Below are 144,179 nucleotides of genomic sequence, written 5' to 3'. Positions count from 1 at the left end.
GAGTCATTTGGAGCTGTCAAGCATTTGGAGGCCGTTTGGAGCAATTGGAGCATTTGGAGCATTTGGAGCTGTTGGAGTCATTTGGAGCTGTCAATCATTTGGAGGCCGTTTGGAGCATTTGAAGCTGTTGGAGCTGTTGGAGCATTTGGAGCTGTTGGAGCTAAGAAGTAGTCGTTGCACGTCTATGCAGGGCTAAATGTTTATAAGATTTCTGGCTTTCGCAAGTGATTCTGTAGTAGGATAGAAATTGTGTAATAAATATTATGTTTGTAAAAGACTTTGTGGTGTTTTATTTCTCGAACCTTACACTTTTCTGGTACTTTTTTAAAATTAAAGTTGTTTTGTATCGGCCAGGGATCGAACCAAGGACCTTAGTCGATCTAATCAATCAGTATATAGATTACAAATTTATTTAATGAATTTTGAACTTTTTCCCGAATCTCTAGCTTTAAAATTATGAATTACCAATATGTTGGTCTTGATGTTTGATAGTATGAATGTAGTAGAGGATTTAAAGTCTCTTTAAGAACGTTGAACATGGTTTATTGAAGTTATTATTTTTTACATAAAATTAAACATTATTGCATCGATCGAGTATCGAACCAAGGACTGGAGCGGATCGAATAAATATGTAAGTAAATGAGTGATTTTTTTGATGAATTTTGGCTTTTTTCCCGCTTTTCTAGCTACATTATTACATGATTTCAAGATGGCGGCCGAATTTCCAGATGGCGGGGGCACCACGGTAATAAATGATTACTGCACTGTAGCGGGTTAGAATAAAAGTATCCAGATGGAAATGTACTCTATAATATGAGTACACACACAAGATGGAGTACTCCAGCAGGTGGTAGCTCCTGGTAGCATGTACTAAACTTAAAATGTCGGATCCATGATGGTCGACAAGGACTGTCAAATTTCAAGGACAAAGTAAAATTTAAAGGTCAAGGTCAAATTTCAAGGTCAAGGTCAAATTTCAAGTTCAAGGTCAAATTTCAAGGTCAAGGTCAAAGTTCAAGGTCAAAGTTAAATTTCAAGGTCAAATTTCAAGGTCAAGGTCAAGGTCAAAGTTCAATGTCAACAGTTGAGGACAAAGGTATGGTGACCAGATAATTATACTAACATGGCACACTCTAGCGGACGAAAACAAGATGGTGATCTCCAGCGGGTGATTTCAAGATGGCGGCCGTTACGAAAAAGTGCAAGGGTGGTTTTAAGGATTTTTTATTATTTAATTAGGTTGATTAATTTTTTTAATGATTTTTAAATTTTTTCCCGAATCTCTAGCATTAAAATTACGGATTATCAAGATGGCGTCTAAATTTTAAGATGGCGACCATAACGATAATTGCAACATTAATAGGATCCAATATGGTGGTCGTAACATAAAGTGTAAGAATGACATGGTACTCAGCCAAGATGGCGGGTGTAACGAAATATGCAAAATTTATATAATCCAAGATGGCGACCGTAACGTTAACTGAAACAGTGGTTTTTAAGATTTTTATTTAATTCGATCAAATAATTTTTTTTATGATTTTTAAAAAATTTCCCGATTTTCTAACATAAAAATTGCGGATTTTCAAGATGGCGGGCGTAACGAAAATTGCAACGGAGACGTCATAATCCTAAAAGAGGCTTATTGGAGGCTGTAGTTAAGGATGCTTAAGCCTTTATCAGGAATTTGTGTTCTTTCTAAGGCAAAATGATTTTGAGGTTTTTTGAAATACTAATTTTCCCTCGAAACGGGAATTTTTCCCTCGAAAACGGGAAATTTTGAGTCTTTTTCAGTCATTTTTGAGGAATTTTGAGTCAAAAATGGCCGCCGTGACGTCACAATCCAATATGGCGGACCGACAATCACAATCCACAGCCAGAAGCCAGTTTCAGGAAATACATTTACATACTACTGTAGAATATTATGAGCACCAATAAAACTAACATTTACTTTACTAGGTGCATAACACACAAAAGACCAAGGTAAAAGGTGCCAGAAAACATTTGTGAAATTAAAAGTAAATTTGTACAAAAGAACACTTATCAAACTTCGAAAAATTACTGGCCATTAAAGAAAATAACGAACACAAATTTATCCCTATATTTCCAATAACCTCCATACTCTTGTGCATTGTCTTGATGGTTCTTGCTGCTCCATCCTGAACTGCCTAAAACCCCGAGTATTTATAACTTAAATTATCCCCTCCTATAATTGCCTTTCGAACTCTCTAGGATGAAATAGAAAGTCTGGGACAGTTACAGAAAGTTCTAGAAGGTTCTTTACTGTACTCCTAACAATCAATACACAGGCGAGTCTTTCGGTTGTATTCTTCTTTCAGCTAATATCTCGGTTGGTAACCCTGAGTTTGAAGCTTTTTTGGAAGGAACACTCATGATTTTGTTTAAAGGATACTCTGTATTTAAACAACACAGCCGACCTCTGTAGCGCAGTCCGATGCACACCGACTTGCGGTGCGAGGGGTTCTGGGTTCGAGTCCCGGGTAAGGCATGGGTGTTAATTTACATACAAAGATTTGATAAGATATGATACAGAAAAGCTTCGCATAAGGACACATTACCCTATGGCCGTGGGCTTCAGGTTGTAGGCCACTGTCAACTTTAAAAAAAATTTAAACAACACACAGTAGTAGACTATCTATGACTTGTATTGTCACAAGATGATGATGATTCCACATGGTAAACAGTTGAGATTATGTTTCTCTCGTGTCCTTAAAGGATTTTAATTTATAAAATAAACACTAAACGTCTCGTGACCAATACACACGGTCACAAGGTGTACATCATTAACACCGATTACGTACCACAATTCAATCACTCAGTAAATTATAAACTCCTGAGACCAAGCTGAAATAAAACAACGAATCAGGTGATCTCCAGGGTATTTTTTTAACTATTTTGTGTTTGAATACTAAGCTATAAGGACTATAATGGAGGTTACAGAATTAGTGAATTTGTCAGCCAAATTCCAAAGTGTTCATTCATCAGTTATTGTTCTCAGTGTATCGGAACCCGCTAGTTGTAAATACGATTTTTGAGAGAGCCGCATTATATGATTGTATCAGGTATTAGGAACAGAGAGGAGGTGTACATCATTTACATCGATTATGCACCACACTGCCATCACTCTGCAATTTATAACCTTCTTATATCACGAATCAATATAACTGCTATGAAACAGGTATTATATAGGCTATTTTTAAATAAGTGCAATACTAGACTATTCCTACTAGAGAGGAGGTATCAAAATTAGTAGATTTGTCAGCCAAAAACCACTATAAGTTAAAATACCACCAATACTTAACTTTCTGTTTGATGTTCTGATTATTACGCAAAAAAATACTAAATGGGTTTAAATGAAACTTTTTGTTACTAATAATTTTGGGTAACATATTATGTTATTAGGAAATATACATGAAATTCCTCTCCTAAGGAAGTTAAAATGAGAAAAGTATGGTTTCATGATAAAACATATCTCCGAAGTTAATTAAGAGGAATTTAAATATCGAATATGAATAGTAAAGAAATAAAATCCTGTAACTACATATTCTAAAATTTAACCCCTAAAAGGGGTAAAACGGTAGATTTAGGTTTTATTAAAATTGTTTATTTTTTTTTAAATTTAGCGGATACGGAGATAAAAAAAACTGAGCACAGATAACGTATGTGAAGTGTTACATAATTTTTAGAAATTTGACCTCTAGAGGTGTGGTGGGGATGGTGGTAAGTGTAAATAGGGTAACATTAATTTTAATAATTCCACAATCTATTAACTCCAAAACAAGTCAAGTGGCAGCGAACTCTAGCAGACGAAAACGATATGGTGACCTTCGGCAGACGAACAAATGATAGCGAATCCAAACTGGCTGCCATGACATCATATTGATCGGTATAATATCTGGTTTGGTAATAGTCAATCTGTACCATTTGATATTTCATAAAGCAGTGCATTTAAAATGATTCTATGTAACCTTGTACTTAAATAATTTAACATAATATTGTGCCAGTTATTTAAACCGTAAGTAAACACAAAAAAAAAACTTGAACTTGTAAAATTCAGCGGACTCTTTAAAAGTACCTAGTAAATAAATAGTGCCTTCATGCGCAGATTGAAAAAAGTTGATTATTACTACGTGTTTTGTCATTAATTTAATATACTGATTATGGGTGGACTTGAAAGCATTCAAATGTTTCACCTGAACTTTTATTATTTTCGCTCCTGGCCAGTCACAACGGCCTGAATTACATTATAGCCGCCTTCGTGCTCATTTTATTACTTAGGAATGCTTCATACGCCTCGCTCGCTTTTGGCTCAGTGTTTATTTAATTAATTATGTTTAAGCTATGCCTTAAGGGGCCCGCCTCGTCAGGGGTGTTTGTGTGTTAGTGAGGCGGGATTATAAGAGCGACGCTCGCCGGTGCTTCTAACGCTGTGTCGCCTCTAAGCGCAAGGCTCTGAACTGGCGCGCAGTCTTCTCGTCGTCACAGGATAACTGTGAAATTTGAGCGGTGACCGTAACATTATATGGCGGATAAATGAAGATACAGGTGTAATGCAAGTCCCTTAAGTGCTTTCAAGAATCTATACCAGTTGTTTTACGCCTAAAATTCACTCTGAAAACATGGGTTTTAGCCATTTTGACTCTTCTAAAAATACTGTTTAAAAACTTTACTGAAAATCAAAACTACTTTTCGGCCCTCAGCGAATTCTTAAATGCTTTTCGTAAGCAGACCCCACTCTGATATCTTGAGTAGTTTTGAAATCGCGTTGTTTTTCCTGAAGCTCTGCACACCGTATGTGTGGCCGGGTAGGCGGAGCCCTTAACTGTGAGGTAGTATTAAAAAAATACTTATTAAATGTATGAGTTATTAGACGCAATATTTGGGGAACAGCAGTTACGTACCACGACGTTTCGAACTTGAACCCCTCGGCCGGTAACTGCCGCACCTGGCCAGGAAGTACACAAACCTTCGTGCGACACTAGGAAGTATCGGAAGTATCGGAAGTATCGGAAGTATCGCCTGCCACAGTGGCGCTCCTGGTGTCGTGTTCCCCGCGCGTATCCGGTGTCGCGGGTTCGCTGCCCGTCCCCGCAGTTACGGCCGATCAGAGCGGGGGTTTTCTCAGTGCTATCCTGTTACCGAGGCGCTTCCGGCGACGCCGCACAGTGTCAGCACTGACTCCCAGTGTTGCCAGATGTACGAGAATTCTCGTATTTGTACGAGAATTTAGAACCTGTGTACGTTGTACGAGGTAAAGTTGGATCTCGTATGCTTTTGTACGAGAATTTTGAAGATCACTATTACTGTTGGGTTTTTTTACCCGGGTTCTAGTAATATATATTAGTTTTATTGTACCGTTTTGTCAAAACAAGTGTATAAAATTTCTTTTGTAACTTAATACCATTAAGTGAAGTTCCTGCCCGACAGCGTTGACTTGTGCCAACCTCTATTGTCTAGCACAGGAAATGATGACCCAGAGTCAGAATAATGTTAAATGCACAACCCCTAACTCACAATGTAGAGAATTTTTGTATGTTAAATTAACTAAAATAAAAAAAAAAACTGGATATTTTTTACGAAAAAAATAATGCAAAAAGAGTGAATAGCAGGAATAATTGTATTGTTGTGAAAATTGTTGTTAATAATGTTTTACATATGTAATCATAGGATTGTGAAAATTGTTTAGTTTAGATTTGTTAGGCTCGTAACTCAAATATAAAAATATTGTAGAAACACATTTAAACTTTTGCTTTTACAATACCACTGTGTACGAGATGTTTTGTGTGTCGTACGAGAATTTTCGCTCTTTGGTACGAGACATTGATATTTACAATCTGGCAACACTGCGTCCAACTCCTGCTGCGAGAGGTGTCGCTGCCTCGCTAGACTCACTTCCCACGGATATTCACATCGTATGGCATTCACGGTCATTTCTAAGTGTTGCGTGACGTGTCCAATATAAATAAATCATTTTCCTCTAAGTTAAGTAAATTATAGGGGTGAAAAATAGGCGAACTAATAAAAAATCTGAGCGATTCTTTCAGTACTCTACCAAGTTTTCATTTACTTATATAGCCATTTATAATCTTTTGAAAAAAAAATCTCATTTATTAATAAATCTTGCCTATTTTCGCCTGGCTATGAAATATAATTTTTGTCCACAATAATGCCACCACTGACGTTAAAAAATGTCAAGTGTTCTCATGTTGCAAACACACTTAAAAAACGAAACTCGGACACGTTAATGTATGACATATTTCTTTAAAATAATGCCAAGCGTATTAAATATACGTAAATTTCGTTATTTTAAACTATATTTATTTAGCCTATGCGAAACACACGTAGTTTCCTCCCCGGCTGATAAAATTCGCTGCTGGAGCAGCATTAACTATTAAATAAATTGATTAGCAGACAGAAATTTGAAACTGTATAGTGAAACGACGCCGATAAAATCGTAAAAGTCTTGAAAAAAATAATACAAAATCCTGGAATTGTACCGTAGTTTCGACAATAAATTTGATTAAAATACTGGTTTTCTTGTTAAAATTCAATCAACATTTAATACTATAAAATATTCATTTGCCTTTGTGAACTTTGGTTCGCGCCGTTCGCTTCAGATGGCAACACCGTGGTTGTTACACATTTCCGCTACATGCGACTTCGTTCCATTCACGAAATCACTCCTACCAAATGCGGTATACCGAGAGCTAAGTCGTTACAGATATAAAAAAAAATATTTAATCCTCATAATATATTTACTTTACTCTTAAGACTATCGTGACAAGCTACTAATTTCTGATGGTCATAAAGTAAGTATGTACTAAGTCACTTATTAGCAATATTTTTTTAGTCAGGTGAGAAAAACACTGGCGTGGATATAATTTCTTGTGATTATGACTGTTTTTACAGTTATGTAAGGGTGCGGTCTGGACGCTGTATGAAAGACACTGTAGACTTTCATTCAATAGTACTTTAAATTTTTAATTTTTGTTTGTGCAGGAAAGAATTAAAAAGTACATTCGACGTCAGTCTAATCGATTTAAGTTGTCCTGTACACACATTTCTTACACGTTTCTGACCCCACCAATATCACTTAAATGGCCTTTTTCAAATATTTTTTTTTTGTGAAGTAAAAATCGTCAGAATTTAAGGAACACTCACCAGTCGGACATTCCCTGGACCTTCATTGATTCCTGCATTTAAACAGGTATGTCACGGCGGAAATTTCTTAATGGCAATACTAGAGGTAAACGTCGGGTCGTTACCACAACGCCGAAATACCATAACACCGAATGTCAAAATTGACCACAACGCCGACAGCTAGAAAACTGCTGTGTACCACAACGCCGAAATAACAACTGAATGAATTTGTGTGTGTTTCTTAAATGTACCTTAACGCCGAAATACCACAATCAAACCTAACCTTACCTAACATAACCTAACCTAGCGTAATATAACCTAACCTAACTTAACCTAGCCTATCCTAGCCTAGCCTAACCTAACCTAGTCTAACCTAACCTAGTCTAACCTAACCTAGTCTAACCTAACCTAGTCTTACCTAACCTAGTCTAACCTAACCTAATCTTTAAGGCAGTCCTGCAATGACATTTTTCTGCGTTGTGGTACACAGCAGTTTTCTAGCTGTCGGCGTTGTGGTCAATTTGGCATTTCGGCGTTGTGGTATTTCGGCGTTGTGGTGCGTCCCCGTAAAAGTCTGCATCGGCGAAACTGCTCGCCGTCTTGTGGCGCCCTCTGTAACGGCCTACAGTATGTTTCCCCTCCCGGCGCACCGCAATAGTGGAGGGGGGTGGGATGCGCGCCGAGTCATTGCCCGCATACTGGAACATCAATGACGTCTCGTTTCACGAATGTTCGTATGAAACTAAACCTGTGGGAGAGCCCCCAATACACGCTGTATAACATTCAGTACCTATCCGTGTCCGCGAGGTGAGAGAATGTGTGTATATACATACATACAGTTGGTGTAATTTACTTTATCTTTAACACAGTTCTATATTTAAGAAAGAAAAAATAAACTTTTTTGGGTTAATCTCTACGCATTACTTTTCCTTTTATTTTGTTTAATTTGTCGATTCTTGTGTATATTTTGTAGAAAGACTACCTATTTTTAGCCGTTTCCATGGTGCGACCCCAGAAAAAATTTTATATGATTTTTGGTCTTATGTTCCATGGACCCCGGAACCAAAGTCAACTCAAAACTTTAAATATTCTTTATGTAGTTACGCTCATCGCTGACTTCATAGTCGCGTAACGCTGTAAGCTACACAAGTTTTTATTGATCTTCGTTAACATGTACCTCCTAGCATTACTGCCTAGTCCGTGGCACAAAGATAATATTTTGTCTACATCTCGGTGTTCGGTAAGCCATTTTCCTGCACATCATCGGTGAGTTAAGAATCGTAAATGTCTGATTATGCTATGTGTTAGTTGATTTGTATAGTTTTGTGTGTGAATGATTATGTGTTTGACCATTATCTTCCCATATACATTACCATTATCTTTCCATATGCATGCCAATTATCTTCCCTTATGTCGTTCTGTGTTTAAATGATTAATGTCATAAGGTAGATGAACGGTATTTTTTTTTGTTGGTATCACCTTTATATACAATGAAATATGAAATGCATATTTTATTGTTCAATATTTCTTCACACGACCAACTTTATGTGGCTTTGTCTAGATCAAGAGTTGCAAGACAAGTGAAAATGTATATTAACGAATAATAAATAAGATGAAAGAAGGCTGCAAACAAATAAAAAATATATGTGCTTTCAAATCATATACATATTATTGTGAATGATATTGAATAATGGTTCACATAATTTAAAACACTTATTTATTGTAAATATTAGTAATATAAATTGAGTTTGTTTTAAAACTCTATCCTTGCTCAACAAAAGAGAAGTTCACAACCTAGCAGAAGCTGTAGTTTTGTCATTTTAATTCATTTGTATTATTACTTTTTCTGTGATTTCCTGACATTAAAGAAAACGTGCGTTAGTTTTTTCTCCGGGTGCTTCTTATTATTCATGTCGAGTCTTCTGCTGATATTCTCCGAGTGGTTCTAGTTATTTCTGAGAAATTGAACTATGCACGAAATTTTTTTCGTAATGAGTCACCCAATTTTATTTTGAATTACATATTTTTTATCCGGCGGAACTCAAACAAATAACATACATTAATCAGTCAAGTAATATGCCTTGAGACAGTTGATAAGCACTAACATTCAAGACGAACTTCCTTCTCCTTGTTTTCTAGCGAAGCCTTCCTTCTGTTGCGATCGTGAGCATCCTGCATCCCACATAAAATAAATAAATAATTTTTACCTCAACACAACGCGTGACGACATCTGTTGGCAAGAATCGGGAATAATTACAAGTTCTTTTGCATGAGAGAAATTAAATGTCGCAGCTGATTGGAGTCAAAGACAGTTAGAGCCAAGTAGTGTCGTAGCCTCATAGACTTGTAGCCTAATAGTCTAGCAGCCTAGTAGTCTTGTATTACCGTAGTCTCGTAGCTTCGTAGCCTTCTAGTCTAATAGCCAAATAGCAGCTACGTATAAGACGTTTTTGGAGCCAAATACTTTTGGCGCCATTGACTTTTGGAGCGAAAGACTGTTGGTGTTGAAGACTGCTGGTGCCAATAACGGTTGGATCCAAATGACTGATGGAGCCAATTACTGTTGGAGTCAATAACTGATGGAACCAATGACTTTTTGAGCCAATGCCTGTTGGAAACAATGACTGATGGAGCCAATGACTTTATGAGTCAATGACTGTTGGAACCAATGACTGATGGAGCCAATGACTTTAGGAGTCAAAAGACCGCTGGAGCCTAAGACCGTTGGAGCCAACGACTATTGGGGCCAATGATCGTTGGAGTCAAAGACTTTTGGAGGCATTATATCCCATCGTAAATTGACGATCGCATCCGAATGATTTGAATGTTTGCACATGTACGTCCTTTTCTTTAGATGTACTTCCTTTTACTCGAATTTATGTTCAAATGTGAGTCCTTTTCGTTAAATGTTCTTCCTTTATGTAGAATCTTCGTCCAAATATTCGTCCTTTTCGTTAAATGCACGTCCTGTGTATACATTACGTGTTCGGTGTGTGCATTGCGTGTTTGGTGTGTACATTGCGTGGTCATTTCGTGTACATCGTTTTTCGAAGGCCTAAAGCCCATATTCATTTTTGACAGTATGATTAGTATTCATTTGTTAGCACTTTGTTTTGTTTTACCGAATAAGTAAATATTACTGAACTTCCACAGCATTACAACTTAAAATATTATTTTAAAAAAACTGCGTGTTCATTATTTACAATTCATGAAAACAAACAAAAACAATTGAAAAATACTTATTTTGGCGCTGTATATTTACTGCGCTCCGGTTACTACTTTATAAATCAGTACAGTCAGACATCGCAATCGTGGACAGGGCTGTTTTCCGAGCAACAATGTGAGGTCATTCCCTTTAGGATGTAGACACGGCCTGCCCACAGGTTGTTGTGGACGGACCTTTGCTGTTTCATAGCCCGTTGTGACAGTTGTGGACAGGAGGACGAGGAACGGGCCAAATGGCGACAAAGCATTTCTTCCCTCCGCCTCCACGTGGTTATCACTCCTACCCAGGCCACCGGATCTTATCACATTATCAGCGTGAGGTGCAGCCTATACATCAGGCGCTGTCCAATATACAATTAAAAAATAATTTTTTTCTTTTAAATTTCAAGAGATACAATGCCGTCGGCCCGAACTTTTTTTTTAAGTTTACGATATGACCAAGGTCGCTAAGTGATGTGTTAGCTGGTAGAACATACATACAGCCTGAAAATTGTGACGAAACGTAGACTAAACATCGCATTACCAACTATTAAAAAAATGAAAGTTTGTTCACGATGGGACCTGTGTGCTTACAATATCTACAATTTATAATTTATTACAAAGTTAAATAATAAAAACTGAGTGAATCGCGCGCATTTATGTTTAACATGTAAATCCCTATCCCGCCATTTGGCTGGTGCGGATGTGAACCAAGCCTATCAACCACTTAAATAAGTATTTTGCAATATCACAACAAAAATATGGGTTGTGGCTGTGTCATGGACACGGCCGTGTGTTGTACGTGAATACGTGTACGTAACAGGTAATATTTTCTATACAAAATATAAAATACACTATTTTATGTATGTTATAATCATGTTTGAACACTAAGAAGTCGTGTATAAGCCGGCATTATATATATTTTTTAATTTTAACCCTATATATATTCATTATAACTATTTGACATTAAAGTTTTATACATGCAAATGATATATTTCGACGAGAGCTGACGATTGAGACTCAAACGAACGTCGTAGCTTCTCCGAGTCGAAAATTATACTAAAGAAAATCTCGAAACGCAGCAAAATGGCCTCAAAATGACGGCGCATCCCCCTCCTCCGAGCGCGATGCGTCACAGTCCTCACTTAGCGTAACGAATTATTTGATCCTTTTTACTATCCAGTGGTGTAATTAAATTTTGGATGCAGATGATAGATATGTAGCTGCAACACCAAACTGTATCCACCGATGTTGTTAACATCCATTTTTTTTTAATTGTCTCCCACTATGGAAACAATTTTAAAGACGTATTCACGTCAAAACATGTTGTAATTGGTGCGCCAACTACGGCGAACTGAACTAAAGAAGTAAAGAGCGATTCGGGCGCATGACGAGGCAGCGGCCTAAGTCGTCTCAAGACTAGCAGCCCTCTGACGGGGTGTGGGGGAGGGGTGGAGGGGTTACTTCGAGCAGAGGATCAGAGAGAGGGGGGAGAAAAGAAGAGGGTGGTGAGAAACAGTATACTTTTTATAGTCGACACCCAGCTCCGAGCAAGATCGACATGATATACCTACACGCCATAGCGCGTTTACGCTCCAACCGAACAGCGCCTTTAAACCTTACGCAGCAATGTGAAGTACGGTACATTTGACCAAAAAGTTTTAATTATAAAATGTTATCACTTACATTGTGGACAGAAAAAAAATTGCAAATTCGCTGACGGGCGGCAGCTGCCAGGAATTATTTCTGGGCGATGTCACAGTGTTATGTCTTGAAAAAAATAAACCCTTCGACTGCTGCCATCATATTTTTAAAACGTAACCTATTGACTGTGTAATTAGTTACTCTAATTGGCGAGTCAACTCTTGTTAAATTTCTGGTCGGGAATTGGGATTTCACACTTTTCTTTTCAGAATTCAGGACTGAATGTTGTCTTGCCTGTTCATCCCCATACAACGAAAGGCCGCAGGAAACCATCGCTAAATCCCCGGTACCCAGGGGCGTATTCTCCATGAATGCACTGCATGCAGTGCATGCTATAAATGAAACTTATATTTGATGGGCATTGTGGCATTGATCACTATCTCGCTGTTTAGTTCTATAATTGTTTTCTGCTTAAGTTATTCCCTTTTCTTTATAGCTAATCTCGTTCCGTTCACGATTTGTGCGACGTGTGGCAAACACATGCATTAGTGCTACCTATTGACTACAGCGTGAATGATACTTGTAATAGTTCCTCAGATTGTCGCGGTACGGCGCTGTAGTGTTCTCAACAGCCACTCTCCAGATGTGACGTCACTACCAACTCTCGCGAAGAAGGGGTCGCATGCATGCACTAGTTGCTTCTGCATTCACTGATCAGTAACACAGCGCGGCCGCGAACGAGTCCATTTAGTGTTTGTTCAGTCGGTTTTTTTTTTATTAAATGTTTGGGTTAGAATTATATAACATTCGTAGTCACATTTAGTTGTAATTCAACTCTTAATTTTACTATTTTTCTTTTTCACTGCAATCTTAACGCGTGCGGCGTGGGTGCTTGTCGCAGCTTGTGTTAAGCTTATGTGTCACGTGGGAGGTTGCAGGTGCTTGAAGGTGACATTTTATTCAGCATGAACAGGAGTAGATTGTGTGATGGTTAGTGATTTAGTGATAAGTTTACAATTAAGTTTGTTGTAAAATTGTAGTTTTGCAAGATGAATAACTGTAAAAATGACGTCGTAGAGACTATTTTTAATAAGTAAATACATGGTGAGTGACAATTTGATATCTTTGTTAATTCTTCTCTCTAAGTAAATCACAAAAAATTTAATGTTGTTACCAGTTTTATGTTTAATTATTTTTTTTTAAAAATTGCCTAAACAGCACCATTTTGCTCCCTGAAAACCAAAATTTTCCGGGAGAGGGCCCCCGGACCCCCTTCTTCCGGGGGGGGGGGGGGTTTGGATGTATTCTATATTGCATGCGTTACCAAATTTGTCAGGATACGCCCCTGCCGGTACCCTTCAATACATGAGCTCGTCGCAGCTGTCACTACCGCGGCGTTGCCAGGAGCAAGGACCTGCCTTCGAAGGAAGAAAAAATTAAACACCAATCATCATCTTGAATGTAATGTTGACGCCTAACTTCGGGTTACTTAACTGAAAAAAAAGTATGGTCTTGGTTTAAAAGGTCTTTGGAAATCACGAGTGCTTCGGAAACACGGCTGTCAGTTTTCTTCGCTCAAGCTGCTATTGGCCACAGACGCCCGATCTACGTACGTTTTTAGCCCCATTTCAAACAACCAGGTCTGTCTTCATGCCGCGCGGTTTCGACTAACAGAGACATACATTAAGGGGGAGAGGTATGAATCGAAAGAAGCCATGCTTGATCCAACAAATTTAGACCACAACATATTTAATTGTTTAAAATTAAAATTTTAGCCTTTTTAAGCATATTATATAATTAAGTCGGATGTAGGTACTAGTAACTGCCTCAGCTAGATACTTTTGGTACTGAACCGGGTGAAGAGCAGTCACATCGTGTGCATAGGATTCGTGGTGCAGTGAAAAAGGAGGAGACAGGGGTTTAAATTAAAAAAAGTTAGTATCAAATTCGTTGGAATGGGACCCCCATTCCTCTCATGGGAAATAAATGCTACAACAACGCTAAACTATTACGGACTCTAGTTATAGTGCAAGGATGAAGGGGGGGGGGGTTCTAACAGTGCTACAATTCAAAGTCTCTTCGGTCACTATCCAACGGAAAGTGCGAAATTTTCAGCAGATGGCGACCTATAAAGTTCCAAGTGAAATCGCTATAGTACGGTTCAAGAAAGTTTGAAAACGAAAATAATTAATTTCGTGGGAATGTGTTTCAAAATTTGGATCCTTTGGTGTAAAGGAGTAAGGATGTACACAGATGGTGAAGGGGCCGGTTGAGATATGGCCAGTAGGAGAGATAGGTATACGGATGGGGAAGGGCAATGTGGGATATGGGTGGGGGAGAGGAAAGGATTGTTATGGTAGGAGCAGACGGGAGAGTAAAAATTGTATACGTTACCATCGGTCCATTCATTTTTTTTTGACAACACCTGAAATGATGTTTTTTTTATTCTCAAAAACTTCAGTTCTTGATTAATTAAGAAATAGGACGAATGATTCACTTTTGGGAACGACAAATGTAATAATATCATCTGTGGACGCTAAGTTATATTATTTGGGATATAATAAAATACAACGAATAATATAATGAAATATAAACATAAATATGAAATACTTCATAATAAAAATTTACGAAATATATCATATATGTATGCTATTTGAAAAAAAATACAAAACAAAAATGAAAAATGTAATAATATTATGTAATATATTGTTTTAAAATGTAATTAAATATATAGTTAAGTATGTAATGAGATTTAACGAAAGTAAAGGTTCAATATTAAAAGTGTAAAAAAAAATTATGTAATTAAACAGTTGGAACCAATATGGCGTGTTTCGGTGTTTTTTTTTTTTTTTTTTTTTTTTTGCCCCTTTGTAGACTCTGCTTGAGAAATCAGGGCATCGGGTTATAGCCAGGTCCACGTTAAGCTCGCCAGATAAAATCGATAAAACGCGGCGAGCAATTTACTTTCTTTGCGATGGCGGTGACGACAGAGAATGGGGGGCTAAGTGGGTGGGGGGCTGAGGGTATCATGGCCGTCCACAATGACGTCCGCTCCACTTCTCAGGACGGCCATCAGATAGCGGCGGCTCGGCCGAGATCGCGCGCGCGGGATCACGGGAGGAACAAAGGAACCGCGACTATCTGCAGCGCTCTGCCGGTCATTCCGAGAAGCTAGTTCCCCGATCGGAACACCCCCATGGATTCCAGTCACCAACCAGAGCTGGACCAGCTGGGGTTGTTGGAATCGCGGGTCAAGTGTGTTCCACAGTTTCCGGAGTCACTGGCATCAGCGCGGTAACTATTTCACACCTCAGCTGGGCGAGATTCAACACGGAACTTACCAACAGTTTATGTTAATTGAACAAAATTCAATGTTGTTACGATACCGGTTTTTGAAGTAGTTTTGTTTATGAAACTATGATCCGATCTTGGCTGTTTTAGTTTCAAATACTTTTGCGTGAAAAAACATACGCAGATTTATCTGTTCATTTTTTGTTATAAATATATGTAATCAATGTAATGAAAAATATTTAATCGATGGTTTCAAATAAAATACTAGCTCTTGCTAGTGCAATTAAAATTGTTAATATATCTACAATAGTGTTGGAGTTATTTTATAAAAAAATAATATAAGTTACAATTTAGTGTCTCAGTAGACCAGTAGACCTATAAAAGTGATGATTTGGATCTTTATCCTGATTTGAGATTATAAATATTATAAAGCACTGTGATCTAAGTACCTAATCCATAAATGGTCTTGTGGCATGTTCTAGTGTGTGTGATATACCAAATCATGACAATTAATTTACACCAAGTTTTTCATGTAGTTATATGTCATTATTTAGTTGAATCATATATATATATAAGTATATATTTTAAAACAAGATGATTGTGACAATAAAAAAACTTGTAGGTGATATTCAGCAAGTGTGTGGGTGACCATAGTTTATTTAACATAATAATTTCACTTAAGGCTCTAGCAGACATATTCAAACACACTGGTTTCAGAAATATAATTTCAAAAAGAGTTAAACAAAATAATAATAATGAAACTTTTAAATAAAAGGAAATAATTAATGATATAATTAAGTGAGAATCTACATACTTTACACATAACGTGACATTTAATTTATACAACTGTATTACTGAGTATATAATATTACTAAAAACTTATGTTTACCATTGAGCTAAAACATATCGTTAGCGTAGTACTTGAGGTAGAGGTAGCGAGGCTAACATGACAGTAGCGACACACGCGACACAATGCTCGTATAAGATGGCACAACCCTGGAGAAACTCACCCTGCCTGTGCTTCGGCTGCTCAGCGGTGTTGTAAAGGTGGTCAGTACAATTCATTATAGCTAATCTGAACATTTGAAATAACTATTTTTTTTAAGATTAAAAGTCGTTCATTTTGTCTTCACTTGGCCTAATATATTATTATTAACCCAGACAGGACCGCGACACATGCCAGGTTCGGAGGTTAATGGCGGCCCTGACAGGCCACTGGCGTCATGAGCCGTGTCACGTGGCATCCCCTGACGTAAGGCACGCTACACGTGTCTGACCGGATTACAAGGGTCGTCGCTACCTCTCTCCCTCCACCGCTCCCCGCGCGGGGCCATACCTTGGCGCTGCTATCCATCGCTGAGCGGCCTTGGGAATTCCGTGGTCCGCCGCGTGAAGTGGCGTGAGCAAGCGACGCTATTCTCGACGCTTCGGGCGTCTGGTCAGCCCGGGATGACGCAACTCGTCACAGCTGCTCTCGTAGATTCGAGAAGGGCGCCACAGACTACTTAAACAGCGACGTCAACCTCTGCGGCAGTTTGGCGACAGATATTTCGGCGAGGAGTGCGGCGAGAGTTCCGCGGTGAGTACCACGACGGGTGCCGCGTGAGTGCCGCGAGAGTTCAGAGCGAGTTCCGAGCGAGTTCCGAGAGTGAAGGGAAGTGCGTCATCGGCGAAGAGGGTGAGAGACACCCCCCCCCCCCTTGAGAGTGGCGCTATGTGGAGCGACAAGTTCGAGAGAGTGCGACCGAGTGGCGCGAGACTTTGCGTGGTAAGGAGCGAACCACTGCTGAGCCTAGCTCCAGTGAGGAGTGCGAACTGCGGAACCTAACAGACAAGCAGTTATTTGAGAATAAATATTTTAAAGTGACAGTGATTTGTGACCGGACATTTATAAGTGCAAATGTTATTTAATGTAAATAGGTAATTAATAAAACTGGAATAAAACTTAATCCAGTTCTCCTTACATTATAAATCGTAATAATATTTTCAATTCAATCAGGTGTAAATTAGGTTATTTACAGATTAATTTTCTGGCATGTATTGGAAAATAAGTTTAGATAAATGCACTATAAACATGTGTCAGTGTGAATTTAGCATTATAAAATTAAAGAATTAATGCTCAATCCAAATTTTATTTGGAAATCACTCAGCCATACCCAGCTGTATTCTGACCTGGTGTATAATATTTTTTGCCCAAATGTTACAAGGAAGACTGCAAAATAAATTTTCTAAAAGTAATGCCTTGTCTTCTCCGAACCGAAGCACAGATTTGTAGAAACTATCTGCATTTAGATGCAACTTAGAGCATATGCAAATTTAAAAAAAATAGTGCGTGGAGTCCCTCCGCGCGGAAAAAGTGAAACTTCACTGTTGACTTCGCTGCATAGCAAGAATACCACACGCATGTGCTTGGGATCTACCGACTCACTCTCTTTCTCTCTCCTACTTTCTACCTTTGTGTATCTTTCTTTCTCTCTCCCTCTTGTGTTGGAATATTGGACGCTACTCGTTGCTAACGCTCGCGCTGGCCTGTAACAGGTATACTACGCGCATGCGTTCGAGTGCCACGCATTCACTCTCGCTCTGTCTCTTTCTATTCCCCCTCCCCAGGAGCGTTGAACGTTTAACGCAACAGTGCTTTCTCCATGGTAGCGTTAAACGTTTAACGCAACCTTGTTGGAAGTCGCATTAGAATTTTCACTACAAAAACACACATTTTTAATAATCGTTTTTATTCAGAGTTAAACGCTCAGTTTGTTACTTAATAGCAACTCAATTCTCTGCAGTACGCATGAAGAACTTGCACAGGTGCACAGTCCGTAAAGAGCAGGGACATCAGACACCGGTCTCTGACTTGATCCACTCTCTGAAGTAGGCGACGTTGGTTTTCACCCCTGGCTGGTCGGACTGGGCGCACTCCAGCCCCCCAGGAGTCTATGCCAACCACCAACCTGAGTGGAGTTGAGCACCACTGGCCCACCCGAGTCACCCTGATCACAGGGAAAAAATACAAGTTGGTGATACATCATAACTTACACGACTTGTGACATTTTTCTGTTTGGAAGGTGGGCCAAAGCGGTTTAGTGATCAAATCACCATTCTCTCACCAGATTGATCCATGGTTGATTACTGGCAAGGCAAAACCAACTGTTTTCGTAAGTGGAAAATGTGACGGACGTTGCCGTCAACAGGTGAGTTTTCTCGAGATAGACTTATTATTCTTACAATGCATTCCTTTAAATACCAGTATCATCTCTTCGTTCCTCATCGTCTATAATGACACAGATACTGACAAGTCGTTTAGCCTTATTTCATTTATTGTAACAACAATGTATTATAATTTACTTCTCACTTTCAAGAACTATCTACCTGTCATTGCGATAGCGTATTGTGAAAGTATTTAACAGAGGAAGGTGTCGTTGCCGACAAGCGAGTACTTTATGTAAAAATATTATAAATAAATATTAATTATAGTAGCTTAATGTAGGTAGTTTCTTGGGAGAATAATAAATAATATTTTGCAGTGGTAAGATAAGCGCAGTTAAAAAATTTATTTTAAAATTATATTATGTACCTTCAAAAATTAGTCTTAGTTTTTGTTACGAAGTGTCAGCTTTAAAGTGTCAAAAGGCCGATTGTAGTTGGTGCATTAAATGACAAGAACACAGACTAAAATGTCCTAATCATTGCTTTAAAGCAAATTTAATAACTTCCCTTGAAAACATTTAGGTATCCATTTTGCTATCATTTGATATATAGCGTGCAAATTCGTAGCAGCGTTTACAAATAGGGGTATTTGGTTACTTTTGTCTTTACCAGGATTAAAGTTATTCAATAGATCAAACAACGGTATCATAATTAGCAATAATATTGTTTTTTGATTATGTTTGTGGTTTTAGTTTCCTTGTTGGCAAGCACATATTTTCATGTTTGTAAAAATAATTATTAAACATAGTTACTTGTGTACTAAGACACGAAGGGAAAATGTTAATTACTCCAAAATGAAAGAAAACAATATATAATAAATGTAGTACGAATGTAATTATAACGGAAATTACCCTTTACTCAGTAAAAAAAACTTGTGTAAGTTATTTATTGGATACTCTTCATTAAGAGAAATAGAGCCGTTTATTAAATTAGTTTGTGCAAATTAAAATCCATCCAAAACCATACTGCCCCGAAATCCAATTCACTGTTTTTAATACATCACCTATATCACCGCACAATGCGTTCAACAAATTTTTTGCATCAGTAATCAACCAATACAAGAAAAATCAACTTGATTTGATCTTGCTCTTGAACATCCTTAAAGGTCTCTTAACTGAATGCCTTTTACACTCCAAAGATGTTTTAAAAATAATATTGTACCTATGCAAAAACATATCTCAGTAAAGATTTTAGTGTTATGGTTAAAATCCATCAATGAGTAGGTTTATAACATAACGGATGGTCTTAAATGTAAGAAAAATATTTTTCTCATTCATTAAAGCGGGAAAACTAGAATAAAAAAAGAATATCCATCTCCACAAGGCATCTCCGAGTAGTTTCCACCACTAGAATTACTGGTTCTAGATCATCAGGGTTTCGAATCCTCACCACAATGGCGACACAAGCGTGGTTTAACTTCTACACTTTTTTGTCCCCAGTATTAATTAAGAAACTGCTCAATACTGGCAAACACTATGGTGACGAAGGCAACAAAGCTCAACGCCTCTAAATCCCCTATGACTGAAGTAAAACAAAAAAAAAATACGGAAGAGTTTTACTTTAGCTAATGTAATCCTATACCAAGTGCCATGACTCGGTGCTCATGGACTAATTACTGAGGAATGCGATTGAAACTCAGGACAGTCAACACGTGAACCTCACACCTCAGCAATCGTCAACGTAAAGTTACTTTCAGTCTACTATTTTATTTTGGATTCAAAGTTGCGATATTATTAATTTTGTGTAACAGTGGACATAAATGCATGTTTACATTATTCGCGTGTTTAAAATGCCTTGACAGAATTTTCATAGTTATAACAACGAATATAACATTAACATAATCCTTTATCGTCGTTTAAACATTTTTAAAATTGTACATATGAATCTCTTTAGCAACACAAGAGTTGAAATGTCTTCTTACAAGTTTCTGAGATACAAGTCCTGTGTGGTTCTACTCACCATTCAACGACGCATAATAGTGGCAGCCATGATATGAAGCTCGTAGTATCAATCACGTACTCATCTTGCAAGAGTCTTTTCCTCCCTCTTTGTAGCCGACGCAGATCATGGTGGCATTGTTTATCTTCTTCGGGTAGTCGTAGTTGCATTCGTCTAGCGACATCACAGGCGCGGACACCTCCCGCAAGATATCCACCGTACCGTTTCCTAACTGGAAAAAAAAAGTTCATGTTCATTCATTTAATTAGTGTTTATAGAACTAGTAAAAAATTTGCCTTTTCTTTTGCCGGTCATAAGTATTTATGAACGGAAAGAATATAATTGCTTTAAATTAATGGGTGTTTTATTTTAAGAAATGATACGGGGATATAATTGATAGAAAAAGTAGTATAGGATAGCCGGTCCTGCGTCCGGCTTCTGGCTGTGGTGCCTGTGGTGCCGACCGCCATCTTGGATTGTGACGTCACGGCGGCCATCTTGGACTCAAAATTCCTCAAAATTCCTCAAAAATGACTCAAAATGACTCAAATATTCCCGTTTTAAGAAAAAAATTCCCGTTTTCGAGGGAAAAATTCCCGATCCGAGGGAAAAATTCCCGTTTTAGTCCTCAAAAATACCAGGGGTTAGAAATGTCCCCATAGTGGCTTAAATTCCCCCAAGGTCATGCCGCTCTAAGCCACTTGTGGGGAGCTTTGACCTTGACCTTGACCCCGGCAGTCATTTTGGATCCGCCATTTTGGATCCGCCATCTTGGATGTCGTCATTTTGTTTTCTCGAACATTCCTCCATTTTGTTTTCCGCCATCTTGGATTGTGACGTCACGGCAGTCATCTTGGATGAGTGTAACGTGACATAGCGGAACGGGAAATAACGTAACGGGGCAAGTAGATCACGGCGGCCATTTTGGATCCGCCATCTTAATCCGTCATTTTGGATGACGTCTATTGTGTTCTAGAAAATTCCGGCGATGTGTTTTCCGCCATTTTTAATTATGACGTCACCGCTGCAATTTTCGTTACGGCCGCCATCTTTAACTTTTTTATTTATTATCCGATTTTAATGAAAAAAATTTCTAAATTTATAAAAAAATTCAATATATAAAATTTTAATACATTATTTATAAAAAATTGCACTTTTACGACACGTAGTTCGGAGTCCTCGGTTCGACCCCGACGGGTGCAAAAAAATTAAAAATGGCGACAGGCTCCTTCCCCCGTGGTGGCTGTAGGCAGACTGACTTACCCCCACCACTTATGTCAATGCACATTTACCATCAGGTAGTATGACGTCATGTCCGCCATCTTGAAATTCTGACGCCATCTTGAAAATCTTTATTTATTATTTGATTTTAATGAAAAAAATTCCAAAAATTCATCAAAAAATTAACGTATTTGAATTCTGTTTGATTGTATCGATGTACGTCCTTGGTTCGATTCCCGGCGAGAGTAAACGGTCGATCCTTCCTCCATGAAAGCTACCTAGACTGATCTACCACCACCAGTACCAAGGTATATATCGTCAACTGGTATGACATCAAGTCCGCCAGCTTGTCTTCATACGCTGGAGACCACCATCTTGTTTTCGTCTGCTAGAGTGTCCCAATACCATGCAGTATAATTATCTGGTCACCATACTTTTGTCCTCAACTGTTGACATTGAACCTTGGCCTTTAACCTTGACCTTGAAATTTGACCTTGACCTTGAAATTTCACCTTGACCTTGAAATTTAAGCTTGACCTTGAAATATGGCCTTGACCTTGAAATTTGACCTTGACCTTGAACTTTGACCTTGACCTTGAACTTTGACCTTGACCTTGAAATTCGATCTTGACCTTGACAACCATCATGGATCCGACATTTTATGTTCAGTACATGCTACCAGGAGCGACCACCTGCTGGAGTACACCATCTTGTGCGTGTACTCGTATTATAGAGTACATTTCCATCTGGTTAATTTTATTCTAACCCGCTACAGTGCAGTAATCATTTATTACCAAGGTGCCCCCGCCATCTTGAAATTCGGACGTCATATTGAAATCATGTAATAATGTAGCTAGAAATGCGGAAAAAAATCCAAAATTCATCAAAAAAATCACTCATTAACTTACATATTGATTCGATCCGCTCCAGTCCTTGGTTCGATACTCGAACGAAGTAATAATGTTAAATTTTATGAAAAAAAAATAATAATTTCAATAAACCATGTTCAACATTCTTAAGAGACTTTAAATCCTCTACTACCATCATCCTATCCGACATCAAGAACAACATCTTGGAATTTTCGTAATAATTAAACTAAAAATTCAGGAAAAAGTTAAAAATTCATTAAATAAATTTGCAAACAATATACTAATTAATTAGGTCGTCTAAGGTCCTTGGCACGATCCTGAACGAAGCTAAAATAAATTTAAATACCAGAAAAGCGTAAGGTTCAAGAAATAAAACACCACAAAGTCTTTTACAAACATAATATTTATTACACAATTTCTATCCTACTACAGAATCACTTGCGAAAGCCAGCAAACTTATAAACATTTAGCTTTGCATAGACGTGCAACGACTACTTCTTAGCTCCAAATGCTCCAGCAGCTCCAAATACTCCAACAGCTTCCAAATGCTCCAACAGCCTCCAAATGGCTCCAACAGCTCCAAATGCTCCAACTACCTTTTCTTTCAACAGCTCCAATGATATTGGGCTCTAAGAGACTACGAGGCTACAAGGCTACGAGTCTAAAAGGATCTAGCTGGTTCCGAGTTATACATGGCTGAGAGACTGCATGACTAAAAGACCGCATGGCTACGAAACTACATGTCTATGAAGCTACATGGATACAAGTCTACTCGGCTCCAACACGCAATGTACACACAGTACACAAAGGAAAACGTAATGTACACACAGGAAAACGGAATTTACACACAGGAAAACGAAAAGTACACACAGGAAACGGAACGTACACACAGGAAAACGGAACGTACACACAGTACACACAGGAAACGGGACGTACACACAGGAAAACAAAAATGTACACACAGGAAAACGAAATGTACACACAGGAAAACGAAATGTACACACAGGAAAACAAAATGTACAAACAGGAAAACGAAATGTACAAACATGAAAACGAAATGTACAAACAGGAAAACGAAATCTACACACAGGAAAACGGAATGTACACACAGGAAATCGGAACGTACACACAGTACACACAGGAAACGGAATGATCACACATACAGTAGCGGAAACACAGGCTTATTTGGAAATCAGGATACAAGAAATAAATCATACTTTTTTAAAATATAAATAATTCATTTTATTTTTCATTAGTACACACATGACAGTTAATCAAATGATTATTGTATGTAGCCAGCGTTCCGAAGTTCTTTAAGTATGGTCGATACTTCCACGATATGCGAGTAGTTCCCTCTACGAACAGATGCCACCATCAGTCTTAGCCGGTCAACCAATATTTTTGGATCTTCCCATGATGTGGGAACCATCTTCATTGCTTGTTTATTATAAATATTATGATCTCTGGTGTATTCCGTTTTAACACCAACCTCACGGTTACTTCCATCATCTAGCCAGCGATCATCACAAGCTTGATCAGATTTATTTATTATACCACGACGTTTCCATCGCTTCGGTCTCAGGACACCACCACATTCTTCGATCTTGTCAGCTTTAGGTTCTGCATCACAGTCTATGCCTTTGTAAACAGCCTCAGAGTCACTGTAGCAATCACCGTAGAAGACAACGTCTTCACCCAGATTACCGTAAGAACTCAATATCGTTAATGGCGAAGTCTCTTCATCGCCTGTATGCTTCCTTTTCAGGTGTCCACCATTTATACAAAGTATGGTCGATCTGCTAAATATAGGCTTGAATGTATTCTCACTTTTCACGGTGTTGATACCTTCATTAGTTTCAGTCTTCCCGATACCATCAACATCCTTCAATATTTGTTTCTCGTCACGATCGACGTGCTACGGCTTCCATCTTTTCTATATTAATAATATTATTTGTCTTAAAATCTCCGCGTCCGTGTCACTATCACAGATGTAAATCATCATCATAGCTGTCATCAATATTATCATGAGCTGCATCAATATCACTCATCTTATGATATCGTTTCCGCATTTCAGTTGTCAGTGATTAACCACAATCTATGATCTTGTGAGCTCCATTCTCATTTTCTGTAAAAACCTAAGTGTCCAGTTTTATTATTTAATCCTTCAACCCATCATCCCAAACACAATTAAATAATCTTAGTATATAGAAGAAAAAATCATCAAAGTTCCTTTCATTTAATCATAGGAACCGCATCATCCTTTCCACCTATAGTATAGTTTCTTGAACCCAAGAGTCTTTCATTATATATACCATGCAGTGTTCTTCAAGAGATGTGGTATACTACCAGTTCTACATACAAATCCATCCTATCAATAATTTTTTTATTCAATAGAGAAAAAAATCATCTCGTTATTTTTACGTGTTTTACTAAATTATCACTTCGACTAAAATAACTACCACACATAGTAATTTCTACAAAGGACACTTTGTCCAAGACATTTTAACCATCATCTGTCTGAAAACAACCATGTCCCATCTATATCACAAAGTAAACGAGGGTTAGTGGAGATAGGTCAAACAAGTGCTAGTCACTCATAGGGTAAGAACCATGTGTTCGATACCTATCTCAGTCAATGTAGCATCTATGTATTTTTCTTACCTCATGTAGAAAAATATGTTCCAATGCATACGAATTTAAACTTATTCACGTGCGACTAGTCAAAAGTACATAAATTCAAGCACGTCAACATCAAAAAAAATTCTCAAGGATAGAGGCAGAGACTTCTCGATCGAGACACGCCTACCGCCACCTGCAAATGAACATTGACCCCTCGCGCGGGAATTGCAAGCTTGCAGAATGCTGCGGCAGTCATATGTTTGCTCGAGTCATACACACATCACGACGCTAGTCTTCCCACTCATTTCACGTAAAACTCCAGTGAAATCGTAATCGAGCATACGTAAAGTACTTGCTGGTACCACTTCAAAGTATGCATCACTGAACCAGAGCAGAAAATCAGCCTACATATGTATATCTTGCTACCAACAAAAAAAAATTTGTAGCACATATACGAGAGGAGTCGAACCCTACATACCATACTGTGAAAGTCGATACTCCGATAATTATAAGCAGCAAAATATTTTAAATCAAGACTCCGGCCAGTATATATTATTTTTTCCATGTTTTAAAAATTCATGTTAGTAATCAGCAACGAAGGAGTGAGTAATTTGGACGAAGAACCGCTGGATACTTACCAAGTATCTAGAATCTTACTGATACAACCCATACAGTGCACCAGCATACCCCGAAGTGTGGTCAATTGATTAACATTATTTAATTTTTTAATATCACCTCCGTAGTGTACTCCAATATATGACAGGTTACGATTTAAGACCATAAATTTCCCACAAGTCTGTTAGTTTTATTTCGGGAAGTAATAAATTATTTCTCAGAAATAATAAGTAAAGTTCCTATCAGATTTGCTCTAATGTTACGGCATTACCTGTACCTACACATTACCAAAACATCTCCCATAAAAATCTTAAGAATGCAGATGACATACACAGTCAAAAATAATTTTAGCAAAAAAAACTGTCTTCGTCATTATTGGTAAAACAAAATAATGCACACAAACAAGACAAAACGGACATTACAAACCCGACCTAAATTACGTGTCACATGTAGTTTATTACATTAAGATAAACGATGTAGGTTAGGGAAAAATAAATAAAAAATTCTTTAATTCTATAATTTATTTAAAATTGTACATTTATACACAATAAAATCTGACACTGTATATATTTTTTACATTTCTCAGTCCATGCGACATTCAATATTATTAAAATAAATTATTATAGTTCGTATTAAGACTGACAAAATACAAATAATTCATACAGATCACGATACATCAGTTCAGGAGTGTAACATCTTAGAGAACAGAAATGTTGATGCTTGTGACCTTCCTTTACAAAATTTATAATGTTTTTTCAAGTAAAATCTTCGTGTAACCTGTACACCGCACTTCTCACACAGAAATTTTACACGATCAAGATTTCTTATACAGCCATGCTTTTCATGGATGCGTGTACTTCGTAGTCGTTCAAAACGTTTACCACAGTAGCGGCACTGATACAGATACTCATCGCAATTACCATCGCTTCCCCGATGTACAACTTGCAAATGAACTTTGCTTTTACAATGCCTAATCAAATTACTTTTGTTTGTGAAATGTACACCACATGGCTCACACAGAAATGTCACACGATTAACGTTTCTTCTACAGACATGATTTTCATTCATGTATTCTTACATGTTGTCGGTATTTAAAACTTTTGCCACAGTACGTACACAGATGTCTCATCGTTACACCCAGAGTCACCGACGGCTCGGAAAGTATATTACTTTCAATGTACACTGCTGTTGTAGGCGACGAAGTCCCGTATGTTGCATGAGCTGGAGATTTCCCAGTCGTCATTGACAGATCATCTGTACTGGATGTCAAAGAATCTGAAGTATACACGACTGATGCAGAAGCTGGGAATTGCTCACATAATGTTTTATTTACCAAATACGGTTTAGTTGCAGGTATCGGAGTCTCCTCTGCGTTCGATAATGAACACATTGAAGTCTCTTGGAGTGAAGAGACAGTAGATACAGCAATCATCGGGATCTCTGGAGATGGTAGCCCCGTTACCATCGGAATCTCTGGAGCTGCCCTAACCGTTGTCATAGGGATCTGCTTCGTCATCGTCGCCTCCGTCGTCAGGGACCCCGGTGAATACGCGAGACCCTCCGTTAAGATCTCTGCAACCGTTGACCCCGCCACCATTGGGATTTGTACCGATGTCGACGTTGCTACCATTGAGTTCAGATACACATCAATATTCCTATACCAGACCTATATGCAGACAAGTCAATTCATCAGATCTGCACTGTACCACTACAAGAGGTGGACTGAGGGACCTGCTGTCTAAGTCTCGCTTAAATAACAGTGTCCGCTTTAATAATACACGAGTCAATACATCATCCATTGTTATATCTAAAAAAAATTAGGAATCAAGGAATAAGAATTTAAATTATATATTCAATCAACTAATCGCACATCGTACGTACAAGGTTCATTTAGAGTTACTAGAGGAGCAAGAGTCTGTAATCATTGGAACTTTCAGAATCCAAACAAAATTTAAACTACTCAAATGTATATTTTATTATGTACAGCTACACATAGCCTTCAACTGACTAAATTATTTTATCCGATACCAGGCTAGGTCCAAAGTCAATTATTTTTTGTACCTCTCATCTTCAGTTCAGGGGAGCTTCAGTGTTGATATAGCTACAGCAAAGACATGCTCAGTACCATGCATCTTCAAAATCATATCCCTTCAGGGTTGATCCTTGTTAAGCCTTACGACAAAAGTCTCCGAAACAAGAGACCTACTCTATAAGTTTACTAGACATTCTAAGCTTGTCATAGCACACATCGTTAAATATCTTCGTAAATAACCCAAAATATTATCAGACCACTAGCATTCGATTTATGCACATACAGTAGGTCACCATCATATTCATCAACACATGTCCATTCTACATTAAGCTCCTCACTTACTTACATCAGCCTACTCGACTACACTCAACACACAAAAACTGAAATAAGTTAAATAACATCCTATTATTTATTTACATTCGGATATTTAACAGCATGCTGACTGCTAATTAAATAAGCCCGACAGTGAACATGTTAGCAAAGTTTACTTTTATATAGGACCAGAGTAGTATAGGAATGTATGTCCTGAAACTGGGTTCTGGGTGAGGAGCCTGAGAAGCCGACCGCCATAGTGGATTGTGACGTCACGGCGGCCATCTTGGATGAGTGTAACGGGACACCGCGTAACGGGATACCGCGTAACGGGACACCGCGTAACGGGACAAGTAGATCACGGCGGCCATTTTGGATCCGCCATCTTGGATCCGCCATTTTGGATGACGTCATTATGTTCTCGTACATTCCGGCGATGTGTTTTCCGCCATTTTGAATGATGACGTCACCGTTGCAATTTTGGTTACGGTCGCCATCTTTAACTTTTTTATTTATTATCCGATTTTAATGAATTTTTTTTAAAAATTATAAAAAAATTCATTTAATAAAATTTTAATAAAATACTTATAAAAAACATATATTTACGACACGGAGTTTGGAGTCCTCGGTTCGAACCCGACGAGTGCAAAAAAAAATTAAAAATGACGACCGATCCTTCCCTCGTGGTGGGTGCTGGCAGACTGACTCCCACCACTTTTTTTCAAAGCATACATATCGTCACCTAGTATGACGTCATGTCCGCCATCTTGTCTTCGATGCTGGAAGCCATCATCATTGTATCGTCGGCTATAGTGCGCTGACGCCATGTTAGTTTAAATCTTACCCGCTAGAGTGCAGTAATAATTTATTATTGCTGTGACACCCGCCATCTTGTCATTTGGCCGCCATCTTGGAATCGTGTAATTATTTAGCTAGAAATTCGGGAAAAGTTCCAAAATTCATTAAATAAATTTGTAATCTATATACTGATTGATTAGATCGAATAAGGTCCTTGGTTCGATCCCTGGCCGATACAAAACAACTTTAATTTTAAAAAATACCACAAAAGCGACAGGTTTGAGAAAATAAAAACACCGCAAGTTCTTTTAAAAAATACTTTTATTACATACATACTACACTACTACAAGTACAAAAAAAATACACAGACAAATTACTAAAGCCTTGTGGTTTTCTGGATTGAAACAGTCTTCTTCCTATACAGACTAAGTCCTTTACATGACTTTAAATGTCTATTCAGTTTATCAGGTCGACATATTGGTACACCACAATTTGCACACAAAGCAGAATTATCGACTTCATTAAAAGGACAGTGATATATTTCGTGTCGTTGTGCACTTTGAATATTTGCCAATGTTTTGTTACAAAATATACAGCTTGATTCCGATGAATGTACAGCCAGTCTATCACAATTCCTGAGGTGCCGTTTTAATCTTCCATATTGTACAAACTTGCTTAAACATCTGTTGCACTGATATTTAATGCGTTCAGAGTTATCACTACAATTGTGTATTACATAATCACGTAATTTCAAGTTTTTGATCTTCTCGCAGTACATGCAGCCGGATGATGGAACACCGTTGGATGCACCTTCCTTCATCAATGCCACTGGAACTGTTGACAACCATTGTAACACTGCTGACATGTTAACTTCTGAAGCCGTTGAGGTCTGCTCTGCAGAAGATGTTGCACGCGTCGAAATCTCCCGCTGTGCTGAGAGAGCAGGTGTAGTTGTAGACATCGTTGTCATCGGGCTCTGCACTGATGATGGTAGACCTTCGATCCAGGTTGGTGTTGATACTGGTAATGATGCCATCGAGTTCTCAAGAATACATAGATACTGGTCCATTATGTTATACAAGTCTAACTATCCGAGCCGTTCATCACCGCAGCCAGAGACGGACTGAAGTCCATATCACCTGGGGTCTCACTTATATAGTCTCATTAGCCGGTACAACACATGAGTCAAATCAATAACCATGTTCATTATACGTCTCGGAGCATTTTTTATAATGAAGATGCAAGCTATCGAGACATGAAATTAGTTTATTGCACTTTTTGCACTGAAACAGTATTCTTTGAGCATTATTCTGACAGCTGCTTCTTTCATGTCTGCGCGCATTTGAAGTTCTAGTAAATGGTGCGTCACAGTATTTGCACTGACGCAATGTACGCTCTTCATTAGTTGAAGAATCCATTGCTGACGATGAAACTTCGGATGATGGTGGTATCACATCTGTTGAAATCTTCTCCAATGTTGACGCCGTCGTTGCCAACGGGATCTCCACCGCCGCCGTGGTCTCCTCTGCAGTCGGTATCGGGATCTCCGACTCCATCATCGTTGCTGCCATCGAGGTCCCAGCTGCTGTCGGTATCGGGATCTCCGACTCCATCATCGTTGCTGCCATCGAGGTCCCAGCTGCTGTCGGTATCGGGATCTCCGACTCCATCATCGTTGCTGTCATCGAGGTCCCAGCTGCTGTCGGTAAACATTCTATTCCGGTCGACATAACTAAATCTCACGAAACTTAATGGAGAGAGCACGTCCGTACTGCACCGCGACCAGAGGTGAACTGCGGGTCCAGTCGTCCGAACCTCGCTTATATACCCGCGGTCTACTGGTATACCTCATGAGTCAAAATAATGTCTGTATTTAAAATTTTTTTATTAGGTATCTAAAAATTGTAGAAATAAAAAGCATACGAGTTCAAGTTTTACACATTTATTTATAAAAATTACACAAATACATATTAGGTTAAGGAATCAAGCATTTTCACAAGCAAAGTCTTTAATGCCGCATGAACTGACTCGTCGACTCCGGTTCCAACTGGTTTGTCGACTCCGGTTCCAACTGGTTCGTCGACTCCGGTCCCAACTGGTTCGTCGACTCCGGTTCCAACTGGTTCGTCGACTCCGGTTCCAACTGGTTCGCAGGCCACAGGATCAGGAACACAGGTTTCCAGATGGTCATCTTCTACGACGTTGACAACTCCGACAAGACATGGTCGGTGACGTCTGTGACCACGTCTACGCCTGGGCTTTGGCTCAGTGCTAGTTGGGACAGATTCACTGCCTGAACTGCGACGACGAGACACACACCGTTTGGGCGTCTGCGTAGAAGCATCACAGGTCGCAACAGGTTGCAACACGCTCATGTTTGGTGTTGCACATGCAGACGAGGCGACTACCTCAGCGATGCTAGCAGGAAGGATTGTGTGTGGTCTCATGTGATAGACGGCACAGTTTCCAGGTTCGCAACAAGCTACCAGCTGCTGAGTCGGTTCGTAGGACACAGGAAAGTGTGCAAACCGCCAATGCTGAGCACCTCCATCACAGGTTTCTGTATATGTACGTAGATATCCGGAATCCCAGTAGCTGTACTCGACACTGCTGAAGTTAGGTCTTGCGCTCACGTACACGTTAGCAGGATGAAACGTAAACATCTTATTGCAGGTCGAACGTCAACTGAAGGCACGTACATAGGTACGACGTTTATATATGCAGACTCCTACTAACACTGTGTGTGCCATTTCTGCATTAGCTGCGAGTTTGTGCAGGCACAGACACGTTCAAACTTGTCACGTGGCTGCATGTCGTATATTGCACTAAGCTTGCGCAGGGAAGGACAGCCGTAGTCGGTCTGTATATCTACGATTTCAGCTGCTCCGTCGTCACACAACTTGCTCAGCCATTTCTTCTGTTCAGGTCCGGCAACGTAGATTATTTCGTTTTGAACTAGTAAATCTCCAATAGTGTTTTTCACTTGGTGGTACGGAATTTTTCCTTCGTCCCACTCTAGTCCGTGATAATATTTACATAGCCATTCGTTCGACCGTTTACTTTTTTCGTCTAGTAGTTTCCACGGATACGGAGGTCGGAAGCTGCGGGTTCGAGTCTTGTCTCCAGAGGTGACGCTAATTTCCTTGAGCACGAATCCATTTTGGCTCTGGAAACCTTGCAGGTTGCAGTACATCTTGTCGCTAGCAATGCTCGGTCGTAACTAAATTATTATCGAAAACGAAACAGTATTTATGTCAGGATTTTCACAAGTTTGTCTCGACAATTGTACGAAGCAAGCCGATCGTGAAGTATCAGACAAAAAGCATAGGTGTTTGGTGGAATATTTCCGCTAGTCGTTATCTCGATCCTACAGTCGATGATGTTTGAATTTATTCGATCATCCTGTTTGGAAACGTCAAACACCATTAACGGTGCCTTGTTCTTGAAACTGTCGGGACTCAGTATCGGTGACTGTCTCCGCCCATAGTAAGCTTGCTGAAACTTGGCATACATTTGATATGCTAGAAGGAATCTTCCACTTTCAAAGTCCATGTTCATGTCAACGTACGGATAACTTTCGCTGTTTAAAAATATTTTTACATTGCGTATTTGACAGTTATCGAATACGGAGTGACTTACTCCTGCATTGAGCTGTCTTCCGGTCTGAAGCCCGACGATGATGTATCTTGGTTTTTCCGTAGCAAAGCTGGACTTTACTATCCAATTGATACGCTGACTATGAGGCAAGCCGGGATAAGTTTCCAGGCTCCAGGATCGGAATGGCACATCGAAATTCTTGCCATTTTCTATGTTCTTCAACATCTTGACTCGTTCAACGGTGCTCACTTGGATGTGGGGCAGCATCCACTCGATAGACTGTAGTGTTAGCGAGACATCCTGAGGGTTTTCTGCAGCGGCGACAATTGCATTAATGTGCGTGTTGGCTAGAAGTAGTACGAGCTCCTGTTTCGAATTAATGATTATATGCTTGTAGTCCTCAGCGAATCCGAGAAGCATGGACAGAGGAACACAAACTTCGAACTTCCCTTCGGCATAAACCGGAAGCTTATATTCATCCTCGAGAGCCCAACCGGCCATCTTTGCAGCGGACAGTTCATTTGGTGTGAGCGAAAGGTAATTTTTCATAGCAGATGTTATGCCTACATCTCTCGTCTGGTCTACCTCGACACCATTGAGTACATAAGTAATGCGCTCGATTAGGTGAAGAATACCATTGCAGGATATTGACGTCGTTGTCGGATGTGTACCATCCGCTTTTGTAAGCGTGCCTCTTATACGTAGAAATGACTGCGAAGGTAAAGTACAAATATCTTGGTGCTGTACTGCAATGCGTACTTCCGATGGTAGTGCGTACGGTCCGAGCAGGAAAGGCTGGTACTCGTGCAATTCCATTTTCGTAATGCTGTCATCAAAAATGACCAGATCTTCCACGTTGAGGATTTCGTCTTCCATATTTATTCGGCACTTGCCCAATACTGAGAAGATACTTTATGTTGTCAGGTGTTAATGCACCGATGTCTGGTAGAGAACTGTTCTTGTTCACACCAATACGATTTCTTTTATAATTGTTCGTTGTTACGAACTTTATGCCCATCGCTTCAAGTGCAGACGTAATGTAATTTCTTCGTCTTGAAAATTCACCAATCGTCCTCGCTGGTCAACGATTCGGACAACGACTTCGTGTGCGCACTTCACGACGACTGGAACGTAAATGATACTTTGCGGTACTTCGACCAGTTTATATCCTGGCGGGACCATCGGCGAAAACTCGTGCAGCATGTTGCTTAGTCTTCCGTTGAGATACGTTCCACTTGCCAAATTACAGTTTATTCTTATGACATTCACAGGTAAAATGTTTACTGCGCGCGTAGATTCGTACGTTCTTCCCGTATCATAAACCTTTGATTCGAATCCGAGCATGGTACCTATGGTGCCAGGTTTCGTAAAGTCGACATTTTCACTGCATGTTAGAATGCTTTTTTGAGTGTTTGGATTTCCACGCAGTTGAAAGTCTACATCCTGTGGTAACATATCCCTGATGTAATTTGCAATGTCGTCAATTTCGTAAGAGCCAACAGGTAACCGTATTTCATGAGCGGTCCCATCACTTTTCAGGAAGCAGATCTTGCAGTTTTCTTCGTCGATATTAGGTATGGCATTATACGTTTGAAAATCTACGAGTCCGATGCTCCATTCTCCGTCTAAATCCAGAGGCGGGAAATGAACCGCCCGCAGCTCAGATGCGTGACCTGTCAGGGTAAGTGTTATCGACATGACTAATAAATTAACATCACTGCACAACCTTTAAGTAGCAATTTTTTTTATTTGTCAGCTAATTTTTGTTTGTTAAAAAGCGAAGACACAAGTGTCCGCAGTTTGTTTGATTAGGCCTCTGTTCCGTTTCGTAATTGTAAAACAATGTAGTGGACCGGCCCAGGTACTGTCGCAGTTCTGGCGGAGGTCTCAAATTACCGAAACTGTCGTAGTACTCGGCCATGTTTCCAGACGCCACCCAGTGCGTGCCGCGACCCGCCGACGTGTCTAAATTAATTATGGCGCACTCACGTGTCTTTGGCTTGCTGGGCAAAGTGTCTCGCATAAACACGCCGCGGAAATTTGGTATTTTCAGTTTGCGTGCGTACTTTATTAAATCTACGTTGGTGAGCGGACGTTTCGGCAAAGAACTTAGGATTTTTTCATTCGTTTCTTTCTCATGCCTCGTCCTGCCTTGTGAGGATGCAAGTACAGTCCTGCGCCGTTTTTTTTACCGATGGCAATGGCTTCCATGCTGGCATTGTGTCGCTGTGCTTCTTTTAACTGCTTGCGCTCATTCTTCGAAGTGTTGACTGCCCGCACTATACCGCTCGTTGCACCGATAAGGCCTCCGAGAGCACCCAATGCAGGCAAAAGCAAAGGAAGAAATCCTCCTATAATCTTCTTGTCGAGAGTCTGTAGTTTTTGCTTGGCTTTTTGCACGCCTGCACCGATCTTGCGCTTCTTGGTCTTGCATGAGTTAGTCTTTGACTTGATGTAGCTGGTTCGACGAGCACCCAGTCCTAATTTCGTCTTTGCCTTCATGATCTTAGATACGCCCCACGCTGCGATTTTCTCTTCTAGTCGCGCGTTCGACGATTTGCTTATATCTTCGGCTTCCTGTGCCAATATCTCGTCGGCCCGGTGCCTGGATTCCAGATCCTTGCTTAATGAATATGCGATATCGTGCTGCTTGCACTTTTCGTCGAGAGAATTAATGCCCACGTCACCGCGAGCTAACCTTTTCGCTAGTTTCGTGCCGGGGCCGCAGAATCTGTAGCCGGGAATGTGTAGCTCGAATGGCAGATTGTTTATCAGCGAGTTTACGAGTCCCGCGCCGATGTGTTTTTTGTTCTTACCTCTTCGAGTCATTACGCACAACTGACCAGAAAGTATAAATGTGTTTGATTTTATACAATTACTTTAGTACAATGCAGGTCGTCAAGCAAGACGTGTGTTTGCCCGTACGCATTACGCAAGACGATGTATTTAGTGCGCGTGAATCACGACATGGCTTGCTGTTACCTTCCGCCGTACGTTGCATAATGGCGGGTCCGTCCAACTGCGGTAAAACGTGTGTTTTACTGAGTTTACTGGAGGAACCAAATGGTCTTCGGTTCGAGAACGTTTACTTGTATTCCAAGTCGTTGCAACAGCCAAAGTACCAGCGCCTAGCAACTGTTCTACGATCTGTGGATGGTCTGGAGTATTTTCCGTTTAGCGATAATACCGATGTTGTACCTCCAAGCGAAGCAAAAGCCAATTCCGTGTTTGTTTTCGACGATGTAATGTGCGAGAAACAAGGCATAATACAAGAGTACTTTTCCATGGGCAGACACGCCAAGGTAGACTGCGTTTACCTGTGTCAGACGTACAGTAGAATACCAAAACATCTCCTACGAGACAACGCGAATGTCATAGTTTTGTTTCGCATGGACGAACTTAATTTACGCCACGCTTATGATGATCACGTAAACACCGACATGACATTCCAGGAATTCAAAGACATGTGCTCCTTGTGTTGGAAAGAAGAACACGGATTCCTAGTTATAGTCAAAGATTGGCCTCTATATAAGGGCAGGTACAGACGAGGTTTCGATCAGTTTATCGCCAAACATGAGTCATAGCATTTCGAAATTCGGTCGTAGCAGTCGAGACTTACGTACTGCTCTCAAGTCTCATGACGACGTTATCCGCAAATACATTTCGCTACTGGCTCAAAAAATAGACGGGGTGAAAAAGGAATTACTTGAGTACCTCGTAGCCATAGACCAGCGCGTGGAAGCTTCGGATTCTCGCATTCGCGACATGATCGAAGTATCGAATGCACAAAGACGGGACGATCTGAGGACTTTTCAAAGTAGTCTGAAAGCATCACTATCTCACTTGTCAACAAATTCAGATTTGGCCAAACACAAGAAAGAAGTTTCTGCGAACGAATAAAAAAGTATATAAGGAGGTCTTGCAATAAGTTTTCAGCCAGTACAATGTCGGACCTGGCCAGTGACCTTCATCGAGCTATACAGTCTGTTCGCGAAAAATATTTACTTGCTAGACGAACCAGACTTGCACGTGAGATGGAAAATGAGGAGATATTTAAACCAATCACTAGTCGCCTCGACGAACTTAAAAACAAGGAAGAACCAGCCATCGTTGTGAAGGCAGAAGTTGAAGATGAAATGCCGACTGTAAAGAAGAGAAAGTATGAACCGGATCGAGAAGAAGAGGACTTAACAAGTACAGAGTCCATGCACAAGAAAAAAATACCGAAAAAGGGACATCAAATTAATGCAATGGTCCGACCATACCTGATATCATTTACGAGCCGGAATAATGACACGACCTATGGAGTGTACAGAAAACATAATAAGTGGTTCCTCGGTGCTAAAGAAATAGACATTCTACCAGGAAACATCGTGCGCGTAGCAGAGTTCAAAACGCGCGGGACTCCGGGTCTGTACGAATTGCTGTTTCGCAGGGAACCTAAAGGATATTCTCACAACGACTTACAAGAGTACAAAAAACTGCTAGAGCTAACCAACGCGCATTTTCGCGATAACGATCCATATAGTGGTGTATATAAAGACGTAGATCATGAAAAAATGGACATTCTCGCTAATCTCTTCAGTGAACTAACAATACATGGCGAAGGTTTAAAAAAGCTAGAAAGTGGTCAGACATTTGATTATGTATATTGGGACGACCCTAATGAATTAGTTGATCGCCTTAGAATTCTACATGCTTCGCTTAGTGTAGAAAACTATTCGCACATCAACGAAATAGTCTCCATACTTGAAGAACTGAAGGAAGCCGGCTACATACAATGAGTCGAACCGGAATCGCTCGCGAACTTCATGCTCCTGCTAGACGAAAATACCTTCGTCGCAAAGTCATAGTTCGTGGAATTGATGATTTATTCCAGGCGGACCTTGTTGAGATGATACCGTATTCCCGATTGAATAAAGGTTTCAAGTACATGTTGACAGTCATCGATGTTTATAGCAAGTTCGCTTGGGCTAGACCTGTAAAATCAAAGACTGCAACTGACGTAGCCAAGGCCATGAACAATATTTTGCGTGATGGACGTGTACCGTCGCACCTGCAAACGGACCTCGGGAAAGAATTCTACAATGCGACCTTCAAGGCTTTGATGAAGAAGTATGGCATCAAACACTACTCTACATTTAGTAACGTCAAAGCCTCCGTTGTCGAAAGGTTTAACAGAACTTTGCGTTCCAAGATGTGGCGGCAGTTCACGGCTAACGGAAATTACAAGTGGCTTGACATCTTGCCGAAACTAATAAGCAAGTATAATTCCACTGTGCATTCTACCACGAAAATGAAGCCAAAGGACGTAAAGGATAATCGCCTGCTTCAAACAGTTTTTCCCAACACGAAGAAGAAAGATCCACGAAAGCGTAAAGCTAACGTCGGCGACATTGTGCGAATCTCCAAGCAGAAAGGTATCTTCGAGAAAGGTTTCACTGCGAACTGGAGTCCCGAACTTTTCCGTGTGACACATGTTCGTGAATCAGAGCCTAGGACCTACTACCTCGAAGATTTGGACCACAAACCTATCCATGGCGGCTTCTATGCCGAAGAGATTCAGCCTACGTTGTATCCCGATACGTACTTGGTGGAGAAGATTATAAAACGAAGAAATGGACTGTCCTACGTTAAGTGGTGGGGCTTTCCACCTCGCTTCAATTCGTGGGTGGCAGATGCAGACGTCGAGAAATCCACAAGGCTTTAGTAATTTGTCTGTGTATTTTTTTTTGTACTTGTAGTAGTGTAGTATGTATGTAATAAAAGTATTTTTTAAAAGAACTTGCGGTGTTTTTATTTTCTCAAACCTGTCGCTTTTGTGGTATTTTTTAAAATTAAAGTTGTTTTGTATCGGCCAGGGATCGAACCAAGGACCTTATTCGATCTAATCAATCAGTATATAGATTACAAATTTATTTAATGAATTTTGGAACTTTTCCCGAATTTCTAGCTAAATAATTACACGATTCCAAGATGGCGGCCAAATGACAAGATGGCGGGTGTCACAGCAATAATAAATTATTACTGCACTCTAGCGGGTAAGAGTTAAACTAACATGGCGTCAGCGCACTCTAGCCGACGATACAATGATGATGGCTTCCAGCATCGAAGACAAGATGGCGGACATGACGTCATACTAGGTGACGATATGTATGCTTTGAAAAAAAGTGGTGGGAGTCAGTCTGCCAGCACCCACCACGAGGGAAGGATCGGTCGTCATTTTTAATTTTTTTTTGCACTCGTCGGGTTCGAACCGAGGACTCCAAACTCCGTGTCGTAAATATATGTTTTTATAAGTATTTTATTAAAATTTTATTAAATGAATTTTTTTATAATTTTTAAAAAAATTTCATTAAAATCGGATAATAAATAAAAAAGTTAAAGATGGCGACCGTAACCAAAATTGCAACGGTGACGTCATAATTCAAAATGGCGGAAAACACATCGCCGGAATGTTCGAGAACATAATGACGTCATCCAAAATGGCGGATCCAAGATGGCGGATCCAAAATGGCCGCCGTGATCTACTTGTCCCGTTACGCGGTGTCCCGTTACGCGGTGTCCCGTTACACTCATCCAAGATGGCCGCCGTGACGTCACAATCCACTATGGCGGTCGGCTCCTCAGGCTCCTCACCCAGAACCCAGTTTCAGGACATACATTCCTATACTACTGACCAGGTTTCCATTGATCCTTCAGAACCTAGCTACACATACACAGTGCTGGATGCAAGGTATTCTACACTCACTTTCCATAATCTAAACTCAATTCGACACTCATTTTACATAGTCGACACTCAATTCAACACTCATTTTTCATTATAGACACTCAGTTCGACACTCATTTTCCATAATCGACACTCCATTCAACACTCAATTCAATCGTCACTCAATTCAACACTCATTTCGACACTCAATTTCCATCATCAACACTCAATTCAACAGTAATTTTCCATCATCGACACTCAATTCGTCACTCATTTTCCATCACCGACACTCAACTAGACACTCATTTGCCATCAATGACACTCAATTCAACACTCATTTTCCGACATCGACACTCAATTCTACATACTATTTCCAACTTCAACACTCATTTTCCATCATCTACATACAGTAAAATGGAAACTTTCCATCATTCACACACACACAGATATAATTATTAAAATATTGATACTCATCTCAATTCTTTAAAGTAGCAAACACATGAACTTTATTAGGGTATTAATAACGACACATTTTTAATATCAATTTTTAAATTTATATTTATATCAAAAATACAAAAGTATAAAAATTCGTCAGTCAATACACATTAATAACTTATTCTATATACCCTGACTTTCTTATTTTATCAAGAATAGTCCACGTTTATTTGATAACTGATAAAATTTCGTCAATTTGCGAAAAAAGTAAAAGTCGCAACCTGTTCGTTAACACGTTCGGGTCTTTCCACGATATATAATCAATTTCACTTGATGCCACCATCTTCTTCGAATAGTTGCTGAACAAATTCTGAAAATCGTTGTAATAATGATTATGATAATTTGTATCATCATCGGTGCTGTCCACATCTTTATCAAACACACTGACATCTTCATCTTGCATATCCCAGTATTTAGAATTTTTTGACATTGGAGTACCATCATAGGCATCAAGCTTACTTGCTAATTTCCAAAAAATTATATCAAAGTCCGTAGAAGTCTACTATAAGACGACTTGACACTTTTTCTGGAGATGTGACATTCATTATCTTCTACCTTACTTATATCTTCGACACCAGTTAGGCAATTTCCTTCCTCAAGACCTGGAGATATTTTAACACAATCGATTTTAAGGCTAGGTGGATCAATTTCATTGTAAGACATACTGTCCCCAAGCATAGCGTCTCTATCTACGTACTTTATCTCCTGCGCGAGCTTGGCTTTACAAGTTTTATCGTGTCTTTTAAATTATCTCTTCGTGTCAACCGTCTACCACACTTGCCACAAATTAGTATTTGACGGAATGGATTTTTAACACAATCGTTCTTTTCATGTCTACGAGCATTATAGATGTTATCAAAGTATTTGCTACAGTATGTTCAATGTCCTTCAGATCGAGATCGATATTTGTGTTTCGTACCTTCACTAGACTGTACGTACTCCATAATGGTTGAATATCAACTAAAAGTATTTTTTAGGTACTTCGTATTTTTATGTACGAACATTCATCAATTATTTACGAAAAAAGATTTTTTTTTTCTCATTTTGACTAAAGAACTCATGTTCCACGTAGTTTTACTGCCCACCTTCATATTTCCTAATATGTTATGTTGTAAAAGCAACCAAAGTTGGTTGTAGGTTATGGAATGCTCACTCACGATCTGTTGAAAAAGGTGTGCTACCCTAGATCTCAAGAGGAAGATCATTGACCTTATTTAAAAATTAGTGAATAATATCATGGCCTAGCAAGAATCACAAAATAATCTATTCTCATATTAGCAACCATCATGTATCAGTTGTCTGTATAAGCAGTCTCTGTTGTCTGTATAAGCAGTCACTGTAGTCTGTATAAGCAGTCAATGTTTTGTGTGGGATGCGGGATGCTCCCTAACGATCGCAACAGAAGGAGGGCTTCGCTAGAACTCAAGGGGAAGGGAAATCTTCGTGTGTGATAGCGTTTCTCATTTGTTTCATGACGTAGTAATCGTCTGATTAATGAACTTTTGTTTTTGTGTGATTTCCACCTGATAAAAAAAATTAAGTTGATTTGATAATTTGATTTCAGTCAGTAATTTGTAGGAAACTCTGAATAAAATTACCTGTCTTAGACACCAAGATCAATGCAGTGTGTCTTTCATGTTATTGCTTCTTAGCAGCACTAAAGCATAATATTTTGTCTGAGTAAGGTATTATTTTTTAAATCCACCTGATAAAAATATTTTAAGTGCTAATTTATTGACAGAATTTCACTAATTAAATGTAACTCTGAATAGAAATTACATGACTCATTAAGTAAAAAATTCTTCATGCAGAGATAGATTTCTCACAAATAATCAGGAGCACTCGGCGGAAACCATCAGATGTCTAGCCAGGAATAATCAGAAACACTTGGAGAAAGCAATCAATATATTAACAAGAATAATCAGAAGCACTCGGAGAAAACCATAAGATGTCTAGTCAGGTATAATCAGGAGCACACGCAGAAAACCACCATAATATTGTCAAGATTAATCGAAAGCACACGGAGAAAACCACCATAATATTGTCAAGAATAATCAGGAGCACACAGAGAAAACCAACATAATATTGTAATTTATACTAATATTATAGGGTAACCTCTTATGTGTTTCGAAGCAAAATGAAACCCCTTGAGTTGTCACTCTATAATTGTATTTACTTATATGATAGGAATTATAGTTACTATATTAAGTTTATATGGTCGCCACACTTTAACATTACTATATTAATCATAAATGTTTACTATGCTATAAGTAATTTTCCATTGCGGCTTATGCCCAAGGTTACCTATTTCGACACTGAGAAACTAGGTTGCTTATCCATGACTCATTAGAAATCAAATAAAATATAATTTATCTATAAAGTTATGTTGGGCACAACCAAAATCAAAAGTTCATTTGTGATAAATAATAGTATTTAAAGTGAATAAAAAAAATTAACTAGCTCAGTTACTTCGGAGTACACAAGAGTCTTTAAATCGGGACCACTAGGCGTAATTCAAAATAATTATGTTGTGCCATAATGAAAACCAGAGAAATAAATTACTATGCCGAAACAGTTAATAGGAGGGACTCACCGGACACAAAACTTCAGTACTGAATACATTAGACTTTTGGTACCTTATATTTCAGCGGATAAAAGTAGCCCCGGTAATTAAATATTACCATAGCATTCGCCCTGGCTCAGGGGCACAACAGTTCACTTATTCAGTGAACTATCAGCTGAGAATATAGCTGATACCAGCCACTAAAACTTCCTTCTTCATTTTATTTTCTCAAACTTATATCGTTAACAATCCACACTCCTTTCCATTTTTTAAAAGATCCGCCGATCCATAGACAAAATCACCTTCTCTTAGTCACATATCTTTGCACAACATTAAACATAGAGAAATAAATAAACCCTAAAGATAATTACACTTGAAAGACATATAAATAAACACTGGAAAATAGTTAAACTAAAGTTTCAATGTTCTGAGATAATTAGTATTATCACAGATGCCGCTCTCGGCCTTAATTCACACCAAAATTACCTTAAATTTGGTTTAATTTAGGTCGTACCATAATTTCAAATTCAAACACTGAAACTTGACATTTGCCAAAAGTTGGTAACACTGAGTTTCGTGACAGTTGAGAATCGTAACGGCTCACACCATATTTCTTCATCCTGGGAGCAGGCAGCTGCTATCAACAAGTGTCTGGTAAACAAACACCCGGCGTCGTGAATCGAGGTGTCTATTACCTCGCTGAAGGTCTCGGGAACAAAGAAGAAAACTCGTTCTGCCGCTGGTTACAAGGTAGGAGTTGATTCTGCAGGGAATTACGAGGCTGCTATCAACAAGTGTTGTGTGGCGGGTACTAAGCAATACCGCTCAATGCGCAGATACACGCCGTCGCTGGACGCTGTTGACAGGGACGCCGTCCAAGCCAATGACAACCACTGATGTCACCACATTGACATCGTGATCCAGGCTAGCGAGGACTGAGGCAGCCATTCCAGACAACCCATGCCTGGATATACCTCTCGGCCGCTCCACCCCAGGCCTGCGGTGGGACGTCATGCCCAAAGCCTGACAGATGTGGTGGACGCTGTCACTGCTGATGCTACTACCCCATGCAGTAGACGAGGATCAAGAAGAATTCATCTCGGTCCGTAGTTCGTCCGCGCACTCGTGTACACTATAAACACTCATTAAACTGTTATATATTAGCCTCTAAATGCACCCGCGCTTTTTAACTTTAAGCGTCCAAGTGAACTACCTCGTACAGTTTATTCTCCATTCGCTGCAGACACCGGAACGTAAAAATTCTTCTTTACTTGCTACCCTAACTAACCTTAAATAATGGGTAAGCAACCTTGGTTTAAAATAGGCCTACTTATTAAAAATTTAAAATCTTAAATTAAACACACATAATTTGACACAACTCATATTAACCAAAAATATTAAATAAAATAAGCATAATTCATTAACATAATAACACAACTACATAATATAGTGGAAATCAGATGTGGACTATTGTTGAGACTGGGTATTTTTTTCCATGTTCATGATAAAATGCTGTGTACATAAATGTGATAATTTTTACTTGTCTACAACAATAGATAACTATTTAGTTATTTTGGCTGAAAATAATTAATTTTAACCCAGCCAAAGAAAGCTTTGCTTTATTACAATTGGTATCATACCATCAATTGAAATAGTTGTTTGTTAAACTTCATTATTAAACATTATTATGTTAGTACATTAATTTTATGGCAGAAATAATAACATTTCCTGGAATTCTGCCTATAACAATAAACATTTGTTTCATTATGATATATATATTATATTTACAGTCAACTTGTTCTTAGAAACATTAACTAAACTTCAGTGCAGGAACACATAATTAAACTTCAAACACAATAACATTGAGATGCACATATTAAATAAATATTTACAGTGATTACTAGAACTTCATAAATGACTTGCTGGTATATAGGAATAGCACATTCCTGGCCATTAATATTGATATGCACATATTCTAATATTTTACAGTTATTTCTGATTATACTTAGTAATCATAATTGTTTCATTTGGTCTCCCATAAAACAACATTAAATCACATTTTCACATCACTAGCTTTTTAGCATTGTTATTAATTACCTCACAGATATTTAATAATATTTTGTCAATTAACAAATAATAACATTCTACACTCATCACTGAAGAATCTTTTCACATCAAGAAATAGACAGTGAATTACAGTGATTTCAACCTGAGTGCTATCTGTATGATGTAAACAAGTGAAATTCAATGATTAATGTGCATTTTTCTTTCTTGTCAGCTATATTTTCTTTCTTTTCAAAATTAATCTAAAGAGAATTGAAGGTGGTCTCTCTAGACAGCTATATAGCTAATTCTTTCTTCATGTGTGATATCTAGGAATTTGTGGATGAAGTAAATATCCACTTAGATAGGGTAATCCTGTGGGATTACAATCCTAGTCAGCATTATTTACTACTGATTGAAAAGTGTTAGAAATGAGGAATGCCTAGGAAATAGGTAGGTAAAAAGACTGTAACCTGGATCATAACAAGGTAAGCCATTATTTTCAATTTCTACAGTACCTTCTTGTTTGTTTACACACAGTGTGTCAGGGTGTCCGTGTCTACAACAGAACATTGCCTAGGTATACATTAGCACCAATATACAGCCTGTACTGACAGTGTACATTAAAATTACTCAATTCGTGTGTGTGAACCGAACTATTAGGTGCTGCCAATAAACATGTACATACAGTACACCAGGTTCACAGTACATCCTCTAGGTCTCTGCCTAAGGACAAGAGCATTTACTCTCGTACTGAACCACATAAATGCTAGGAAGACTACGCTTCACCTAGCCGAAATCAACTGAGATCACAAAATTAAAAAAAAATAACTCAGCTGACTAACACCATAACCTTCCGGTATAAATTCACAGTTACACATAAATCTTATTAATAATTCTAGGCACAATAACAGTACAGTATACATATAGCTAACTATTTTGTATACTCTGATCTTACATATCTTGCACAGCTGGTGCGTGGTAGGCCCTTAAATGATTAATGTTGTAGTTTCCCACATTGATACCTGTTGACACTTCCTTTAAGGTGTAACAGTTCTCCCGATGTACCTGGAGAATCTCGTAGGGTCCACTGTAGAGTAGGAATAACTTCTTTGTTACATTCGCCCACTTGTTGCTTGTTGGTGCAGTTCTTAACAGCACAAGGTCACCGACCTTAAAACGGTGTAGCTTGCGCCTGGTTTTCCGCTTCTGCCTATTCCTGGCTTCTAGGGTTAGCTTTGCTCTAATTAAATCCTCAATTTCTTCCCTGCTAGGAAGTTTATCCTGATCCGGATTCTCGTCGCAGATGGGTAAATATTGGTTTGGTATCGCCTCCGACCGAACCAGGCATATGGCCTCATGAGGGGTGTACGCCGGTCTGCCGCTCCACGGGATTAACTGTTGGTAATCATTTACCCCCATGTCTGGTCCCTGGACTAATGATCGGGGCATATCACTACTAATCCTTGCTAGTTTAACGCCGTCACATTGGCTGTGCTAGCCAAGGCGGCGTTTGATGATGAGCTGGCCTGCTGCTGTTGCTGCATCTGGCTGCTGTTGGGAGGGATTGGTGATTGCCGCGCAAAGTATCCTTGTTGGTACTTTGACGTGGACGAGGGGAAGTTGTGTGTGGGGAAACTCGTCGTGGTGTTCGCTGACTGGACGGTTTCAGCTCCACTGGGAGGGAACACTAGCTGTTGCTGCTGCTCCGGTGATCTTGGCAATCGGTCGTGGTACCCTTGACGTGGTGATCTTGGTCGCTCTGGGTACTCGTACCTGGGAAGCCGTTGTTCTTCGTGTTGCGACCTCTTGTTACGGGGTTGTTCATGGTGGCTCGGCTCGTACTCGTCACCACCGGGACGACTCCATTTCCCGCTCCAGAAGTTCGAGTTATGTATTCGATTCTGCCGGTTGTTCCATTTACCGGTGTGGTGAAACTTCCATTTGGCGGTGTTGACTCGTATTTTGGGCTGTTCCCCGCCGCGCTGCCACTGTTGGTAAAGCGGAGGTGATTTCTGAGCTTGTGCCTTTTCTGGTTCAGTGGTATTAATCCGCCCCTGCTGCTCTAGCCTGGCGAATGCCAGTAACTGTTCTCTAAACTCGGTAATATTCGAAAACTTCCTACCAGTTAGCTGTAACTGGTACTTGTAGGGTAGTTGTCCAAGAAACATGGAAATAAATTCCTCGTCATTCATTGGTAGGTCTAAATATCTGGTACGTTCGAACATGCTCCAGAGATAGGCTTCCAGAGACTTATGTTTTTTATAGTCGAATTTTTCCCCATGCAGCCTGGCTCTTAAGTGGCCCTGTATTCGCACACTCCAGAACTTCTGCTTGAATTGAGTTTGGAAATCTGCGTATGTGTGGGTCGAAGTTTGTATTACTTCCCACCAGTAATACGCATGTTCGCGGAGGGCAGTATTCAGGCATTTTAATTTCTCCTCGTCATTCAGCTTAAACATGGCTGAATACTCCTCAAATTTTTTTAAAAACCGCATGGGGTTTTCATTTTCCCCACCTGCGAAACGAGGCATGGCCTCTGACCACTGTCTGGCCGGGTGGTGCATAATGGCCACTTGGTCAAGTGCAGGAGAAAGGCTAGAATGTGCTGCATGTGGTGTAGTAACTGGTGAAGCAGTCTCTGGCACGTTACTAGGGATAGCTATGGGCGTAACTGCGGTAGTGATGGGTCTATCCATCAGGTTGTCCAACCTGAGGGTAAGCATGCGATTTTCCAGATTACCTACTCGCTGTTCTAGTTGGTGCCCTAGTTCGTCCGTTTTGTGTGAAATTTGTGCCATTTGTTCGTGCACCTGTTGACTAGTGTTGTCCAAACTGCAGAGGTTTTGTGCAGCCTGTTGGGCCACTTGTTCTAAGCGTTCTGACACACTGCCTAACTCCTCCTGTATCTTCTGTGTGGTGTCTTGGCATTGATTCTGAAGCTGGGCTAATTTCTGATAAGTGTTCAACTCTAGTATCGTTATCCGGTTGGTTACAACTGATACTGACTCCCTAACTTCCTGCAGCTCTAACTTGAGGTTACTCTCGAAGCTGAGGATACTTTGCTGTATGCCAGTCAGTTGTGCAGTATAGGAATCTAGCCTGGCACTGGTTTCAGCAGCGTTGACATCTAACCTGGCAGTATTAGAGTCTAATTTGGCAGTGTTAGAGTCTAATTTGGCAGTGTTAGAGTCTAATTTGGCATTCAATTCAGCAGCGTTGGCATCTAACCTGGTAGTGTTAGAGTCTAATTTGGCATTCATTTCAGCAGCGTTGGCATCTAACCTGGCATTTATTTCAGCAGCGTTGGCATCTAACCTGTCCATGAGTCCCTGGAGCAAGTTATTTAAGTCAATATTGCCACTAGGAGTAGGGACTAAAACTGAGATAGTTTCCAAGTGTTCCGTGGGCTGATTAGATTCGTTTCCCTCTATCTCTTGTGTTACCAGAATAGGAATTGTCTCTCTGTCCTCGGACATGCTGCTGTCCCTAGATCCGGTATTGCCTCGGTTATGGCACCTCCCTCTGGTATTCATGATTATACTCAACAAAAATTACTTGACAAAATATCGGGCCCCACGTACGGTCGACACTCTGTAATTTATACTAATATTATAGGGTAACCTCTTATGTGTTTCGAAGCAAAATGAAACCCCTTGAGTTGTCACTCTATAATTGTATTTACTTATATGATAGGAATTATAGTTACTATATTAAGTTTATATGGGCGCCACACTTTAACATTACTATATTAATCATAAATGTTTACTATGCTATAAGTAATTTTCCATTGCGGCTTATGCCCAAGGTTACCTATTTCGACACTGAGAAACTAGGTTGCTTATCCATGACTCATTAGAAATCAAATAAAATATAATTTATCTATAAAGTTATGTTGGGCACAACCAAAATCAAAAGTTCATTTGTGATAAATAATAGTATTTAAAGTGAATAAAAAATATTAACTAGCTCAGTTACTTCGGAGTACACAAGAGTCTTTAAATCGGGACCACTAGGCGTAATTCAAAATAATTATGTTGTGCCATAATGAAAACCAGAGAAATAAATTACTATGCCGAAACAGTTAATAGGAGGGACTCACCGGACACAAAACTTCAGTACTGAATACATTAGACTTTTGGTACCTTATATTTCAGCGGATAAAAGTAGCCCCGGTAATTAAATATTACCATAGCATTCGCCCTGGCTCAGGGGCACAACAGTTCACTTATTCAGTGAACTATCAGCTGAGAATATAGCTGATACCAGCCACTAAAACTTCCTTCTTCATTTTATTTTCTCAAACTTATATCGTTAACAATCCACACTCCTTTCCATTTTTTAAAAGATCCGCCGATCCATAGACAAAATCACCTTCTCTTAGTCACATATCTTTGCACAACATTAAACATAGAGAAATAAATAAACCCTAAAGATAATTACACTTGAAAGACATATAAATAAACACTGGAAAATAGTTAAACTAAAGTTTCAATGTTCTGAGATAATTAGTATTATCACAGATGCCGCTCTCGGCCTTAATTCACACCAAAATTACCTTAAATTTGGTTTAATTTAGGTCGTACCATAATTTCAAATTCAAACACTGAAACTTGACATTTGCCAAAAGTTGGTAACACTGAGTTTCGTGACAGTTGAGAATCGTAACGGCTCACACCATATTTCTTCATCCTGGGAGCAGGCAGCTGCTATCAACAAGTGTCTGGTAAACAAACACCCGGCGTCGTGAATCGAGGTGTCTATTACCTCGCTGAAGGTCTCGGGAACAAAGAAGAAAACTCGTTCTGCCGCTGGTTACAAGGTAGGAGTTGATTCTGCAGGGAATTACGAGGCTGCTATCAACAAGTGTAGTGTGGCGGGTACTAAGCAATACCGCTCAATGCGCAGATACACGCCGTCGCTGGACGCTGTTGACAGGGACGCCGTCCAAGCCAATGACAACCACTGATGTCACCACATTGACATCGTGATCCAGGCTAGCGAGGACTGAGGCAGCCATTCCAGACAACCCATGCCTGGATATACCTCTCGGCCGCTCCACCCCAGGCCTGCGGTGGGACGTCATGCCCAAAGCCTGACAGATGTGGTGGACGCTGTCACTGCTGATGCTACTACCCCATGCAGTAGACGAGGATCAAGAAGAATTCATCTCGGTCCGTAGTTCGTCCGCGCACTCGTGTACACTATAAACACTCATTAAACTGTTATATATTAGCCTCTAAATGCACCCGCGCTTTTTAACTTTAAGCGTCCAAGTGAACTACCTCGTACAGTTTATTCTCCATTCGCTGCAGACACCGGAACGTAAAAATTCTTCTTTACTTGCTACCCTAACTAACCTTAAATAATGGGTAAGCAACCTTGGTTTAAAATAGGCCTACTTATTAAAAATTTAAAATCTTAAATTAAACACACATAATTTGACACAACTCATATTAACCAAAAATATTAAATAAAATAAGCATAATTCATTAACATAATAACACAACTACATAATATAGTGGAAATCAGATGTGGACTATTGTTGAGACTGGGTATTTTTTTCCATGTTCATGATAAAATGCTGTGTACATAAATGTGATAATTTTTACTTGTCTACAACAATAGATAACTATTTAGTTATTTTGGCTGAAAATAATTAATTTTAACCCAGCCAAAGAAAGCTTTGCTTTATTACAATTGGTATCATACCATCAATTGAAATAGTTGTTTGTTAAACTTCATTATTAAACATTATTATGTTAGTACATTAATTTTATGGCAGAAATAATAACATTTCCTGGAATTCTGCCTATAACAATAAACATTTGTTTCATTATGATATATATATTATATTTACAGTCAACTTGTTCTTAGAAACATTAACTAAACTTCAGTGCAGGAACACATAATTAAACTTCAAACACAATAACATTGAGATGCACATATTAAATAAATATTTACAGTGATTACTAGAACTTCATAAATGACTTGCTGGTATATAGGAATAGCACATTCCTGGCCATTAATATTGATATGCACATATTCTAATATTTTACAGTTATTTCTGATTATACTTAGTAATCATAATTGTTTCATTTGGTCTCCCATAAAACAACATTAAATCACATTTTCACATCACTAGCTTTTTAGCATTGTTATTAATTACCTCACAGATATTTAATAATATTTTGTCAATTAACAAATAATAACATTCTACACTCATCACTGAAGAATCTTTTCACATCAAGAAATAGACAGTGAATTACAGTGATTTCAACCTGAGTGCTATCTGTATGATGTAAACAAGTGAAATTCAATGATTAATGTGCATTTTTCTTTCTTGTCAGATATATTTTCTTTCTTTTCAAAATTAATCTAAAGAGAATTGAAGGTGGTCTCTCTAGACAGCTATATAGCTAATTCTTTCTTCATGTGTGATATCTAGGAATTTGTGGATGAAGTAAATATCCACTTAGATAGGGTAATCCTGTGGGATTACAATCCTAGTCAGCATTATTTACTACTGATTGAAAAGTGTTAGAAATGAGGAATGCCTAGGAAATAGGTAGGTAAAAAGACTGTAACCTGGATCATAACAAGGTAAGCCATTATTTTCAATTTCTACAGTACCTTCTTGTTTGTTTACACACAGTGTGTCAGGGTGTCCGTGTCTACAACAGAACATTGCCTAGGTATACATTAGCACCAATATACAGCCTGTACTGACAGTGTACATTAAAATTACTCAATTCGTGTGTGTGAACCGAACTATTAGGTGCTGCCAATAAACATGTACATACAGTACACCAGGTTCACAGTACATCCTCTAGGTCTCTGCCTAAGGACAAGAGCATTTACTCTCGTACTGAACCACATAAATGCTAGGAAGACTACGCTTCACCTAGCCGAAATCAACTGAGATCACAAAATTAAAAAAAAATAACTCAGCTGACTAACACCATAACCTTCCGGTATAAATTCACAGTTACACATAAATCTTATTAATAATTCTAGGCACAATAACAGTACAGTATACATATAGCTAACTATTTTGTATACTCTGATCTTACATATCTTGCACAGCTGGTGCGTGGTAGGCCCTTAAATGATTAATGTTGTAGTTTCCCACATTGATACCTGTTGACACTTCCTTTAAGGTGTAACAGTTCTCCCGATGTACCTGGAGAATCTCGTAGGGTCCACTGTAGAGTAGGAATAACTTCTTTGTTACATTCGCCCACTTGTTGCTTGTTGGTGCAGTTCTTAACAGCACAAGGTCACCGACCTTAAAACGGTGTAGCTTGCGCCTGGTTTTCCGCTTCTGCCTATTCCTGGCTTCTAGGTGTAGCTTTGCTCTAATTAAATCCTCAATTTCTTCCCTGCTAGGAAGTTTATCCTGATCCGGATTCTCGTCGCAGATGGGTAAATATTGGTTTGGTATCGCCTCCGACCGAACCAGGCATATGGCCTCATGAGGGGTGTACGCCGGTCTGCCGCTCCACGGGATTAACTGTTGGTAATCATTTACCCCCATGTCTGGTCCCTGGACTAATGATCGGGGCATATCACTACTAATCCTTGCTAGTTTAACGCCGTCACATTGGCTGTGCTAGCCAAGGCGGCGTTTGATGATGAGCTGGCCTGCTGCTGTTGCTGCATCTGGCTGCTGTTGGGAGGGATTGGTGATTGCCGCGCAAAGTATCCTTGTTGGTACTTTGACGTGGACGAGGGGAAGTTGTGTGTGGGGAAACTCGTCGTGGTGTTCGCTGACTGGACGGTTTCAGCTCCACTGGGAGGGAACACTAGCTGTTGCTGCTGCTCCGGTGATCTTGGCAATCGGTCGTGGTACCCTTGACGTGGTGATCTTGGTCGCTCTGGGTACTCGTACCTGGGAAGCCGTTGTTCTTCGTGTTGCGACCTCTTGTTACGGGGTTGTTCATGGTGGCTCGGCTCGTACTCGTCACCACCGGGACGACTCCATTTCCCGCTCCAGAAGTTCGAGTTATGTATTCGATTCTGCCGGTTGTTCCATTTACCGGTGTGGTGAAACTTCCATTTGGCGGTGTTGACTCGTATTTTGGGCTGTTCCCCGCCGCGCTGCCACTGTTGGTAAAGCGGAGGTGATTTCTGAGCTTGTGCCTTTTCTGGTTCAGTGGTATTAATCCGCCCCTGCTGCTCTAGCCTGGCGAATGCCAGTAACTGTTCTCTAAACTCGGTAATATTCGAAAACTTCCTACCAGTTAGCTGTAACTGGTACTTGTAGGGTAGTTGTCCAAGAAACATGGAAATAAATTCCTCGTCATTCATTGGTAGGTCTAAATATCTGGTACGTTCGAACATGCTCCAGAGATAGGCTTCCAGAGACTTATGTTTTTTATAGTCGAATTTTTCCCCATGCAGCCTGGCTCTTAAGTGGCCCTGTATTCGCACACTCCAGAACTTCTGCTTGAATTGAGTTTGGAAATCTGCGTATGTGTGGGTCGAAGTTTGTATTACTTCCCACCAGTAATACGCATGTTCGCGGAGGGCAGTATTCAGGCATTTTAATTTCTCCTCGTCATTCAGCTTAAACATGGCTGAATACTCCTCAAATTTTTTTAAAAACCGCATGGGGTTTTCATTTTCCCCACCTGCGAAACGAGGCATGGCCTCTGACCACTGTCTGGCCGGGTGGTGCATAATGGCCACTTGGTCAAGTGCAGGAGAAAGGCTAGAATGTGCTGCATGTGGTGTAGTAACTGGTGAAGCAGTCTCTGGCACGTTACTAGGGATAGCTATGGGCGTAACTGCGGTAGTGATGGGTCTATCCATCAGGTTGTCCAACCTGAGGGTAAGCATGCGATTTTCCAGATTACCTACTCGCTGTTCTAGTTGGTGCCCTAGTTCGTCCGTTTTGTGTGAAATTTGTGCCATTTGTTCGTGCACCTGTTGACTAGTGTTGTCCAAACTGCAGAGGTTTTGTGCAGCCTGTTGGGCCACTTGTTCTAAGCGTTCTGACACACTGCCTAACTCCTCCTGTATCTTCTGTGTGGTGTCTTGGCATTGATTCTGAAGCTGGGCTAATTTCTGATCAGTGTTCAACTCTAGTATCGTTATCCGGTTGGTTACAACTGATACTGACTCCCTAACTTCCTGCAGCTCTAACTTGAGGTTACTCTCGAAGCTGAGGATACTTTGCTGTATGCCAGTCAGTTGTGCAGTATAGGAATCTAGCCTGGCACTGGTTTCAGCAGCGTTGACATCTAACCTGGCAGTATTAGAGTCTAATTTGGCAGTGTTAGAGTCTAATTTGGCAGTGTTAGAGTCTAATTTGGCATTCAATTCAGCAGCGTTGGCATCTAACCTGGTAGTGTTAGAGTCTAATTTGGCATTCATTTCAGCAGCGTTGGCATCTAACCTGGCATTTATTTCAGCAGCGTTGGCATCTAACCTGTCCATGAGTCCCTGGAGCAAGTTATTTAAGTCAATATTGCCACTAGGAGTAGGGACTAAAACTGAGATAGTTTCCAAGTGTTCCGTGGGCTGATTAGATTCGTTTCCCTCTATCTCTTGTGTTACCAGAATAGGAATTGTCTCTCTGTCCTCGGACATGCTGCTGTCCCTAGATCCGGTATTGCCTCGGTTATGGCACCTCCCTCTGGTATTCATGATTATACTCAACAAAAATTACTTGACAAAATATCGGGCCCCACGTACGGTCGACACTCTGTAATTTATACTAATATTATAGGGTAACCTCTTATGTGTTTCGAAGCAAAATGAAACCCCTTGAGTTGTCACTCTATAATTGTATTTACTTATATGATAGGAATTATAGTTACTATATTAAGTTTATATGGGCGCCACACTTTAACATTACTATATTAATCATAAATGTTTACTATGCTATAAGTAATTTTCCATTGCGGCTTATGCCCAAGGTTACCTATTTCGACACTGAGAAACTAGGTTGCTTATCCATGACTCATTAGAAATCAAATAAAATATAATTTATCTATAAAGTTATGTTGGGCACAACCAAAATCAAAAGTTCATTTGTGATAAATAATAGTATTTAAAGTGAATAAAAAATATTAACTAGCTCAGTTACTTCGGAGTACACAAGAGTCTTTAAATCGGGACCACTAGGCGTAATTCAAAATAATTATGTTGTGCCATAATGAAAACCAGAGAAATAAATTACTATGCCGAAACAGTTAATAGGAGGGACTCACCGGACACAAAACTTCAGTACTGAATACATTAGACTTTTGGTACCTTATATTTCAGCGGATAAAAGTAGCCCCGGTAATTAAATATTACCATAGCATTCGCCCTGGCTCAGGGGCACAACAGTTCACTTATTCAGTGAACTATCAGCTGAGAATATAGCTGATACCAGCCACTAAAACTTCCTTCTTCATTTTATTTTCTCAAACTTATATCGTTAACAATCCACACTCCTTTCCATTTTTTAAAAGATCCGCCGATCCATAGACAAAATCACCTTCTCTTAGTCACATATCTTTGCACAACATTAAACATAGAGAAATAAATAAACCCTAAAGATAATTACACTTGAAAGACATATAAATAAACACTGGAAAATAGTTAAACTAAAGTTTCAATGTTCTGAGATAATTAGTATTATCACATTATTAACAATAATAATCGGAAGCACACGGAGAAAACCACCATAATATTGACAAGAATAATCGGAAGCACACGGAGAAAACCACCACAAGTTTTCTTTGATATCATAAAAATACAGAAAAAATATTTAATAATCCATCAGGGAGAAGATGTCGTTTAAAAACATCATAAATTATCAATTTTTTTTAAAAAAGTTCAAATTAAATCCTGTTTAAGCAAAGAGTTAACAAGTCGACTTGTGCTAGAACTCTCATGTTGCTTAAGCAAAGAGTTCACAAGTCGACTTGGGCTAGAACTCACATGTTGCTTAAGCAACGAGTTCACAAGTCGACTTGTGCTAGAACTCTCATGTTGCTTAAGCAAAGAGTTCACAAGTCGACTTGTGCTAGAACTCTCATGTTGCTTAAGCAAAGAGTTCACAAGTTGACTTGTGCTAGAACTCTCATGTTGCTTAAGCAAAGAGTTCACAAGTCGGCTTGTGCTAGAACTCTCATGTTGCTTAAACAGGATTTAATTTGAACTTTTTAAAAAAAATTGCTAATTTATGATGTTTTTAAACGACATCTTCTCCCTGATGGATTATTAAATATTTTTTCTGTATTTTTATGATATCAAAGAAAACTTGTGGTGGTTTTCTCCGTGTGCTTCCGATTATTCTTGTCAATATTATGGTGGTTTTCTCCGTGTGCTTCCGATTATTATTGTTAATATTATGTTGGTTTTCTCCGTGTGCTCCTGATTATTCTTGACAATATTATGGTGGTTTTCTTCTTGTGCTTTCGATTAATCTTGACAATTTTATGGTGGTTTTCTGTGTGTGCTCCTGATTATACCTGACTAGACATCTTATGGTTTTCTCCGAGTGCTTCTGATTATTCTTGTTAATATATTGATTGCTTTCTCCAAGTGTTTCTGATTATTCCTGGCTAGACATCTGATGGTTTCCGCCGAGTGCTCCTGATTATTTGTGAGAAATCTATCTCTGCATGAAGAATTTTTTACTTAATGAGTCATGTAATTTCTATTCAGAGTTACATTTAATTAGTGAAATTCTGTCAATAAATTAGCACTTACAATATTTTTATCAGGTGGATTTAAAAAATAATAACCTTACTCAGACAAAATAATATGCTTTAATGCTGCTAAGAAGCAATAACATGAAAGACACACTGCATTGATCTTGGTGTCTAGGACAGGTAATTTTATTCAGAGTTTCCTACAAATTACTGACTGAAATCAAATTATCAAATCAACTTAATTTTTTTTATCAGGTGGAAATCACACAAAAACAAAAGTTCATTAATCAGACGATTACTACGTCATGAAACAAATGAGAAACGCTATCACACACGAAGATTTCCCTTCCCCTTGAGTTCTAGCGAAGCCCTCCTTCTGTTGCGATCGTTAGGGAGCATCCCGCATCCCACACAAAACATTGACTGCTTATACAGACTACAGTGACTGCTTATACAGACAACAGAGACTGCTTATACAGACAACTGATACATGATGGTTGCTAATATGAGAATAGATTATTTTGTGATTCTTGCTAGGCCATGATATTATTCACTAATTTTTAAATAAGGTCAATGATCTTCCTCTTGAGATCTAGGGTAGCACACCTTTTTCAACAGATCGTGAGTGAGCATTCCATAACCTACAACCAACTTTGGTTGCTTTTACAACATAACATATTAGGAAATATGAAGGTGGGCAGTAAAACTACGTGGAACATGAGTTCTTTAGTCAAAATGAGAAAAAAAAAATCTTTTTTCGTAAATAATTGATGAATGTTCGTACATAAAAATACGAAGTACCTAAAAAATACTTTTAGTTGATATTCAACCATTATGGAGTACGTACAGTCTAGTGAAGGTACGAAACACAAATATCGATCTCGATCTGAAAGACATTGAACATACTGTAGCAAATACTTTGATAACATCAATAATGCTCGTAGACATGAAAAGAACGATTGTGTTAAAAATCCATTCCGTCAAATACTAATTTGTGGCAAGTGTGGTAGACGGTTGACACGAAGAGATAATTTAAAAGACACCATAAAACATGTAAAGCCAAGCTCGCGCAGGACATAAAGTACGTAGATAGAGACGCTATGCTTGGGGACAGTATGTCTTACAATGAAATTGATCCACCTAGCCTTAAAATCGATTGTGTTAAAATATCTCCAGGTCTTGAGAAAGGAAATAGCCTAACTGGTGTCGAAGATATAAGTAAGGTAAAAGATAATGAATGTAACATCTCCAGAAAAAGTGTCAAGTCGTCTTATAGTAGACTTCAACGGACTTTGATATAATTTTTTGGAAATTAGCAAGTAAGCTTGATGCCTATGATGGTACTCCAATGTCAAAAAATTCTAAATACTGGGGATATGCAAGATGAAGATGTCAGTGTGTATGATAAAGATGTGGACAGCACCGATGATGATACAAATTATCATAATCATTATTACAACGATTTTCAGAATTTGTTCAGCAAACATTCGAAGAAGATGGTGGTGTGCCGTTAATTAGTAAATTCGACACGATATATTTTAAATTTTTATTATGATTTTAAATTTTTGTGTGGAAATTTTATTTGCTCTACTATAGTGTAATTTTAATTTGTTAGTCGGGTGTACTCCTCTGAGTTAAACTTTGTCTCAGTGCTCTGAAGCCCCTTTCCCATCTGCGTATCGGATATTTTGCTGGCCTAATCCCTGACTGGCAGACAGTTTACCATTTCCCCCGCCTTCAGTCACGCCTCAAGCCTGTAATATCATTTCTCTTCGTGACCCTAACTGCATAGACAAGCCTGTAGCTTGCAGGCGACCAGTTCTCAGAGACGAGCTGAGATTGGCCTTTTTCATCACGTATTAGTGTTATGTTCGCTCCTCTGCAGCCACGACGGGACGTAGTTTCCCAGCAGCATTGCATTTTACCCCCCCCCCCCCTTCTCAGTTCCAAGTAAGACCAATGACCGGTCGTAACCCCCTGGACAACAGTGACCGTCCCCAAGGTCTACTCGCAAAAACGAGTGCGCCAGAACTGATAGCATGCGCTACCTAGCGACCAAGTCGCGAACTTCTCCGCTAGTCTACCCCCTAGGGCGCCAGAGAACAGCACCTGCTTTCCCTTGAGTTATATGGACGCCGTGGGCGAGTCGATTGTTTTCAACTCAGACCCCTCCGACAGAGTTCTCTACTGTCGCCCAGTGATGCCAACTTAAAAACTCCTGCCAGAGTTTTTTTCCGCCCGCATTCGGGCAAGTTCGGAATTTTTCGGCGGCCCAGACCCCCCCCCCCCCTCCACCTGTAAGAGCCGGCGCACACTTTTAATTACGAGACGCGGTTTGCCGCGACACACAGATCAACTCGCGTCGCGTCTGCAGACAGATCTCCAGCGAGTATCGGCGAATCGGCAGACTCTGCAAGACTTCATCCGCCCGCTAACGACTATGTAGTCGCTTTGCATAAGGGATGCTATCCCTCAAGTCAATCCTAGTAGATTAGTCTGTCGGCATAGTTTAATTATTTGCCTTCGAAATATTTCTCTTATAAATGTTTTCATGAAGAAATCATCCGCGTCCTGCCGCGCAATTCGCGAGCTCCAGACCCTGGCTGACTCCACGACTGCAGTGTGCTGGGCAACGCCCCTGTTTTGGTGAGTGATAATTCGCGACCCCCCCCCTTTTTTTTCCTTAAATTTTTTTGGGCATTTTCTGCCCCATAGACTGCCTGTATACAAGTTCTAATCAGTTTTGATTTGGACTTTTGCAGACAGGGTCGATGACAGGGAGAGACTGATTGCTCCCATCTCGTGCCCCCCCCCCCCTCCTGTTCCGTGGGTCACATTAGAAGAAACGTTTCTACTACCCGGCGTGATTGTTTGAAGACCCCGGGTGGTAATGTAAATTCAACATTTCCCCCTTACCTAGCTACGAACTATCTTAAGCGGATGACCAACCCACCAGCGACCAGTGTTTTCCTCAAGAACATGTAGAACGAATAGAACTAATTATCAATGTAATCATCGGATCCATCCAATTTTGGGTGTGAAACTCATAATGCAAATGTTTATATTTCAAACTAAGAATGTAAATTGTTTTAAATAATCGCGGGCCGGCCCCTTTTCGTTTTTCTTTTGTTTTTTTTTAAATCTTTGAAACTTGTTAAAACCTTTTGTATGTAAAGTAATGGAAACAAGATAATTCATCAGGGCAAATAAAACAGGGAAACTATAGATCAAGTTAATCGTGTAGTTTTTATTTATTGATTTTAACGTTCCACCAACTTCCTCCTTGCTTGTTACAGGAAGCTCCTAAATTTTGTTTGTTCCCCACCTCGTGCCGCCTCTGGTAAATCAATTTATTTAACTTATTTTTCTTACCCAGCAGTTTCCAAGGCTCCTTTTAATTAATTTAAAATAATTCAATTTTGAGGCACGAGGGGTGTTACAACTTGGTAGCAGAGCATGGTTTCCTTGGTCTATAGGCATACCTGAATAATATAAGCATATCTAAAATAAAAATAAAAGTAAAAAAAAAATTTAATTAATTTTTGATAATAACAATTTTGTAATAATATTGTAAACTGATCACTGGTACACCCCGTAGTTATATTGAGTTAAAATTTTAAAATTTATCTTGAGTTAAATTCCCGTGTGGACTTAGGCTAGCGCGTAGCGCGCGAGACATCACCCAGCAGTTCCAGCTGTCCTGACCGCGGCGCGTCCTCAGAGACGTGCCTCACACAAGGTCACAGACACCCCTCCTACCTTTCTCCTCGCCCGACGCCCGAGGGCCGCGGCGTCTGTTGACAGCTGAAATCTTGCCACGCGTGCGTGATAGCACGAAGTCTGCTACTCTCCCCCCTCCTCCACATGTCCCAGAGGTCTCTCACCTCTGCGGGACGTAACCAGACGTACCAACTTATACGTCTTTTGCCGTCATAATAATAATAAACAGAGCACGTTGAGTGTTCAACCAGTATTTTGTTTAGCCTACTAATAATTCCCAAAAAAAAAAAAAAAAATATTTCTATAATGTCCTTTCGGACAGCGTCGTGTTTTGTTTTATTTTTCTCTCGGCGACTGCGCGCGCCGTCACATTATCTCTCCTCATGACAGGGCCGCCAACCGCGCGGAAACCCCTCTCCTCTCCCGTGTGCTCCACCCATGGGCCACGTATTTTGTAAACAAACTACCCATGCTTTGTATGTCCTAATAATATAATTTTTTATGTCACAAAACAAGCACTATAAATAATCTATACTGCATTAAATTTAGCAGCAAAGTATTTTCCTAATCTAGAGTTACTAAAATATAACATAATAATTTTATATATACCTTATAATAACATTAACAATACAAATAATATGATAATATAAACCTTTTGTTTTAACTAATGTTAAGAAACTTCCATTGTTTACATTTTCTAAGTATCTTAAAATTAACGATTAAGTATTTTAATAATACATAAAATAAATCTAAAAAAGGGTCCATTCATTAAGTAACATAAAATAAGAATATGTTCATAAGTAATTTTAACAAGTACTCTAATCATATTGCATCGTTCACAAGTAAAGTGAATATACTTCGACGTACCATTTCATTGTGTCATCATACACACCCATGTGCCTAGCTTTTGTTTAGATTTAGTTCGTGATCACCCAACGAGAGATGCAATCACTCATGCCTTTAAGGAAAGGTTACTGAATTAAATTGTTTATATACACGGGTTGAATCCCCAATACCTTTTACGCTAGACATGAGGTGAGGAATTTATTATAATATAGAGTACTATACTTTTTTTAACATCGAGTTTTCTATAAGCTATTTGCCAATTAATCTAAGAATGCAAGGTAAGGATAAATAATATTTTTGTAATTATGGATTTTGAGTAAACAATTTACTAACTTTTATATTTTTTGGATCAGTGTTTATTTCCTTTATAAGGTGGTGTACAGCTATGTATTTAAAACATCTAAATTTTTTTCATTATCCATTTTTCATCCAAATTCGTTGATCTTTCGGGTTTCAAACCCGAACTAACTCAAGGGTGAAATTCCCTCGTAGGTCTCTCTGCTTCAGCCTGATGGTCTGATCAACCGTCAGAGCTTGAACATATTGAGCCTATGTGAGTTAATAAATGTAGGTATCCGGGACCGAGGTGTACTTCGCTTTTTAAGCAAGTATTAAATTCATATCATTTCGTCTGATCCATCGTCAGATTGTGCAGAGCTATGACTCAATGCCTTCGACTTCTTATGGACAGCGAAACAATTATGTACAGGGGTTATATTCCCAATTTAGTTTGTAAGTTATGGGTTACCATACCCATTTACAGGGGTTACAATCCCCATTAGTCACTGAGTGCTCAAGGATGCATTTCCCTTGTTTCGGCCTCAGTGCTTTTCGGCCTCCCTCACAGCGCCCATTTTGTGTTCCTACACGATATCCAAAATCTGAGATCAACGGGATGAATTTCATTTCATAATATAGCAAAGACATAAATAGTTGTAAGCATACAGGTACTTTAAATTTAAGCTTTGAATTTAATATTTTTTATTTATTAAATGATTTTAAGGATTTATTTTAAATAATTCAAATCAAGTTTAAATGGACTCTATTTAATTATTAATCTTGTCTTGGACTTATAAAAAGTTACAGTCAAAGGTCATGGAATTAATTCTGCTTTATTACAAGTAGTAGGGCAACAGACCTATTTTTTTATCTTTTCTTTTAGCTCATTAAAAATAATAAAATCAATCATATTAACATACGTTTTCCCCAGAAATTAAGCAGCTACGAGGTGACTAGTCTCATTTTAATATTTAAGGTAATCATCGAGAAGGGTGAAATACTTTCAACCCCAACGAGAGGTCCACTGAATTAATTTGGGTATGTTTGAGCATCCCGTTTCTAGGCTAGCACAAGCTAGGTAATTTAAGATATTTTAATTTTTAATTTTTACATACGTAAGTTCAGTCTTTAACAAGCTACTTGACGTAAATAGTTTAATTTTTTTTACTCAGAATACCTCTCTGATTATTTTTTGAATCTTCATGAATCTTGTTCCACGATTTCATATATTTAATTTCTGATTACGTTCCTTTTTTTTAATAACCATAATTCGTAAAGTAAGCAAGAATAATGTTTGTAGTGTTTTTTTTTGTATTGATTTTACGTTAATACTTGTACATGTTTATTTCTTTATTTTCCCTTGCACGTAAATGTGATGTACAGTGACGTACATAGAGTCTGAGCACTGAAGCTGTCACATATAGCCATTTTTCTTTTTTCTTTTGCATTCTACCCCAAAGTTGTATTTGTTTTACATCGTTATCGATGAGATTATTTATTTAAGTAAGGGCTACCTGACTTCCAGACGGCAAACTGGTTTCATTTATGTGTTTTTATAAAATAGGAGCTAGGTCAAGCTAGCCAACGAGCGGCGCAAAAGTTAGGGTCCTCTGAGCCAACGAGCCATGACCAAGGTCCTCTGAGTGAAATATCTCATGACCATTTTCGAGTGTTCTTTGGGTTACATTCCCACCACTCATCTTTGGACGGCCTATGTTCAAACCCCCTCTCAGGCAGTGCGAAGCCTATAAGCAGTCATGGAAGATCTAACCGCTCCATTATAAGTTATCCCTTTTTGATTTATAATTGTTGGTTTATTGCATTTTACATTTCTTTAATTAATTAAAGTTTGAGTGCGAAGAGTCGTTAATTTATCGTTTTGTTTGCAGAAATCTTTTAAATAATAAATATTAGTTATTAATAATAAACATCAGAGTGGTATGCGCTGAAATTTCTTAATTTATCGAATATTTAATATTTTTAAATTCATTCTTTCCTACGGATGGTTGATCTGTTGGGGTTTTCAGCCCCAATCATTTAAAATTCCGCCAAGGGAATTCCACCCTTAGGTCCTGTGTCACTCTGGGACTGAGGCTCTGTTTCGCCTTCGGGCAAGCAGCAAATTTGACTGTCTTCTCCATCGCCTGACTGTGCAGGGCGGAGTCCCAATGCCTTCGGCTTCTTATGGAAAGACTATTTTCAGGGGTACACAAATCCCCACATTTCATAACTGGCACCCGACGGACCAAGTTCCGGTTCCGGCCCAGTGTTTTCGGCCCGCCTTACAGCACTCATGTTTAGAGTTTTGTCACGTGACACCATTCCCAACATCTGAGATCAACTTTCCTAATGACATCATTCACCATTAAGGGTAATTTAAATAATTATAAACACTTTCGATTTGATCAAAATATTTATTTGTAAGTAGTAGGATACAGGCGGACCTGGTACTAGTTTTACTGAGCAGTGTAAGTGTTGTTTTTTTTTTATTTTCCCTATATGCTCCGCATTCAAGCGGGGAAGTATGTGCCGTTAATTAGTAAATTCGACACGATATATTTTAAATTTTTATTATGATTTTAAATTTTTGTGTGGAAATTTTATTTGCTCTACTATAGTGTAATTTTAATTTGTTAGTCGGGTGTACTCCTCTGAGTTAAACTTTGTCTCAGTGCTCTGAAGCCCCTTTCCCATCGGCGTATCGGATATTTTGCTGGCCTAATCCCTGACTGGCTGACAGTTTACCATTTCCCCCGCCTTCAGTCACGCTTCAAGCCTGTAATATCATTTCTCTTCGTGACCCTAACTGCATAGACAAGCCTGTAGCTTGCAGGCGACCAGTTCTCAGAGACGAGCTGAGATTGGCCTTTTTCATCACGTATTAGTGTTATGTTCGCTCCTCTGCAGCCACGACGGGACGTAGTTTCCCAGCAGCATTGCATTTTACCCCCCCCCCCCTTCACAGTTCCAAGTAAGACCAATGACCGGTCGTAACCCCCTGGACAACAGTGACCGTCCCCAAGGTCTACTCGCAAAAACGAGTGCGCCAGAACTGATAGCAAGCGCTACCTAGCGACCAAGTCGCGAACTTCTCCGCTAGCCTACCCCCTAGGGCGCCAGAGAGCAGCACCTGCTTTCCCTTGAGTTATATGGACGCCGTGGGCGAGTCGATTGTTTTCAACTCAGACCCCTCCGACAGAGTTCTCTATTGTCGCCCAGTGATGCCAACTTCAAAACTCCTGCCAGAGTTTTTTTCCGCCCGCATTCGGGCAAGTTCGGAATTTTTCGGCGGCCCAGACCCCCCCCCCCTCCACCTGTAAGAGCCGGCGCACACTTTTAATTACGAGACGCGGTTTGCCGCGACACACAGATCAACTCGCGTCGCGTCTGCAGACAGATCTCCAGCGAGTATCGGCGAATCGGCAGACTCTGCAAGACTTCATCCGCCTGCTAACGACTATGTAGTCGCTTTGCATAAGGGATGCTATCCCTCAAGTCAATCCTAGTAGATTAGTCTGTCTGCATAGTTTAATTATTTGCCTTCGAAATTTTTCTCTTTTAAATGTTTTCATGAAGAAATCATCCGCGACCTGCCGCGCAATTCACGAGTACCAGACCCTGGCTGACTCCACGACTGCAGCGTGCTGGGCAACCCCCCTGTTTTGGTGAGTGATAATTCGCGACCCCCCCCTTTTTTTTTCTTAAATTTTTTTGGGCATTTTCTGCCCCATAGAATGCCTGTATACAAGATCTAATCAGTTTTGATTTGGACTTTTGCAGACAGGGTCGATGACAGGGAGAGACTGATTGCTCCCATCTCGTGCCCCCCCCCCCTCCTGTTCCGTGGGTCACATTAGAAGAAACGTTTCTACTACCCGGCGTGATTGTTTGAAGACCCCGGGTGGTAATGTAAATTCAACATTTCCCCCTTACCTAGCTACGAACTATCTTAAGCGGATGACCAACCCACCAGCGACCAGTGTTTTCCTCAAGAACATGTAGAACGAATAGAACTAATTATCAATGTAATCATCGGATCCATCCAATTTTGGGTGTGAAACTCATAATGCAAATGTTTATATTTCAAACTAAGAATGTAAATTGTTTTAAATAATCGCGGGCCGGCCCCTTTTCGTTTTTCTTTTGTTTTTTTTTTAATCTTTGAAACTTGTTAAAACCTTTTGTATGTAAAGTAATGGAAACAAGATAATTCATCAGGGCAAATAAAACAGGGAAACTATAGATCAAGTTAATCGTGTAGTTTTTATTTATTGATTTTAACGTTCCACCAACTTCCTCCTTGCTTGTTACAGGAAGCTCCTAAATTTTGTTTGTTCCCCACCTCGTGCCGCCTCTAGTAAATCAATTTATTTAACTTATTTTTCTTACCCAGCAGTTTCCAAGGCTCCTTTTAATTAATTTAAAATAATTCAATTTTGAGGCACGAGGGGTTTTACTGTCCCATCAAGTGAAATTGATTATATATCGTGGAAAGACCCGAACGTGTTAACGAACAGGTTGCGACTTTTACTTGTTTCGCAAGATGACGAAATTTTATCAGTTATCAAAGAAACGTGGACTATTCTTGATAAAATAAGAAAGTCAGGGTATATAGAATAAGTTATTAATGTGTATTGACTGACGAATTTTTATACTTTTGTATTTTTGATATAAATATAATTTTAAAAATTGATATTAAAAATGTGTCGTTATTAATACCCTAATAAAGTTCATGTGTTTGCTACTTTAAATAATTGATATGAGTATCAATATTTTTATATATATCTTTGTGTGTGTGAATGATGGAAAGTTTCCATTTTACTGTATGTAGACGATGGAAAATGAGTGTTGAAGTTGGAAAGAGTATGTAGAATTGATTGTCGATGTCGGAAAATGAGTGTTGAATTGAGTGTCATTGATGGCAAATGAGTGTCTAGTTGAGTGTCGGTGATGGAAAATGAGTGACGAATTGAGTGTCGATGATGGAAAATTACTGTTGAATTGAGTGTTGATGATGGAAATTGAGTGTCGAAATGAGTGTTGAATTGAGTGACGATTGAATTGAGTGTTGAATGGAGTGTCGATTATGGAAAATGAGTGTCGAACTGAGTGTCTATAATGGAAAATGAGTGTTGAATTGAGTGTCGACTATGTAAAATGAGTGTCGAATTGAGTTTAGATTATGGAAAGTGAGTGTAGAATACCTTGCATCCAGCACTGTGTATGTGTAGCTAGGTTCTGAAGGATCAATGGAAACCTGGTCCTATATAAAAGTAAACTTTGCTAACATGTTCACTTTCGGGCTTATTTAATTAGCAGTCAGCATGCTGTTAAATATCCGAATGTAAATAAATAATAGGATGTTATTTAACTTATTTCAGTTTTTGTGTGTTGAGTGTAGTCGAGTAGGCTGATGTAAGTAAGTGAGGAGCTTAATGTAGAATGGACATGTGTTGATGAATATGATGGTGACCTACTGTATGTGCATAAATCGAATGCTAGTGGTCTGATAATATTTTGGGTTATTTACGAAGATATTTAACGATGTGTGCTATGACAAGCTTAGAATGTCTAGTAAACTTATAGAGTAGGTCTCTTGTTTCGGAGACTTTTGTCGTAAGGCTTAACAAGGATCAACCCTGAAGGGATATGATTTTGAAGATGCGTGGTACTGAGCATGTCTTTGCTGTAGCTATATCAACACTGAAGCTCCCCTGAACTGAAGATGAGAGGTACAAAAAATAATTGACTTTGGACCTAGCCTGGTATCGGATAAAATAATTTAGTCAGTTGAAGGCTATGTGTAGCTGTACATAATAAAATATACATTTGAGTAGTTTAAATTTTGTTTGGATTCTGAAAGTTCCATTGATTACAGACTCTTGCTCCTCTAGTAAGTCTAAATGAACCTTGTACGTACGATGTGCGATTAGTTGATTGAATATATAATTTAAATTCTTATTCCTTGATTCCTAATTTTTTTTAGATATTACAATGGATGATGTATTGACTCGTGTATTATTAAAGCGGACACTGTTATTTAAGCGAGACTTAGACAGCAGGTCCCTCAGTCCACCTCTTGTAGTGGTACAGTGCAGATCTGATGAATTGACTTGTCTGCATATAGGTCTGGTATAGGAATATTGATGTGTATCCGAACTCAATGGTAGCAACGTCGACATCGGTACAAATCCCAATGGTGGCGGGGTCAACGGTTGCAGAGATCTTAACGGAGGGTCTCGCGTATTCACCGGGGTCCCTGACGACGGAGGCGACGATGACGAAGCAGATCCCTATGACAACGGTTAGGGCAGCTCCAGAGATTCCGATAGTAACGGGGCTACCATCTCCAGAGATCCCGATGATTTCTGTATCTACTGTCTCTTCACTCCAAGAGACTTCAATGTGTTCATTATCGAACGCAGAGGAGACTCCGATACCTGCAACTAAACCGTATTTGGTAAATAAAACATTATGTGAGCAATTCCCAGCTTCTGCATCAGTCGTGTATACTTCAGATTCTTTGACATCCAGTACAGATGATCTGTCAATGACGACTGGGAAATCTCCAGCTCATGCAACATACGGGACTTCGTCGCCTACAACAGCAGTGTACATTGAAAGTAATATACTTTCCGAGCCGTCGGTGACTCTGGGTGTAACGATGAGACATCTGTGTACGTACTGTGGCAAAAGTTTTAAATACCGACAACATGTAAGAATAAATGAATGAAAATCATGTCTGTAGAAGAAACGTTAATCGTGTGACATTTCTGTGTGAGCCATGTGGTGTACATTTCACAAACAAAAGTAATTTGATTAGGCATTGTAAAAGCAAAGTTCATTTGCAAGTTGTACATCGGGGAAGCGATGGTAATTGCGATGAGTATCTGTATCAGTGCCGCTACTGTGGTAAACGTTTTGAACGACTACGAAGTACACGCATCCATGAAAAGCATGGCTGTATAAGAAATCTTGATCGTGTAAAATTTCTGTGTGAGAAGTGCGGTGTACAGGTTACACGAAGATTTTACTTGAAAAAACATTATAAATTTTGTAAAGGAAGGTCACAAGCATCAACATTTCTGTCCTCTAAGATGTTACACTCCTGAACTGATGTATCGTGATCTGTATGAATTATTTGTATTTTGTCAGTCTTAATACGAACTATAATAATTTATTTTAATAATATGGAATGTCGTGTGGACTGAGAAATGAATACGATATAAATATATACAGTGTCAGATTTTAATGTGTATAAATGTACAATTTTAAATAAATTATAGAATTAAAGAATTTTTTATATATTTTTCTTAACCTACATCGTTTATCTTAATGTAATAAACTACATGTGACACGTAATTAAGGTCGGATTTGAAATGTGTGTTTTGTCTTGTTTGTGTGTATTTTTTTTTCCAATAATGGTGAAGACTGTATTTTTTTTTTTTGCTAAAATTATTTTTGTCTGAGTATGTCATCTGCATTCTTAAGATTTTTATGGGAGATGTTTTGGTAATGTGTAGGTACAGGTAATGCCGTAACATTAGAGCAAATCTGATAGGAACTTGATTTATTATTTCTGAGAAATAATTTATTACTTCCCGAAATAAAACTAACAGACTTGTGGAAAATTTATGGTCTTAAATCGTAACCTGTCATATATTGGAGTACACTACGGAGGTGATATTAAAAAATTAAATAATGTTAATCAATTGACCACACTTCGGGGTATGCTGGTGCACTGTATGGGTTGTATCAGTAAGATTCTAGATACTTGGTAAGTATCCAGCGGTTCTTCGTCCAAATTACTCACTCCTTCGTTGCTGATTACTAACATGAATTTTTAAAACATGGAAAAAATAATATATACTGGCCGGAGTCTTGATTTAAAATATTTTGCTGCTTATAATTATCGGAGTATCGACTTTCACAGTATGGTATGTAGGGTTCGACTCCTCTCGTATATGTGCTACAAATTTTTTTTTGTTGGTAGCAAGATATACATATGTAGGCTGATTTTCTGCTCTGGTTCAGTGATGCATACTTTGAAGTGGTACCAGCAAGTACTTTACGTATGCTCGATTACGATTTCACTGGAGTTTTACGTGAAATGAGTGGGAAGACTAGCGTCGTGATGTGTGTATGACTCGAGCAAACATATGACTGCCGCAGCATTCTGCAAGCTTGCAATTCCCGCGCGAGGGGTCAATGTTCATTTGCAGGTGGCGGTAGGCGTGTCTCGATCGAGAAGTCTCTGCCTCTATCCTTGAGAATTTTTTTTTTGAGGTTGACATGCTTGAATTTAAATTCTTTGCCTGGTCGTACGTGAATAAGTTTAAATTCGTATGCATTGGAACATATTTTTCTACATGAGGTAAGAAAAATAAATAGATGCTACAATGCCTGAGATAGGTATCGAACACATGGTTCTTACCCTATGAGTGACTAGCACTTGTTTGACCTATCTCCACTAACCCTCGTTTACTATGTGATATAGATGGGACATGGTTGTTTTCAGACAGATGATGGTTAAAATGTCTTGGACAAAGTGTCCTTTGTAGAAATTACTATGTGTGGTAGTTATTTTAGTCGAAGTGATAATTTAGTAAAACACGTAAAAATAACGAGATGATTTTTCTCTCTATTGAGTTAAAAAATTATTGATAGGATAGATTTGTATGTAGAACTGTTAGTATACCACATCTCTTGAAGAACACTGCATGGTATATATAATGAAAGACTCTTGGGTTCAAGAAACTATACTATAGGTGGAAAGGATGATGCGGTTCCTATGATTAAATGAAAGGAACTTTGATGATTTTTTCTTCTATATACTAAGATTATTTAATTGTGTTTGGGATGATGGGTTGAAGGATTAAATAATAAAACTGGACACTTAGGTTTTTACAGAAAATGAGAATGGAGCTCACAAGATCATAGATTGTGGTTAATCACTGACAACTGAAATGTGGAAACGATATCATAAAATGAGTGATATTGATGCAGCTCATGATAATATTGATGACAGCTATGATGATGATTTACATCTGTGATAGTGACACGGACGCGGAGATTTTAAGACAAATAATATTATTAATATAGAAAAGATGGAAGCCGTAGCACGTCGATCGTGACGAGAAACAAATATTGAAGGATGTTGATGGTATCGGGAAGACTGAAACTAATGAAGGTATCAACACCGTGAAAAGTGAGAATACATTCAAGCCTATATTTAGCAGATCGACCATACTTTGTATAAATGGTGGACTCCTGAAAAGGAAGCATACAGGCGATGAAGACACTTCGCCATCAACGATATTGAGTTCTTACGGTAATCTGGGTGAAGACGTTGTCTTCTACGGTGATTGCTACAGTGACTCTGAGGCTGTTTACAAAGGCATAGACTGTGATGCAGAACCTAAAGCTGACAAGATCGAAGAATGTGGTGGTGTCCTGAGACCGAAGCGATGGAAACGTCGTGGTATAATAAATAAATCTGATCAAGCTTGTGATGATCGCTGGCTAGATGATGGAAGTAACCGTGAGGTTGGTGTTAAAACGGAATACACCAGAGATCATAATATTTATAATAAACAAGCAATGAAGATGGTTCCCACATCATGGGAAGATCCAAAAATATTGGTTGACCGGCTAAGACTGATGGTGGCATCTGTTCGTAGAGGGAACTACTCGCATATCGTGGAAGAATCGACCATACTTAAAGAACTTCGGAACGCTGGCTACATACAATAATCATTTGATTAACTGTCATGTGTGTACTAATGAAAAATAAAATGAATTATTTATATTTTAAAAAAGTATGATTTATTTCTTGTATCCTGATTTCCAAATAAGCCTGTGTTTCCGCTACTGTATGTGTGATCATTCCGTTTCCTGTGTGTAATGTGTGTACGTTCCGATTTCCTGTGTGTACATTCCGTTTTCCTGTGTGTACATTTCGTTTTCCTGTTTGTACATTTCGTTTTCATGTTTGTACATTTCGTTTTCCTGTTTGTACATTTCGTTTTCCTGTGTGTACATTTCGTTTTCCTGTGTGTACATTTCGTTTTCCTGTGTGTACATTTTTGTTTTCCTGTGTGTACGTCCCGTTTCCTGTGTGTACTGTGTGTACGTTCCGTTTTCCTGTGTGTACGTTCCGTTTCCTGTGTGTACTTTTCGTTTTCCTGTGTGTAAATTCCGTTTTCCTGTGTGTACATTACGTTTTCCTTTGTGTACTGTGTGTACATTGCGTGTTGGAGCCGAGTAGACTTGTATCCATGTAGCTTCATAGACATGTAGTTTCGTAGCCATGCGGTCTTTTAGTCATGCAGTCTCTCAGCCATGTATAACTCGGAACCAGCTAGATCCTTTTAGACTCGTAGCCTTGTAGCCTCGTAGTCTCTTAGAGCCCAATATCATTGGAGCTGTTGAAAGAAAAGGTAGTTGGAGCATTTGGAGCTGTTGGAGCCATTTGGAGGCTGTTGGAGCATTTGGAAGCTGTTGGAGTATTTGGAGCTGCTGGAGCATTTGGAGCTAAGAAGTAGTTGTTGCACGTCTATGCAAAGCTAAATGTTTATAAGTTTGCTGGCTTTCGCAAGTGATTCTGTAGTAGGATAGAAATTGTGTAATAAATATTATGTTTGTAAAAGACTTTGTGGTGTTTTATTTCTTGAACCTTACGCTTTTCTGGTATTTAAATTTATTTTAGCTTCGTTCAGGATCGTGCCAAGGACCTTAGACGACCTAATTAATCAGTATATTGTTTGCAAATTTATTTAATGAATTTTTAACTTTTTCCTGAATTTTTAGTTTAATTATTACGAAAATTCCAAGATGTTGTTCTTGATGTCGGATAGGATGATGGTAGTAGAGGATTTAAAGTCTCTTAAGAATGTTGAACATGGTTTATTGAAATTATTTTTTTTTTTTCATAAAATTAAACATTATTACTTCGTTCGAGTATCGAACCAAGGACTGGAGCGGATCGAATCAATATATAAGTTAATGAGTGATTTTTTTGATGAATTTTGGATTTTTTTCCGCTTTTCTAGCTACATTATTACATGATTTCAATATGACGTCCGAATTTCAAGATGGCGGGGGCACCTTGGTAATAAATGATTACTGCACTGTAGCGGGTTAGAATAAAATTAACCAGATGGAAATGTACTCTATAATACGAGTACACGCACAAGATGGTGTACTCCAGCAGGTGGTCGCTCCTGGTAGCATGTACTGAACATAAAATGTCGGATCCATGATGGTCGTCAAGGTCAAGGTCGAATTTCAAGGTCAAGGTCAAAGTTCAAGGTCAAGGTTAAAGTTCAAGGTCAAGGTCAAATTTCAAGGTCAAGGCCATATTTCAAGGTCAAGCTTAAATTTCAAGGTCAAGGTGAAATTTCAAGGTCAAGGTGAAATTTCAAGGTCAAGGTCAAATTTCAAGGTGAAGGTTAAAGGCCAAGGTTAAATGTCAACAGTTGAGGACAAAAGTATGGTGACCAGATAATTATACTGCATGGGACACTAGCAGACGAAAACAAGATGGTGGTCTCCAGCGGATGAAGACAAGATGGCGGCCTTGATGTTATACCAGTTGACGATATATACCTTGGTACTGGTGGTGGTAGATCAGTCTAGGTAGCTTTCATGGAGGAAGGATCGACCGTTTACTCTCGCCGGGAATCGAACCAAGGACGTACATCGATATAATCAAACAGAATTCAAATACGTTAATTTATTGATGAATTTTTGGAATTTTTTTCATTAAAATCGAATAATAAATAAAGATTTTCAAGATGGCGTCAGAATTTCAAGATGGCGGACATGACGTCATACTACCTGATGGTAAATGTGCATTGACATAAGTGGTGGGGGTAAGTCAGTCTGCCTACAGCCACCACAGGGGAAGGAGCCTGTCGCCATTTTTAATTTTTTTGCACCCGTCGGGGTCGAACCGAGGACTCCGAACTACGTGTCGTAAAAGTGCAATTTTTTATAAATAATTTATTAAAATTTTATTAATTGAATTTTTTTATAAATTTATAATATTTTTCATTCAAATCGGATAATAAATAAAAAAGTTAAAGATGGCGGCCGTAACGAAAATTGCAGCGGTGACGTCATAATTCAAAATGGCGGAAAACACATCGCCGGAATTTTCTAGAACACAATGACGTCATCCAAAATGACGGATCCAAAATGGCCGCCGTGATCTACTTGCCCCGTTAAGTTATGTCCCGTTACGCTATGTCCCGTTACACTCATCCAAGATGACTGCCTTGACGTCACAATCCAAGATGGCGGATAACAAAATTAAGGAAAGTTCGAGAAAACAAAATGACGACATCCAAGATGGCGGATCCAAAATGGCGGATCCAAAATGACTGCCGGGGTCAAGGTCAAGGTCAAATCTCCCCACAAGTGGCTTAGAGCGGCATGACCTTGGGGGAATTTAAGTCACTATGGGGACATTTCTAACCCCTGGTATTTTTGAGGACTAAAACGGGAATTTTTTCTTAAAACGGGAATTTTTGAGTCATTTTGAGTCATTTTTGAGGAATTTTGAGGAATTTTGAGTCCAAGATGGCCGCCGTGACGTCACAATCCAAGATGGCGGTCGGCACCACAGGCACCACAGCCAGAAGCCGGACGCAGGACCGGCTATCCTATACTACTAGAAAACATATTTCAATATCATAAATAAATTGGTTGATATGGATCTCAATTATTATACCAAATTGACACTGTCATTTACGACAGAGAATAATAATGAAATTTTGCTTTGTTTAATGAATGTTGGAATACTTCTCGTTAAAACAATATGTACATAATATTAAAAAATATCCTTAACCTAAGTTATTTAAAACCCTAAAATGTTTCTAACAAAAATTTGAGAAATCAAATATGGCTTCTGTATCTATTTTGCAACTAACTTAGTAACACAAAAAACGATAAATTTAAAGCGAGGGTAAAAGATAAAGAGAAAATTGTTATTGTACGAAATATGTTAGTTAATGCTCATGGAACCCTCAAACAGGGAGGTATTCCCCACGGGTTACCTCATTCTATCAGTGGAAGGGACATCAAAAATATTTTTTTAAATAACTTTATTTAAATAATTTATTTACATGTATAGTTGCCATAATATCTAATAATTCAGAACATTTGAAACTCCAAAAAAAAAAAAAAAACTTGGGTTTTACTTTCTTTTGAATTAAGCCCAAATTTCGCGAGTGTTAGATTTGAGATGGTGAATTTTATTGGTACTATTTCATTTTCCTCACCGCAAGAATGTCATCTATGTGTTGCTTCATTATCATCTGACCTCACACATTCTTCAGCCTGGCAAGTACGACTGGGTACACGCCCTTGTAAGTACCACATTACACACAAGGTGATTCTGCCTCAGGCAGGAAACCCTATATGGATTTTCTTATGAGCAAGTGGACTAATGGACCCCCAGCCGGCCATAGTGACCATGGAGCCAGCCTGCAGGACAGAGTTCGGTGACGGCAGAGTCACTGCTCTCGTGCTGCTGCTGTACATCACCGGGGTCTTCAACTAGAAGGTACACAAACAATAGTATTATCGACATGTACACACTCATTTACCCTAATTTTCGTCTCAAATTATTGTCCCATGTGTCGAAACTAGTGTATTTATGTAATCATAAATTTTACTAAACTGCACGATGATAGGAAATGTACGATACCAATTTTGCAGGAAACCTTTCACTGCAAAAGGAAGTTTGAGTTTGAATAAATATTGCTGTAAACCCATACTTCTCAAGTAAACTTTGTAAAGATTCCTGCAAATTACTCACACGATTTAGAGTCAAAATATTCTGTTTGAAAATAAAATGCATTCATGTGACCAGACTTTAAAGTTTCTTTAATGATTACAGCGACACTTCCTCTATTTCTGTTTTATTTTTTTTCCTTTCACAAACACAAATTATTATCAGTTGAGTACAAAAAATTTGTTTTCTTGTTCGCATTCTATAATGTTTTCGCCAGATATTATTTTACACCGATGAAAAACTTAAATAGAGTATTTTATTTTGAATTAAATATCAGTATATTGGGAACGACAAAAGTATAAGCTAGCGATATTAAAACAAAAATTAATATTTTTAGAGGGTTTGGCTAAATTATAGACAGATAAAATAAATAAGCGGGGTTCGGGAAGATTTGTGCCTGCCTGACAGACGCTTGTTCCCTAAGCAGAGCAGCAGACGCTATTCGTGATCGTGCCAAAGCACATCCAGGCTCGGATTGTCTTGTCTTACAACACTGGCCGACGGACGCAAGTCTGGTTGTCCGGTGGCGGGCTCACCGGGTGCACAATAATGCGCCAGTCACTCGTGTGTGGGAGGCGAGCGTGTTTCAACTGCAGAGCGAGCTGGCGTTCAAAGTTAAACCTGTGACTCACATTATACCTGGGTTCGAATCCAAGTTCTACCATCCCGGTATCTATTTCCCGTGGTGTCTTGAAACCAAACAACTAGGTAAATGCTAAGATTGTTCCTCGCTATAGGCCATGACGTGATTGTTCCCTGGATCCAGGGACGTATCTTTGGGGCGGGAAGGGGGGGGGGGCCCTTGTGCCTCGGGTGCTGAATTAGGAAAAGGGGGGGGAGGGGTGGACTAAACTGCCAGATTAAATTACTATAGATATTTATTGAATATTGTTAAGTAAGAACAAAAAACAAAACAAAACATATTAAATGGCATATTAACTGTATTATTTGTATTGAAAGATGAATACATGTATATGGCCAAATATTAAAAAAGGATAATTGTGTTTTTTCGTGTATTATTCAACTTCAGATGTATTAAAAATAAAATGACTTTAAATAAATCGATTTATTTTAACATCTAAAATGAATTACAAATATATGTGTAATAGTGTAGCGGAATTAACATGAGTTGGCGATATGAGGCGTTGTTGGGAAGGGTTTTGGTTTAATTGGTTTGAAAGAAAAAAATAGGGGTTGCCTATATGAGTTCTTTCAGCGAGTGAAAACAATAGCTAAGTTCCTGGCCGATTACTGTCATTTGTATGGTGCAATCCGTTTCTGATGACATTTTTAAAAAAAGGTCACGTTTATATATTACCTACTAAGATAATGAACGATACGCGCTGGTATGTTACATTCACAGCAGAGAGGTACATTAGGTTTTGGTACCCGGTCAACAACAAGTTTTATTAGAGACGAATAAAATAATATTGTTACGAACGTGAGCAAGGCCGCGACATTGCAGGTGCACAGCTGGCTGACATCATGTGGCCGTGCAACATGAGATGTTTTTGGTGTCAGAAGTGGGATAGCCCTACTTAATAGATTTTTAATTCAGTTCTATTATTAAAATAAAATTTTAGGAATAGAATTTAGTGTTTAGAACTTTAGAAAATTTGGAATTTTTTAAGAGTTAGTTTGAGTATACTGTAGTTAGTGTTGGTTTTGAATGTAAGAGAGTTACTGTTAGAGTAATTAGAAGTTAAGGCTAGGTTTTCTTGTAATTAAAACCAGTTACAGAAAAAAATGTTACTATTTACTGCGGGGTTCGTAAAGGATAGCCCAATTAAAGATATTATTATGCTACACAGTTTTATTTATTACCATTATTTACATTACTAGCAAATAATCTAAAAATGTCAATTAATCAATTGTACTTAAAAAATGTTGCTTCCCCAGTCACTCGTTTCTTACAATCCACACACCTCGCTGGGCCGCACCTTTGGCGCAACTCTCGCCGCAGCACCCCTCGTGGGTCTGCGTCGCGGGACTCCGTCGCCGCACTCCGCCGCCACCGACGCATTTGCCTTCGCAGAGGATCCGCTTGACGCCTCGCTCGGAACTTCGCTCGGGACTCCGCCGCGCCCGCGACATTATCACCCGGAACTGAACTCTTCGCCCTGGAACCTTCGTCCATAGACTTCGCCACTCTGCCGCACCCGCGGCACTATCGCCCCGGAAACTCCGCCTCGGGAAAGCTCCCGCCTGAACTCTCACTGCCTCAACTCTCCTCTGAGGCCGGCGTCCCGGGCACATATATAGGCCCAGACGCCTTCCAGAACTCCGGAGAGCGTATGGGGCCAGTCGCATCATTCCGCGCCGACCCGACGGCAGAAATCTCTCGAAATACGTGTCGGCAGTTCGCGTAACTTCGCAACTGTCAGGTTTCGGATATAAAATTATCAGCGCCGCGCGGGGAGCGATGGGAAGGAGGGGGGAAGCGGCGACCCAGGTGCGCGCAGAACGTCTTATGTTGCACGGCCACATGTCAGCCAGCTGTGCTCCTGCACGTGTCGCGGCCTTGCTCACGTTCGTAACAATATAAATTAGGTCAAAAATTTCATACAAAACCAATGACAGCGTAATATTTACTGTAGAAACATTGTGATAAATTTATTGATGCGTAATATCTTAGCTCTTGGTCAACTGCATTTGGTTGGAGTAATTTTTTGAATGGAACGGAAGTCGCATGGAAAGGAAATGTTTAAACCATTGTGCTGGCATGTGTGGTGCATGGTGTGAACCAAAGTTCAAAATGCAAAATAGTAACTTTATAGACTTAACTGTTTAATTATTTTTTTAACGAAAAGGACAATATTTTAATAAATTCCTTGTCGAAAATCAGGTCTAAAGCCAGGGTTTAGGATTTTCAAAGAATATCGGAGACGATTCATTATACGGTTTAACCTTTCGTTCTTCAAATATAATGATTCGATAGCAGACTTAGCTGCTGCAGAAGCAAATTCAAGCGGCGGGTGCACAAACTACGCGTGATTTGCGTCCATAAATTTTGTTGAAAACAAAATTTGCTTACACATCACGCTCTGCGTTTTTTTGAACAATTCTACCTTAAATGTCGTGTCTGATTTTCGTAATTGAAACATGAATTGGTTTGTTACCGAGGTTAGATGTTACACATCTCTGGCGAGTACTGAAAGACTTGTCACATTAAAAAAAAAAAAATCTTTATCATGTGCATGAAAAGTCCAAAACTTTAATCAAAGGTTTGAGATAATAGGATTGTTATTATTAAAATGCACGTGTTTCTTCTCACCTTGATAAGGCTTATATCGTTATCCACATAGCTGTAGAAGGTTCCGCAACATTCGGGATGTACAACTATCTGGGAGACTTCGTACTTGGTCCCGAAGTTTTTGTTAGTGTTTCCAGCCCTGACGAACCACGCGCTGGCTTCCGTCCTGCAAGCATCCAGCACATGACAATGTCATAATTAGTAGATGTAAAATAGTACTGACAAGGGTATTTTAAACCCAATGCTGCCCTTTAAATTTAAGATTAGATGCCTGAATTATAACTCAAAACCACATCTAACAACTTAACAGACAAAAATTTACGTTACGGGTGTGAATAAAAAACACAATCTTATAAACACAATCTTATGAATACAAAGTCAAAATTTACTTACTTAAGTTGTCTGAATTTAAATTTATTAAATATTTTCTTCTTAAAATAGCTGCTCTTCTAATACATGGTATAAATTTACTAATAAAATATTTTTTTTTTTTTAGTTTGGAATATCGACATAAATGATATGTTTCTATACAAAGCATTGGTTTTTTCTTCAAAAAAAATATTTATTTGTTCTATGGTAGGTAGATAGTTTCCGTGCCTCCGGAATTCATATAAGTAAATTTCATTAAAATACTAATAAATTTTTCTCTAAATATTGCTTGATTTTTATTATTAAACGCTTGATTAATGATTTTTGATAAATATTGACGATTAAGTCATAAGGTACCTTAAAATGTAACATAAGTACGATCGCTGAAGTCGTAATCGTTATTGGTTCGTCTGTAGCTTGGGGATCGCCAAATACATTTGTGACACATAACGTGTTTATAACTAAATAAATATGATAATTGCGTGTATGTTTGCATATATAGGTTAGATCTTGAATTCTGGTTTCCATGTCGTAAATGTTCAAAAACCACGCACCCCTTGGTGAAGTGTGCGGCCGTGAGGATCCAGTAGTGGGACACTATGGATCCTCCGCATTTATAGAACTCGGGGTACCCAGTGATATCTGTTCGCCACAGGGACACCTGCACACAAGATGAGGACAGCTCAGCAGCAGGTGCGGAGTTACAGTTAGAACTGATCGAATAATCATTAGAACAAACCCGCGGTAGAACCTGTGTCTTTCAGTTGTGTCGACTCTGAACAACGGATTTAACGACAGGACCAGAAACAGAACCTCCAGACAACACTAAATGTGCGCTCCACTTCTACTGGACTATGTGACTTCGTTTCACGGCAGAAAAGTAGCTAAGTCAAAAAACTGCCAAGTAATGCTAATAAATGTAATTAATCTTATACTAAATGAATCTTAATTTTTTTAAATAAAAGTTATTTTTCAGGGATTTATTAAAAATTTAATTAATGAACTTACTACAATGCAAGAATAATAGCGATATGTAAAAACGTAACGGAATAATTGCGAATTTTTAACTGCCATGCTTATTTTTATTTAGAAATGGCTATTCAATAACACGTTCTTGAAAATTATAATTTATAATACAACAAAAAGTAAGAACCGATTTTTCTTTTATTTTTCCCGGCTAAGTTGTCAAATAATTCTTGTTGCTGCCCCTATAGCTGTTTGATTCGAACTTCTAGATTGTAAATTGGAGATGAAACAAAGAGGGACTTTTTTTTTCATTATTAATGTATTGTTTTGACCCAGATTTAAAACCGGTACAAACGTTTGTAGGCTTTTAAAGGGGGGCTTCGAGTCGTTAACATTGTGTAGCAGAGGTAATTTAAATCAATGAAATGGAAATTTTGGTGGGCTAGGTATTCCACGTTTTTTATGAAACATAGTATTTTTTACTAACGCAACAAATCATATTCTAGATTAACATATTTTGTACTAACATTGAAAAATATTTTGTAACTTAGTAACTTTTAATTAACAGCTGATTTAAATTCATAGTTTGGTGTATGTATACTATCGTTTAATATAATTATTGCACGTCATGATAAATTAGTTTTTTAAATATTGTTTCCTTTTATTAACGATACAACAGCGATGTTGAACAATATTGAAATTATAACTTGCATTTCCGTGTTTTTTTATTTATTTGTGGCTTCAAGAAAAAGTTATTCATGGTAAATTTTACTATAGGTAGTTAAATTTTCTATGTAGCTCTAATAAGTTTATTATTTTAAAAAACTGACATATTAATATATACAAAATTTTAAAACTACTTTTTCCTTCCAAAAATCACTAAGCGATTAAGTAATTTTATCACAATAATGTGTAATAAAATAATTTTTGTTTCAGAGTAATACATACCATAACTGGTTTTAATTATAAAAAACTAGCAGAAACTTCTAATTACTCTAACAGTAACTCTCTTTCATTCAAAACCAACACTAACTACAGTACACTCAAACTAAGACTAAAAAAATTCCGAATTTACTGAAGTTCTAAACACTATTATATTTTAAACTTTTATTCTATTAATAGAACTAAATCCAATTCTATTAATTAGGGCTATCCCACTTCTGACACCAAAAATGTACCGATTTAACGTGGGTTCATAAAGAATAGCCCAATTAAAGATATTATTACACTACCAGTTATATTTATTGCCACTATTTACATTACTAGCTAATAATCTAAAAATGCCAAAGTAGTATGTAAATGGGGCTCCGAGATCTGGCTTCTGGCTGTGGATTGAAGATGATCGACCGCCATCTTGGATTTGTGACGTCACGACGGCAAAAATTCCTCAAAATTCCTCAAAAATGACTCAAAATGACTCAAAAATTCCCGTATTAAGAAAAAATTTCCCGTTTTCGAGGGAAAAATTCCCGTTTCGAGGGAAAATTCCCCGTTTTATTCTTTAAAAATACCAGCAGCTAGAAATGTCCATATGTAGGCTTAAGCATCCATGTCTACAACCTCAGATAAGCCTCTGACGTCATCATGGATTATGACGTCACCGCTACAATTTCCGTTACGCCCGCCATCTTTAAATTTATTATCCGATTTTAATGAAAAAATTTAAATTAAAAAAAAATCATTTGATAAAATTTTTAATAAAAAAAATATTTAAAAAACATACATTAACGACACAGAACTCGGAGTCCTCGGTTCGAACCCGGTGAGGGCAAAAAAAAATGGCGACCGATCCTTCCTCCACGGAAGTCACCTACAGACTAACCTACCACCACCAATAACAAGTCAACTAGTATGATGTCATGTCCGCCATCTTGTCTTCGTCTGCTAGAAGCCATCATCTTGTTATCGTCTGCTAGAGTGAGCTGACGCCATGTTAGTTGAATTCTCACCCGCTAGAGTGCAGTAATAATTTATTATTGATGTGTCACCCGCCATCTTGTCATTTGGCCGCCATCTTGGAAATGTGTAATTATTTAGCTAGGAATTCGGGAAAAATTCCAAAATTAATTAAATAAATCACTCATCATTTTACAGATTGATTCGATCAGTTTCAGTCTTTGGTTCGATACCCGATTATTGCAATAATGTTTAATTTTACGTAAAAAAAATAATAATTCTTAGCACATTCTCTCTTCTCATGTCGACGAGCATTGCTGATGTTTGAGAAAATCTTGTCACAGTAACGACATCGATGTTCGTTAGCTGTTGTGGATTCGTCATCCATTGAAGTCACCATCGAGGGTGAAACAGCGTCCGTTGAGGTTTCCTGTACAGCCAGCACTACCGGCATTAAAGTCTCTTCTACTGGTGGTATCATGTCTGTCGAAGTCTCCTCCAGTGTTGTCGTCGACGTTGCCAACGGGATCTGCACCTTCTCCATCGTAGATGTCGTCAAGGTTCCCGTAGACGATGGTACAATCTCCGAGTTCGACGTTAAAGTCGGTAAAGATGCCATCGAGTTCGCAAGAACAGGTAATAACGCGACTTATGCACCAGAAGAAACAAACTAGGCGATCCTTACACCACCGACGTCAGTAACAAACTGAGCGTCCTGCTGTCTAGGACTCGCTTATATACATGCACCGTATGGAATAATATGCTAGTCAAATCAAGAATCATTTACAATAATACTAGAGTCAAAACAACATTAAAAATAGAAGGACCATCAACGAAAAGGCAGCACATTTGGAAGCACCGACAACGAAAAGGCAGCACATTTGGAAGCACCGACAACGAAAAGGCAGCACATTTGGAAGCACCGACAACGAAAAGGCAGCACATTTGGAAGCACCGACAATGAAAAGGCAGCACATTTGGAAGCACCGACAACGAAAAGGCAGCACATTTGGAAGCACTGACAACGAAAAGGCAGCACATTTGGCAGCACCGACAACGAAAAGGCAGCAAATTTTGGATGCACCATCGAATAAGGCAGCACCGACAACGAAAAGGCAGCACATTTGGAAGCACCGACAACGAAAAGGCAGCACATTTGGAAGCACCGACAACGAAAAGGCAGCACATTTGGAAGCACCGACAACGAAAAGGCAGCACATTTGGAAGCACCGACAACGAAAAGGCAGAACATTTGGAAGCACCGACAACGAAAAGGCAGCACATTTAGAAGCACCGACAACGAAACGGCAGCACATTTGGAAGCACCGACAACGAAAAGGCAGCACATTTGGAAGCACCGACAACGAAAAGGCAGCACATTTTGGACGCACCGACAACGAAAAGGCAGCACATTTGGAAGCACCGACAACGAAAAGGCAGCACATTTTGGACGCACCGACAACGAAAAGGCAGCACATTTGGAAGCACCGACAACGAAAAGGCAGCACATTTGGAAGCACCGACTACGAAAAGGCAGCACATTTGGAAGCACCGACAACGAAAAGGCAGCACATTTGGAAGCACCGACAACGAAAAGGCAGCACATTTGGCAGCACCGACTACGAAAAGGCAGCACATTTGGCAGCACCGACAACGAAAAGGCAGCACATTTGGAAGCACCGACAACGAAAAGGCAGCACATTTGGAAGCACCGACAACGAAAAGGCAGCACATTTGGAAGCACCGACAACGAAAAGGCAGCACATTTGGAAGCACCATCATCGAAAAGGCAGCACATTTGGAAGCTCCATCAACAAAAAAAAGGCTAAAAGGAAGCACAAGTTACGAGATCTAAGTCTTAGTTAGAAATCAAAATACAAAAATAAAAACATTAAATTCTTATAATTTAAATTATTTATTTTGTTGCTTTACATTATACAAATGCAAGTAAAAAAAGCCATTATTGTATGTAGCCAGCATTCCTCAGTTCCTTGAGTATGAAGGATATTTCTTTGATGCACGAATAGTTTCCTGCACAAAGCGAACCATGTAGAAGTCTTAGCCGGTCAACCAATATGTTTGGATCTTTCCATGAAGTATAATCATTCTCTTCTACCACCATCTTCCTTGCACCTTTATAATAAATATTATGATCTCTGATGTCTTCCGTTTTACCACCAACCTCAGGGTAACTTTCATGTTTGAGATGGTGATCATCACAAGCTTGATCAGATTTATTTAATATATCACGTCGTTTCCATCGTTTCGGTCTCAGGACACCGCCACATTCTTCGATCTTGGCAGCTTTAGGTGCTTCATCATAGTCTATGTCTTTGTCAACAGCCTCAGAGTCACTGTAACAATCACCGTAGAAGGAATCGTCTTCACCCAATTTACCGTAATAATTCGATGTTGATGATGTTGAAGTGTCTTCATCGTCTTCATGCTTCCGTTTTAGGAGTCCATCATTTTTACAAAGTAGGAAAGATCTACTTGAATTCGGCTGGAATATATTCTCACATTTCACGTTAAGGATTCTTCCATTGTCTTCATTCTTCCGTAAATCATCAGCCTTCTTCAATTTAAGTTCTTTGTCGAGATCGGAAGAGCCAAGAAAATTATTGTCGTAATGCAGATCACTCTTCCTTAGGCTAGTAGATTCATCGTTGTCCTCTAGCTTGTACGCAGGCTTGGCGCTACAAGTTCTACCATGTCTTTTTAGGCTCTCTCTCCGCGTAAACGACTTGCTACATCGAACACAACTTATCATATTGCGCAGTGGATTTTTAACACAGTCATTCTTCTCGTGTTGTCTTTTATTCTTTCTCAAGATAAACTCTTTACTGCAAAACTTACACCTATGTTCTTTCGATACAGCGTCAGATCCCAAATCGGAATTCATATTAGTTACTGAAACTAATGCCAGATACCAATTGAGTGTTTTAAATTAGATTCAATACTTAAATAGAAATTTTTTTCATATTTCATCAGCGAGAATTAATATATCTCATGCAAAAGTACTTTATACATGTAGTTCTGCTTTTCAACAACATATGTCGCCACATGTTGCTTGCAGGTAAATAATATTTAGTTCTTTTATGCGGGATGCGGGATGCTCACTAACGATCGCAAAAGAAGGATGGCTTCGCTAGACTCCAAGGAAAAGGAAGTTCGTCTTGCAAGTTGGTGCTCCACAGATGTCTCATGGCGTAATATTAATTTGACTGAGTAATGATATTTGTTAATTCCACCTGATAAAAATATTGCAAGTTTTGATTTAGTAGCAGAAATTATCGAATTAAATGTAACTCCAAATAAAATGACATGTCTCATTAGACCAAAAAAAATCCATGCAGAGAGCGGTTTCTCAGAATAGTCAGAAACACTTGAAGAAACCACAGGAATGATTGCAAGAACACGGGAAAAACCATCAAAATATTGTCAAGAATAATCAGGAGCACACTGAGAAAACCACCATTATATTAACAATAATAATCGGAAGCACACGGAGAAAACCATCATAATATTGACCAGATTAATCGGAAGTACACAGAGAAAACCACCACATGTTTTCTTTGATATCATAAAATTACAAGAAAAAATATTTAAAAATAAAAATAAATTAATAAAAAAATAAAAAAATTAAAAAAAATGCATAAACAGTTTTTGCTAGCTTGTAAACTTATCATTGTTGAGCAAAGATAGAGTTCTTGTACAAGCCAGAAATTTATGCATTATTTTTATTTTTTTATTTTTTTATTAATTTATTTTTATTTTTAAAAATTTTTTCTTGTAATTTTATGATATCAAAGAAAACATGTGGTGGTTTTCTCTGTGTGCTTCCGATTAATCTGGTCAATATTATGATGGTTTTCTCCGTGTGCTTCCGATTATTATTGTTAATATAATGGTGGTTTTCTCAGTGTGCTCCTGATTATTCTTGACAATATTTTGATGGTTTTTCCCGTGTTCTTGCAATCATTCCTGTGGTTTCTTCAAGTGTTTCTGACTATTCTGAGAAACCGCTCTCTGCATGGATTTTTTTTGGTCTAATGAGACATGTCATTTTATTTGGAGTTACATTTAATTCGATAATTTCTGCTACTAAATCAAAACTTGCAATATTTTTATCAGGTGGAATTAACAAATATCATTACTCAGTCAAATTAATATTACGCCATGAGACATCTGTGGAGCACCAACATGCAAGACGAACTTCCTTTTCCTTGGAGTCTAGCGAAGCCATCCTTCTTTTGCGATCGTTAGTGAGCATCCCGCATCCCGCATAAAAGAACTAAATATTATTTACCTGCAAGCAACATGTGGCGACATATGTTGTTGAAAAGCAGAACTACATGCATAAAGTACTTTTGCATGAGATATATTAATTCTCGCTGATGAAATATGAAAAAATTTCTATTTAAGTATTGAATCTAATTTAAAACACTCAATTGGTATCTGGCATTAGTTTCAGTAACTAATATGAATTCCGATTTGGGATCTGACGCTGTATCGAAAGAACATAGGTGTAAGTTTTGCAGTAAAGAGTTTATCTTGAGAAAGAATAAAAGACAACACGAGAAGAATGACTGTGTTAAAAATCCACTGCGCAATATGATAAGTTGTGTTCGATGTAGCAAGTCGTTTACGCAGAGAGAGAGCCTAAAAAGACATGGTAGAACTTGTAGCGCCAAGCCTGCGTACAAGCTAGAGGACAACGATGAATCTACTAGCCTAAGGAAGAGTGATCTGCATTACGACAATAATTTTCTTGGCTCTTCCGATCTCGACAAAGAACTTAAATTGAAGAAGGCTGATGATTTACGGAAGAATGAAGACAATGGAAGAATCCTTAACGTGAAAAGTGAGAATATATTCCAGCCGAATTCAAGTAGATCTTTCCTACTTTGTAAAAATGATGGACTCCTAAAAAGGAAGCATGAAGACGATGAAGACACTTCAACATCATCAACATCGAATTATTACGGTAAATTGGGTGAAGACGATTCCTTCTACGGTGATTGTTACAGTGACTCTGAGGCTGTTGACAAAGACATAGACTATGATGAAGAACCTAAAGCTGCCAAGATCGAAGAATGTGGCGGTGTCCTGAGACCGAAACGATGGAAACGACGTGATATATTAAATAAATCTGATCAAGCTTGTGATGATCACCATCTCAAACATGAAAGTTACCCTGAGGTTGGTGGTAAAACGGAAGACATCAGAGATCATAATATTTATTATAAAGGTGCAAGGAAGATGGTGGTAGAAGAGAATGATTATACTTCATGGAAAGATCCAAACATATTGGTTGACCGGCTAAGACTTCTACATGGTTCGCTTTGTGCAGGAAACTATTCGTGCATCAAAGAAATATCCTTCATACTCAAGGAACTGAGGAATGCTGGCTACATACAATAATGGCTTTTTTTTACTTGCATTTGTATAATGTAAAGCAACAAAATAAATAATTTAAATTATAAGAATTTAATGTTTTTATTTTTGTATTCTGATTTCTAACTAAGACTTAGATCTCGTAACTTGTGCTTCCTTTTAGTTTTTTTTTGTTGATGGAGCTTCCAAATGTGCTGCCTTTTCGTTGTCGGTGCTTCCAAATGTGCTGCCTTTTCGTTGTCGGTGCTGCCAAATGTGCTGCCTTTTCGTAGTCGGTGCTGCCAAATGTGCTGCCTTTTCGTTGTCGGTGCTTCCAAATGTGCTGCCTTTTCGTTGTCGGTGCTTCCAAATGTGCTGCCTTTTCGTAGTCGGTGCTTCCAAATGTGCTGCCTTTTCGTTGTCGGTGCTTCCAAATGTGCTGCCTTTTCGTTATCGGTGCGTCCAAAATGTGCTGCCTTTTCGTTGTCGGTGCTTCCAAATGTGCTGCCTTTTCGTTGTCGGTGCGTCCAAAATGTGCTGCCTTTTCGTTCTCGGTGCTTCCAAATGTGCTGCCTTTTCGTTGTCGGTGCTTCCAAATGTGCTGCCGTTTCGTTGTCGGTGCTTCCAAATGTGCTGCCTTTTCGTTGTCGGTGCTTCCAAATGTGCTGCCTTTTCGTTATCGGTGCTTCCAAATGCGCTGCCTTTTCGTTGTCGGTGCTTCCAAATGTGCTGCCTTTTCGTTGTCGGTGCTTCCAAATGTGCTGCCTTTTCGTTGTCGGTGCTTCCAAATGTGCTGCCTTTAGATTGTCGGTGCTTCCAAATGTGCTGCCTTTTCGTAGTCGGTGCTTCCAAATGTGCTGCCTTTTCGTAGTCGGTGCTTCCAAATGTGCTGCCTTTTCGTTGTCGGTGCTTCCAAATGTGCTGCCTTTACGTTGTCGGTGCTTCCAAATGTGCTGCCTTTACGTTGTCGGTGCTTCCAAATGTGCTGCCTTTTCGTTGTCGGTGCTTCTGAATGTGCTGCCTTTTTGTTGTCGTTGCTTCCTTATTCGATGGTGCATCCAAAATGTGCTGCCTTTTCGTTGTCGGTGCTTCCAAATGTGCTGCCTTTTCGTTGTCAGTGCTTCCAAATGTGCTGCCTTTTCGTTGTCGGTGCTTCCAAATGTGCTGCCTTTTCATTGTCGGTGCTTCCAAATGTGCTGCCTTTTCGTTGTCGGTGCTTCCAAATGTGCTGCCTTTTCGTTGTCGGTGCTTCCAAATGTGCTGCCTTTTCGTTGTCGGTGCTTCCAAATGTGCTGCCTTTTCGTTGATGGTCCTTCTATTTTTAATGTTGTTTTGTCTCTAGTATTATTGTAAATGGTTCTTGATTTGACTAGCGTATTATTCCATACGGTTAATGTTTATAAACGAGTCCTAGACAGCAGGACGCTCAGTTTGTTACTGCCTTCGACGGTGTACGGATCACCTAGTTTGTTTATTCTGGTGCATAAGTCGTGTAATTGCCTGTTCTTGAGACTTCGATGGCATCTTTACCGACTTTAACGTCGTACTCGATGGAGGATGTACCATCGACTACGGGAACCGTGACGTCGGCGCCGACGATGTTGGAGCAGATCCCGTTGGCAACGCCTCTGACAACACTGGAGGAACCTTCGATATGTGCTGTTCCACCATCAGCTGACGTTTCATCAGAATTGAATACTTCAATCTTCGCATCAGTGCAAATACTGTGGTGCATCATTTACTATCACCTCAAATGCTCGCAGACATGAAAGAAGCGGTTGTTCTAATAATGTTCAAAGAATACAATTTCAGTGCAATAAGTGCAATAAACTAATTTCACGTCTTGATAGCTTACATCGTCATTATAAAAAATGCTCCGAGAAGTATAATGAACATGGTTATTGATTTGACTCATGTGTTGTACCGGCTAATGAGACTATATAAGTACTATGAACTTCAGTCCGTCTCTGGCTGTGGTGATGAACAGATCGGATAGACATTTAAAGTCATGTAAAAGGCTTAGTCCGTACAATAAGAAGACTGTTTGAATCGAGGAATCCAAAAAGCTTTGGTAATTTGTCAGTGTTTTTTTTGTACTTGTAGTAGTGTATTGAATTTATGTAATAAAATTTTTTAAATAGAACTTGCGGTGTTTTTATTTTCTCAAACCTAACACTTTTTTTAGTATTTTTTTAAATTGAAGTTGTTTTGTATCGGACAGGGATCGAACCAAGGACCTTAGTCGATCCAATCAATCATTATATGGATTACTAATTTATTTAATGAATTTTGGATTTTTTCCCACTTTTCTAGCTACATTATTACATGATTTCAAGATGGCGGCCGAATTTCAAGATGGCGGGGGGCACCTCCATAATAAATGATTACTGCACTGTAGCGGGTTAGAATAAAATTATTCAGATGGAAATGTACTCTATAATACAAGTACACACACAATATGGTGTACTCCAGCAGGTGGTAGCTCCTGGTAGCATGTACTGAACATAAAATGTCGGATCCATGATGGACGACAAGGACAAAGTCAAATTTCAAGGACAAAGTCAAATTTCAAGGTAAAGGTCAAATTTCAAGGTCAAGGTCAAATTTCAAGGTCAAGGTCAAAGTTCAAGGTCAAATTTCAAGGTCAAGGTCAAATTTCAAGGTCAAGGTCAAATTTCAAGGTAAAGGTCAAAGTTCAAGGTCAAGGTCAAATTTCAAGGTCAAGGTCAAATTTCAAGGTCAAGGTCAAGGGTTTGGTGACCAGATAATTATACTACATGGTATCGGCACACTCTAGCAGACGAAAACAAGATGGTGGTCTCCTGCGGATGAAGACAAGATGGCGGACATGATGTCATACCAGTTGATGATATATACCTTGTTACTGGTGGTGGTAGATCAGTCTAGGTAGCTTTCATGGAGGAAGGATCGGCCATTTACTCTCGCCGGGAATCGAACCGAGGACGTACAACGATATAATCAAACGGAATTCAAATATGTTAATTTTTTGATAAATTTTGGAATTTTTTTCATTAAAATCGGATAATAAATAAAGATTTTCAAGATGGCGTCCAAATTTCAAGATGGCGTACATGACGTCATACTAGGTGACGATATATATGCTTTAAAAAAAGTGGTGGGAGTCAGTCTGCCAGCACCCACTGTGAGGGAAGGATCGGTCGCCATTTTTATTTTTTTTTTGCCCTCACCGGGTTCGAACCGAGGACTCCGAACTCCGTTTCGTAAAAAGTATATTTTTATAAGTATTTTATTCAAATTTTATTAAGTGAATTTTTTTATAATTTTTAAAAAAATTTTCGTTAAAATCGGATAATAAATAAAAAAGTTAATGATGACGGCCATAACGGAAATTGCAACGGTGACGTCATCATTCAAAATGGCGGACAACACATCGCCGGAATGTTCGAGAACACAATGACGTCATCCAATATGGCGGATCCAAAATGGCCGCCGGGGTCTACTTGTCCCGTTACGGTATGTCCCGTTACGATGTGTCCCGTTACGATGTGTCCCGTTACGCTGTGTCCCGTTACGCTCGTCCAAGATGACCGCCGTGACGTCACAATCCGTCGGCACCAAGCACCACCGCCTGAGGCCTGTCCCCGGAAATACTATCCTATTCTACTCGTTTTTAAAAGTTTGCTTCACATCGTCAGAACTGTAAATTAGTGCAGCCGATGTCTTGAATGCACACTTCTTCACTTTGTCATCTAACGGATATGGTTTTCCATTTAGACAGTCCAACCACGAGTTGTATTTTAATGGACCGTTTGTTGCTACGTCATCAGTAAGCTGATTGATAATGTCCTGTCTGATATCATCAAGAAAAGTACAAATGTCCTTCGACTCACCGAACGTATTTAAATAATAGTAGTCTTTCAACGTTCCACGAAATACAGACTGCGCCAAGTAGAAGCCATTATCGTTTACTTGTAATGCACCGAACACGGTCTTAGGTTTATTTTCATGTTCAGACGTCATAGCAATCGGTTTCTGCACATCTGTTTTTTTGCCTGTACGCTCACGAGTCACCAATCCTTTACAGTTTTTCGCATGTCGGCGCAAATTATCGATTCGAGTAAACCATTTAAGGCACTCATCACAGCGAAACTTCATGCGAGAAGGATTCTTCATGCATTTGCTCCGCTCATGTCTTCGTGCATCATGGAAAAATGCGAACGACGTATCACAGTAGCTGCAAGGATGCCTAGTTGAAGACAAACCCGAACCAGATGACGTTGTAACTATGGTTGTACCATTTCCAGGCATGCTCTTATGCACATCGATGCATCGTGGTTGCACCGATACCTTTATTTTCTGCCGCTCTGCAGGGCCTTTACATGTCTCCAAGTGATGCTTCAAATTAGTATTTCTTGTAAATTGCTTGCGACACTTACTGCAGTTAAACATTTTACGATAAGGGTTCTTAGCACATTCTCTCTTCTCATGTCGACGAGCATTCCTGATGTTTGAGAAAATCTTGTCACAGTAACGACATCGATGTTCGTTAGCTGTTGAGGATTCGTCATCCATTGAAGTCACCATCGAGGGTGAAACAGCGTCCGTTGAGGTTTCCTGTACAGCCAGCACTACCGGCATTAAAGTCTCTTCTACTGGTGGTATCATGTCTGTCGAAGTCTCCTCCAGTGTTGTCGTCGACGTTGCCAACGGGATCTGCACCTTCTCCATCGTAGATGTCAAGGTTCCCGTAGACGATGGTACAATCTCCGAGTTCGACGTTAAAGTCGGTAAAGATGCCATCGAGTTCGCAAGAACAGGTAATAACGCGACTTATGCACCAGAAGAAACAAACTAGGCGATCCTTACACCACCGACGTCAGTAACAAACTGAGCGTCCTACTGTCTAGGACTCGCTTATATACATGCACCGTATGGAATAATATGCTAGTCAAATCAAGAATCATTTACAATAATACTAGAGTCAAAACAACATTAAAAATAGAAGGACCATCAACGAAAAGGTAGCACATTTGGAAGCACCGACAACGAAAAGGCAGCACATTTGGAAGCACTGACAGCGAAAAGGCAGTACATTTGGAAGCACCGACAACGAAAAGGCAGTACATTTGGAAGCACCGACAGCGAAAAGGCAGCACATTTGGAAGCACCGACAGCGAAAAGGCAGCACATTTGGAAGCACCGCCAACGAAAAGGCAGCACATTTTGGATGCACCATCATAAAGGCAGTACATTTTGGAAGCACCATCGAATAAGGAAGCACATTTTGGAAGCACCATCGAATAAGGAAACACATTTGGAAGCTCCATCAACAAAAAAAAAGGCAAAAAGGAAGCACAAGTTGCGAGATCTAAGTCTTAGTTAGAAATCAGAATACAAGAAATAAAAACATTAAATTTTTATAATTTAAATTATTTATTTTATTTCTTTTCATTATACAAATGCAAGTAAAACAAGCCATTATTGTATGTAGCCAGCTTTCCTCAGTTCCTTCAGTATGAAGGATATTTCTTTGATGCACGAATAGTTTCCTGCACAAAGCGAACCATGTAGAAGTCTTAGTCGGTCAACCAATATGTTTGGATCTTTCCATGATGTGTAATTATTCTCTTCTACCACCATCTTCCTTGCACGTTTATAATAAATATTATGATCTCTGGTGTGTTCCGTTTTACCACCAACCTCAGGGTAACTTTCATTTTTGAGACGGTGATCATCACAAGCTTGATCGGATTTATTTAATATATCATGTCGTTTCCATCGTTTCGGTCTCAGGACACCACCACATTCTTCGATCTTGTCAGCTTTAGGTGCTTTATCATAGTCTATGTCTTTGTCAACAGCTTCAGAATCACTGTAACAATCACCGTAGAAGGAATCGTCTTCACCCAATTTACCGTAAGAATTCGATGTTAATGATGTTGAAGTGTCTTCATTGTCTTCATGCTTCCTTTTTAGGAGTTCATTTCTACAAAGTAGGAAAGATCTACTTGAATTCGGCTGGAATATATCCTCACTTTTCACGTTAAGGATTCTTACATTGTCTTCATTCTTCCATAAATCATCAACCTCCTTCAATTTAAGTTCTTTGTCGAGATCGGAAGAGCCAGGAAAATTATTGTCGTAATGTAGATCACTCTTCCTTAGTCTAGTAGATTCATCGTTGTCCTCTAGCTTGTACGCAGGCTTGGCGTTACAAGTTCTGCCATGTCTTTTTAAGCTCTCTCACCGCGTAAACGACTTGCTACATCGAACACAACTTATCATATTGCGTAGTGGATTTTTAACACAGTTATTCTTCTCGTGTTGTCTTTTATTCTTTCTCAAGATAAACACTTTGCTGCAAAACTTACACCTATGTTCTTTCGATACAGCGTCAGATCCTAAATCGGAATTCATATTAGTTACCGAGACTAATGCTAGATACCATTTAAGTGTTTTAAATTAGATCCATTACTTAAATATAATTTTTTTTTCATATTTCATCAGCGAGAATTAATATATCTCATGCAAAGGTACTTGATGCATGTAGTTCTGCTTTTCAACAACAGATCTCGCCACATGTTGCTTGCAGGTAAATAATATTTAGTTCTTTTATGCGGGTTGCGGGATGCACACTAACGATCGCAAAAGAAGGATGGCTTCGCTAGTCTTGTGGCCAACCCCCCTTATACCGGGGTAGTTGAACACGCCCGCACCCACCACGCCAGTCCCGTATACGCGTCTCTATTGACATATTGAAAATGAAAGTGTAGTAAAATTAACTTAAATAGACGCGCATGGACTGGCTTAAAATTTGACCAGTGCGCAAAAGCAATCAATAACGTACTAAATTGACCGACAGCCCTGATAAACTTATTGTGATAGTTAACATATATATAATGAATTACCAGAAATAAAATGACCAGCAATAAGTACGGTAAAAAGGGAAAGCAACCTATAAATCCAATTCGTGATACCATTTCAATTGCAATAATTAAATTTAATGTACGTTGGTGACATTCGCATACAAACACTCTTACACTATACTTAAAATAAACCAAAGTCCCATAAAGTCTTTTACGGAGGAGGGGAGGGTGGAAAAATGAAATAGTGACGTCTAGATAGTTCTACCAATAATTTGCATCGCCGCACTCTGTTTTAAACACGTTGCTCGCAAGTCAAACCAGCGGAGCCAAAAGTTACAAATCCAGTTCTCGCACTTACTTGTTCTGGAGGCATACCTCTGTAGTCGGTGTGCGCCGGGGTCGGATGTAAACCCCGCTCACCTTGTAGCGCCTGTAGCATCGCGCTACATTGATGACCAGTGCACTAGGCCCACGATATCGAATTTTCATACACCGCGCCTGGTGTTACTTCGCCGAGGGTGTATGGCATTACCGTCATCTTCAATATTAATCACGTAACGTCGCACTCGTAGCTCATCGCTGAAAAGCCAATTCTCGTCTCTGCCGGATAGTTCCGCGGCCCGCGCCCAACACATACAGTCTGTCCGGAACGTCAAAAACAGCTGGCCGGCGCCTCCCCTTTCTCGTCAGGTGACGTCACCCCCCCTCCTGTCCTGCCACCCCTGACTCCGCTCGATCGTTCTGGTTAAATCTAGCGGTTGCCACTACCGAATAAGGATAATAAACGTACAACAAAACAACAAATAAATAATTTACATACACCATTAACTAATATAATACTATAAATAATATTATAAAACAATTTACTGATCTTAAAACAACCTTTACGCACAATAAAAGTTATAGTAAAAATCAAGACGACTGAGGCCACCACAAATGGCCTCAGACTCCAAGGAGAAGGAAGTTCATCCTTCCTGTTAGTGCTTCTTAGATTTCTCAGAGATTATTATTATTATTTGACTGAGTAATGAAATTTTTTTTTTAATTTCCGCCTGTAAAAATATTACAAGTGTTGATTAAGTAGCAGAAATTCACGAATTACATGTAACCTTGAATAAAATGTCATACCTCATTAGGTAAAAAAAATCCTTCATGCAGAGATCAATTTCTCATCTGTAACCAGAAGCACTCGGAGAAAACCATAAGATGTCTAGTCAGGAATAATCAGGAGCACTCGGAAAAACCATCAAAATATTGTCAAGAATAATCGGGAGCATACGGAGAAAACCACCACAAGTTTTCTTTGTTACCATAAAATTACAGAAAAAAAAAATTAATAAAAATTTAAAATAAAAAAATCACAAAAAATTCAAAAATTGATTCTGCTAGCTTGTGAAATTCTCATTGTTGAGCAAAGATAGAGTTCTAGTTCAAGTGTGCACGCACTTCATTTTTGCCAGGTAATATAAAATTGTACTGGCGTTATTATTATCGACTAATTTCATACTTTCTATACCTTATTTACATTCAAATTTATCTATCTCTGATAATGTGTAACAGTTTTTAAGATTGCTAAATTGTTTAAATAGTTATCTTGATAAATGTTAAAAATCATACCATGGGGTTGGTTGTAACAAAATCCCGGGGCTTGTTGTAACGTGTTACAACATGCCCCAAGTTATGATGTAGATACCTACTTTTTTTTTCCTTTCTTCTAGAATGAGGGTGTATAAAAGAAAGTCAGAGTGGGCAACACAAAGCCAAGAAGTGTACGAGTTAGCGGCAGCTGAAGTTTTAGAAAATAAATGCTGTATTCGGAAAGCTGGTATTGTCTGGTATGTGGTGCAGCTTACACAGATTCAAATAAAGAAGATTGGGTCGAGTGTATCATTTGTAATGTGCCGTTAATTAGTAATTTCGACACGATATATTTTAAATTTTTATTATGTTTTTAAATTTTTTTTGTGTGGAAATTTTATTTGCTCTACTATAGTGTGATTTTACTTTGTTAGTCTGGTGTACTCCTCTGAGTTAAACTTTGTCTCAGTGCTCTGAAGCCCCTTTCCCATCGGCGTATCGGTATTTTGCTGGCCTAATTCCTGACTGGCAGACAGCTTACCATTTCCCCCGCCTTCAGTCACGCCTCAAGCCTGTAATATCATTTCTCTTCGTGACCCTAACTGCATAGACAAGCCTGTAGCTTGCAGGCGACCAGTTCTCAGAGACGAGCTGAGATTGGCCTTTTTCATCACGTATTAGTGTTAAGTTCGCTCCTCTGCAGGCACGACGGGACGTAGATTCCCAGCAGCGTTGCATTTTACCCTCACCCCCCCCCCCCCCTTCTCAGTTCCAAGTAAGACCAATGACCGGTCGTAACCCCCTGGGCAACAGTGACCGTCCTCAAGGTCTCCTCGCAAAAAACGAGTGCGCCAAAACTTATCGCAAGCGCTACCTAGCGACCAAGTCGCGAACTTCTCCGCTAGCGTACCCTCTAGGGCGCCAGAGAGCAGCACCTGCTTTCCCTTGAGTTATATGGACGCAGTGGGCGAGTCGATTGTTTTCAACTCAGACCCCTCCGACAGAGTTCTCTACTGTCGCCCAGTGATGCCAACTTCAAAACTCCTGCCAGAGTTTTTTTTTCGCCCGCATTCGGGCAAGTTCGGAATCTTTCGGCGGCCCAGACCCCCCTCCACCTGTAAGAGCCGGCGCCCCCTTTTAATTACGAGACGCGGTTTGCCGCGACACAGATCAGCGCGCGTCACGTTTGCAGACAGATCTCTGGCGAGCTCAGAAGACTCTGGAAGACTTCATCCGACCGCTAGCGACTATGTAATCGTCCTAAATAAGGAATGCTATCCCTCAACTAAATTCAAGTAGATTAGTCTGTCTGCATAGTGTTAGTAATTTTTTTTGTTTTGAAATTTTCCCTTTTAATTTTTTTAACTATGAAGAAATCATCCGCGCCCAGCCGCGCAAATCGCGAGCTACGGACCATGGCTGACTCCGCGATGGCAGCTTGAAGGCAACTCCCCTGTTTTGGTGAGTGATAATTCGCGACCTCCCCTACCTCCCCTTAGATTTTTCCGGGCATTTCTTGCCCCATGTACTGTCTGTATTCAAGTCCTAATCAGTCTTGATTTGGCTTGTTACAGTCAGGGGTTCGACCTCCCAGCGATGCACATATTCAGCTAGATTCGAGATCCAGCAACTACTGGTGGACGCATTGTCCATCAGTATGTTTTTCGGCAGTCCGAGATCCACCAATTAGAAGAAGCAGCTTCCTTCCATTCTACAGTTCGGCATTTTTAACTCCACACCTGGAAGACTCGGGTGATATGGTTTCTATTTCTATTCCCCCCCTTTTTAAAGACAAACCAGCGATAAGTGACTATCCACTTAATCCACTGATATGGTAAACTAATCAGCGACAAATTTAATGTAGTAGAACATTGCAAGTTGTAATAATGTATCAATACAATGTACTTTGTTTTAAATAATCGCGAGCTGGCCCCTTTTCGTTTTTCTTTTGTTTTTTTTTAAATCTTTGAAACTTGTTAAAACCTTTTGTATGTAAAGTAATGGAAACAAGATAATTCATCAGGTCAAATAAAACAGGGAAACTATAGATCAAGTTAATCGTGTAGTTTTTATTTATTGATTTTAACGATCCACCAACTTCCTCCTTGCTTGTTACAGGAAGTTCCTAAATTTTGTTTGTTCCCCACCTCGTGCCGCCTCTGGTAAATCAATTTATTTAACTTATTTTTCTTATCCAGCAAGTTTCCAAGGCTCTTTTTAATTAATTCAAAATAATTCAATTTTGAGGCACGAGGGGTGTAACAGTAAGATGTGGGCACATGTAGGATGTGTTACAGGAGACACTATATCTTTTATTTGTGTTAATTGTAGCTCAGATGAAGACTGAATTTAATTATAATGATACCCGCCAAATGTTGATTCTTATATAAGTGCAATTACTTTGTTAGATAGATATTAAAAAGAGATAATTCCGGAGAATACTTAAGATATAAATAATTTAATTACTTACTGTGATTTAAAAGTGCCATGACGATTATAAGTAGTGTTTAACTAAATAAAACTGTTAATTACTTACTTTTTAAGTGTTGATTACTTAAAAAGTGTATTTAAGTTGATTTTTTATAAGAATTACATGATGCGGCGCGGTTTGTAGGTCAAAACGAGTCAAAGAAATACGCTAATAAAGTTTAAGATCCTAGTGAAAAGAGCCTGTTACGACTTACCCCTGTTACAACAAGCCCCTCGCTCCCCTACATATATTATATATTTCGTAATTTTTTTATATTATTACATTTTATGTTTATATTTCATTATATTATTCGTTGTATTTTATTATATCCCAAATAATATAACATAGCGTCCACATATATTATTTTTACATTTCCCGTTCCTAAAAGTGAATCGTTCGTCCTATTTCTTAATTAATCAAGAACGGAAGTTTTTGACATTAAAAAAAACATAATTTCAGGTGTTGTCAAAACAAAATGAATGGACCGATGGTAACGTATACAATCTTTACTCTCCCGTCTGCTTCTACCATAACAATCCTTTACTCTCCCCCACCCATATCCCACGTTGCCCCTCCCCCATCCGTATACCTATCTCTCCTTCTACTGGCCATATCTCAAACGGCCCCTTCACCATCTGTATACATCCTTACCCCTTTCCAACAAAGGATCCAAATTTTGAAACACGTTCCCACGAAATTAATTATTTTCGTTTTCTCAACTATCTTGATCCGATTTCACTTGGAACTTTATAGGTCACCATCTGCTAAAAATTTCGCACTTCCCATTTGATAGTGACCGAAGGGACTTTGAATTGTAGCACTGTTAAACAATCCCCCACCCCCTTGCACAATAACTAGAGTTCGTAATAGTTTAGCGTTGTTGTAGCATTTATTTCCCATAAGAGGAATAGTAGGGGTCCCATTCCAACGAATTTGATACTATTTTTATTTTTATTTTAAACCCCTGTCTCCTTTTTCACTGCACCACGAATCCTATGCACACGGTGTGAGTGCTCTTCACCTGGTTCAATACCAAAAGTATCTAGCTGAGGCAGTTACTAGTACATCCGACTAAATTATATAATATGATTAAAAAGGCTAAATTTTTCATTTTAAACAATTAAATATGTTGTGGTCTAAATTTGTTGGAACAAGCATGGCTTCTTTCGATTCATACCTCTCCCCCTTAATGTATGTCTCTGCTAGTCGAAACCGCGCGGCATGAAGACAGACGTGGTTGTTTGAAATGGAGCTAAAAACGTACGTAGATTGGGCGTCTGTGGCCAATAGCAGCTTGAGCGAAGAAAACTGACAGCCGTGTTTCCGAAGCACTCGTGATTTCCAAAGACCTTTTAAACCAAGACCATATATTTTTTTTCTGTTTAGTAACCCGAAAATAGGCGTTAACATTACATTCAAGATGATGATTGGTGTTTAATTTTTTCTTCCTTCGAAGGCAGGTCCTTGCTCTTGGCAACGTCGCGGTAGTGACAGCTGCGACGAGCTCACGTATTGAAGGGTACCGGGGATTTAGCGATGGTTTCCTGCTGCCTTTTCTTGTATGGCGATGAAAAGACAAGACAACATTCAGTCCTGAATACTGAAAAGAAAAGTGTGAAATCCCAAATACCGACCAGAAATTTAATAAGAGTGACTCGCCAATTAGAGTAATTACGCAGTCAATAGGTAACATTTTAAAAATATGATGGCAGCAGTCGAAAGGTTTACTTTTTCCAAAACTTAACTGTGACCTCGCCCAGAAATAATTCCTGGCAGCTGCCGCCCGTCAGCACATTTGCAAATTTTTTTTCTGTCCACGATGTTTGGTCAAATGTACCAAACATCACATTGCTGCGTAAGTTTTAAGGGCGCGTTCGGTTAGAGCGTAAACGTGCTAGGGCATGTAGCATATCATATAGTTCTTGCTCGGGTTGGGTGTCGACTTTAGGAAGTATACTGTTTCTCGCCACCCTCTTGTTTTCTTCCTCTTCTTACTGCTCCCCTGATCGTAGTAGCCTTTCACCCCCCGTCAATTATTCTTATCCCCTGCTCGTAGTAACCCCCCTCTCTCCCTGATCCCCTGCTAATCAACCTCCCTCTGCTTGATCCCGAGCTAGTAGACACCCCCATACTTGATCACATGCTCGTAGAAACCCCCCCTCTCCCTGATAAGGAGAAAGGTCGGTGGCGGACAGAGGTCGGCGGTGGACTGAGTTCTGCTGCGGAGAGAGGTCAGTGGCGGACAGAGGTCGGTGGCGGAGAGAGGTCAGCGGCGGGCAGAGGTCGGCTGCTGAGTGATATTGGCGTCAGACAGAGGTCGGCGGCGGACAGAGGTCTGCTGAGGAGAGAGGTCAGTGGCGGACAGAGGTTGGCTGCGGAGAGAGGTCGGCGGCGGAGTGCGGTCTGCTGCGGAGAGTGGTCAGCGGCGGACAGAGGTCGGTGGCGGAGAGAGGTCTGCTGCGGAGAGTGGTCGGCGGCGGACAGAGATCGGCGGCAGACAAAGGTCGGCGGCAGACAGAGGTTGGCTGCGGAGAGACATCGGCTGCAGAGAGAGGTTGACTGCGGAAAGGGGTCAGCGGTGGACAGAGGTCGGCGGCGGACAGAGGTCAGCTACGGAGAGAGGTCAGCGGCGGAAAGAGGTCGGCTGCGGAGAGACGTCGGCTGCAGAGAGGTCGGCTGTAGAAAGAGGTTGGCGGCGAACAGTGATCGGCTGCGAAGAGAGGTCAACTGTGGACAGAGGTTGGTGGCGGAGAGTGGTCGGCTGCGGCTAGAGGACAGCGGCGGACAGAGGTCGGCTGCTGAGAGAGATGGGCTTCAGACAGAGGTCGGCGGCGGAGAGAGGTCGGCGGCGGTTAGTGGTCGGCGGTGGAGAGAGGTCGGTGTGGACAGAGGTCGGCGGGGGACAGAGGTCTGCTGCGGAGAGAGATCGGCTCCCAGTAAAGGTCTGCTGCGGAGATAGGTCAACGGCGGAAAGAGGTCGGCTGCAGAGAGAGGTCAGTGGCCGACAGAGTTCGGTGGCCGACAGAGATCTAAGGCGGACAGATGTCGGGGGCGGACAGAAGTCAGCTGCGGACAGAGGTCGGCGGCGGACAGAGGTCGGCGGTGGACAGTGGTCGGCTGCAGAGAGTGGTTGGCTGTGGGGAGAGGTCTGTGGCGGACAGAGGTCGCCGGCGAACAGAGGTTGTCTGCGGATAGAGGTTGGTGACAGAAGTTGGCTACGGTAAGAGGTTGGCAGCGGATGGATCGCGGCTGTGGGGAGAGGTCGGCGGCGGGGAGTTGTCGGCTGCTTTGAGAGGTCGGCGACGGAAAGAGTTCAGCTGCGGCGAGAGGTCAGCTGCGGACTGAGGTCGGCTGCAGAGAGAGGTCGGCTGAAACAGGGATCGGCGGCGGACAGATGTCGGCGGTGGACAGAGGTCTGCTGTGGAGAAAGGTCAGCGGCGGTCAGAGGTCGGCGGTGGACAGCGGTCGGCTGCAGAGAGAGGTCGGTGGTGGACAGAGGTCTGCTGGGGAGAGAGGTCTGTTGCGGAGAGATGTCGGCGGCGGACAGAGGTCAGCGGTGGACCGAGGTCTGCTGCGGAGAAAAGTTCAGAAATGGACAGAGGTCGGCGATGTACATAGGTAGGCAGCAGAGAGAGGTCGGTGGCGGACAAATGTCGGCAATGGAGAGATTTCGGCTGCGGAGAGAGTTCGGTTGCAGAGAGAGGTCAGCGGCGGACAGAGGTCGGCTGCTCAGTGAGATTGGCGTCAGACGGAGGTCGGCGGCGGACAGAGGTCTGCTGAGGAGAGAGGTCAGTGGCGGACAGAGTTCGGCTGTAGAGAGATAGGTCGTCTGCGGTTAGAGGTCGGCTGCCCAGAGAGGTCAGTGGCGGACAGAGGTCGGTGGTGGACAGTGGTCGGCTGCAGAGAGTGGTTGGCTGTGGGGAGAGGTCTGTGGCGGACAGAGGTCGCCGGCGAACAGAGGTTGTCTGCGGATAGAGGTTGGTGACAGAAGTTGGCTACGGTAAGAGGTTGGCAGCGGATGGAGCGCGGCTGTGGGGAGAGGTCGGCGGCGGGGAGTTGTCAGCTGGGGAGAGAGGCCAGTGGCGGAAAAAGCTCGGCGGTGGACCGCGGTCGGCGGCGGATAGAGGTCTTCGGAAGTCAGAGGTCGGCAGCGGACAGTGGTTGGCGATGGACTGCTGTGGGCGGCGGATAGTGGTGGGTTGCTGACAAAGGTCAGTGGTGGACAGTTGTCGGTGGCTGACAGAGGTCGGTGTTGGACAGTGGTCGGCAGCTTACATAGGTGGCGGCAGACAGAGGTCGGTGACGGACAGAGATGCGTGTGTTGAGATGTCGGTGCTGGACATAGGTCTGCTTAGGAGTTAGGATGGTGGTGGACAGAGATCGGCGGAGCCAGTCCATACGCGGCCTGCTGTTGGATTGCGATGCAGGTAGCACCTGTCCCTCCATTACCGTTACGCGCTTAATCAGTTTAGCAGTGGCGCGTTGCTAACCACCCTCCTCCCATTCCTGGCACTTTCTTTTTGAGCCCGGAGAATTGTGTGCGTCTCTGGAAGGTTCGGCACGCACGCAGATCTCCACCTGCGGGAAGTGGCGTAAATGGGGCGCCATTGTTCTCGGAGCTTCGAGTGTTCAGTCGGGGATTCTGATGACGCGACACTTCGGAGGGCTACTACACCTTTCCAGGTCGGGACTTGACAGGTGTTTATGACGGAGGCCGGCCTGCGGTCAGTGTGTCGAGAGTGACAGAGGCTGGTGGCAACATGTCGAGCGAGTGAGTGTAGTGAAGTGAAGTGAAGAGGGTTAGTGACCCTTTGGTGATCTATAGAGGACGCCGACGGAAGCGACGGGCTTCGTGTGCGAGGATTGTTTCATTGTGATCCGAAGCATCCAGGACTGTGTACACGCAGCATATGAATGAGTGGTGCGAGACAGTGCGTGAACGGTAAGAGACGAGCAGTAGAGAGAGCCACGGTAAAGACAAGCTCCAATGGTGAAGTTAGACCACGAAAGTAATTAAATAGTTATTAATTTGCGTACAGAGACCTAAATTACTATAAATTAACTAATTAAAAATAGGTGTTAAATAAAACTGCATTTAATAAATTGGGCTATCATTTCGAACCTGTTTACCCACTCGTAACAATATATCTATCAAGACTTTCATTTATTGCCTTTGCCATCATTTGGAAAAAAATAATTATATTTGAAGGCCAAGTTCGAAAAATTAAATGTAACTGGGCAAGAATTAGATATTAGCTTTTTAAGTGTGTACTTTATAAGAAAAAATGACCTGGTAAATAAATTAATGTTCTCTACTAAGCTGGATACCACAGCCAGGTGAAAATAAGTAGAATCAATAAAATGTCTCAAAATCAGTGCCCTTGTTAGTAGCAACTGAACTACATCAAGGGTACGCTATCTCGTTGGTTCAGTTGGTCCAGTTATCTAGTAGGTCCAGTTGGTCCAGTTGGTCCAGTTGGTCCAGTTGGTCGAGTAGGTCCAGTTGGTTCTGTTGGTCCAGTAGGTCCAGTTGGTCCAGTTGGTCCAGTAGGTCCAGTTGGTCCAGTTGGTCCATTTGGTCCAGTTGGTCCAGTTGGTCCAGTTGGTCCAGTTGGTCCAGTTGGTCCAGTTGGTCCAGTTGGTCCAGTTGGTCCAGTTGGTCCAGTTGGTCCAGTTGGTCCAGTAGGTCCAGTAGGTCCAGTTGGTCCAGTTGGTCCAGTTGGTCCAGTTGGTCCAGTTGGTCCAGTTGGTCCAGTTGGTCCAGTTGGTCCAGTTGGTCCAGTTGGTCCAGTTGGTCCAGTTGGTCCAGTTGGTCCAGTTGGTCCAGTTGTTCCAGTTGGTCCAGTTGGTCCAGTTGGTCCAGTTGGTCCAGTTGGTCCAGTTGGTCCAGTAGGTCCAGTTGGTCCAGTTGGTCCAGTTGGTCCAGTTGGTCCAGTTGGTCCAGTTGGTCCAGTTGGTCCAGTTGGTCCAGTTGATCGCCGCCCGAGTGGAACTGTCCCGCTGGTTTGACGGAGACCGGCCCCCCCTGGCCAATGAGCGGGCCGGGAATTACCTCGACCCACCATAATGCCATCACTGTGCACCCTGTGATGGAAGCAGCTGCTGTGCCGTCGCATGTCGTTTCATTTTTTCTAGGGTTGTCATAGCCAGAGATTCTGGAGTCGCAATAGCGCAACGGGCGCAAAGCGTTCAACACAACACAAATAAAATATTATTCATAGCCGGTCACAATCGACGCATGTGCGACGTCAGCGCTGCGTCAATCGTGGACGCCACAGACTCCAGCCGATTAGATATTTTAAATTATAATTTCTACTACAATTTTAAAACTAGTGTAAATTGCGCCAGTTATCGAAAATCTGACATAAAAATCAGTTCAACTTGGTCCATCAATATAAGTGTAACTCGGTTGATTACTTCAGTTACAGAAATTCACTAACATGCCACGTAGCTATTTTCACTGATTGCGCAGTGATCCTCGTAACCACCAGCTACTGGTTCTCAGCGAAGTCAGCCTGGTTTTGCCTGCTACTTCTTGGCCTTCTGGGTTCAGGTCATGCCAGACGTTTGGGCTTGTGATGTCGCAGCCATCTTCAAGGGCGACCAGCAGCTTAGCCAATGAGAGTGCTAATGAGTTTAGCAAATAAGTTGCAAACATAATTACAACCCTGACTCAGAAAACATGAGTTGGGCCTGTAACTAATGTGAGTCATGACGAGTCAGGCTGCTCTGCGCGTGGGTTCAACGATCTAGCGAGCACGGGAACCCTGGGAACAGAGGTGAGAAATACACGAGCAGAAATCAGGATAGAAACTTACATCGTTGATTTCCGACACGATGGTCGAGCGTTACAGTGTTACAGTACAGTGTACTATGTTCAAGATAAGCTGTCTCTGTTTCAACGGAGGCCAGGCTCATGTCTGGACGTTGCGTAGCTCGGTGGAGGAAGACAGCGGCCAGGCTCATGTCTGGACGCTGCGTAGCTCGGTGGAGGAAGACAGCGGCCAGGCTCATGTCTGGACGCTGCGTAGCTCGGCGGAGGAAGACAGCGGCCAAGCTCATGTCTGGACGCTGCGTAGCTCGGCGGAGGAAGACAGCGGCCAGGCTCATGTCTGGACGCTGCGTAGCTCGGCGGAGGAAGACAGTGGCCAGGCTCAAGTCTGGACGCTGCGTAGCTCGGCGGAGGAAGACAGTGGCCAGGCTCATGTCTGGACGCTGCGTAGCTCGGCGGAGGAAGACAGCGGCCAGGCTCATGTCTGGACGCTGCGTAGCTCGGTGGAGGAAGACAGCGGCCAGGCTCATGTCTGGACGCTGCGTAGCTCGGTGGAGGAAGACAGCGGCCAGGCTCATGTCTGGACGCTGCGTAGCTCGGCGGAGGAAGACAGTGGCCAGGCTCATGTCTGGACGCTGCGTAGCTCGGCGGAGGAAGACAGTGGCCAGGCTCATGTCTGGACGCTGCGTAGCTCGGCGGAGGAAGACAGCGGCCAGGCTCATGTCTGTACGCTGCGTAGCTCGGCGGAGGAAGACAGCGGCCAGGCTCATGTCTGTACGCTGCGTAGCTCGGCGGAGGAAGACAGCGCCAGTGTGGGAGCGGTTGGAAAAGGGTGGAGGGGGAAGCAGGTCTCCCCTCTTTAATTTGCGAACGTAATGCGACCTGCGGCGGTCGTGTATCGCGACCCCCACTTTGTCAACGAGATGGCTCCTCGGTGGGCTGTTAGGCCCTGCCACACGTGGCCCTGGCCCTGGCGGGGGGAGGGGGAGATTAGTTGGCCGCGCCGCTAGTCGATATGACGGCCACCAGCCCGAGCCTCGTGTTCGGAACATTTTGCAGTGCCACGAGCTGAAAACTGATAGGTAGCCAACTGCGATATTCCATAGCTTTAATCCGAAGGAAAAGATCCACCCAACACTATTCCTATAACTAGAGACCCGGAAATTTCGTGGATTCGTCTGGCCTCAGGGTATAATTCAAAGTTATAGGTGCGCCCAAGCCATGTTTGCTTTCACACTGGTCGATTTCGTTGCGGGAACATTTTTATCCTTGTTAATTGGTACTCCCTGATTCGCGGACTTCTCTCCATAACTTGCCATTGTTTGCTCACGATCATAGAGAGGGGTGTCCAAATAACTGCAGTCAAATTATGAACACAGCGCACCAAACTTATATTGTCACTTGGTATGCTTTTGAAACTGAAAATTTTTGCACGATATATATCAGCAATAATAATAGCACAAACTTATTACATTATATTTAGCTGGTGACGTGACCATATTTTGGGAAACCCCTGTTCAATGTTTGTTTACGTAACTATGATTGCTTTGCTCTGAATAAACGCTTCGTCTGTACGAACAATACTTATCTTTTATGAACGGCGTGAGATTTATAAAGGTTAACTTCCAGTAATTGGCAAAATATAGGTTATCCTGAATTTAAATAAAGTTGTTTCGTAGTCAATTACAAACTACAATAACATTTCCACGAACAATTTGATAAAATATGGAAAATATAGCAAATATAATAAATACAAATATAATAGCTCAGGAGTGTTATTTTCTTCAAGGATATCAGCAATTTCATTAGTGAAGCAGCACCAAACACTTCACACAACTATAAATCATTGTTTAGGCGAAAGGAATATTTTTTAATGCTCACGCGTAACATAGGTCTAGATAATTTGTTTAAAATCTAAAAATTATTTCACAATTTTCAATCATAATTATAGAAGCTTCATATCCATAAATTATTGAATGAATACAAAAAAATCTGGCTTGTACTAGAACTATCTTTGCTTAACAATTATAAGTTTACAAGCTAGCAGAATCTTTTTATGTATTTTTTTTTATTTTTTTTTAAATTTTTATTAATTTATTTTTATATTTAAATATATATATATATTTTTTTGTAATTTTATGATATCAAAGAAAACGTGTGTCGATTTTCTCCGTGTAATTATGATTATTCTTGTCAATATTATGGTGGTTTTCTGCATGTGCTCCTGATTATTCTTACCAATATTATTATGGTTTTCTCCGTGCATGACATAAATTTTCTCTCACCACTGAATAGTGCTATTGTAGTCAGTTAGAGACATGAAGTTTCGTAGCCACGCGGCCAATTAGTCATGCAGTCTCGTAACCATGCGTTCTGGAAGCTTCGTAGACCTATAGCCTCGCGATCACGTAACCTTGAAGACTTTCAATCACATAGTCACGTAACCTCATGGCTCGTAGTCTCGCAGTCATGATGCATTAGAGCCTCGTAGACTTGAAATTACGTAAGCAAGTAGCCTTGTAATCTTATAACATAATGCTGATGGTGCAGATGTAGCAAAAGAGAAAATTCCGTCGAAGACAGATTCGGCAATTTGAGCCTTGTAGACGAGTAGCTTCGTAGTCAAGAACTCATGCAGACTTGTATTCCTGTATCCACGCAGTCACGTAAACTTGTGTACTAGAAGCTTCGTAGCTCTGAAGCCTCGCAAGCCATGTATAACTCGTAACCAGCTAGATCATTTTAGACTCGTAGCCATGTGGCCACATAGTCTCTTAGACTCGAAGAATTCTAGCCAAATATATTTGGAGCCAAAAGACTTTTTGAACCAAAAGACTGTTGGTACCAATGAATATTGGAGTCAATGACAAATGTACTGCCTTTTCTTTGATGGTGCTGCCTTTTCGTTGTCGGTGCTTCCAAATGTGCCGTCTTTTCGATGGCGGTGCTTCCAAATGTGCTGCCTTTTCATTGGCAGTGCTGCCTTTTCGTTGTCGGTGCTTCCAAATATGCTGCCTTTTCGTTGGCGGTGCTTCCAAATGAGCTGCCTTTTAGTTGAGGGTGCTGCCTTTTCGTTGACGGTGCTGCCTTTTCGTTGTCGGTGCTTCCAAATGTGCTGCCTTTTCGTTGGCGGTGCTGCCTTTTCGTTGTCGGTGCTTCCAAATGTGCTGCCTTTTCGTTGGCGGTGCTGCCTTTTCGTTGTCGGTGCTTCCAAATGAGCTGCCTTTTCGTTGGCGGTGCTGCCTTTTCGTTGTCGGTTCTTTCAAATGTGCTGCCTTTTCGTTGTCAGTGCTTCCAAATGAGCTGCCTTTTCGTTGAGGGTGCTGCCTTTTCGTTCACGGTGCTGCCTTTTCGTTGTCTGTGCTTCCAAATGTGCTGCCTTTTCATTGGCGGTGCTGCCTTTCCGTTGTCGGTGCTTAAAATAAGCTGCCTTTTCGTTGGCGGTGCTGCCTTTTCGTTGTTGGTGCTTCCTTTTTGTTTATTGCGCGTAGTACAAAATGTAGTGATTGAATATTTACTAGTTTAAAACCTCTTGGTGTTACTAAAATATTTTTCAAGGTCACTTGGTCCTTAAGTATGTATAAAAAATGTCACGATGGATTAATTGAATATAATTAGCTAACGACGAAGGTCATGTGGTCCTGAAATGACTAGCCTATACGTCTGCTAATGACATGACTCGGTCTCATGGACTGAAGACAATTGGTCTATATGTGTGGCTTTGTATATGAACGGCTTATAGGTTATTCAGAGTAATGAAAAATAGACTATCATAATATGCTAATCGGCACTGTATTAATTCGATGGTCAGGTATATTGACTTGAGTCGTTTTTCGTAGAGTGAATGATTAATTAACTCCGCGAAAGTTAATGGAAAACAGAATCTAAAATTTATTTAATAATTAGTTACAACTTTCAGTGGTCAAGTATATAACCATGGACAGGAATCCATCGATACAATTTGTATATTAATAATTGATTTTTTCAGAGACTTTTGGAATTTTTCCCGCATTTCTAGCTAAATAATTACATGATTTCAAGATGGCACCCAAATTTCAAGATGGCGGTCACCTCAGTAATAATAATTACTGCACTGTAGCAGGTTATAATAAAACTAGCATGATGGTAAGACGAGTACACATACAAGATGGTGTCCTCCAGCAGACGAAAACAAGATGTTGGCAGTGACCACTAGCAGGCGATAGCTCCTGGTAGCATGTACTGAACATAAAATGTCGAATCCATTATGGTTGTCAAGGTCAAAGTTAAATTTCAAGGCCAAGGACAAATTTCAAGGTCAAGGTTCAAGGTCAAGGTCAAAGTTCAAGGTTAATGTCAAAGTTCAATGCTAACAGACGAGGTTAAAGGTATGGTGAACAGAAAATTATACTAACATGTCGCTAGCACACTCTAGCAGAAGAAAACAAGATGACGGTCTCCAGCGTACGAAGACAAGATGGCGGACATGACGTCATACCAGCTGACGATGTTTACCTTGGTATTGGTGTATGGTCAGTCTATAGGTGTCTTCTGTGTAGGAAGGATCTGTTGATTTTTTTTGCTCTTAGCGGATTTGAACCAAAGACGGAAATCGATATAATCAATCAGTATTCTAATAAGTTAATTTTTTGATGAATTTTGGAATTTTGCCCGATTTTCTAATATAAAAATTACGAGTTTTCCCAATTGGCGTCTAAATTTCAAGATGGCGACCATAACGATAATTGCAACATTAATAGGATCCAATATGGCGGTCGTAACGTAAAGTGTAAGGATGGAATCGTACTCAACCGAGATGGCTGGACGAAACGAAACATGCATCATTTATATAATCCAAGATGGCGTCTGTAACGATCAGTGCAACAGTGGTTTTTAAGTAATATTTTATTAAATTTTTATTATTCAATTCGATTTATTAATTTTTTTCATGATTTTTAAATTTTTTTCCGATTTTCTAACAAAAATTTAGGATTTTAAAGATTGCGGGCGTAACGGAAATTGCAACAGTGACCTCATAATCCAAGATGGCGGTTCTGTCTCGAACAGGTAGTGCTATTATTACTTACAATTAAAAAAAATTCAAGTCCGAATATGCATGTTATTTTTTTATATACCTTATTTAACTTTCAGTCTGGTAAATGTCTCGATAGGCGAGCGGTTAAAGGCGTATGTTTTCCAACCTAGCGATCAGAGCTGCGCTGGTTCGAATCACAGCGCTTCCAATGTATTTTGCATAAAAAATTAAATTTAATATGTCGATAAGGATCATAATAGCTATGGTAAGTAATGGAACATTGACCTTATGTGATGAGACAGAGCGACGCTGGCGCTATCTAGGAACAAACAACAGAAACAAAGTCGACGGTATCCAAGATGGCGGCCTCCAGTGGAACAGAAAAAAAATCAAGACCGCCGCTGGCTCTATCTAGGAACAAACAACAGAAACAAAGTCGACGGTATCCAAGATGGCGGCCTCCAGTGGAACAGAAAAAAAATCAAGACCGCCGCTGGCTCTATCTAGGAACAAACAACAGAAACAAAGTCGACGGTATCCAAGATGGCGGCCTCCAGTAGAACAGAAAAAAAATCAAGAGCGACGCTGGCGCTATCTAGGAACAAACAACAGAAACAAAGTCGACGGTATCCAAGATGGCGGCCTCCAGCGGAACAGAAAAAATAAATATGGCGACAGAGACGAAAATTTCATCATGATGAGTGGGGCGCTCGATTTAAAGATGGCGGATCCAATATGACAGCCGTGATATACTTGTCCCGTTACGTTGTGTCCCGTTACGCTCATCCAAGATGGCCGCAGTGACGTCAGAATCAGAGATGGTGGACCGACAATCACAATCCACGCGCCGGCGCCAGGCGCAGGACCGCCATTTACATACTACTTTGACGTATAAATGTATTAGTGAAATATATAATTAATCATAAATATAATTTCAAAAATGTGGAAAACATCCATGGAATATTTAGTGCTACAAACATTAATGGGGAAACATTTTTCCATCAAGCGTGTAGACAAGAATCAATTTCACTTTTGTGGGGAGCAAAAAAAGAGATGAAACATCCTGATTGTGAGATCCTGAATAAAAGAGTTTACAGTGGTTCTCAGTGCATCTATACTTTAGCAAAATCAAAAATTTACTACGTGCCGCATATTATGACTATTATTTTGGAACTGGGAGCTGATATAATTGGCCAAGAAACGATTGGTGGTTTTACTGCTTTTCACATTTATGTGGTGGAGAAAAATTATAAACTTGCTGAATGGCTATGTCAAAATCCGGGCATCAATTTACAGGCGAAAAACTCTGGAGGTGTGACTCCATACCAGCTGGCACATAAGTGGCAAGATTATTAAATGAGGGATATTTTGCGCAAGTATCAAGCAAAGTTTTTATATCAGTTATAAACGAACCGTAATCGTTATGATAATAATTATATATTTAAATTAATGACATGAGTGACAATGATAGTTATGATGTAATTTAAGCAACTAGTACTTAAAACAAGGATAGTACTTGTTTTATGAATACATTTATTACGATATATTTCTATTAAATACAGCAGAGTAATCGAATCTATGTAGTCTCTATGAACAATATATAAAATGTAGTATATTTATTTGTAAACAACTTATAATTATATAACAATTTTGTTAATTGGGTAAAAAATATTAAAGTAAATTTATACCACTTATGTTTTTCTTTTAATAAATTAGGTAGGCAGCCCAGACAGCTATTATGTAAAATTACCATTGCTGAGTTAAATATCATTAGTTTCTCTGCGCTTTATCCTGTACACTCAACATTTTTGATAATTTCTCATATCCCATTGTTAGTATATTCAAAAATTTTATCTTTTCTTTCAATATAGAACGTATTTACCAAAGATCTCTGAAGCTTGTTGAACTTATTTAATTAAATTTAAATGGTTCACTGTTACCACCATTAGTATATGTATTATTTTATCGTTCTGAATACATTGTAACTACCCCCTGCTTGACCTTTCTTCACACTCAAAAAAAGGGACTAAGCTGAAGGCAGTAACTTAAAAAGAAATAAGAGAGCAGTGGTTAAGTAATTTATTCAAAACAATTCTTACAAAATGGCAACAACTTTGCATAAAAAGGTAAAATTCTCTCAACTTACAACACTTCATAAAAGGTGACTCACTTGCAAAATATCAGAATAAAGAACTATAAAACAGGGGTTATGTTCACAGTGCATCAGGGTAGCTCAGACTGTACAACTCCGTTTTACATCTTTCACGTGCATGACTATACTAAAAAATCACTAACATGCTATAGGATATTACAACTTCCTGACCTGGTGCACCAGGGGATGCATTGACAACCCAGTCTATACCAAAATCTGTTCATGCAATAAAATTTTTTTACTTAGAAATCAACACCTTAATAAAAAAAACCTAAAATCATAATCACAATGATCATATTTGTAGGTATAACAAATATATATATAAATATCACAGAAAAATAAAATGCTTAAAATAATAGGTAATACAGGCCATTTTAAGGAACATCGTGCAATCAATACTGCTTGTAAGTATAAGCCTCGACCAATACACAACCACAGCGAGTTTAAAGAAACTCTGCTTTTTCTCACTAGATTCAATTCACAAAAAAAAAAAATGTATTAGTCATTTCCTCTGAGTCAGTAAGAATGTCGTTCCCGCAATTTCTAAATTCTTTAAGTATCTCTAACACATACGTATCAAATTTAGCATCACGCACAAAGTATCGCAGTTGTCCAATGGATAACTTCAATTTAATTGTAACTTCAGTTACTTATGTATTGATCTTTTTATTTTGTACATCATTTGAAAATCGTTAAACTGCATTGCTGTTGCATTCCTGCTTTGCTACACCACGTAAAAAATATTATATGTATATATTTATACACACCGATCATTACTTCCAATTAACAATAAGACAAAAGACGAAAAGTAATCACGCTCAAAAAGACCTCTTTCACTTTCACTATGAACTTTTATAAACAGGAGTACGGGTTAGAAAATCTAACGTCCAACACTTACTGTTTTTTGCTGAATCGTAGAGTTAACCTTAAAGTTGCCCCTCTCGGCAATTTAAAATACGAAGGATACTTGGTTCACATTCTTCCTTTTTACTGCGCACCAGCATGACAGCCCCATTCAAGCAGTCTCAGCGACGGAAAATGCGAATCGCCTCTTCGATGCAGTAGTCGGCATTTGAGCGAAAACCTGGTACCGAGTCGTCATCAATCGGCCAAACGTCCGAAGAAAACGATATTATTTCTCACCAAAGAAATAATACGGAGTATGTACGAATGAAATGCTGTTTCGCAGTAGCGGATCCAGAGGGGGGGCTAAGAGGCTCAAGCCCCCTCCAAAAGCATCTGGGTCCACTATTGTTTTAGTGTTTGCCTTGATAAACCCTAGCCTCAGCTGGGTCAAGCCCCTCCCAAACCAAAATCCTGGATCCGCCACTGCTGTTTCGTACTTGTTGCCACAGCATTCCCTACGAATCTCTTCCCACCAGCTTCGGACGAGGACTCGCCATTTGACTCAAAATCCCAAAGTCGATGGCCATCGATCAGCATCAGAAGACGGAGTGATTATTTCTCACCCAAGAAATAATTAAATCCACATACTTTCTCGTTGCACCCCCCATCGTCTTGTTTGAACGACTCAATCCATTAACCACCAAAATACGACTCTCCCAGACGTCGCTCGTTAGCACCAACTCCTCCAGACACACTGCTACCAACTCCTGAAAAACTAAAAGTAACCTCGACAATCCCGACCACCGCCGAACTTACCCGAACTATCTCGACACGCTCGCAGCAACACCACGCAAAACCAGAATAAATCAACCATAAAAAAAAATATGTGGCACTCCAACCATTGGAGTGTCACAACATTTTCTATAAATATCATAACATCACGTAAATGGTTAGAAATGAAATGAAGCAATACAAGGAAAAATTTCCCCAAGCCCGTAATATTATTAGATTTCACAAGTTATGTTTTTGTAAGTTAATAAACAGTTGTTTTTAATGTAAAATCTATGGTCAACCTGATAATACAATTCTTATAATATCAGATCAAAAACAACAAAAAAACCTACAAGTTTGTCATATTTTAGTTATGATTATCAGTGACGTAAATTCCAGGAGAATTACTTTCCTATAAATCTATATTAACATGAATTAAGTCAGTAACTAACTGTAAAGTACAAATAAAAATTATTATCACGTAAAAATTAGATAATAATGGACTGAGATTCTAACCCAGTTCCTCTCAGTTACACGCCAAGTGCCCTACCAGCTGAGCTATCTAGTATTATACTGATTTTCTTAATTTTTATTTGTCTTTTACTTCATCACAGTGGGATAGTGAAATAAAAAAAGATAATCAAATTTATAGATTTATTTGAAATTAACTCGGTATAATTATATTCATATAATGTGTTAGTAAAGTAAACAATATAAAAATCAATTTATACCTACCGTTAATTTTTACATATTGTTGTGGAAAATTACTTGACTACTTACAATATTTTAAAACTTAAAAATAAACATAAAATAAATTATTAAACAAAAATATTAATAACCTACATTTAACGCTAATGTTAACTTTCTAGCATTAAGAGATCTAGATTTGTAGATACTTAAAATGAATTCATTTTATATTACAAAAACTAGTACATATTTACGTAAGAATTAAGGTTCAACACAACACTTTAAATACTATTTTTACGCTTACGTTTAACGGAATGTTTAAGTACTGTTTCATACTTGCGGAGAAGACGTATCATCTTCTGATCTTTCATTTTACGTGCCAGGTGAAAGGGTGTCTTTCCGCTGTAGATTTTAGCTTCTAAGTTAATGGCAGTTGCTGGCATATAAATTCACAAGTACATAGTTCTTCTGTACAACACAAATGTGAAGAGGTTTATTACCGACAAGTTCTTCTTGGCCATTTACATATCAACTCCTAATTGCAAGACGAGGTCCATCATGTCTGTTGCGCAGCTATCTCTTGACAGGGCGAGGATATGGATGCACTGAGCACCATTGTCGTCTTTTTTAATTAATTATTTCCTGTTTGAGTCTCTTCATCCTTTTCTCTGCTTTCCGTAAATAAAAAATCGATTGTTTTTGACAGGCCATAAGAAAATATGTTTCACCTTTATCGTTCCTTTCACTAAGTAGTTTGTAGAATTCGGAGAGCTCCATTTGTTTGAACACGTAACTATTTATTTCGTTATAATATTACTTGTTTGCAACAGCCCCCACAGACTTGATTTGAATTGTAATTTACTGAATATAATGTTTATACCTATTCGTTTTCTATGAGGATATCTCTATTAATATCGGTTTAATTCTGAGTCGACATTCTAATAGATAATAAAAATAATATGATGAAAAATAAGTCTCAGGTATAATTAGCGTTGACGGTACCATGTACGCATAACGTACTTCAGTCTATAGATAGATACGACTTCATTTCTAATAACAGAAACCTGTATATGTTTATAAACCGCTTTAATACCACTATCACTTTATTACACACTCATTTTCCGTTTACGTGTGGACGGGTATTCAAATATTGTATGATACTCAGAAAGAATGCCCATCATTTTCTCATCTTGCATTTTGCATGCCAGATGATACGAAATTTCTCCTGTGTCGCATGTCACTTATAAATCGATGCCCGGTGTCTTACATAGAAATCTGGTCTTCGTATAATTTTTCATCAGAACAGCTAAGTGAAGCGGAATGTAACCACCAAGCAAGTGTTGACCATTTACGTCAGCTCCCATTTCCAAGACAATATACATCATTTCCGTTGCGTGAAGAGCGTTTGACATAACTATGATATGAGTGCATTGAGCACCGCTGTTTTCTCTCATATTTAGTACTTCATAGCTAGGCTCTTTCATATTTTTTGCTGCTTGGTGCAGACAACGAATAGACTTTAGTTGACACGCAATATACGCAATATGAAAACATCTTTCGCCTTTACTGTTTCTGATGCTCACCAGTTTTAATACTTCCCAACTAGCCATTATTTATTAGAATGTAAATTTGTTTACTATTAAATGGAGTATGTGTTCACCATAGTATTGTCGGACTGAAAATAAGTAATTGTTTCAGTTCCATGTGTATTAATACATGTTCGTTCTCATAAGTTTAATTTTTACAGGCAACATATTATCATGCCTACGCAGATTGGAATTAAATATTCCATGGCTGATAACCCTATTTGGTTGGTCCCAATTTGGCATTGTGCATGACTAATTACAGAGTTAATTTATCAAAAATAATAAAGTACATAAATACATTTATAAATACCTTTTATTTTTACACACTTTTGTCAGAGATAACTTCAGATCATTATTTTAATAACTAAACTTCAAAATAACGTAAATTAGTAAACAAAAATATTTACAACCTACACTTAACGGTAACGTTAACCCGTGAGCATTGAAAAGCCTTAATTAGTAGATACATGAGTAAAAACAAGTATATATTTATATAAGAATTAATTATTAACACAGCACTTGGTTACATAAGACGTATATGCTTACCTGTAGACGAGAGTGTTGATTCTGCTTGGCGCAGGATACGCATTATTTTCTTATTTATGTTCTTTAAGTGCCAGTTGATACGTTGTGTATCCGTTGAAGTTCTTACATTTTATATGTCGATATCCGGTAGATTGCAGAGAAATTCGGCAATCTCATAATTATCGTTCAGAGCACATATGTGTAGAGGTGTGTTACCGTCACAATCTTCTTGGCCATTTATAATCGCTGCTAACCACACGACCATATCCATCATTTTCGTTGTGCAGTTAGCCTTTGACAGAACGAGAATATGGGTGCACCGAGCGCCATTGTTTAATTTTCTATTCCGGATCTCGTAGTGAAGGTTTTTCACCCACTTTACTGCTTTCCTTAACTCAGAAATCGATTGTTTTGACATGTCCTATGTAAGTACGTATCACCTTGATCGTCTGTTTCACTAAGAAGTGTAAAAAATGTTGAAGGCACCATTTTTTTCTGAGTACGAAAATATTTTTTTCCGCTATAAGTTACTTCTGTACTAAGGTATGTCGAGACGTGAATTAATTAAAATACGCGGTCTGCGTTATTAACCATATCTCTTATCGGACTTCAAGTTTTATTAACATTAGGTCATTCCCGATATACGAGTAAACAGTGGGTAACAAAATATAAGGAAAACCCAATTTATTAAAATATTGATCGTGGTAGGTACCTTATTACTCTTACACAAGCATTCTTGTGCACTAGTGGGAAGGAATCTAAGGACTTTTTAATGCTCTCAAAGAATGTCCATCATTGTCTAATCTTGCATTTTGCATGCCATATGACAAACAGTTTGAAACTGGGAAAACCAGTAAAATTATTTATTTTTAACAGTAATTGCCTGAGGGTGAGAATTTAAATTCTAAAACTAAATATTAAGTATATTTACAAAGCAGTTATTTAAAGTTTACACTTAGCGCTTATGTTAACTTACACCTACTGAGAAACTTAAAACTACTGATAAATAAACTAATTAATTTCTAATTAAAAACCTAGCACCTATTTATAAACTAACTAACTCTCGGTTTCCATTTTTTCCCTACAGATCTCATCTTCATTTATAAACAGGGACTTATATATTTCTTCAAATTTTCGAAGTATGCTTATCATACGTTTATCTCGTATCAGATGTTCCAGCTGGTAAGGCGTATATACACTTTTGCTCTTAACTTGTAAGTTGACCACATATTTTCGGCATAGATATTTAGCAAGTGAATAATTTCCCTTCAGAACACATAAGTGAAGCGGGGTGAAACTATAATTTACTTCTTGCCGATCCAAGTTAGCTCCTAATTCCACAACAATTTTTCGTAACAATTTTGATGAGTAACTGACATCTGAACGGGCTATGAGATGAGTACACATGAGACAATTGATGTCTTTTTCATTAAGTAACTCGTAGTCAGGATATTTCAGCCACTTCCGCGCGTTAAGTAAATAAACAATAGATTTTGGTTGAGCAGCCATATGGAAAAATGTTCTACCGTCTTAGTCTTTTTCACGAAGAATTTTATTGGTTTTTGTGTTATCCATTTTTTAATATTTTCACAAAATACGTGTACACTTCTGAAGCTCCAAACTTGATTTAAATAATTCCTGCCTTAAGACGATGTTTATATCACATGTTCTGGTATAGTCCCGAGAATTGCTCAGAATTATTTACACCTGACAATATATCTTTCGAGGCTTTCCCGACTTGTTATTATGAGTTGAGTGTAATAATACACCTCAGGAAATATCTGATCAAAAACGAAAATTTTTAATAAGTTATTCATACTCTGGACTTTAATATTTACTCATATTACACGTCATAGTCAGCTTATACATGATTACCATGTGGGGATTTTTTTAAATTGGTTGCTATGAATGAGTAGGTACTGGGTTTTTCTTAATTACCAGTATGTTATTAGGTTGGTAATAACAATGCATTATCGAAATACAAAAATATTCTTTTTTTTGCGTCATAACACAGTTTTAAACGTTAGTCAGCGAAGCCATTATAGCGATAGGTTTTGATAAGCCCATAGCTACATTAATTGGGTGAGTCACTGAGGAAGATGTTACCTAAGCAAAACAAAAATGATCTAACCGAAGATCGTTTCTAGTGATCGAATTATTTTCAATAATATTACGTATTAACCTTGTATGATTAAGTTAACTCCTTTTATCTTATGTTGACAGCGACAAGATCGTGAACGGTAGATTAATTGAAGAATGAAGTGACTCTCTTTGAATTTTTGACGTGATAACGTCTAATAAATCGATGAACGCTGGCTGCACGCACGAAATTGTCCCACTACGGATGTCCCACTACGGATGTCCCACTACGGATGTCCCACTACCGATGTCCCACTACATGCGTGGCATCTCTCTGGTATGTTGCAGACGGTACAGAGAACTCGGCCGGCACGTGGCCGCGTACTGGTTCGAGGTTATTGTTGTGCACCGCGCCACGGGAGTATATTCGCAAGGAAATTGCGTTCTTACAAGTACGTATTATTTTAATTACTAGTGTAAATCAGTATATTTAAACAGTGTTGTATGAGTATTGTTTTAGCTGTGTAACTAAATATTTATTTCTGGTATGATACTTTTCACGTTTTAGTTTGACATTGGTAATTATTTATCATGAGTTATTATTTGATCAACTAAATCACACACCGTTTTATAGTTATGAGCCCACGAGCGTGTAAATATTTCGAGTCTAACAGAGAATATGCTAGTTAAAAGAAATTCAAACAAATATCGTGCGTGGAATATTATTAATTTACACCATCTGAAACAATTTTTCTCAAAGTGGACTCGTGGTCGTGTGGTTAGCGTGGATGACTTCCAGTCCAAGGGTTATCTGTTCGAATCTCGGCAGTTGCGTTTTTTTTTTTTTGTACTTGTAAAAATAAATACGTCGCACGCAACATTTCAAAAGTAATAAATATATTTGAATTAATGAATGCAAATAAAAGTAAATTTATTAATTAAATTGTACATTTCATTTCACTCCTTTGTATCCATACAAAATAGTGATAATTCAATAAAATTGATTCAATTTTATTCTTAAAAAAATGCAGAGGTAGATTTTATCATACAAAGATAGAAAAATTTAAAAAAATTTCTTCCTCAAAGAATATAATATTTTTAATGCCTAAATGTTTTGGTTGCAAAAACCTATTACGGCTCAGTCTCAGGCCGAATATATTTCCTTTTCTTCTGGAACAATAATTTCATCAATGTTTTGTTATGACGTTGTCACGATAAACTATCATCCGTAAACCGAATTTACAGACAACCAATTTTTTTTTGTTCATGCTCTTTAATGATTATTGAAATCTACCAAAGTAGCACATTGATAATCTGAGATCGTACCCTGGTCCAGTCATCCGGAGTGGACACTTGACCAAAGGCCTCTACTAATTCCTTTCCCTAATTTTCCTTCTATTTTGTTGTTTGTATTTTTCTTTGTTTGTATGTAGTTAAATTTTAAGCGCCTAAAAGTTACAAAAATTAAAAAATATAAATTTTTTATTAAAGTTATTGTCATGGTTTACTCTTCAATAAATATACAAATCAACTCGTGTTCTATTGTTTGAAAACTTCCTAAGATAAATATGAGATATAATCTGCATAAAGTTTTGCTTTTATTTTAAATACAATCAAGCTATATTGTTTACATTTTTTTTTCTTTTTAAATGAATCTCGATCAATGACCAGTCGGTAGCGAGATTATGTTAAGCACTGAATGACTCCCAAGAGGTTCAAAAATTGCCGCAACCGTTACCGTATCGACGAGTTCCACGCACGCGCAACGTTTCGAATAAATCTCAAATATCTGTTCCTGTAGCACAAGGGCTAAGCCTGGCTTAACTGAGATATTTGCATTATACTGTTCTGGTAAGCCCAGGATGAAACTCATGCGACACTAAAATCCTTACTAAAACGTTCCGTAACACCACCCCGTAAGTCAATGTTAGGGCTTTACTTCCACGGTTTGTGAATGGAAAGTCGTTAAGAAGGAAAAAAAAATTAAGTTATAAATAGGTATAGAAAACATAATGACTACCTTGACTAAAAAACACGAGTCGCGCCTGTAACTAATGTGAGTCATGACGAGTCAGGCTGCTCTGCGCGTGGCTTAAACGATCTAGCGAGCACGGGAATCCTGGGAACAGGGGGAGAAATACACGAGTAGAAAACACGATGGTCGCGCGTTACACTATATTCAAGATAAGCTGTCACTGTTTCAACAGTTGTTTGCAAGATAGATTCAGACTTTAAGCAGCTGCATATTCAATAATATTTACTGATCCATGACAAAAAAGTTTGGTGCTACACGAATGTATTTTTTTGGTTTGTTTATTAGGACATAATATTCAATGTTCAAGGTTCGTTAAATAACCCGGCAGCAAAAAAGTGGCAACGATTCTTGATCAGAGTGTACTATTGATGAAAGCGTCTACAATCATTGAAAGATGGTGATATCAGTTGCTTATTGTGTTAACACCGCGACGCAACTGTCGAGCCTCGTGGTCCGACTGCCAGATCCGGGCATCGAACCGCAGGCCTCTGGGTGTGTATGAGGTGCAGTAGTCGCAGGCTGACAGTGGAGTTGAGTGCTCAGTTGAGCCAACTGACAGGCTTGAGCCCGCGCTATGCTGAGAGGAGACAGGTGGACGAGATGTGGGCATGTGTGTTCGTATCCCAGAGGAAGCAGTTTCGCACTTAACTCCAGTCGCTGTGTCACCACGTGGTGGCCCAGAAGGATGAGGGTCCCCTCTAGCGCCCGTCACCGGGAGACAAGGAGCATGGGTTCTGTTCCCCGCTCAAGCAGTTAGTTGCTTCGCCATTGGTCACGTCGGCTTTGGTTAGTATAACTGTTTACGCTTGTCCACCAACAAACATTGTTTGCATAAATCACTATTAAAGAAAAAAGAAACTTAGCACAAGTCACGTCAATTAGCAATTACCCAAGCCCACTTATTAAGGAAGAGATAGGTGTATTAAAGCAATAAGGGATAATATTTATATAAATATTTAGTACCTAAATTTGAAAATTCCACAATAATTTAGTGACTTACTAAATTAAAAAAGTGTTAAAAACTGATTTTAAATCGAACATTTAAAACCCACACAAAAGTAAAATTCATGTGATTTTTGTTGTACAACAGCACCTTATGAGTATACTTATATATTTCAATTTTTTTTTAAGTATTTTTAGTTTTTGATTTTATTTGGCTGTATTCACTATTTAATATGTTGTGTATGATTGAGTGGATATATGCGTCTACACTCTACGTTTGTTTTTTTCTTATTTATTTTCCATATTTCTTTTGTTTGTATTTAAATTTGTTTTTTACTTGAATAGTTTCAGCCTACTTTGGACTGTGTCTGTAGTCCGACGCTTAATAAATGTATAAATAAAAATAAATAACTCTTCTACATTTGTTTTATTTTTTTTCCTAATTTTATTTAGTTTTCAATATTTTATTTTATGTATATACATAAACACACATATATAACATGAGATTTAGGATCTAAAGGCTTTGTCCTTTTTGTGAATCTATAGGTTACTTTTGCATTCTTATTTATACGCTACAACGTTGAATTGATACCTTTGTTTTTAAGGCATTAAGCTAATACAAAAAATGTTAAAATCAGATCATTCTAATTTTATAGTTTATAAAAAAATCAAATTAATAATTTAATAATTTATTGAAAATTAATGAACGTTTGCCACTTGTCTGTTATAGAAAATCAAGGATTATAACTTATATTTTAAAATTTACAAACACTGAAAAGAATCCAGTGTTAGACTTTTTATTTTTACAATGGCTAAAGTGTCTCGTTATCTGTGTTTTTTTTTTGCTTACAAAATAATTTTAATGTAATGCAATAGCGAATGCCAATTATTTGCTTCAGAAGTACGAACTCCCATTGCGACCAACTGTTAATATCACGTAAATATAAATATAAATAATTGTATATTTTATCATAAAAATTATAATATTGTGAAATATTTTTCCAGGCCCTATCATACCACGGGGTGTTTGAATGCACGCAACACGAAGCACTAATATATCTTGAACTTCCCCGCGGGGACCCCTGTGTGGGAAGGACGAGGCATTGATCGGCCTCTGGAAGACACGCAGGCGGAGATTCCTGGGACTCCCAGCCGGGCAATATTTCGACATAAACACGAGGATAAATAATAATTGCAAACTCTATCCTCCTTGGGTCGTGAGCCTGCCAGCGGCGGGACTGGGAATTGTGCGGCTCGTGATAAATTGCCTTCGCGACCTGCAATCCGCTGACGAGCCACGGGTTGGCGATCGGAGAGGGGGGAAGTATCACAGTACAAAAGGGGGGGGGGAGAATAGGGGCTTGTAGTCGAAGAGGAAAGGCCGAGGCCTCAGTGAAAAAAATTTCAAAAAAATAAGAACGCGGGGAAATTCAGACGCGCGAGAAACCAATGACGTAATAAAAGTTCTCTTTGTAAGACCTTCGCGCGGCGGATATTCCAGGTTATTTATATCAGTGGGCGCAGGCGTCGCCGCTCGGACAGATTATGACTCGCCCCCCCCCCCCCCCCCAACCCCGGGTCATTCATCACACAGCGGCAATTCTTCCCGCTGCTTTGACCCTTCACGCCTATTACTCTGTTTCATAACACCATTTCGCAAAGATCTTTAGAATACTGCCTTTCGAAAATTGTAGCTATTTTACCTGAAAAAGTGAAAACAAAAAAAATATTTTCAATTAAAAATTGTATCAAGCTTTGGCTGATTAATTTTACTGATGCAAATATTTCCGTTTTGAGTAATGTTCTATAAATTCTAGTAACTTATGTTATTGTACTTTTCATATAAATATTATTTTTTGTCATTTTAATATATATTTATATATGTTTTTTTCCTGAGAAAAAAGGTTTTATTTTATTTTGCATTTAATTTAATTGCTCTTTTTAACTTAAAACTTCATAAAAAAAATTTATTTGACAATTATTCAATTTTTAAAATGTTTACATTAGTCTAAATACCGCACCTAAATTAAAGTGAAGCTTTCTTTTGTGAGTTCTAAATTTTCCTGTTTAGTAAATTAAATTTTAATTTTACGTAAAATATAGAGAAATTTTTAAAAAGTCTGCGAGAAAATTTTCACTGTAAATTGGAGTCCTAAACTTTTTCGTGTGACCAGCGTTCGCGAATCAGAGCCTAGGACCTACTGCCTCGAAGATTTGGACCACAAGCCTATTCGTAGCGGCTTCTATGCCGAAGTGATTCTGCCTACTATATATCCCGATACATACTTGGTGTAGAAGATTCTCAAACGAAGAAATGGACAATCTTATGTCAAGTGGTGGTGCTTCCTTCCTCGCTTCAATTCTTAGTTGCAGATGCAGAAGTCAAGAAAAGCTAGTAATTTATTTATTGTTGGGTAGAAATTATCTAATAAATATTTATTTGTAATTTTGTGGTTTTTTATAATTTCTCGAACCATTTTTATTATATTTTGCCCCATTCAAGCGTCGAACTGCGGTGATCGAGTCAACCATTGTTTGATCAAGTTGATTTATACATGTTTTCTAAAAAAAATCAGAATTTATAGCTTATTAATTAGAGATTTCCAATATGGCGGACTAATTTCAAAATGGCGGGCGCCCTAACAATATATGAATACTACACTCTAATATGGTAGCAGTACACTCTAGCAGATTAAAATGAAAGGCTGCTTCCAGCAGACGGAAAAAAAGATTGATGCCATGACAACAAACTGGCTGATGTATTATCTGCTTTGGAATTAATGATGGGAGATTAGTCTGCCGGTGACTTCCGTGGAGAAAGGATCCATTGCCATTTTAAATCGAATGACCTCTCAAGGTTAGAACCCAGTACTTTTTTATCAATTTGACTATCAAAAATTAATTTAATTATTTTTATTATAAATTAAAAACATATATATTATCTAGCTTAAGAAGTAAGGAATTTTAATATTGCAGACATATTTCAAAATGGCGGAAGTTTTTTATTAAATTTTTATTAATTAAATTTGTATTATTTTTAAAGTTTTTCAGATTTTTCTGATGAAAATTATAGATTTTCAAAATGACGGCCATAACGAAAAGTACAATGGTGACGTCATACACATCTAAGGTGGCGGTCTTAACGAAAAGTGCAATGTTATAGAATCTAAGATGGCGGAAAATTATTGAACTCTAGATGATGGCCAAATCTAAGGTCAAGTTCCAGGGCCAAGGTCAAGGTTATCCATAATGGCCACCATGACGTCAGAATTATAATGGCAACCGTAACGAAAAGTGAAATGGTGACATTATCATCCAAGATGGCCTCCGAGACTTCACAATTCAAGATGGTGGAAACAATCACAATCTGCACCCAGAACCCAGACGCTACTAGTAACAAACTTATAGCTAGCATCTGTGTCGCAATTTTCATGCAGTAAGTATAGTTACAGATTCTTGTTTGACCTTTTGTAAGTAGAAGGGAACAAATCTTCCCCAGAACATGACGCATAGTGAATCATTCGTATAAATTACCCTAAAACCAAAATTTTGTCATGGCAATGGCAGGCGAGGACGAACCTTCAGAGCATTTGCAAACCTTGAGCTCATCATTTCATGTTTACGTGGAACGCTACAGTATATATCGAAATACATATTTACTTTTAAAAAATTCTTGATATTTTTCATATCAACCCGTCAAAATTAAATTTTTTGAAATTTTTTGGAACCCACCCACGAACAGAACTTAATGGTTTCGAGAAATTTAACTTATAAGTTTTGGGTTGTAACATCAGGCGGTCACCTCGGATAATTTTTATTTTGACGAAATGTCTGCCATATTAAATTCTCATGCCAATTCTTGGATTCTAAAATATTACGCCATCGTAAAATTGAGCACCCAACTCCCAATCATTGCGATTTTTGTAATGGCCGCCATCTTGTAAATTCATAGATTTATCCAAAAAAAATAGGGAGAATATTTAAAATTATAACCAATTAAAAACTAATTTTCCATTTTGAATTATGAAATTACTGTTGCTAGTTTCGTTAAAGCTGCCAATCTGAAAATCCCTCACTATTACCAAAACATTAGCGAAATATCTTTATAATCTTACATATTTAAATTTAAATTATATTTTAATACAATTATAATAAAAACGCACTTACATCATAAAGTCCTCAGTTAAAACCCGATGAGGGCAAAATGTAAGGCGACGGAAACTTCTTCCACGAAAGCTACCATCAGACTGACACCCCACCACTAATGCAAAGAAATATAATACTTCAAACAGTGAATTGTCAAGGCGGCCATCTTGGATCCACTACTTTGATATTGTCTGCTAGAGTTCGCTGCCTCAATTCTATCAACAGTTTCACCTACTGTTCCAGCAGAGAAGAACTTGGAGACTTCCATGGTTGAAAATTCTCAAGTGTTGCCAGCAACCTTGGAGAATTTAACGTGCGCAGTATCTTCAGCAGGACAATGGTTGTCAACAGTGGCAGTGATATATATTAAAGACGCAGCTGATTACGGTGTTCCAATACCCAACTTTGTGTACTATGACATCAGAAACTTCAAAATTCGTGAGTAGGTATGTCATACACAATTGTAATAATATTACATATCTGTGCAGTATGTGTTGTAAATAGTTTATAAACTATGGAAATGTTAAAAGACCCCTGTGGTTTAACAAAGGCCTGGTTGCGAATTCATCAGAATCAAACTATACATTCTATGGCAAGACATTTGCACACATAAAAATGCAAGGCATCATGAAATGTATCACTGCCCTTTTAACGAAACTGGGAATACTATGCGGAGTGAAAAATGTTTTGATTAACTATCATGTGGTACTGCCATAAAGAGACGCTTCGAGAAATGTGAAGGACTTTCTTCGCGCAACAGGAAGACTGAATAAATCGAGAAACGCTAGTAATATGCTTGTATTTGTACTTCTAGAAATTAAGTTATAAATCTTTCATTTCTTAAAATTTTGAGGGGTTTTATGCGTTAAACATATCACTTTTATTGTAAATTTAACTGATATTTAATTAAATTAATATATTTTGTTCCACTAACCAAGGATCAAACCGAGGCAAGGTATCTATCGAATCAAACAGTAAATTAATAGGTGACTATTTCTTTTATTTTTGACATTTTTCTGTATTTATAGGTAAATAATGACAGATTTTAAAATGGCAGAAAAAATGGCTGACAAGATGATGGTTGCCACGATGATCTGTTAATAAATACTATAGTAAAATATTAAATTGATAGCTTATTAAGTTAGATAAACATTTTTAATCTAAAATTTTATTTTGACTAGTCCAAATATTGAACCGAGAAATGGAATCGTGCGAATCAATTAATATATTAATTATTTTCAATTATTTGGAATTTTTCCGAATTTCTACGTTAATAATTACAGAACTACAAAATGGCAGTAAAGATGGTCGACGATATGGCGGATTTGACAATAGGTAGTTCACAGTCTGGTACTACTTCTGCAATCTAATAGGTAAACAATAAACTAATATGAAGGCAGCGAACTCTGGCAAACAAAATCAAAATTATGGTTCCAAGATGGCCGCCATGACGTAGCACTGGCGGACATAATATATATCCCTTTGCCTAAGTGGTGGGGGATCAATCTACTGGTAGCCTTTGTGGAAGAAGGAACCGTCACCTTTTATTTTGGCCCTTGTCGGGTTTGAACCGAGGACTTTATGAAGTAAATGCGTTTTTGTTATCATTTTATTAAATTTATATTTAAATATTTTTGAATGAATTAAAATGTTTTCTAGAAATTTTTAAATAAAAATTATGAATTTTCCACACGATGTTCGTAACAAAATTGCAATGGTGACATCATAATTCAAAACGGCGAACATTTTTTTTCATTAACATTGTAATCAAAAAGTTTTCAATAATTTTTTTTTTTATTTTTCTGGAATATTTTGGATAAATAGTATACATTGTCAAAATGGCAGCAGTAACGAAAATTGCAAAGTTTGAGATTAGGGAGCTCGATAATATTGAAAAGTGTAATAGTTGGGAGTGTGGCACTCGATTCCAAGATGGCGGAATATTTTAGAATCTAAAACATGACATCAGAATTTAATATGGCCGACATAACGTTGTGCTGTTACATGACTGTCCCACACACAGAAAGTGTATTGTTTTTATTATAAATAACTTTTTTTTAATTATTATTATTATTTGTTGACATTTTTATGTTTTTGCTCTATTGTTGTGTATTTGGACATATCTACGACTAACATACTCTATGGCGTAGCCCAAGTGACTTTGAACCTCAATTAGCGACCCCTCTAGGGAGCAATTGACTTAAACGGCAAATTGAACTTTTTATACGTAACTAGCTAATAACCCGCGGCTTCGCTCGCGCAATTTCTGAGTATTGCTGAAATCTTACCATGGAAAAAAGTTCCAAATATTTTTACGAAATAAATAGACACAATACATTTTTAGGTACAGCAATTATTTTTACAATCCTTAACTATTTAAGAATGAAATTTTTTCAATAAGTTAGGTGAAAATTTGTTTTTAAATTTTAGTACAGATTATTTATATGATGTTAAAAATTTATTGTTAGAGTTGTCGAAGATATTTTACCTTTACGAAATCACACTTCTCTCCGTTAATTTAATGATGTAGACAATTAAATATATATATTAAAACTCATAAGTTTATGCCATTGTTTACACTGACACTTTTTATTTATTAAGGTTAGAGCTATTCTTAAAATAATTTGACAATTTCACTTTATTACAAATAGCTTCCAATATTTAAGGAAATTTGATACAATCACATCTTTATTTGTAATGTAAAGTACAATTCTCAAATTTCTTATCAATCATATAAGTATATTCCTAGTTTGCTTAGTATCACTATAACAAAATCTCCTAATTTCTTAACCCTCGGCTATTTGCCAATACGGACGACAATCTTAAAATTGAGACTTAAGTAAATATGACAATTTTGGCTATTCAGACAGAAACCAAACTAATCTTTTTTTTTTCTCTTCTTTTAACCACACATGATTTCCAAAATAAATATAATAAACTGATATTTATTTTGAGTTAGAATTATTGTAACCAACACCAAAACCTTACCCTGTTACAAATAAAAATATGCTATTTCTGAGAATATTGAATAAGAGAAGGTAGCTTAATGTACATTTATTTATCATTTCCTATATCATAAATCATTTTTTATTTCATAAGATAATACTTTTAATGTTAAAGAAATATTTAACAATATTTCACATTTTAAAAAGTATACCTAGGTTAATACATTTATGTATACAATATTTTTTGTTTTGCCATCTTTAGTTAAAATGTAAAGATTTTGTGGACTGGATACTCGTGAGCACGCTACATACAGTTGTCCATGGGAAAAACAGGGTTTTTCTAAATTTACACCTGCTACTTTCAGTGTTTGACCCTGCGCTTTGTTTATAGTCATGGCAAAAGCTGTTTTCAGAGGGAACTGCACTCTTTTAAAGTTGAAAGGTAAATTGGTTGGAATTATAGGAATACGGGGAATCAAAACATTTTCTCCTTTTGAAATTCCAGACATAATTATTGCCTTTACAATATTCCGTCCCAGATGTGTAATCTGTAACCGTGTTCCATTACATAATCTGGGTGCATCGAGATTACGCAACAACAGGACTGGAACACCAACTTTTAGCTTGAGCCTATGAGAGGGCACTCCCGACAACTCTAAAGAGTTGAGGAACTCTACAGGATACGACGTGACCTGCTCGGTGTCCATGACATTGTCTACTGAGAGATACTCCACAAAGTCACCTTCTACGTGGGACATAATGTTTTCATTGATCTGCCCGACGATTTCATTTGTTGGTGCTAAAATTGCCCTCTCACACAGCCATTCTCTATTCCCCATATTTGTTTGTATATCGGGGTACACTTTATTTTGTTGATCATCTGCGTTTTGTACAATGTTGCAGAATTCGTGGTTTAATCTTATCATTCTGTCATTATCTCTTGCCAAACGATCTTCGCCAATTTTTAGTAGAGCTGCCGCATACTGCCCCATTTGTTTATCATTATGCAGTTGTACTCGCATATTTACAGTTAGACCAATTTTTTTTTACATTTACCCATATTGTAGACGCCTTGAGGCATGCATTTATTTCATCTGCCGGTGTGCCCCTAGTTATCACCGGCAGAGTCTGTCTAGAATCGCCAGCTAAAAGTACCACCATCCCTCCCATGATAGTTTGGTTGCTCTTGATGTCTTTCATAGTCCGATTTAGGGCTTAGATTGCTCTTTTGTGTGACATCGTACATTCATCCCAAATCAACAGCTTACATTGTTGTAACATTCGTCCCCGCTCGCTGTTTTTACTAATGTTACAAACTGGCATTTCCTCATGAGCCAAGTTTGATGGCAGTTTTAGGACCGAATGTGCCGTTCGGCCACCATTCAGCAGCGTGGCGGCTATTCCTGAGGAGGCTACTGCAACAGCAACTCCTCTATCTTTCCGGATTTGAGCTAAAAGCAGATTTAAAAGAAATGTTTTACCAGTGCTTCCCGGGGCATCTAAAAAGAACAAACCACCTTCACCGGTTTATATTTTTTGCACGACATTATCAAAAATCAATCTTTGTTCCGAGTTCAAACGTGGGACGGACTCTTCTATTTGCTGTTGTAAAAATCGGTATCGTAATTCAATTCTCGTATTAAATCACTACTAACATCACCGGTTCTACATGGTCTACTCATCCCAAAGTCAGATAAATATTTTCCAGTAATAGTCATCACTTGGTCTTCAATCTTAGTTAGTGCCTCGTCGTAAATAAAATCATTGTATGTTACATCTGGATTACTTTGTAGTAATCTATGTAATATATCGTCTGCCATGTCATTTTTATAATTTTCCCACAGTTGTTGAGGATTTGAAAGTCCACATGTTGCTATTAATATAGCAAAAAGGTTTCTCATCTCGAATGCTGATCTACATTGAGCAGCCTCTTCCAGTGTTAGATCCCAATGATTGTCGTTTTCTAAAAACCCTCTTGCCTCGCAAGTTTCTCTGTATGTTGAAAATACTTGATTATTGTGTTTTTTGAGATCTTCGAAAGAAGTTGGCCCTCACACATGGTGTAGAAGTATTCTCAAACAAAAACATTCCATATTACTAACATGGACCGTGTAAACTCTACCTAAAGTATCTCCAGATTTAACACCAGGCCAATTATGTACAGGAATTCCTTGAACTCTGCGTTTCCATTCTCTTCTGGTGGCATTCCAGGTATAATATCTCGGTACATCAACATATAGAAGAGTTTTTGCAAAATCATCTTTTGAGAAAAGTTCAAAAAAAGCGGATAGTGTTGTTTTTGGCGGAGTGGATACTCGCTCGTGGAAGTTATTTTCAGTGAAAAAGACCCGTTCACCATTCTCTAAGTGCACACTGAGATGAGTAACAGCGAGATGCCTTTCGTGTAATGGAAATCCTAACAGCCGCCACACGGCTTCATTGCTGCTGACATAACGACCAGACTGATATGTATTTACTTCATCAATGGGATTTGCTAGTTCTTTGTTTCTGAAATTGAAAATTGTTTGGTCACTACCTTTGTTAATATATTTACATATATATTTTATTGCACGTACTGAACTGCAAGCCTCCACATTGATGTGGGCATTAAACATTTTGCATAAAATCGGTGAATAGGGGACCACCCAACTATTATCAACAGTAAGATGACTGCCATTTCGGAGTTTCACAGATGCCATTCGACCTCCGTCTGCTGGCGCTCTTCTACGATACAGCGGGTATCCATTTTCATTGTGGAGAGTCTCTTTATTTAGCTTACGTGGGAATTTTTTAGTACATTTCCCATCTTTCATGCAAGGGCTTTGAGGATTTTCAAGCCCGCATGGACCATGAATCATATTTTTAACAATAATATCATGGAGTGTCTTGTCACTGTTGCTATCCGGGATTTCAGCGCTGATTATGTCATATAATTGGTTGGGTTTCAACATGTCTTTTAACCACAATAAAATATGCACATGTGGTAATCCACGCTTCTGCCATTCGATGGTACATAAAGCACAAAACCTCTCCAAATATTTTGCCTTTGTTAGTAACATTCACAAGTGTTTTAACTTTTAATCTAAAAACTCTTGCCACTATATCATGCCTATCAATCGCCCTTTCTCCTGGCATCAATTCAACAACTATTTCAGACCAGGTTGAGTTACATGTGAATGTAACAAATAAATCAGGGCGACCATATGTACGCACATAAGCAAATGCGTCCTAAGTATACTCGTGTAAGTATCGAGGGCTGTTCACAAAAGATGACGGTAAGATGACCATTTTACCTAAATCGTTAGCGTTTACATTTGCATCATTTGCAACGGCATCCTGGAGGTGAATTTAATTTTCAGCCCTCAGCTTACTTTGGTTTAACGATATAAATCGCAGACGCTCACTCTCAACTTTAACATACATGTCGACATAAAATTGGTTGGCCAACTGTCTACAACGTGATAGTAAATTAAAATCATCTTCACGTATCATTAAGTGATAAGCATAAAAATCCATACAGGTTACTTTTTTGTTAGGCAACAGAAGACCTGTCACAGGGTTGATTTGCGGTATCTGGAAATTATATCCTTCCTGCCCCTTACTGAAGATTAGTGGATATTGAAGTGCGTCATAAAATTTATGTGTGTCGGGGACACTGGTCAATATGTCGTCATGAGTTTGCAGAACAATATCACGGGACGCGAACTGTTCGCCTGTTACTATAGCTGCGACTTCATTTATCAGTGGTGCGTTAAATCGTCTCTCATGTTCCCCACTTGGTATACGGTCTGGATGCATGACTAATTTATAATATTCTTGCGGCATTCTCTCTAAAGCAGTTTTGAAAATGTTGATAAGACGATTATGTTCGTGCAACATTCTTTGTATTTTTATCACAGTATCTCTTTCCACTCCTTCAATAATTTGACACCTGCGATTCGCTTCATTATTTTCATCTGCCATGAAATAAATCTGTAAGAATTTATGTTGTTCATTATCTGAAGGAAGTAAAGAGCCGATTCTGTGGTAAATTTGTCCTTGAATTGTGAAAGTAGGAGAAAACCCAGGCATTGCAATATCCTTATCGACACCAAATGAAGTCATCTGGAAGCATGAATTGTATTTTCTTATTTTATTTAAAAACCGTCGTGATTCATTGGCTTCGTACAGAAGTAGTGTTTTCAGAGGTTCCTCTGGCACATCTAGCGTTGGAAGTTTAACTTTTCCACCTGAACAACACATACCGGCAGTTTCCTCTTTCCATTTTAGTGCATCGCAATATCTACACTTTTTATTCATTCTCTCCAGAAGCAGCAATGGATGATTAACATAATCAATTAATGGGTCATAATGAAAAGCAGCATTATTAAATGCCCCCCATGTGTTACTTGTAAATGTTCGTCTTCTTTCAGTCTGTCGTTCAGCAACCAAATCTCGACGTCTCTGAGACTCTTCCAAAGTTTCCGCGGCTAAAAGAGATGCGTGGCGCTCAGCATCTAAAATCAGCCGAGCTCGAGTCTGCTCTTCGGTCTCAGCAGCCCTAAGAGATGTGTGACGCTCAGCATCTAAAATCAGCCGAGCTCGAGTCTGCTCTTCGGTCTCAGCAGCCCTAAGAGATGTGTGACGCTCAGCATCTAAAATCAGCCGAGCTCGAGTCTGCTCTTCGGTCTCAGCAGCCCTAAGATATGTGTGACGCTCAGCATCTAAAATCAGCCGAGCTCGCGTCTGCTCTTCGGTCTCAGCAGCCCTAAGAGATGTGTGACGCTCAGCATCTAAAATCAGCCGAGCTCGAGTCTGCTCTTCGGTCTCAGCAGCCCTAAGAGATGTGTGACGCTCAGCATCTAAAATCAGCCGAGCTCGAGTCTGCTCTTCGGTCTCAGCAGCCCTAAGAGATGTGTGACGCTCAGCATCTAAAATCAGCCGAGCTCGAGTCTGCTCTTCGGTCTCAGCAGCCCTAAGAGATGTGTGACGCTCAGCATGTAAAATCAGCCGAGCTCGCGTCTGCTCTTCGGTCTCAGCAGCCCTAAGAGATGTGTGACGCTCAGCATCTAAAATCAGCCGAGCTCGAGTCTGCTCTTCGGTCTCAGCAGCCCTAAGAGATGTGTGACGCTCAGCATCTAAAATCAGCCGAGCTCGAGTCTGCTCTTCGGTCTCAGCAGCCCTAAGATATGTGTGACGCTCAGCATCTAAAATCAGCCGAGCTCGCGTCTGCTCTTCGGTCTCAGCAGCCCTAAGAGATGTGTGACGCTCAGCATCTAAAATCAGCCGAGCTCGAGTCTGCTCTTCGGTCTCAGCAGCCCTAAGATATGTGTGACGCTCAGCATCTAAAATCAGCCGAGCTCGCGTCTGCTCTTCGGTCTCAGCAGCCCTAAGAGATGTGTGACGCTCAGCATCTTAAATCAGTCGAGCTCGAGTCTGCTCTTCGGTCTCAGCAGCCCTAAGAGATGTGTGACGCTCAGCATCTAAAATCAGCCGAGCTCGAGTCTGCTCTTCGGTCTCAGCAGCCCTAAGAGATGTGTGACGCTCAGCATCTAAAATCAGCCGAGCTCGAATCTGCTCTTCAGTCTCGGCAGCCCTAAGAGTCGCTTGACGCTCAGCTGCTAAATTCAAACGGGCCTGAGACTGATCTTCAGATTCTTGTGTTCTAGCAACTTTTGCGGCTCGAGCTCTGCCAGAGCTACGGCCTAGATCAGATTTACGCTTGCGAGGCATCTGAAACAATTATAAATAAAAGTGCCTCACACTAAACCAAACAAAATTGTTATTACTATATAAAATTATATTTGAAAGAACTAAAAACACGCTTTAATTTTTGTACTACAAATTTTATAATTTAAGTTATTTGTTCAACATTGACAGAATAAACTACAACTCTGTATAATGTATTTTTTAAGAAGTAAAAAATAAGAATCAAGTAATAAACATAACAATGAATTAAATGAAACAAGCGTGAGGTGCTTCCTTCTTGCTTTTCATAATGACAGTCCCAACAAATAGACATTAGTGAATGTCCTAAGGAATAGACATTAGTGACTCCGTCCTAACGAATAGACTTGAGTGAAAGAAAATTTAAGACAGCTGATATCAAGCACCCTATGCTTTATTTAATTAAAATAAACAGTTTTGTTTATTACTTGATTCTCTTTTTTTTACTTTCTAAAAAAATTGCATTATACAGAGTTGTAGTTTAATCCGTCACTGTTAAACAAATTACTTAAAATTTAAAGTTTCTTTCCCCGTTTTAGTACAACAATTAAAGCGTATTTTTAGTTTTTCAAAATATAATTTTATTTTTTACATTTTAATTAATATTGACTTAATTTTTTTTTTATTATTTCCTTCTAATTTTCGCATTTTTGGGGCTTAAACCCTGAGGAGAACGGACGGTGGAGGTAGAGTACCTCGACTAGCTCGGGACACTCCATCTCGAAAGAGAACAGATATTCGAAATTTCTGAAATTTTCGAAATTTTGGGGCTATGTCCCTAGAGGAGGAGGTATGTTGAGGACCCTGAATGGCTCGGAAACATTCAAAATGTAAAGAGAATAGATTTTTGAAATTTTTTAAGCTTCGAAATTTTGGGGGTTTGACTCCTTGTGGGGGGACGTTAGTTTGAGGACCCCGAATGGCTAGGAAACACTCAAAATCGAAAAAAAGTATATATTTAAAAAAAATTGACATTTTTCGAAATTTTGGGTTTTTGCATTATCTCCGCCCCCCCCCCCCCCCCCCCCCCCTTTCCCAGATTTTTATAGAGACGTCTTTGGGTAAATTTTCAACCATGCCCCGGACACTTTAGTTCATAATGACTTAATTTTATTACAATTTCCTCCAATTTTTCGAAATTTTGGGGCTTTCACTTTTGAGGAAGGGGGTTGGGGGTGGAGGTTCAGGACCTCGAATGGTTCGGAACACTCCGACTCAAAAGAATAAATAATTGAAATTCCTGAAATTTTCGAAAATTTCTTAAATTTAAGCCCGAAAGGCTCGGAAACACTCCAAATAGTAAAAAAGTATACTTAAATTTAAGAAATTTTTGAAAATTTTCGAAATTTTGGGGTTTTGCATTCCCCCACCCCTCCCACAAAATTTGATAGGGAAGTCTACTTTGGGTAAAAGTTCCACCATGCCCCGGACACTTTAGTGCGTAATGACTTAATTTTAATACAATTTCCTCCAATTTTTCACAATTTTGGGGCTTTCACTTTTGTGAAAAAGGAGGGGGGGGGGGGCCGCAGAGGTTCAGGACCTCCAATGTTTCGGAACACTCCATCTCGAAAGAATATGTATTTGAAATTCCTGAAATTTTCGAAATTTTGGGTGGGCTCTGTTCCCCCCCCCCCCCCCTTCACCTACAAAATTTGATAGGGAAGTCGACTTTGGGTAAAAGTCCCACTATGCCCTGGACACTTTAGTGCGTAATGACTTAATTTTAATACAATTTCCTCCAATTTTTCGAAATTTTAGAGCTTTCAATTTTGAGGAAATTGGGGGGGGGGGGGGGGGGGGCGAGGTTCAGGACCTCGAAAGTTTCGGAACACACCATCTTGAAAGAATATATATTTGAAACTCCTGAAATTTTCGAAATTTTGGGGCTCTGTCCCCCCCCCCCCTTCTCTAACAAAATTTGATAGGGAAGTAGAATTTGGGTAAAAGTTCTACCATGCCCCGGACACTTTAGTGCGTAATGACTTAATTTTAATACAATTTCCTCCAATGTTTGAAATTTTGGAGCTTTCACTTTTGTGTAAAAGGGGGGGGGGGGGGAGGTTCAGGACCTCGAAAGTTTGGAACACTCCATTTCGAAAGAATAGATATTTGAAATTCCTGAAATTTTCAAAATTTTGGGTATTTGTCCCCAGAGGGGGGTGGGGTTTCGAGGACCCAGAATGGCTCTAAAACCCTTCAGTAGTATACGAATGTATTTTCTGGAACATGGCTTCTGGCTGTGGAGCGGGGAGCCGAGCCACATCTCTGACGTCACGTCCATCTCTGACGTCACGGCGGCCATCTTGGACTCAAAATTCCTCAAAATTCCTCAAAATTGACTCAAAATTCCTCAAAATTGACTCAAAATGACTCAAAATTTCCCGTTTTAAGAAAAAAAATTCCCGTTTTCGAGGGAAAAATTCCCGTTTCGATGGAAAATTAGGATTTCGAAAAACCACAAATGCCTTTTGCCTTAGAAAGAACACAAATTCCTAAAACTGGCTTAAGCATCCTTAACTCAAGCCAGCGTTAAGCCATTTATAGGATTATGACGTCACCGTTGCAATTTTCGTTACGTCCGCCATCTTGAAAATCCACAATTTTTATGTTAGAAAATCGGGAAAAATTTTAAAAATCATTAAAAAAATTATTTAATCGAATTAAAAAAATATTAAAAACCACTGTTGCAGTTATCGTTACGGTTGCCATCTTGGATTATATAAATGTTACATATTTCGTTACACCCGCCATCTTGGTTGAGTACCATGTCATTCTTACACTTTACGTTACGACCACCATATTGGATCCTATTAATGTTGCAATTATCGTTATGGTCGCCATCTTTAAATTTAGACGCCATCTTGGAAATCCGTAGTTTTTATGTTAGAAAATCGAGAAAAATTCCAAAATTCATCAAAAAATTAATGTATTTAAATTCTGTATGATTATATCGATGTACGTCCTTGGTTCGATTCCCGACGAGAGTAAACGGTCGATCCTTCCTCCATGAAAGCTACCTAGACTGATCTACCACCACCAGTACCAAGGTTTATATCATCAACTGGTATGACATCATGTCCACCATCTTGTCTTCATCCGCTGGAGTCCACCATCTTGTTTTCGTCTGCTAGAGTGTGCCGATACCATGTAGTATAATTATCTGGTCACCATACTTTTGTCCTCAACTGTTGACATTGATCATTGACCTTGGCCTTTGACCTTGACCTTTAAATTTGACCTTGACCTTGAAATTTGACCTTGACCTTGAAATTTGACCATGACCTTGCAATTTGACCTTGACCTTGAAATTTGACCTTGACCTTGAAATTTGACCTTGACCTTGAAATTTGACTTTGTCCTCGAAATTTGACTTTTTCCTTGTCGACCATCATGGATCCGACATTTTATGTTCAGTAGATGCTACCAGGAGCTACCACCTGCTGGAGTATGCCATCTTGTGTGTGTGTACTCGTATTATAGAGTACATTTCCATCTGGATAATTTTATTCTAACCAGATACAGTGCAGTAATCATTTATTACTGTGACACACGCCATCTTGAAATTTGGACGCCATCTTGAAAATCCGTAATTTTAATGCTAGAGATTCGGGAAAAAGTTCAAAATTCATTAAATAATTCACTCATTAAAGTAATGATTGATTAGATCGATTCCCGTCCTTGGTTCGACCCCTGACCGATACCAATCAACTTTAATTTTAAAAAATACCACAAAAGCGACAGGTTTGAGAAAATAAAAAACACCACAAGTTCTTTTAAAAACTTTTATTACATACATTCTAATCTACTACAAGTACATAATAAACACAGACAAAGTACTAAAGTCTTGTGGATTCCTCGATTCAAACAGTCTTCTTATTGTACGGACAAAGCCTTTTACATGACTTTAAATGTCTATCCGATCCGTTCATCACCGCAGCCAGAGACGGACTGAAGTTCATATCACCAGGGTCCCACTTATATATTCTCATTTGCTGGTACAACACACGAGTCAAAACAATAACCATGTTCATTATACTTCTCGGAGCATTTTTTATAATGAAGATGTAAGCTATCAAGACGTGAAATTAGTTTTTTGCACTTATTGCACTGAAATTGTATTCTTTTAACATTATTAGAACAACTGCTTCTTTCATGTCTGCGAGCATTTGAGGTAATAGTAAATGATGCGTCACAGTATTTGCACCGACGCAATGTATGCTTTTCATTAGTGGAAGAATCCATTGCTGACGATGAAACTTCGGATGATGGTGGTATCACATCTGTTGAAATCTCCTCCAATGTTGACGTCGTCGTTGCCAACGGGATCTGCACCTTCTCCATCGTAGCTGTCGTCAAGGTTCCCGTAGACGATGGTACAACCTCCGAGTTCGACGTTAAAGACGGTAAAGATGCCATCGAGGTCTCAAGAACAGCTAATTGACACGTCTTATGCACCAGAAGAAACAAACTAGGTGATCCTTACACCGCCGACGTCAGTAACTAACTGAGCGTCCTGCTGTCTAGGACTCGCTTATATACATGCACCGGATGGAATAATACGCTAGTCAAATCAAGAACCATTTAAAATAATACTAGAGTCAAATCTACAAATTAAAAAAGAGGATCATTTGATCGAAAAAAAAATTCGATCTCTCCAATATACGCCAGGCTCCAAGAGCTACAATTCACATCAGATCCATCTAAATTTTGCTCCTATGCTTCAATTGACCATTAGCTGCAAGTGCTCCAACAGATCCATCAACTCCAACACGTAATGTACGCAATGTACGCACAATACATGCAATTTACATGCAATAAATGTAATGATCACTCAGTACACACAGGAAACGAAACGTACACACAGTACACACAGGAAACGGAACGTACACACAATACACACAGGAAACGAAACGTACACACAGTACACACAGGAAACGAAACGTACACACAGTACACACCGGAAAAGGAACGTACACACAGTACACACAGGAAACGGAACGTACACACAGTACACACAGGAAACGGAACGTACACACAGTACACACAGGAAACGGAACGTACACACAGTACACACAGGAAACGGAACGTACACACAGTACACACAGGAAACGAAACGTACACACAGTACACACAGGAAACGAAACGTATACACACAGTACACACAGGAAACGGAACGTACACACAGTACACACAGGAAACGAAACGTACACACAGTACACACAGGAAACGGAACGTACACACAGTACACACAGGAAACGGAACGTACACACAGTACACACAGGAAACGAAACGTACACACAGTACACACAGGAAACGAAACGTATACACACAGTACACACAGGAAACGGAACGTACACACAGTACACACCGGAAAAGGAACGTACACACAGTACACACAGGAAACGGAACGTACACACAGTACACACAGGAAACGGAACGTACACACAGTACACACAGGAAACGAAACGTACACACAGTACACACAGGAAACGAAACGTATACACACAGTACACACAGGAAACGGAACGTACACACAGTACACACAGGAAACGAAACGTACACACAGTACACACAGGAAACGGAACGTACACACAGTACACACAGGAAACGGAACGTACACACAGTACACACAGGAAACGAAACGTACACACAGTACACACAGGAAACGAAACGTATACACACAGTACACACAGGAAACGGAACGTACACACAGTACACACCGGAAAAGGAACGTACACACAGTACACACAGGAAACGGAACGTACACACAGTACACACAGGAAACGGATCGTATACACAGTAAACACAGGAAACAGAACGTACACACAGGAAACGAAACGTACACACAGTACACACAGAAAATGGAACGTACACACAGTACACACAGAAAACGGAATGTACACACAGGAAACGAAACGTACACACAGTACACACAGGAAAGGAAACGTATACGCCCATTACACACATGAAACGGAATGATCACACATACATTAGCGGAAACACACAGGCTTAGTTGGAAATCAGAATACAAGAAACAAAAACATTAAATTTTTACTTTCAATATTTAATTACTTCTCAACATTACACAAATACAAGTAAAAGAAACCATTATTGTATGTAGCCAGCTTTCCCCAGTTCTTTGAGTATGAAGGATATTTCTTTGATGCACGAATAGTTTCCTGCACAAAGCGAGTCATGTAGAAGTCTTAGCCGGTCAACCAATATGTTTGGATCTTTCCATGATGTGTAATCAATCTCTTCTACCACCATCTTACTTGCTTGTTTATTATAAATACTGTTAATATCACAATCGTCCCAGTGATCATAATAAGCATTATCAGATTTATTTTTTATAACACGACGTTTCCATCGTTTCGGTCTCAGGACATCGCCACATTCTTCGATCTTGTCAGCTCTAGGTGCTTCATCACAGTCTATGCCTTTGTCAACAGCCTCAGAGTCACTGTAACAATCACTGTAGAAGACATCCTCTTCACCCATATTACCGTATGAATTCGCTATCGATGATGTCGAAGTGTCTTCATCGTCTTCATGCTTCCTTTTTAGGAGTCCATCATTTTTACAAAGAATGGAGGATCTACTGAATATAGGCTTGAATGTATTCTCACTTTTCACGGTGTTGATACTTCCATTAGTTTCAGTCTTCCCGAAGCCATTAGCATCCTTCAATTTATGTTCTTCCTCACAATCGGGTGAGCTAATACCATCACGCTCAGGACAAGGAAAATTATTGTCGTAATGCAGATCACTCTTCTTTAGTCTAGTGGATCCATCGGTGTCCTCTATGCCGTAAGTAGTCTTGACTTTACATGTTCTACCATGTCTTTTTAAGCTGTCAATTCGTGTTAACAACCTGCTACAACGATTACAGCTTATCATGTTGCGTAGTGGGTTTCTAGCACAATCATTCTTCTCATGACGTCTAGCATTCCTTCTCATGGCAAAATCCTTGCCACAGTATCTACAGCGGCTTCCTTCCGATTCAGCTGCAGATAACAAACCACGATCCATGGTAGCTTCTGTGACTAATGTTAGATACAAACTGTCAGTTTTCTCCAATTGGAACCATTTCTTAAATAGAATTTTTGAAATGTTTCATCAGCGAGAGTTAAGTTATCTAATGCAAAGAAAATTGATGCAAGTAGTTCTGGCTGTCGTCAACAGATGTCGCTACGTGTTGCTTGTAGGTAAATAATATCTATTTCATTAATGTGGGATGCGTAACGCTCACTATCGATCGCAAAGGGAGGTTGGCTTCGATAGTATCCAAGGAGAAAAAAAGTTCGTCCTTCCTGCTAATGCTTCTCAGAATTCTCACGGTCCGCCATCTTGGATTGTGACGTCACGGCGGCCAATTTGGATGGGTGTGACCTTGACCTTTGACCGAAACCTCAGGAATGATCGCAAGCACACGGATTAACCATCAATATATTGATAAGAATAATCAGGAGCCCACGGAGAAAACCATCATAATATTGGCAAGAATAATCAGGAGCACACGGAGAAAACCGATACAAGTTTTCTTTGATATCATAAAAATATAAAAAAAAAAATTAATAAAAAACTAAAAATAAAAACGAAAAAAAAAATTCAAACATTCTGCTAGCTTGTGAACTTCTCATTGTTGATCAAAGAAAACTTGTGTCGGTTTTCTCCGTGTGCTCCTGATTATTCTTGCCAATATTATGATGGTTTTCTCCGTGTGCTCCTGATTATTCTTATCAATATATTGATGGTTAATCCGTGTGCTTGCGATCATTCCTGAGGTTTCGGTCAAAGGTCAAGGTCACACCCTTCCAAGATGGCCGCCGTGACGTCACAATCCAAGATGGCGGACCGTGAGAATTCTGAGAAGCATTAGCAGGAAGGACGAACTTTTTTTCTCCTTGGATACTATCGAAGCCAACCTCCCTTTGCGATCGATAGTGAGCGTTACGCATCCCACATTAATGAAATAGATATTATTTACCTACAAGCAACACGTAGCGACATCTGTTGACGACAGCCAGAACTACTTGCATCAATTTTCTTTGCATAAGATAACTTAACTCTCGCTGATGAAACATTTCAAAAATTCTATTTAAGAAATGGTTCCAATTGGAGAAAACTGACAGTTTGTATCTAACATTAGTCACAGAAGCTACCATGGATCGTGGTTTGTTATCTGCAGCTGAATCGGAAGGAAGCCGCTGTAGATACTGTGGCAAGGATTTTGCCATGAGAAGGAATGCTAGACGTCATGAGAAGAATGATTGTGCTAGAAACCCACTACGCAACATGATAAGCTGTAATCGTTGTAGCAGGTTGTTAACACGAATTGACAGCTTAAAAAGACATGGTAGAACATGTAAAGTCAAGACTACTTACGGCATAGAGGACACCGATGGATCCACTAGACTAAAGAAGAGTGATCTGCATTACGACAATAATTTTCCTTGTCCTGAGCGTGATGGTATTAGCTCACCCGATTGTGAGGAAGAACATAAATTGAAGGATGCTAATGGCTTCGGGAAGACTGAAACTAATGGAAGTATCAACACCGTGAAAAGTGAGAATACATTCAAGCCTATATTCAGTAGATCCTCCATTCTTTGTAAAAATGATGGACTCCTAAAAAGGAAGCATGAAGACGATGAAGACACTTCGACATCATCGATAGCGAATTCATACGGTAATATGGGTGAAGAGGATGTCTTCTACAGTGATTGTTACAGTGACTCTGAGGCTGTTGACAAAGGCATAGACTGTGATGAAGCACCTAGAGCTGACAAGATCGAAGAATGTGGCGATGTCCTGAGACCGAAACGATGGAAACGTCGTGTTATAAAAAATAAATCTGATAATGCTTATTATGATCACTGGGACGATTGTGATATTAACAGTATTTATAATAAACAAGCAAGTAAGATGGTGGTAGAAGAGATTGATTACACATCATGGAAAGATCCAAACATATTGGTTGACCGGCTAAGACTTCTACATGACTCGCTTTGTGCAGGAAACTATTCGTGCATCAAAGAAATATCCTTCATACTCAAAGAACTGGGGAAAGCTGGCTACATACAATAATGGTTTCTTTTACTTGTATTTGTGTAATGTTGAGAAGTAATTAAATATTGAAAGTAAAAATTTAATGTTTTTGTTTCTTATATTCTGATTTCCAACTAAGCCTGTGTGTTTCCGCTAATGTATGTGTGATCATTCCGTTTCATGTGTGTAATGTGCGTATACGTTTCCTTTCCTGTGTGTACTGTGTGTACGTTTCGTTTCCTGTGTGTACATTCCGTTTTCTGTGTGTACTGTGTGTACGTTCCGTTTTCTGTGTGTACTGTGTGTACGTTTCGTTTCCTGTGTGTACGTTCTGTTTCCTGTGTTTACTGTGTATACGATCCGTTTCCTGTGTGTACTGTGTGTACGTTCCGTTTCCTGTGTGTACTGTGAGTACGTTCCTTTTCCGGTGTGTACTGTGTGTACGTTCCGTTTCCTGTGTGTACTGTGTGTATACGTTTCGTTTCCTGTGTGTACTGTGTGTACGTTTCGTTTCCTGTGTGTACTGTGTGTACGTTCCGTTTCCTGTGTGTACTGTGTGTACGTTCCGTTTCCTGTGTGTACTGTGTGTACGTTTCGTTTCCTGTGTGTACTGTGTGTACGTTCCGTTTCCTGTGTGTACTGTGTGTATACGTTTCGTTTCCTGTGTGTACTGTGTGTACGTTCCGTTTCCTGTGTGTACTGTGTGTACGTTCCGTTTCCTGTGTGTACTGTGTGTACGTTCCGTTTCCTGTGTGTACTGTGTGTACGTTCCTTTTCCGGTGTGTACTGTGTGTACGTTCCGTTTCCTGTGTGTACTGTGTGTATACGTTTCGTTTCCTGTGTGTACTGTGTGTACGTTTCGTTTCCTGTGTGTACTGTGTGTACGTTCCGTTTCCTGTGTGTACTGTGTGTACGTTCCGTTTCCTGTGTGTACTGTGTGTACGTTTCGTTTCATGTGTGTACTGTGTGTACGTTCCGTTTCCTGTGTGTACTGTGTGTATACGTTTCGTTTCCTGTGTGTACTGTGTGTACGTTTCGTTTCCTGTGTGTACAGTGTGTACGTTCCGTTTCCTGTGTGTACTGTGTGTACGTTCCGTTTCCTGTGTGTACTGTGTGTACGTTCCATTTCCTGTGTGTACTGTGTGTACGTTCCGTTTCCTGTGTGTACTGTGTGTACGTTCCTTTTCCGGTGTGTACTGTGTGTACGTTTCGTTTCCTGTGTGTACTGTGTGTACGTTTCGTTTCCTGTGTGTATTGTGTGTACGTTCCGTTTCCTGTGTGTACTGTGTGTACGTTTCTTTTCCTGTGTGTACTGAGTGATCATTACATTTATTGCATGTAAATTGCATGTATTGTGCGTACATTGCGTACATTACGTGTTGGAGTTGATGGATCTGTTGGAGCACTTGCAGCTAATGGTCAATTGAAGCATAGGAGCAAAATTTAGATGGATCTGATGTGAATTGTAGCTCTTGGAGCCTGGCGTATATTGGAGAGATCGAATTTTTTTTTCGATCAAATGATCCTCTTTTTTAATTTGTAGATTTGACTCTA

The sequence above is a fragment of the Bacillus rossius genome, chromosome 10 (assembly GCF_032445375.1).
Source record: "Bacillus rossius redtenbacheri isolate Brsri chromosome 10, Brsri_v3, whole genome shotgun sequence".
Classification (NCBI taxonomy): Eukaryota; Metazoa; Arthropoda; class Insecta; order Phasmatodea; family Bacillidae; genus Bacillus; species Bacillus rossius.
Note: the sequence above shows the minus strand (reverse complement) of the source record.